Below are 117,563 nucleotides of genomic sequence, written 5' to 3'. Positions count from 1 at the left end.
GAGGACAGGCTGAGAGACTTTCAATTGTTGAGACTGGAGAAAGGATGGCTTAGAGGACACCTTATAGTGACTTTCCAATACCTGAAACGGCTACAAGAAAGTTGTGGAGGGACTGTTTACACAGGGTTGTGGAGACATGATTAGGGGCAATGGGAATAAACCGGAGAGGGACAGATTTAGACTGGACATAAGGAGGAATTTCTTCACAATGATGGTGGATGAGGTACCCAGGGTTTGCCCAGGGAGATTGTGGCTGCCCCATCCCTGGAGGTGTTCAAGGCCAGGTTGGATGGGGCCTTGGGCAGCCTGATCCAGTGGGACGCATCCCTGGCCGTGGCAGGGAGATTGGAACTGGATGATCTTTAAGGTGCCTTCCAACCCAATCCATTCTAGGATTCTGTGAGTCTATGAATTCCACTGATCAGAGCAAGGGGAGAAGTTGCAGATGAAACAGCGCACACAGCAGTGTGATACCAACCACCCATGGGCGCTCGCCCTGCCCTCGCCCTGGGGGTCACGCGCTGTCACGTCAGGCGGGGCTGTGGTTGCCGGGCTGCATTGTGAGGTCACAGACGCACTAAGCCACTTATGGAGGTGCTGTACTGTGCCAAGGGCACCGCTCTGGCAGTGCCGGCAGCAGCGGCAGCAGCAGCAGCAGCATGGCGCAGGCACGGGGGGCTGTGAGCCCCACCAGCCTCATTATCCTCTTCCTCTTGGTGGTTCTCGGAGCGCGGGATGTCCAGGCTGCTCCGTGGCGAGCGCGGGGGTCAGGTGTGTGGGCAGGCAAGGGCTGGCACCCAGCCCCGGGCAGCGTGGGGCTGTGCCCAGCGCTCCTTGGGGTGGCAGCGGGACTGGGGTTAGGATGGGGCAGGGCTGGGAGAGCAGCGGGGCCGGGCTGGGCTGAGGGAGCCGTGGCAGCTCCACTGCAGGGCCCTGGGAAGAAGTGCATCACAGCATCTCATGGAAACGGGATGGATTCCAGTGGTGCCCATAGGCAAAGGCCACCTGGGTTCTCAGCCCCATCTTATCCAGGAGCCTCAGGGAGACACCACAGATCGTCACTGGAGTGAGTGGCACTGGGGTCTCATGATCCTTTCATAGGACATTCACCTTCCTATATTTGTAGACAGAGCTCTGATGTGTGGAAGAGCAGAGGGAACGGGTCGGGTCAGTGCTGTGCCCTGCGCGCTCTGCCCTGGGAAGGTCTTTGTCGGCTTCTCCCACCCTGCGCTGCTCCCCGTGCCGGCTGCAGAGCTGGTTTGGGCTGACCTTAGAGTTGGTGTCAGCTCCAAAGTTTCCTTTCTCCTGACAGTTCTGAGCCTGATTTGTTTTGGGTTACCATGGTCCACACACCTCATAACTGCGTGTTGCTCCTGCATAGGAGGGAGAGACGGGGGCCATGGAGTGATTCCATGATTGAACTTTGTTCACCTCCATTGGGATTGGAAGAAGTAGATTGGAATATTTCACAGGACATGCTCTCTTCTCTTTCTTTACAGACCTGTCTGTGGGCAAAGTATTTCCAGCTTCCTGGCTGCGTCGTAGGTCTGATGCACATGTGAATCGTATGGGTAAGTCACAGCGTTTTAGTCTCTTTGGAAGCTGCCAGCTCAAAGCCCCCACAGGAGCGTGGCCTCCCCCACCCCGTGCTGCTCCCCATCCCTGTGGCAGAGCTGGTTGCGTCTGAGCTGAGAGCTGGTATGAGCTCCAGGGTGTCCCTTGCCCTGACAGCTCTGAGCCTGGTTTGGTTTGGGTCACCGTGGTCCACACACCTTGTAACTGCACGTTGCTCCTGTGTGGAGGGGAGAAACGAGGGCCATGGAGTGATTCCGCATTTGAACTTTGTTCTCCCTCATTTGCATTGGAAGAAGTAGACTTGAATATTTCACGGGAGATGCTCTCTCTCTTTCTTTACAGATGTGAATGTAGGCAATAGGTCTCCAGGTTCCCAACTGAGTCGCAGGGCTGATGGACACGCGAATCCTATGGGTACGTCACCGCTTTTCACTCTGTTTGGCAGCTGCCAGATCAAAGCCCCCACGGGGAGCACGGCCTCTCCTGTGGGTGTGAGATCACAGACCTGCATGGCATGTGCCGTCCCAAGGCGTGATCCCCTCACGTCCTGTGGTTCAGCTGTGAGGGATCACACGCCCTGATGGGAACTTCTGATGGGGCTTTGGGTGGAGATTTGGCTCCAGCTTCTCAGATGGATCCTGTGCTGGAGCCCATTGGGCATTTGAGGCGTGGTCATTGCTCTTGGCTGCCTGACATTGTCCTCATGAGGTTCAACAAGGCCAAGTGCATGAACTGCACTTGGGTCGGAGCAATCCATGGTTTCAATAGATGAGGAGGGATGATGTGATTGAGAGCAGCCCTGCAGAGAAGGGCTTGGGGGTGCCGGTTGATGAGAAGCTCAACATGAGGCAACAATGTGTGCTCACAGCCCTGAAGGCCAATCGTGACATGGATGGAATGAAAAGAAGCGTAACCAGCAGGTCGAGGGATGGGATTCTGCCCCTCTGCTCCTCTCTTGTTAGACCTCATCTGGAGGGTTGTGTCCATTTGTGGAATCCTGAACATAAGAAGGAGATGGAGTTGTTGGAATGAGTCTATAGGAGGGTGCAAGGATGATCTCAGGGCAGGAGCACCTCCTGTAGGAGGACAGGCTGAGAGACTTTCAATTGTTGAGACTGGAGAAAGGATGGCTTAGAGGACACCTTATAGTGACTTTCCAATACCTGAAACGGCTACAAGAAAGTTGTGGAGGGACTGTTTACACAGGGTTGTGGAGACATGATTAGGGGCAATGGGAATAAACCGGAGAGGGACAGATTTAGACTGGACATAAGGAGGAATTTCTTCACAATGAGGGTGATGAGGTACTCAGGTGTTCCACAGGGAGGTTGTGGCTGCCCCATCCCTGGAGGTGTTCAAGGCCAGGTTGGATGGGGCCTTGGGCAGCCTGATCCAGTGGGACACGTCCCTGGCTGTAGCAGGAGGGGTGGAACTGGATGACCTTTGAGGTCCCTTCCAACCCAATCCATTCTAGGATTCTGTGAATCTATGAATTCCACTGATCAGAGCAAGGTGAGAAGTTGCAGATGAAACAGCGCACACAGCAGTGTGATACCAACCACCCATGGGCGCCCACCCTGCCCTCGCCCTGGGGGTCACGCGCTGTCACGTCAGGCGGGGCTGTGGTTGCCGGGCTGCATTGTGAGGTCACAGACGCACTAAGCCACTTATGGAGGTGCTGTGCTGTGCCAAGGGCACCGCTCTGGCAGTGCCGGCAGCAGCGGCAGCAGCAGCAGCAGCATGGCGCAGGCACGGGGGGCTGTGAGCCCCACCAGCCTCATTATCCTCTTCCTCTTGGTGGTTCTCGGAGCGCGGGATGTCCAGGCTGCTCCGTGGCGAGCGCGGGGATCAGGTGTGTGGGCAGGCAAGGGCTGGCACCCAGCCCCGGGCAGCGTGGGGCTGTGCCCAGCGCTCCTTGGGGTGGCAGCGGGACTGGGGTCAGGATGGGGCAGGGCTGGGAGAGCAGCGGGGCCGGGCTGGGCTGAGGGAGCCGTGGCAGCTCCACTGCAGGGCCCTGGGAAGAAGTGCATCACAGCATCTCATGGAAATGGGATGGATTCCAGTGGTGCCCATAGGCAAAGGCCACCGGGGTTCTCAGCCCCATCTTATCCAGGAGCCTCAGGGCGACACCACAGATCGTCACTGGAGTGAGTGGCACTGGGGTCTCATGATCCTTTCATAGGACATTCACCTTCCTATATTTATAGACAGAGCTCTGATGTGTGGAAGAGCAGAGGGAACGGGTCGGGTCAGTGCTGTGCCCTGCGCGCTCTGCCCTGGGAAGGTCTTTGTCGGCTTCTCCCACCCTGCGCTGCTCCCCGTGCCGGCTGCAGAGCTGGTTTGGGCTGACCTTAGAGTTGGTGTCAGCTCCAAAGTTTCCTTTCTCCTGACAGTTCTGAGCCTGATTTGTTTTGGGTTACCATGGTCCACACACCTCATAACTGCGTGTTGCTCCTGCATAGGAGGGAGAGACGGGGGCCATGGAGTGATTCCATGATTGAACCTTGTTCACCTCCATTGGGATTGGAAGAAGTAGATTGGAATATTTCACAGGACATGCTCTCTTCTCTTTCTTTACAGACCTGTCTGTGGGCAAAGTATTTCCAGCTTCCTGGCTGCGTTGTAGGTCTGATGCACATGTGAATCGTATGGGTAAGTCACAGCGTTTTAGTCTCTTTGGAAGCTGCCAGCTCAAAGCCCCCACAGGAGCGTGGCCTCCCCCACCCCGTGCTGCTCCCCATCCCTGTGGCAGAGCTGGTTGCGTCTGAGCTTAGAGCTGGTATGAGCTCCAGTGTGTCCCTTGTCCTGACAGCTCTGAGCCTGGTTTGGTTTGGGTCACCGTGGTCCACACACCTTGTAACTGCACGTTGCTCCTGTGTGGATGGGAGAAACGAGGGCCATGGAGTGATTCCGCATTTGAACTTTGTTCTCCCTCATTTGCATTGGAAGAAGTAGACTTGAATATTTCACGGGAGATGCTCTCTCTCTTTCTTTACAGATGTGAATGTAGGCAATAGGTCTCCAGGTTCCCAACTGAGTCGCAGGGCTGATGGACACGCGAATCCTATGGGTACGTCACCGCTTTTCACTCTGTTTGGCAGCTGCCAGATCAAAGCCCCCACGGGGAGCACGGCCTCTCCTGTGGGTGTGAGATCACAGACCTGCATGGCATGTGCCGTCCCAAGGCGTGATCCCCTCACGTCCTGTGGTTCAGCTGTGAGGGATCACACGCCCTGATGGGAACTTCTGATGGGGCTTTGGGTGGAGATTTGGCTCCAGCTTCTCAGATGGATCCTGTGCTGGAGCCCATTGGGCATTTGAGGCGTGGTCATTGCTCTTGGCTGCCTGACATTGTCCTCATGAGGTTCAACAAGGCCAAGTGCATGAACTGCACTTGGGTCGGAGCAATCCATGGTTTCAATAGATGAGGAGGGATGATGTGATTGAGAGCAGCCCTGCAGAGAAGGGCTTGGGGGTGCCGGTTGATGAGAAGCTCAACATGAGACAACAATGTGTGCTCACAGCCCTGAAGGCCAATCGTGCCCTGGGCCACATCAAAAGAAGCGTGGCGAGCAGGTCGAGGGATGGGATTATTCTTTGCTATTACTCTCTCGTACGCTGGTTGCTCTGCCCTGAGAAGGTCTTTGCCGGCCTCTCCCACCCTGTGCTGCTCCCCATGCTGACAGCAGAGCAGGTTGGGGCTGAATTTAATGCTGGTATAAGCTCCAGAGAGTCCTTTGACCGTACAGCTCTAAACCTGGTTTGTTTTGGGTCACTACGGTCCACACACGTTGTAACTGCACATTGCACCTGTGTGGAAGGGAGAGACGAGTGTCATGGAGTGATCCCATGTTTGAACTTTGTTCACCTCCAGTTGGATTGGAAGAAGTAGACTGGAATATTTCACAGAAGATGCTCTCTTGTGTTTCTTTACAGATGTTTCTGTGGGCAATGGATCTCCACATCTGCGGCTGCGTCGCAGCGTTGACGCACACGGAAATCATATGGGTACGTCACAGCTTTTCACTCTGTTTGGGAGCTGCCAGCTCAAAGCCACCACAGGAGCGCGGCCTCTCCTGTGGGTTTGAGATCACAGACCTGCATGGCCTGTGCTGCCCCAAAGCGTGATCCCCTCACGTCCTGTGGTTCAGCTGTGAGGGATCACAGGCTCTGATGGGAACTTCTGATGGGGCTTTGGGTGGAGATGTGGCTCCACCTTCTGAGATGGATCCTGTGCTGGAGCCCAGTGGGCATCCGAGGGGTGTTCATCGCTCTTGGCTGACTGACATTGTCCTCATGAGGTTCAACAAGGCCAAGTGCAAGGTCGTATACCTGGGTTGGAGCAATGTATGGTTTCAGTAGAGGATGGGGGATGATGTGATTCAGAGTAGCCCTGCAGAAAAGGGACTGGGTATGCCAGTCGATGAGAAGGTCGACATGAGACCTTCATGTGTGTTCACAGCCCTGCAGGCCAGTAATGTCCTGGGCAGAAATAAGAGAAGAGTGACAAGAAGTTTGAGGGAGGGAATTCGGCCTTGCTGTTACTCTCTTGTGCTCTGGTTGTTCTTTCCTGGGAAGATCATTACTGGCTTCTCCCACCCTGCACTGCTCCCCATGCCAGCTGCAGAGCTGGTTGAGGCTGAACTTAGAGCTGGTATGAGCTCCAGGGAGTCCTTTGTCCTGACAGATCTGAGCCTGGTTTGGTTTGGGTCACTACAGTCCACACACACTGTAACTGCACGCTGCTCCTGTGTGGAAGGGAGAGACGAGGGTCATGGAGTGATGCCACATTTGAACTTTGTTCAATTCCACTGGGATTGGAAGACTGGACTATTTCATGGAAGATGCTGTCTTGTGTTTCTTTACAGACGTGTCTGTGGGCAAAGGATTTCCAGGTTCCCGGCTGCGTCGCAGGGCTGATGCACACGCGGATCATATGTGTACGTCACTGCTTTTCACTCCCTTTGGGAGCTGCCAGATCAAAGCCCCCACGGGAGCGCAGCCTCTCCTGTGGGTGTGAGATCACAGACCTGCATGGTGTGTGCCGTCCCAAGGCATGATCCCCTCACGTCCTGTGGTTCAACCATCAGCGATCACAGGCTGTGATGGGAACTTCTGATGGGGCTTTGGGTGGAGATGTGGCTCCACCTTCTCAGCTGGATCCTGTGCTGTAGGCCAGTGGGCATCCCAGGGATGGTCATTGCTCTTGGCTGACTTTGTCCTCATGAGGTTCAACAAAGCCAAGTGCAAGGTTCTACACCTGGGTTGGAGCAATGTATGATTTCAATAGAGGATGGGGAATGATGTGATTGAGAGCAGCCCTGCAGAGAAGGGCTTGGGGGTGCCGGTTGATGAGAAGCTCAACATGAGACAACAATGTGTGCTCACAGCCCTGAAGGACAATCGTGCCCTGGGGTGCATCAAAAGAAGTGTGGCCACCAGGTCGAGGGATGAGATTCTTCCTTGCTATTACTCTCTTGTGCCCTGGTTGTTCTTTCCTGAGAAGGTCTTTGCCGGCCTTTCCCACCCTGTGCTGCTCCCTGTGTTGTCTTCAGAGCTGGTTGAGGCTGAACTTAGAGCTGGTATGAGATCCAGGGAGTCCTTTGTCCTGACAGCTCTGAGCCTGGTTTGTTTTGGGTCACTACGGTCCACACAGACTGTAACTGCACGCTGCTCCTGTGTGGAAGGGAGAGACGAGGGTCATAGAATAATGCCATGTTTGTACTTTGTTCACTTCCATTGGGACTGGAAGAAGTAGACTGGAATATTTCATGGAAGATGCTCTCTTGTGTTTCTTTACAGACGTGTCTGTGGGCAAAGGATTTCCAGGTTTGAGACTGAGTCGCAGGGCTGATGGACACGCGAAACATATGGGTACGTCACAGCTTTTCACTCCCTTTGGGAGCTGCCAGCTCAAAGCCCCCACGGGAGCGCAGCCTCTCCTGTGGGTGTGAGATCACAGACCTGCATGGCATGTGCCGTCCCAAGGCGTGAGCCCCTCACATCCTGTGATTCAGTCGTCAGTGATCACAGGCTGTGATGGGAACTTCTGATGGGGCTTTGGGTGGATATACGGCTCCAGCTTCTCAGCTGGATCCTGTGCTGGAGCCCACTGGGCATTCCAGGGGTGGTCGTTGCTCTTGACTGCCTGACATTGTCCTCATGAGGTTCAACAAAGCCAAGTGCAAGGTCCTACACGTGGGTTGGAGCAATATATGGTTTCAATACAGGATGGGGGATGATGTGATTGAGAGCAGCCCTGCAGAGAAGGGGTTGGGAGTGCTGATCAATGAGAAGCTCAACATGAGCTGATATTGTGCACTCACAGTCCTGAAGGCCAACTGTTTCCTGATCTGCATCAAAAGAAGTGCAGGCAGCAGGTCGAGGGAAATGATTCTGCCCCTCTATTCCTCTCTCGTGAGACCTCATCTGGAGGATTGTGTCCAGTTCTGGAATCCTCAACATAAGAAGGATATGGAGCTGTTGAAACCAGTCCAGCGGAGGCTTCAAGGATGATCCGAGGGCTGGAGAAACTCCTGTGGGAAGACAGGCTGAGAGAGTTGGCTTGTTCAGCCTAGAGAAGAGAAGGCTCCAAGGAGAACTTATATTGACCTTCCAGTACCCGAAGTGGCTTCAAAATCCTGGGAAGGGCCTGTTTACAAAGGAATGCAGTGAGAGGATGAGGGACAATGGGTATACACTGGAGAGGGGCAGATTTAGACTAGACATAAGGAAGAATTTCTTTGCTATGAGAATGGTGAGGCACTGGAACAGGTCGCCCGGGGAATTTGTATCTACCCCATCCCTGGAGGTGCTCAAGGCCAGGTTGGATGGGCCTTGGGCAGCCTGACCTAGCGGGATGTCCCTGCCCATGGCAGGAGGTTGGAACTGGGTGATCTTTAAGGTCGCTTCCAATCCAAAATATTCTATGTTTCATATTCTATGATTTTATGATTGTGGAGATTTTATTAGTGAGGAATTTAACCGGATCCTCTTTGTTCAGGTCTTCAAAGAGCAAAGTACAAATCCAAACCAAGGAAATCTTTGCAGTGGAGATCAGAATTCCTGGAAGAACTCCCAGTAATGCGGAGGAAAGAAAGACGTGGTGGGTTTGCAGCCCTCGTAACCAGAGGGCTTGGGAAGTGGAGGGTCAGAGACCTGGATGGAGAAGCCAGAGCCTACTCCAGCAGGAAGGGGTTGACTGGAGCCTCGCTGCACTGACATGGACTGTCAGACCTTCAGGAGCTGCTCAGCCTCTAGGATGGTCCAGAGTCTCTGCTGCAGTTTTGGTCCCAGCGCAGCCCCAGCGCAGCCCCAGCTGAGTCGTTCCTGGCCAGAGCCATTCTAACAGACGCTGACATCCAGCTGGCAGGAGCTGTGGGTGCTCAGCCCTTGTCGTCGGTGGGGAGAGCAGCCCTGGGCGGCAGAGAGGACATGCAGGCATCTTGGGCCCACTGAGTCTGGCAGAGCTGGCCAAGATCAGAGCAGCCCCAGCTTCACCGTCTGGTCCAGCGCCTTTTCTCCTTGGTGTTTGAGGACTCTGGATGAAACCTCAGGGTCAGGGACAGATGGAAATTGGACACTCAGCTTGAGGCCACACAGCTAGCTTGAAGGCAGCCACCATGAAGGGCTGTGGATCCAGTCTTGAGTGTCTTTGATCTCTGTTTTACATAACTGGGTTGTGGTTTCCCTCTGGCTTTGGGGGTCTGTGGGCTCTTCATGGTAAAAGTGCCCAGGCCACAGTGACCAAAGCTTGGGGTTCGATCCACTGCGTGTATCTGTGACCCTTCCCATGGGATGGAGGTGGCAGGATGGGATGTGTTTCTCCTAAGGGCTCTTTCCCGGCTGAACCATTTGTAGCATCTCCCTGTCCGCTCTGAAGGAAGGCATTTACCATCATCTTCAGGTTTGCCAAAAACACACTAAGTGTGACAAGAAGATCCCACGCAATCACCTGGTCCCTCAGCAGCTTTGGGTTTACTCTCTACGAGAACACTGGAGAGTGTCTAGGGCTTAAATTCTCCTCCATGAATGACAGACATATCATTTGGACAGGTGACAAGGTGCAGCCCCAAATGCCCAGACTGTTTCTAAGCATTCTTGGTGTCTTTTGCCTCCTGAAGTTCTTGTGTTCCTGCTGAGGAACAGTAACTTCTCTGGGGTGCGGAATCGTTGCTGTAAGAGCGACGCTCACTCGTAACCCTCTGTGGGTACAAAGAGATGCTCACCGCCCTCCACCCCAACTCACTGGGGTTCTAGAATTGGCTGTTTTGGTAACAAGGCCATGGGAACTGCCCTCAGCAGATGGGAAATGTGACTCTTAATGGGATGCACCTCCTGCCAAACCTGCCTCCCAGAGCCTGCCGGGAGTGCCCTGGGCACAGCGGAGGGGGATCCCTGCTGTGAGCTGCGGGACAAAGGGATGCACTGACCGACTGGGCATGGCTTGGAGGAGCCTGCACTGTCCCTCTGGACCCTCTGTGCCAGAGCCGTGCTGGGGCTTTGCCTTCCTCTGACTCTTGGCACTGCTGTCCCACTCCAAGGAAGCCCACCTTATCAGAACAGATTATTCTTTCCAAGAGAATCCAGGTCCTCAGCAGTCGGTGGAAGACAAGTCCTGCAAACTGGAGGCATGGCAGCCTGGTGTCTGTCCTCAGATACATCCCCTGCTGAAGATGCCACCTCCCTGAGGGGAACAGTTCCATCTGACCCAAGTCCTGCTTTCTTTCTCTAGAGATGGACACAGAGGCTGTTCAGAAGGCTGTGCTTCCAAAAGGGAGCAGGCGTTCAGTGCGCATCCCTGCCAAAGGAGCAGAGGCAATGCCAGCCACTGGCATGACAGGTAATTGCTGTCCTGCGGTCACCCGGTGTCACCCATCAGAGAGGTGGGAGTTGGCTCTTCCCATGTGCAATGGTGCTTCTTCCATGGCCGATGCACAGATGTGGAAAAGAGCACATGCCCGCCAATCCAATCTGTGCACTGAGGTCTGCACAGACCAGCTCTGAGCCATACTGGTAACACTGGAGCAGCAGCTGCCCCGGCTCTTGGCTGAAAACGCAACCAGCAGCAGAGGCTGCTCTGACAGAGACCTTTCTGCTGGGCAGGACTCCCTGGAGCTCATACCATGTTTCTCCTCTGTGCTCTATTCTAGGTGAGGGTAGTGGCAGTGGTTTTCCAGCTGCTCAGCTGGAAGCTGGTTTGGAGCCCGTGGCACAGCCTGGAGGTGAGTTTCCAATGTCCCTTGCCCTGAAAGAATACACGTGGACACGGCGTGGAGATCTCATTCCTTGCAATTTTATTTCAGATGCTCTCACAGACAACAGCTTCCTAACTCCTTGGCCTGATCCTGCCCTTGAGTCTGAGAGCGACCGCTCAGGTCAGTCAGCGGGAGGAACGACTTTCCCTTTCCATCTTCTTTTTGTGTGCAATGAAAGTCACTCCTTCCATGGCCAAAGTGGAGAAGAGCAGAGAGGGAATGGGTCAGTGATGGCCCTGGGGTGCTTTGCTTTGCAAAGCTGTCTCTGCCGGCCCCTCAGAGACTGAGCAGCTCCCAGTGCAGCTGCAAAGCCAGCACTGATTGAGCTTGAGTTTGGAGCTGGTGGGTGGTGGGAGCTCCAGGGAGTCCTGCCTAGCAGGAAGAGCTAGGTCAGAGCCTGGCAGCAGTGGTGCTAGGTCTCACACCTTGTGGGTGCTGGCAAACGATGGTGCAGCCTCTGCTGCCGGTTGTGATTCCAGCCCAGTGCTGAGACAGCTGCTGGGGGCCTGTTCCAGGCTCAGTGAGGTTCCAGGCAAGCCTGGATGCCCTTTGCCAGTGCTGGACATTGGGGAAGGTGCCGCCTCAGCAACTTTTTGGTTGTGCTCTATGCCCTGTGTGCAGACCCACAGCTGGGATGGGACGGGTGTGACCATACTGGTGCACACAGGGAAGGGTCTGAGGGTCTTACAAAGGAGACTTCTCCCAAGGGCTGTTTCCCCGCTGGCCTGGCTGCAGCTGCTTCTCGTCCTCTGTGAAGGAAGGGCTGTGGCATCACCATGCAATCACCACAAACACACCCCGTCCAGCTCAGGCCAGCAGATCGCCTGCCATGGCCTGATGTCCAGCAGGGCAGGTGTGGCTGCTGCTTGGAGCAGTGACGGATACAGCCCTAAAAGCCCAGACCTTGTTCCTAGACTTTGCCAGTGTCTTTGAGGATCTCCTCATGAATATGAAACCCCCCTGAGGGGAACGGTTCCATCTCATCTGACTTCCCACTCTCTCTCTCCAGAGATGGACAGAGAAGCAGAGCAGAAGGAGGTGTTCTTGGAAGAGAGCAGTGGCTCAGTGCCTGTCCCTGCCAAAGGAGCAGATGTGATGCCGCCCACTGGCACGCCCGGTAATTGCTGTCCCGTGCTCACTCAGTGTCACCCATCAGGGAGGAGGGAGGGCTGAGATGGCCCTCCCTGCTGCAGGGATGGGTTTTATCTGTGTCTCTGAAATGAGCAACTGGTCAAGGATCTGCATTCCCCACCTGCTCTCCTGGCTGCCTGAATTTTGTTGGATGGTACAACCTGTCCCAAAGGCTGGGCGCGAGTGCCCAGGCAGCAGCGCTGGAGGGAAACAGAGAACATCCTGGTCGTGGCAAACGCAATTTGAGCTCTCCGGAGGGGCACAGGATGGACTGACATCCTCAATTGCTCCTCCAGGTGTACTCAGCGAGACAACCACAAGTGTCAAATGGCCTCAAGATGTGCGACTGTACCTGATGATGGGCGCAGCAGGAGCCCTGCATTCCCTCGTGGTTATGATCTTGGTGTGCGGCATTGTGTTCTGGATGTGGAGAAAGAGAGAAAAGTGAGTTGCTGATTCCCCCACGACTTCCTGCTAGGGCTGCTTGTAGCCAAGAGGTGTTTCTGCTCAGGGTGCTGGGAAGCGGTGAAGGAGAGCTTGGCCAAAATGCTCTGCTGAGGTTTCTGCTGCTGTCAGGTGCTTTAATTGGCATCTGAACTCCTGGTCCTTCTCAGAGCCCCCTCTGACCAGAGCCAGGGTTGGCTCACGCTGACCCTGCCTGGACGTGAGTGACAGGTGTGGGCAAAGCCAGGTCAGGACAGGTAAGAGCAGGGGCCGAGATTGCCCTGGAAAGCAAGACATGCACCAGGACATGCTCCTGCCAGGGAACCTGCCCAGAGGAATCCCCCTGCATGGAGGTGCCAGTGTCCCCATCGGCCACGCTGTGCTGGCAGCTCCCAGCCCAGGGTGTGGAACTATGCAGCTTCATGCTGAGGCTTCAGCCACCTTTTCTCTCCGCAGAGCCCTCTCTGCAGGTCCAAGACCCCTGATGGAAACCAGCAGCTGCCCCTCACACCCAGACAGCCAGAGCCCCGGCACCCCCAAGAGCCAACTCCTGCAGCCACTGCAGGAGAATGAAATGGCCCCTGCAGCTCCCCGCAGCCCGCAGGTGCCCCTCATACCTCAGAACCAACCCAGCAACCGCAAGCCTGAGGCTTGTACAATCTGGATCACCTCCATGTGAGGTGGAAGTAGTAGCTTTGTGCAAATGAAGGGATTGAGGCACAGACTCCTGAACTTGTATTAGCAGAAGACCCCTTATTGCAAAAACAGGCTGCTTTTATACAGCCCTGCTGAATTTCAAAAAACATGGTGTTATCTGATTGGTTACAACCAACTGTCCCTGTGCTCAAACTTCAAAGTAACTGGTCAACAGATAACTGATCACTCACTATTCACACACAGTCCCAATTACTGCTTTAAGCATCAGAAGGCTACAATTGTTTATTTTGTTCTTCTACTTTTCATAGGTACTTTCCTGGCAATGTTCCTCTGTTGTCCACTTCTTCAAGGTCCCCCAAGGGCATTCTTTAGCTCCGTCAATTCTATGTGTCCTGCCCATGCAGCAGCTCCGTGGTGGCCAGAGCCAGGGCAGGAGCAGGGCAGCCCCATGCTCCGTGCACCAGCGCCAAGTGAAAAACTCCCCACAATTCCCCCTTTTTCTTTTTCAACTACAGCTTTAGTATTAAAAGCTCTTTCTAACCGCCTCTGTGAGCAATGCATAATACAAAGAACTATTATTAACATTATAAAAACCATTAACAAAATTATTCCATCTCGTGACATGATTTTTTTAATCCAACCAACAATTCAACATGCAGTATTACTGTCCATATTGTCCAAGTCATTTTCATCTTGAATCCACGTTGTCTTCTCTATATACAGTCTCATCCACTTTTCTGGTACCCAGCATGTTCCTTTATCTATAATGACACAAGTATACCCTCATCCCCACATTATTAACAGAAGTGGTCCTTCCCATTTTCCTTCCTGTGTTTTTACCATTACCTTTGCCTGATTTTTGTGTTCTAACATTCCTGTGGACATGGTTTGCATATGTTTCACAATTGGTGGATTAAACTTTCTCCTGGTAGCAGCAAGAAATTCATTACATATGGTACCTAAGCAATTCGTACCTTTAGCTATTTGATGGTGATTCTCCTAAGTCCCCCTGGTTTTGTTTTTGCAAATAGTTTTTAATTGTTCATTCAACAATTGCTTGTCCCATCGGGGAATGCCGAATGCTGGTAAGATGTTGCACTCCGCATTGTTCAAAAAATTTTTTTGTACTTTGTGAAACATATGCTGGTCCATTATCCATTTTTATCTGGTTTGGGACTCCTAAGGTTGCAAATGCACGTTGAAAATGTGTCTGAACGTGCCGTGAAGTCTCCCCACTCAATGCTGTCATACTGATTGCCAAAGAATAGATATCTATTGACACATGTATGTATTATAATCTCCCAAATTCTGAGACATGTGTGACATCTGTCTGCCACAACTGTAATGAATACAATCCACGAGGATTGACTGCAACATTGGGCCCTTTATTACATTGCTGACATTCGGGTCACGCTTGTATAATTGCTTTGGCCTCTGATATCCATAGATTAAATTGCCTTTTCAACACCTTAGCTGATTGGTGAAAAAGTTCATGGGAGATGCGAGCCTGTTGCCATGTATTAGGCACTGGGGATACAAAACCTGGTTGTGTTAACTGATCTGCTCTCGCATTACCTTCTGCACAAAATCCTGGCAAATTGGTATGACTGTGATGATGACATATATAATATTCATTTTCTCACTGTTGAATTAACAACCACAATTGTTTCATTTTCAAAAATAACATCTCATGGTTGATATATTTCAAAAATGATCTTTCTAAATGTTGTACCTCTGTTGTCCACTTCTCCAAGGTCCCTCGAGGGCATTCTTCAGCTCGGCCAATTCTATGTGTCCTGCCCGTGCAGCAGTGACGCCGTGGCCGGAGCAGGGGTGGGGGTGGCTGCTTACCACAGGCCTTTATGAATAGCCCCTCTCAAGCTTCATAAAGGCTTGTGGTAATAGGACAAGAGGGAACGGGTATAAACTGGAGAGAGGCAGATTTAGGCTGGACATTAGGAAGAATTTCTTCACCATGAGAGCGGTGAGACCCTGGAACAGGTTGCTAAGAGAAGTTGTGGATGCCCTATCCCTGGGGGTGTTCAAGGCCAGGCTGGATGGGGCCTTGGGCAGCCTGAGCTATTGGGATGTCCCTGCCCATGGCGGGACGGTTGGAACTAGATAATTTTTGAGGTCCCTTCCAACCCTAACTATTCTATGATTCTATGATTTACACCCCATGGGATAAAAATCAGGGCAGACCCTCAGCTGAAGCTGATGGAAAAGACCCAACTGGTCTGTGTGCAAAAGCAGAACAAGGAAATCGGGGAGCGCCCTCAGCCACCACTGAGCAGGAGAGGTGGCAGAAGATGCAGGTGGATGAAGGGCTTCACCCAGTCCCTTCCATGTGCTGCCAGCTCCTGTTTTATGGCAATTGGCTTGGTTTCCCTCAGGAATTCCTCATGGCTATCCTCCAGGGTCTGTGTCAGGAGACACGGTGACACTGTACAACACGGCAGCCAGTGGATATTTGGAGTGTGACCCTGGGAAAGGTCTGAATCCACCAGCATAAGCCCAGCTGCCAACATGCAGGAACCTGGGGGCCAGGATAGATCCTCGGGGCCTCTGCCCCCTCCATCTGCCCCAGCTGGATCCTGGTCCTGAGCTGTGACTGCAATTGGTCATTGCTGCTCCACAACCTTCCTGATGGGCACAGGAGCCCAGAGAGCAATGGGAAAGAAGGACACCGAACAAAGGAGAGCCTTCCCTGGGCCAGCAAATCGCTTCTCTTGCCACGGTGACAGCAAATCCCCACTCACTGGTCAGGGCTCAGGTAATTCCATGTGACGGATGGACAGTCCCACCTTACTCCTAGGTCCCATAAGAGGTGACACAAGGAAGTGTTGAAGGGTCGGTTGAGGCTGGGGAAACTGGGAAACAGGAGCACCACGGGCTCTGCCCCATAGTTCACTTTGCACAAGCACATCTCTGCTTGTTAGCCTGTGGCAAACAAGTCCTGAGGTGCAGGGGATGCAGGAGCCACAGCACATGATGCCAAAGGCAGAGCGGCTGCAGCAGCTCCAACCCCTTCCTGCTGCACATCTGCAGTGTGTCCAGATGTGCCACTAGAACCTCTGGCTCCAGGTCTCATGGCTACGGCAGAGGGAAACGTCCCCACTGTGTCATCTCTCCACTTCCTGCAGCTTTGCCAGGAGAAATTCAGAGGCTCCAGGGATTTTTTTCATCCTTCAGCCTCGTCCTTTGCTCTTGGAGGACCCAAAGCAAAAGGATTTGATTCAATTTCACTTGAATAAATTACAGTCTGTGTTTCTCCATCCTAGGTTCCTGTCCCGGGGGAGACATGAATGTGGTTCAATAAAATGGAGGTCTGGAAACTGAATTGGAGTGTGGTTCAATAAAATGGAGTTTTGGGAAGTGAATTGGAGTGTGGTTCAATAAAATGGTGTTCTGGGAAGTGAATTGAAGTGAAATGACACCAATTGGTTAATTTTAACTAATTTATTAATTCTTAGGCAGCTTGCAAATATTCAATGATCTGTTAGAGTAAAATAACTCTCAATTCATGGGGAAGGCAAAGACAAACACATATAAACTGTGTAATGTGCCATTCTGGAAGCGAAATGCAAGCATAGAGGCTGGACTTAAGTAATGCCTTTGACACCATCTCCCTCAGCTTTCTCCTGGAGAAGCTGGTGGCCTATGGCTGCCACAGGCACGCTCTGCACTGGGTGAAAACTGGATGGATGGCCGAGCTCAGGGAGTTGTGGAGAACGGAGCTCAATCCACTTGGTGGCTGGCCACACGCAGTGTCCCCAGGGCTCTGTCTTGAGGCCAGTCTCGTTCAATAACCTATTCACACTCCCTATGGGCGACTCTTCAGTTGTGGGGATGGACCTCATTTTAACTTCCATAAACAAACCCTGCAGCTGAGTAGTCCGTTTCATTGTTCATTAAGTTCTGCTGCATTCTATTTTCATCTTCTTTCTCTTAATTAATAACAAAACTCCTCTGTGCCTGATTCCAACCATTTCTCTAAGGGAAGCAGCAGGAATCCCTGCAAGAAGCTGTCACAGCCAGGTCAGATGGCAGGGGAGAAGCCTGATGTCAAGGAATGTGATGGAATTCCCAGGGGGCCAAGGAGTGACACAGCGAGGTTGGAGAGGTGAGGAGCAAGGCTGTCCATGCCATGTCCAGCCTCAAGGCACTGCTTTTCCCTACCTCATTAGTAGACACTCTGCATCCAGATCAGCTGGAGAATTCTCCTATCTCTTCTTCAAAATGCTCATAGAAAATGCCCTCTGTACCTGCCCTCCTGACACCTCTCTGATGAGCTGTACAAGGCTTCAGTACTTGAATAGAATGAAGAGCCATGGCTCGTTTGTGCTTCTGGCATTTTAATGAGCCCATGAGGCTCAGTGCATGACTCTCAGGTGCTGAGAAGAGGCTGAGCAAAGCTTTCAAGGAGGCATAGGCAAAAGCAAAAACCAAAAGTTCCTTGAAGCAATAATGGGTCTCTGTGAGGGCCACTCCTGAAAAAGCCTCCCCAGGCACTCGTTAGAGCAGATAATTGGAGCCTGTCATTACAGGTAGGTGAAGGCCCCGTGCAGGTGTCTCTGATACTGAGAAACCCTTTTTTTACTGTATGGAGCAGGATGGCCAAGCCCTGACCTCAAGCTAATGGGAAGGGGGATCCTGTCCCTCACACATGGCTCAGGGCTCTTCCTGGGACCATGGGATGTGGGGTGGGCAAAGCCAAGTGAAGGAAAACAATGGTACAACAGTTCCCAGCTTTGCCATGGGATTGCAAGGAGGCAATGAGACCCCAGTGCCATGAAGACAGTGTGTCTTGTCATAGGCCTCAGTGGCAGAAACCACCGCCCTTGCAAGGGGACAAAGATTTGGGTTCTCTTGGTGCCTTCCAGCCTTGCCAGCACTCTTTGCCGTCTCCACCTCAGTCTGTCCTACATAGTCCTACACATGCCCCTCTTTCCCTGCAGGCTGTAGATACCTCTCTCTCTTCCTCACCTTGTTCTCACCCCAGGATTTCTGCACCTTCTCCGGCTGTTCTGGCTGGTCCATCCTCCCTGGCTGTTCTTTGAAACACAAAGCCATGGGCCGATCCAGAGTCCTCAGTGTGACCTCTTGCACCACAGCACCTCCCTCCCAGTGACATTTCTTCCTCCTGATAGCCATTCTCCATCTTTCATGTTCCACTGTGTGACCTTGCTTTCCTATTCTCTTGATTTTCCCACTGCCAAGGAAATCTCAACCATCTCAGAACTTCCCCATGGTCTTCTAAATCACACAACCTCTGCTGGACTTCCAGTTTCTCTGATTGACACAACCATGTGCTGCTGCTGCTGCCCTATCTATCCTAAGATGGATATGGACATGACCACTTGTATCCAAGCCCTCTCACCGGACAGGGCCTATGGGTACTTTGGCAGAGGTCCTTTCCCAGCCATGTTCTTGCTGCTGGCTATCTTGGTGCTGTCACCTCCCGAGACAGAACTGACCTGAGAGTCCCTTTCACAGCCAGACGCTTCCTACTGGACAATAAATTTCTGAGACACGAGTGACCTTGTAACACCAGACCCATCCATCAACTCCTCATGGCCCAATACCTGAATAGATAAACATATGCTTGTTTTATCAAATCCATCAAATATGTTTCCTATTAATGACTGGAGTGAAGGAACATCCTTCACAGAAACTGTTGTGTTCATGTTGACACATCTTATACCCTTCTTGTGCGTCTTTTTTTTTTTTTTTCTCTTATTCCTCCACCTATTCTGTCTTCAAAAATTTCTTCAGGGGAAAGATTCATTGAATCGTAGAATAGCTCAGGTTTGAAGAGAGCCCTGAACATGCTCGTCTCGCTCTCCTGCTCAATGCAGGGTGAACCAGACGAGGTTGTTCAAGGTCTCCACACAGCTTTGCAAGGGATGAGGAGGAGAGCATTTAAGTGGAGAGAGAACAGCTCTGGGAGATAAGCATCAGTGCTGCCTGGAATTGCTGCCCTCCACCTGTGCTGCCTGGCCACTGCCCCTCCACCTCTGCCCACAGGAACTGTCCCTGCAGCGCCGAAAAGGCCTTGGGGAAGGAACTCAGGAAAACAGAAGCCATTGAAGGGTCCTTTATTTTGCTTAAATACACAGGAGCTCAGCTCCTTATTCAAACAAACACCAGGTCAACAAAGAAAAGCAGGAAGTGAATGAGAAAGGGGATCAAGATTTTAGAATTAATAATTAATTAATAATAGCAATTAAATAAAGACTGTCTCTGCCTGGGAGGAGTTACATGAGAACTACTAGGCAGAAGCTGAGGAGCACTATATTGCTTTATGGAAACATTCAAACATTAGTTTCCAGACTGCATCCTTGATCTCCTTGTTCCTCAAGCTGTAGATGAGGGGGTTCATGGCTGGAGGCACCACTGAGTACAGCACTGCTACCACCAAATCCAGCAATGGGGAAGAGATGGAGCGGGGTTTCAGATGGGCAAACATGGCAGTGCTGACAAACAGAGAAACCACGGCTAAGTGGGGGAGACATGTGGAAAAAGCCTTGTGCCGTCCCTGCTCAGAGGGGATCCTCAGCACGACCCTGAAGATCTGCACATAGGACATTGCAATGAAAACAAAACAGCTGAATACGACAAAAAGAGTAACCACACTAAGCCCAACCTCCCTGAAGTAGGAGTGTGAGCAGGAGAGCTTGAGGACCTGGGGGATTTCACAGAAGAACTGGTCCACAGCATTGCCCTGGCAGAGGGGCAGGGAAAATGTATTGGCTGTGTGCAGCAGACCACAGAAAATCCCAGTGCTCCAGGCAGCTGTTGCCATGTGGACACAAGCTCTGCCGCCCAGGAGGGTCTCGTAGTGCAGGGGTTTGCAGATGGCAACGTAGCGGTCGTAGGCCATGATGGTGAGAAGGGAAGACTCTGCAGTAAAAAAAAGGACAAAGAGAAAGACTTGGGCTGCACATCCTGCGTAGGAGATGGCCCTGGTTTCCCAGAGGGAATTGGCCATGGATTTAGGGACAGTGGTAGAAATGGAGCCGAGGTCAAGGAGGGAGAGGTTGAGTAGGAAGAAGTACATGGGGGTGTGGAGGTGGTGGTCGCAGGCTATGATGGTGATGATGAGGCCGTTGTCCAGGAGGGCAGCCAGGTAGATGCCCATGAAAAGCCAGAAGTGTAAGAGCCGCAGCTCCCGTGTGTCTGTGAACGCCCAGAGGAGGAACTGGGTGATGGAGCTGCTGTTGGACATCTCCTGCTTCTGTGCATGGGGCACTGTCACAAGAGGAGAGGACAGTGACAAGTTAGGGAAGACTTCTCTGAGCCAAACCCAAGCCAAATCTCATTCACTCTCCCCTGCTACACACACCCTTGCCCTTTTTGAGGAGACCTTCCATCATCTCCATGCCTGCAGCTCTGAGGTGGAGGTGCTTCAACCTTAGAGCCCAGAGTCCTGAGGGCAGAGGCTTTGCTGGGTGGCAGAGGAGGCAAGGAGGTTTGCTCAGAGGAAGGAGTCTACATTGGAGGGGATAACACAGAGCTTTCTGAACAACATCTCTGTTTTGAGTTTCCTCTCATTCCCTGATCCTATCTGTTCTGCCTGGAGAATTTCCTCCTTGGAGGTGTTTCCCTGCCCCATGCCTTTTCCCTGCTCACAGACCCCATTCCAGCCTCTGGGTACTCCCCTACACAAACCTGCCTGTTTGCAGGGAACTGCCTGGGCACGTGGCCCTCTTTGGAGGTTCCAAAGGACAGAACAACCTGATGGGTCCAGCAGAGGTGATGCTGGGGTTGTCCATGGGCAGAGGAGTGGCTGAAGGCACTTTAGGAGGCCATTAGCAGATCTACTGACCACTCAAGGACACAGCTCAGGAGTCTCAAGGACTTGTTCGAACTTGAAAAGCCCTTTTATATTTCTCTTTCTCTCCGTCCTCCTGTCCCTGCCCTCAGAGCAGGAAACTGAAAACAGTCAGGAAATCTCTTTCTCTTTAGAGCAAACCCTGCCTTGCCCTTCCTCTGGAAATGTCCCCTGGGAAGTTTCCTGGTGCTGACCTGGAGCTTGGAGCAGCCTTGATGCACACAGCACCCTCTTGGCAGCAGAAGGACCCTGTTCCACCCTGCCAGGGGTCACTCCTTCCCTCCACAGCTTCTCCCCACAGTGCCATGAAGTGCTCCCTGGGCAGGCTGAGCACGTTCTTCTTCTTCACAGCAGAGACACTGGGAGAGACATCCTGCCAGAGCCTGGAACCTGTGGGATGGGCCAGCTTGAGGAGATCCCTCCAGGAACCGCAACTGCATTGTCCTACAACCAGAGACTCACCATGTTCAGGACGGTGAGGATTCCTCCCTCAGAGAGCTCTCGGCATCTTCCCACCCCACCCTGCCCTTCCTCTCTCTCTGCTCACTCCTCTCCCCTCACTGCCTGCAGGCAGTGCCCTCAGCCCTGCTGGCCTTTGTATAAGAGCTGCTCCTGGCCAGAGCTGGCTGTTTTCAGAACTGCTCTCTCGTTTTGAGCTTACTCCACCCCAGGAGCTCAGCTCAGCCCAGAGTCAGACCTCAAGGGGCTGCTTTTCCATGCTGCCCAGACCTCCTGAGGAGACACTTAGCATCAATCCCAACTGGAGAAACTTCTGTCCCCTCTTCTCTGAGCTGAGAAGTAATGAAATGGGAACTTTACATTACCAATATTTGTATTGGGTGCCCTTTAAATCTTCCTCTTTAACCACACTGGGAAATGACTCCAAGGAGCTGTGCAAGTCTTGAAGACCTGAAGAAAATACCAGGAGGAGAAAGAGCTCGTTAAGGCTTTCTGTATTTTAATGAGACCCATGGTGGGTTTGCTGATGAGTCCTTGAACCTGTGATGATGAGAGGAGGTGGAGCAAAGTTCTCAAGAAGCCAAAAGCATAACTCAGAGTACCTTGAAGGATTAAGTGGTCTCAGTGAGGATCATTGCTGACAAAGCCTCCCCAGGGACTTGTTAGGGCTGATAATTGGAGGCCATGGTTGCAGGCTGGCAAAGGCACTGTGCAGGCAGCTGTGATGCTGAAATAAGCCTGGGTTTGCTTGATGAAGCAGAAAGGCCAAACCCTGACTCCCCACCCTGGGCAGGCAAGCCCTGTCCCTCCCACGGGTCTCAGGGGTCTTCCTTGGGGCAGTGGGATGGGAGAGGGAGCAATGCCAAGGGTAGGAAAACTGTGTAAAACCTCCTGGCCTGCCCAGGCAGGGGAAAGAAAGAGATGAAGTTCAGAGCCTCAAAAGAAACTTCCTCCTAATTGGCATTGTTGGTAGAGGCAACCACCATAGCCAAAGGGTCAGAGACATCAGATGTGACGCTTCAGTCTTGCCAGAGGCCTTGGCCATCTCCACTACAGACCCTACCCTGCCCCATGCCTGCACTTCTTTCCCTTCAGTCTGCTGTTGCCCTTCTTGCTTCCCCACCCAGTCCTCATCCCAGTATTTCTGTATCTTCACTGATGCCTCTCAACTCATCACCGGCATTTCCTTGAAACACAAAGCCATGGGCTGACCCAGACGTGGTCTTGGGTACCTCTTGCACTCAAACTCTATCCTCTGAGTGAGATTTCTTTCTCCTCACCTCCAGTCTGAACCTTTCAAGCTGCACTTTGTAGAGTTTTGCCTTCTCTTCTCACTACCAAGGAAAGCTCCATTATTTTGGAATCAGCCCTTCAAGCAGTTGCAGACAACGACAACAGAGCCCAGAGTCTCTGTCTTACCAGGCTAAAGAATCCCAGGTCCCCAGCACCTCCATAGACCACAAACCTCATTCTGTTAGATGTCATCTGCAGCAGCTTCAGTTCTTCCCCATTCCTCCAGACCAGGGAAAACCTGGTTTTCCATTTCTTCTAGTAAAGAAGAAATGCTACTCTTTTCCTTTTGTCTCTCCCTCTCCCACCCCTTCCTCTCTTCCTTCTCAAATATCTCTAGGATGGATGTGAAGAGGATGCGGCCAGAAATTTTTAGTGGTGTCCAGTGACAGGATGGGGACAATGGGCACAAACTGGAACACAGGAAGTTCCACCTTAACATGAGGAAAAACTTTACTGTGAGGGTGAGGGAGCACTGGAACCTGCTGGCCAGGGTGAGGGTGGAGTGTCCTTCCCTGAACACATTCAAAATTCACCTGAACAAAGAATCATAGAATAACCAGGTTGGAAAAGGCCTCTTGGATCATCAAGTCCAACCATTCCTATCTGCCACTAAACAACGACCCTTGAGCAACTCCTCTATCTGTCTTTTAAATACCTCCTGGAATCATGACTCTACAACCTCACTGGGCAGCCTCTGCCAGTGCCTGATGACCGTTTCTGTGAATTTTTTGTTTCCTGACATCCGGTCTGAACCTCCCCTGGCGCAGCTTGTCCTGTCCTTTGTCACTTGGGAGAAGAGGCCAGCTCCCTCCTCTCCACAACCTCCTTTTAGGTAGTTGTAGAGAGTAATAAGGTCTCCCCGCAGCCTCCTCTTCTCCAGGCTAAACCACCCCAGCTCTCTCAGCTGTTTCTCATAACACTTGTTCTCCAGCCCCCTCACCAGCTTCATTGCTCTTCTCTGGACATGCTCCAGAGCCTCAACACCCTTCTTGGAGCGAGGGGCCCAGAATTGAACAGAGTATTCCAGGTGCGGTCTCATCAGTGCCAAGTACAGAGGGAGAATAACCTCCCTGGACCTGCTGGCCATGCTGTTTCTGATACAAGCCAAGATGCCATTGGCCTTCTTGGCCACCTGGGCACATTGCTGGCTCATGTTCAGCCACTGTCGATCAACAACCCCAGGTCCTTCTCCTCCAGGCAGCTTTCTAGCCAGACTTCTCCTAGTCTGTAGCACTGCATAGGGTTGTTGTGCCCCAAGTGCAGGACCCGGCATTTGGCCTTGTAAAACCTCATACCAGCTGTCCAGCCTGTTCAGATCCCTTTAGAGCCTCCCTACGCTCCAGCAGATCCACACTTCCTCTCAGCTTAGTGTCGGTCTGCAAACTTGCTAAGGGTGCACTGAATGCCTTCATCCAGGTCATTGATAAAGATATTGAACAGGGCTGGACCCAGTACCAAGCCCTGGGGGACACCACTTGTGACCCGCCTCCAGCTGGAGTTAACTCCATTTACCACAACTCTTTGGCCATCTAACCAGTATTCCACGCAGGAGAGTGTGCGACTGTCCAGACCAGAAGCAGCCAGTTTCCTAAGCAGAATGCCATGAGGAACTGCATCAAAGGCTTTACTGAAGTCCAAGAAGACTATATGCACAGCCTTTCCCTCATCCAGTAAGTGGGTCACCTTGTCAGAGAAGACGATCAGGCTAGTTTGGCAAGACCTGCCTTTCACAAACCGGTGTTGACTGGGCCTGATCACCTGGTTATCTTGCATGTGCTGTATGATAGCACTCAAGATCACCTGCTCCATGACTTCCCCGGCACTGAGGTCAGACTGATAGGCCTGTAGTTTCCTGGGTCCTCCCTCCAACGTTTCAAGTAAATGCGTATAACATCAGCCAGCCTTCGGTCAAATAGTTGCTCAATTTCTCTTCTTGCTAAAGTCACAGTTGTTACGTAAGTTGCTCAGATACTGTCAGCCAGGCTTGAGTAGCAGCCTCGATCAGGATTGGCTGGTGACTCCTAAATCCATCCTGTGTCCCCAAAAGGTCACAAATCGACACCGATCTTTTAATCCCCAACACATCAAGGAAGAGGAACTTCACCGGTGCAACTCCTCAGGCCCCTTGGAGGAAAAGCCCAGCTGGAAAGTGCTACACCAGGGAGATCCCATTTTATTAGGGAGATGCTATGAGACAGTGTATACTGCAGGCCACCCAATCAAGGAGAGACAACCAATAAAGTCTTCTTCCTTCAGCTACAGGAGGCTTCACGCTCACAAGCTCCCATCCTACTCGGGCGTAGCAGAGGAGGCTTGGACTTCATTTGTGGTACTAACAAAAACATTTTTTGAGTGAAAGTACAAGGCTTATATACCATAATCTGCCTGGTTAACAGCTACCCCGGTAAAATTCCACAGCTAGACTTTCCATAGCTACATAGAGATACAGACAAGGACTGCAGCTAGAAAGGTATACCTTATCTCCTTGTTATACTTTCTGATTCTTCACCTCTCACCAGTATCCCATGAGTACAGCTAATGATTCCAAGGACTTTAAGCTAGCTAGCAAGCTTCAGACCAATGGCCACTTGGTCTGTGCTTGCTGCTGATATCGTAGGCATGTCAATACAGCGGCCACCTGTGCTGGCACACACACGACAGTGGAATCTTTTAGGTCTGTACTGATTAAGGGACACAGTCTTCTTTCATCAAGTTCAAACCCAAACATGCTTTCTCCCATATTCAGGGACTTCAACCACCCAGACATATGCTGGAAAAGTAGTATGGCAAGCTGTAAGCAACCCAGGAGACTCCTGAAGTGCACCGAGGATAACATCTTAGTCCAACTGATAGAGACTCCCACCTGAGGAGAAGCAATACTGGACCTGATGGTCACGAATACAAGCGAACTCATCAGTGACATCAGGATCGGAGGCAGCCTGGGCTGCAGTGATCATGCACTGGTGGAGTTCAAGGTCCAGAGGAATACAGAACAGGTGAGGAGTATAGTCAGGACACTAAATTTCAGGAAAGCAGACTTCCAGCTCTTCAAGGAATTACTCAGTAGGAACCCCTGGGACATGGTCCTCAGAGACAAGTGAGCGGAATAGAGCTGGAAAATATTTAAGGAAGCTTTCCATAAAGCACAAGAGCACTCAGTTCCATTATGTAGAAAATCAGGTAGGAAAGGGAAGAGACCGACATGGCTGAGTCGAGACCTGCTGGTTAAAGTAAAAAACAAAAGAGAACTGCATAGGCAGTGGAAGCAGGGACAGATAACCTGGGACATGTATAGAGACACTGCTCAGTTGTGTAGGGATGAAATCAGAAAGGCCAAGGCACAGCTGGAGCTGAACTTGGCAAGGGAAGTCAAGACTAACAAGAAGGGCTTTTACAAGTATGTCAATCAAAAGAGGAAGGTCAAAGAGAACATACCCCCACTGATGGCTGGAAATGGGGATCACATCAAAAGAGGAGAAGGCTGAGATACTTAACTTTTTTGCCTGATAACTGCTCTTGTTCTCCAGCCACATCACCAGCTTTGTTGCTCTTCTCTGGACATGCTCCAGAGCCTCAACATCCTTCTTGTGGTGAGGGGCCCAGAACTGAACACAGTACTCAAGGTGTGGTCTCACCAGTGCCGAGTCCAGAGGGAGAATAACCTCCCTGGACCTGCTGGTCACACAATTTCTGATACAAGCCAAGATGCCATTGGCCTTCTTGGCCACCTGGGCACACTGCTGCCTCATGTTTAGTCGGCTGTCAACCAAAACCCCCAGGTCTTTCTCCTCCAGGCAGCTTTTGAGCCAGACTTCTCCTAGTCTGTAGCACTGCACAGGGTCATTGTGCTCCAAGTGCAGGACCCGGCATTTGGCCTTATTAAACCTCATGCCATTGGTCTCAGCCCAGCAGTCCAGCCTGTTCAGATTCCTTTGCAGAGCCTCTCTACCCTCCAGCAGATCCACGCTTCCACCCAGCTTAGTGTCATCTGTAAACTTGCTGAGGGTGCACTCAATGCCTTCATCCAGGTCATTCAAAAAGACATTAACAGGGCTGGACCCAGTACCGAGCCCTGAGGAACCCCACTTGTAACTGGCCTCCAGCTGGAGTTAACTCCATTTACCACCACTCTCTGGGCCCGGCCATCCAACCAGTTTTCAACCCAGGAGAGTGTGTGCCTGTCTAGTGCAGAGGCTGACAGTTTCTGAAGCAGAATGCCGTGAGAAACTGTGTCAAAGGCTTTACTGAAGTCCAAGAAGACTACATCCACAGGCTTTCCCTCATCCAGTAGTCAAATCACGTTGTCATAGAAGGCGATCAGATTAGTTTGGCAACATCTGCCTTTTGTGAACCCGTGTTGACTGGGCCTAATCACCCGGTTCTCTTGCATGTGCTTCATGATAGCACTCAAGATCACCTGTTCCATGACTTTCCCTGACACTGAGGTCAGACTGACAGGCCTGTAGACAGGCCTGTTTCTGACATTATGCTCTTTTCTACATTGCTTGGAGTACCTGGACAGCAGACACTTATTTAGCATTTTTAATGGTTAAAACAGCTTTTTCCTTCTCTCTCAACCTGATGCATCTTAGCAGCTCCCACCCGACACCTGTGCTTCAGGTAACCTCCAGGCAGTAACTGCTTTAGACCAAGACCAAAGGAAAAGGAAAATGCTCACCTCCGGAAAACTTCCCGTGCAGCACAGAATCTTGGGTCACCTCATGTTTCACGAGTGCTTGAAGAGTCCCCTCTGGGAACCGCAGCAGGCTGCTCGTCACCTGCGCTCTTAGGTCTCGCATTCTTCGCTCTAAATAAAGAAAAAAATGGGAGAAGAGGCTCGTGTCAGCCATAAACACTTTTGAGATCGACAGAAGTTCCATCAGTACGCTGGGAAAAATTTCTTCTACATTGCGTGTAGCTCTTTTCCTTACAAAGATGGCCTTCAGGACAGTTATGGATCTCACAGCAGAGCAAAGGGAGAATCCTTTACGTTTCTAATGTCTCTGAGATCACCAATAACAAGTGACACAGAGGTATGAACAAGATAAAGATCAGGGAAAAAACAATATGCTCTGTTCAAGTCTATTTATTGAGGTTAGTAAGGTGGGATCGGAGAAAAATCATCTTTTAACAAGAGTTTCACAGCAATAGGTATGAGTTTTCCTTTCTCTTTTCCCTTGGTTTCATAATTTAGTATTTGTTATCAATTGTCTTTGAGTAGCTGTCGGGCATTACTTATGTTGTGCTCACTTCTGGCATGTTTCTTTTCACCATTAAGGCACCCTAAGCTCTTAACTAACTTCCTTCTCAATTTCTTCCAGAAAAAGTGTACCGCAGATATTTCCACATGGCAAGCGATACGGATTTTCATAGCTCATCAGTTAGAAGGTAGTTTCCCACACCCTTACGATGGAAATAGAACACAGCACTTGAAACCACTGGGGTTTTCTACAGTTAAATCCTCATCCTCCTTATTCCAGTCCCTTCCTTCCTGTTTCCTGTGCTTATCATATCTCTGCAGTGTGGAAAGTGTCCTTGCCCACAGCAAGAGGCTTGGAACTAGGCAATCTTTAAGGTCCCTTCCGCCCCCAATGATTCCATGATTCTATGAAAGAGCATCTGGTGAACGAGTTAGCAGGTGACTGAGTGAGTACCACTGGGTCATTTCTTTCTCACCTGGGCAGAAACACCTCCCACTGACAGTTCAGGCAAACCCTCTATGTTTAATCCAAAATCTAAGCTGTAGTCTACGAAGTCGCTAGCATAACAGAGATGGTCTGTCTCAGAATTATACCATCAGGCTTCCAGTGTTTGTGTGGATGCTCCACAAGCTCTCTGAGAAGTACAAATTTACAGCAGAAGGGGAGAAGAAGAAAGCATTTCAGCTCTATATCCCATCAAGCCCCAACACCTAAGCTCCTAGGTTCAAAGCAGACCACAGACTGGGTTTCCCTTTACATGACAAAACCAAACAAAAGCACCACAGACCACAATCTGACACCGGAGCCAGTTTACCCAGCCACCTCCAACAGCTCTTCTCTCACACGACTGCACATTCCCTCCACAGATATACACCCTGTCTAACGGGCTAAGCTAGCAAGACTTCCAAAAGTCATTTCTGACATTGTGCTCTTTTTTACATTGCTTGGAGTACCTGGACAGCAGACACAGGTCCTAAGTGTCCCCATACACAACAGAAATGCAACCTTCTGACACAGTAAGACAGCACTCAACCAGTCGCTTCCAGTACACCACACCCGTGTGGCATCGCACCCACCGCTTGCTCCTCTCATCACGGGTTACGGGATGATCGCACCACAAGGAAGGGGGAGGTCTTCTCTAATCATTGGACAGCACCTGGTCCAACCACCCCTGCTCAAGAAGGGCCACCTGGCAACCTGCCCAGGACCATCCCCAGGCAGCTTTTCAATATCTAATTCTGAAACACACTTTTACAAAAAGCAACCTGACAAGCTGAACTGCAAAAACATTTGCAACACATGCAACAGGGCCAGGTGTTTGGCGACTCTCTCCTCCCAGTCTGTCTTCACCCACCATCTACATAAAACCATGCCAGACTGGCAAAGGAGTCTCACAATTACTGCCCTAAAATTATACCCAACAGCTTACTAGGTAAAAGACATGAAATTAACAGAAGTCTGATTAATTTTGTTTCACCCACCAAACCAGTAAAACCTTGTGAGACCAGCAGAGGCTTCTCACCATCATGGCTTTGCCACAGCCGTGTTTAGCCATACACCCCAAAAGGGGTTCAGCCCAACGTACTCTTCAGTACTACAAAGCATAAGACTTTGCTCTCTTTAATGCAGAGTGGAGACTGTTTTGAAAACAAAACACATCACCTTCCTAAGAAGATGGCATGACAGGTCATGGTTTAGCGTTTAATGAACAATGGGCACACAGCCCTGCTTAGCTCAGAGAACAAATGTGGAAAGCTCTTAAGGCAGTCAGATTGCAGGCTGAGCAGCACAATGTTCCCCACTGCGGTTGTGTTTCTCATCACTCTGAGCACTGTGGCCACTGTGTGATCTGCTCAAGCTTTTCAGAACACACCCATCAAAGCCCGTTCCCTACGGCGACACACAGGCTGCAGCCAGCACTCCCAGTAGGAGTACGCCACGTCCAGAACCCAGGTGCCTGAAGCTAACAGCGTAGCAGTGGCACTGCTGGATGGAGATGGCACCAGATGTACCGTTTCTAACTTCCGTCGTTTTGTGGTTGGTGTGAACCCTGATGATCCTGAAGGGTTTCATGTGTTCTGCTCAGTGAGAGATTTCTCTCACAGCTCCAGTCAGACCTATTTCTTAGACAATATGGAGAGAGAAAATCACCAATTTAGCCATCTATCCATTAACATAATTATAGACCCACGAAGGGGCTGCTTCTGAATATCATCTTTGTCAGCAGCCAAGGTTTAAGAAGGATCATTTCTATGATGCTTGGGGCTCATGCACCACGGCCCAGAGGGTTCACAAGGGAAGGTGCTCAACACGGGTACCCTTTCATCCAAAACACATATGACCTCCTGCGAGAGTTTGGATACTTACAGATCCAAGCCACCAAAGCAGACACTGCAGGTAATGAACCTTCTCTAGATCACTATGAACAGAGTATATTAACTGCTTACCCTATATAGGGTTGAGCAAATACCAGCTGTGTTTGAGAAGCAATGAGTTCTGGTGACAGAACACAAGGGACGGGGACAAGAATCATGTCCACTGCTGCGGTGAAACCTCCAGCTGACTGTGGCAGTCACCAAAATCAGAAGGTTCCTATAGACCCTCCCCAGCACTTCTTTCAAAGATGCAGTTAGATCAGTTACGTCTTCTAGGGATGGAGCGTACGTTCCCAGAGGGAACTTTCCCTCAGAGGGAGCTTTCCCTCAGGAGCCAGCACATCCACCACGTGCCTGGGCAAAGGAGACCTTCAAGAATCTCCTCACTTACTCTTACATGCCACGTGGAGGGCATTTTAGTGCCTCTGAGGAACCAGAGTATCTGGTACAAGACATCATGCACTTTGTCACAAAGGTGGAACAGCTGTGAACCTGCAGTTTAAGTACACACACGGAATGGAAGCGAGTCCCTCTGCTACCACCAGAACCTTTCTATTGAGGGATTAAATAAAAACAATATCATCATACATAGAAGCCAATATTTTAGTTGGATAACTTATAGTACTGAACTTGTTAATCTCAAAACCTCTTCATAACAACAACAAAAAGCATCTTGTCTTCTTTCATTCCCAGCACCACGTCATTGCTGCATTCATAGTTCAAGTATAACAGAATACATCAACCGTTCACCACGGTAACATCGTATTCAGTTGGGGAAGTGAGGAGGAAGCAACTGGCCCCTTGTTCCTCAGAACCAAGGCTTCTGCTCAAAACCTTCTTTAAATGCTTGAGTGTTAGCATCCAGAAGCATGCATTACAAGCAGCTTGGGTGGAAGTGGGAAGGGTTTTCATCTTCTGCACACATGCTACATTCAGGTCACATTTCATTTATGAGACCCGCAAGTACACAGTCGAGTGGGCAGCTGCACACACTGCAGCCTTCTGCATTTGAGCAGTTTCTCCTCCACAGCCAGCTTTAGCAGTTACTACACATCGTAAACAGCTGTTAATGGATAAGGAAGCAGAGATAGCACTCCCAGTGTTCTCCAAGCTCAAAAATATCAACTACCTTTCCTCCTCATTCTGTAGTCCCATTTTGTTCCAAAAGGCCAAAGTTAAAATAGACATCAAGCATAGAGGGTTACTCCAAACTTTACTCTCCTTTCAAAGGACTTTCAGCAGCCCATCCTGCAGTTCTTGCTAGCAAGAAACTCCAAACAACCACGCTACCACTAGGCTCAAGTTTCTCTTTGAACGGGACAGTGATTGGAGCCAGAACTGCGGTGCCCTGAGAGCATGACAACAGTGCCTACGACAGGCAGCTCCTCGAGTTCACTGAAGACATCCACAACAAAGAAGGAGCGAAAAAGCTTGCGAACGTAGGATACAATTGCCAGGCTCTCCTCAGCACTGCCCTCATAAATACTCTCCAAGTTCAGCTCATAGAGCTCCTTGAGGCGGTGGAAAGGAAATTTCTAATTTCTAAGGAAATTAGAAAAACTTGAAGATTGGCAAGAAAGAGGATTAGAGGAGTTACTCAGAGAGGCTCAGAAGGTCTATGTTAGGAGGGATGAAGAAAAACAAAAAGCGAAAGCAAAACTTTTTGGAGCAGCTGTGAGAGAAAGTCAGAAAATTAAGGCTCCGGTTGGGGAGAAAAGGGAAAAAAGAATAGAACAGGCACCCAGGGGACAGCCTCAGAGAGAGAGATTCATAGTTCCCATCTGTTACTACTGTAATAAGAGGGGACATGTTCAGAGGAACTGTCGTAAGCGAAAACAAGATGAGAAAATGTTCAAAGAAGAATAGGAGTGTCAGGGGCTATATCTTTTGGGGACTCCAACATCAACAGAGCCCTTGATAAAATTATTAATAGGTCCCCATAAGGAGGAGGCTTTATTTTTAGTGGATACAGGAGCTGAAAAATCAACCATCCAAACACTTCCAAAAGGAATAGAGATAGGGAGGAGTTGTATGTCAGTAGTTGGGGCAAAGGGAGAACCCTTTAAAGTGCCCATCTTAAAGGATGTAGAAGTAGAAACAAAAGAGAAGATTTGTTTCAATGATTTACTTTTGCTCATGAAGGGGAATACAATTTATTAGGAAGGGACTTGATTTTGAAGTTAAACTTGAGCATCCAGAGTCAGGGGAACAAATTGCAGATTAAATTGTATACTTTAACACAGGAAGATGAAGAAGCCATTAACCCCTTGGTATGGTATAAAGAAGGGGAAACTGGAAAACTAAAAATGGAACCCATAAATGTTCAAATAACAGATCCACATCGCCCGATTAGAACCAAGCAGTACCCTATACCCATGGAGGGTCGAAAAGGATTAAAACCTGTGGTTGACAGACTTTTGGAAAAAGGAACTTTGGAACCATGTACGTCACCTCAAAATACACCCATACTCCCTGTAAAGAAACCGGATGGGTCATACAGAATGGTACAGGATTTAAGGGCTGTAAATCAGCGGACGATTACTAAATTCCCTGTAGTGGCAAATCCTTACACTTTATTGAGTCATATTTCTCCCAGGCATACTTGGTATAGTGTAATAGATTTGAAGGACACTTTTTGGGCCTGTCCTTTAGATGAGGGATCCAGAGATTATTTTGCTTTTGAGTGGGAGGACCCTGAAACAGGACGAAAACAGTAATTAAGATGGACGGTATTGCCACAGGGGTTTACAGAGTCACCAAATCTATTTGGGCAAGCTTTAGAGAAAATTTTACAGGATTTTACATTACCTCAGGGGGTAAAATTATTGCAATATGTAGATGATTTATTAATAGCAGGAGAAACTGAGGGGGAGACTCGAGGAGCCACCGTTAAACTCTTAAACTTTGTAGGGGAGAAGGGATTGAAGGTGTCCCGATCAAAGCTACAGTTTGTAGAACAGGAGGTAAAATACTTAGGACATTGGCTGAGTAAGGGAAGGAAGAAGTTAGATCCTGACAGGGTATCTGGAATTTTATCCTTAAGACCTTCAAAAACTAAAAAAGAAGTTCAGCAAATATTGGGATTATTAGGATATTGTAGGCCATGGCTTGAAAATTATAGTGAAAAGGTAAAATTCCTTTATGAAAAGCTAACGAATAACCAACTCAGGTGGTTTGTAGAAGATGATCAGAAATTCGAGGAAATAAAAAAGACATTAATACAACCCCCTGTATTGAGCCTCCCAGACCTAGAAAAATCTTTTCATCTTTTTGTGAACACTTCGAACCAGACAGCATATGGAGTTCTTACTCAAGATTGGGCAGGAATAAAAAAACCTGTGGGGTATTGTTCTAAGTTACTTGATCCAGTCAGTAGAGGATTGCCTGCTTGTCTCCAAGCTTTGGTTGCTACAGCATTATTAATAGAGGAAGCTCAGAAAATTACCCTTAGTGCTCCTTTAAAGGTGTATACCCCACACAATGTTAGAAATGTGTTACAACAGAAGGCAGAAAAATGGTTAACAGACAGCCGCATCTTAAAATATGAAGCAATACTGATAGACTCCCCTGATTTAGAACTGAGGGTGACTTCTGCTCAGAGTCCAGCACAGTTTCTGTTTGGAGAACCATCAGAGGAGGTACAACATAATTGCTTAGAGGTAATTGAAACTTAGACTAAGGTGAGGCCAGACTTAAGAGATACTGAATTGGAAAAGGGAGAAGCGTTGTTTATAGATGGCTCCTCTCGAGTGGTGGAAGGGAGGAGAAAATCGGGATATGCCATAGTTAATAAGGATCTAGAGCTTGTAGAATCAGGACCTTTAAGTCCCTCATGGTCAGCTCAAGCTTGTGAGCTGTATGCCCTTTGGAGGGCTCTGGAATTATTAAAAGGAAAAAACGGAACTATCTTTACAGACTCTAAATATGCTTATGGAGTGGTCCACACTTTTGGAAAAATTTGGGAAGAAAGAGGCTTAATTAATACTCAAGGGAAAAATCTAATACATCAAGAATTAATAGTGAAAATTTTAAAGGCATTAAGAGAACCAAAGGAGATAGCAGTGGTACATGTGAGAGGACATCAAAAGGGACTAGATTATCATATCAGAGGAAATAACCTAGCAGATAAAGAGGCCCAGGAAGCAGCCCTGAGGACTCAAGTCGCTAAAATTAATGTAGTACAAACGCAAGAAGACATAAGCGAAGAAAGGCGACAGGAGACAGGGAAGAGGTTTACTCCTGAGGAACAGGCAAAATTGGAAAGGATATGAGCTAAGCTAGAACAGGGAAAATGGATGCTACCCGATGGGCGAGAAATGTTGCCGAAGGCCTATGCCAGGCGAATATTAGAGCAATTATATACACAAAGACATTGGGGTACAAAAGCGTTAAGTGATCATTTCCTTAAATAATTTGGCTGTATTGGGATTTTTGAAATAGCAAAGCAAATTACACAAGGATGTTTAACTTGTCAAAAGATAAACAAGAAGGTATTTCGACAAGCCGCCATGGGAGGAAGGAAAACCGCTTATAGACCTTTCAAAAAAGTACAAGTTGATTTCACTGAATTGCCTAAGGTGGGGAGGGTAAAATACCTATTGGTAATAGTGGATCATTTAACACAATGGGTAGAAGCCTACCCTGTAGCGCGGGCTACAGCCCAGATGGTGGTAAAAATTTTATTAGAGCACTTAATACCTAGATACCGGATAATCCAGTGCATTGATTCTGAGCAAGGCACACACTTTACCTCTAAAATAATAAAATTATTATGTCAATCATTAGGTATTCAGTGGGAATATCACACTCCGTGGCATCCCCAAAGCTCAGGGAAAGTAGAAAGAATGAACCAAACAATAAAACAGCAATTGGCTAAATTAATGATTGAGAAACAGATGCCCTAAACAAGATGTTTACCATTAGCACTATTAAACATAAGAACTAAGCCACACATTGAAACTGGATTATCGCCGTATGAAATGTTATATGGCATGCCTTATTCCCAAGGGATGCCTCTGGGGAACAATGTAATTGAAGATCATAGCATTCAAAAATATATAGTAACTCTTGGAAAAAGATTAAAAGAGTTGAGAGAGATTGGGATGATGGCTCAAACACCACCATTGGGATTTGCAATTCATCAGTTAAAACCAGGAGATAAGGTTCTGATAAAAACATGGAAGGAGGAAACCTTATCTCCCCTCTGGGAGGGGCCTTTTCTTGTCTTATTAACTACAGAAACGGCTGTGAGAACTGCTGAAAAAGGATGGACCCAGAGAGGCTTTTATCAAGGAGCATAAGCTAAGTTGCTATGGGAATTTCATTGTAACTACTCCTGTAGAATTAATGGACAGGAATATTTTTGGAGTAATATGTAGTGAATGGGAGGAGGGCCAGTGATTTAAGGGCAAAGTGTATTAATCCAAGAAATGGTTTAGGTTTTTTGTATATTCGCTGTGGGGACCAACATCCTCCTATGTAACCTGCTGTGGGGTAGGTTTTATTGTTGTCAGCTTAACCAGAGAGTGTTTTTTGATTAAAGATTACCCCTTGAGAGGTTAAGGAAGAGGGCAAGACCAGAGGGGTGCTGGTGGTGCGGCTCAAAAAGGGTCTGCCAAGGGCTGCAACCCCTTCGGGCTGTGACCGCCGATCACTATGGCCTTGACCGGACCTCTTCTAGTCCTACTTGGGGTAAGCTCCTGGACTTGGGTTATGGCAAACAACTGTAGTCAATGCGTAGTAACTACTAGGAGGGGACGAGTAAGCTCTCAGACCTTGGTTTATCATACTATTTATGATTGTAAGGGCCAAAAAATGGGAAGTTGTATTCATAACCTAACCCAATATGCTCTGTGTAGAGAAGGGAACAGAACTGTATGTTATGATCCAAAAGAACTCTCCTATCAGTATTGGATGGAAATAAGGACAAATTCTGAAGGAGGTAGATTGATTGCAACAAGTAAAGTTATAGCCAATTTAAATACCCTGGTGTCGGTGACTTTTGACGCGTGTGACGCTATTGATGATGATCCGTATTCTAATTGTGGAAACATGGGCTGGAGAAAATATTATAGCAAAAGTGAGAAGTATATATGCCCCAGGCCTAAGTTGTCACCACCCTCCAATTGTTGTATCAGTGATTTAGATGAGATTGCCAGGAGCTATTACTATTGTGGAGGCACTGGATGGAATTGCGCCTGTTGGAGTACAGCTCCTAGACGGGGATGGCCTCAACAATGCAGGGGTACTGAATTAAAAGCAGAGATAAAAAAGGGATTGGCCCTCTCCAACTGCACAGCTCATTCTTGTAACCCTGTTAATCTGACTATTTGGAATCCAGAACAATGGAAACAGCAAGATGTAAGAATTGGACTATTGATTTATGGACCTGGAGAAGATCCAGAAGCTGTCTTACAGATAATAATTAGAGAAGAATCTAGAGAGTCAATACAACACCGGTTATTGTTTAATTCATTTTATCATGAAATAGAGACAGGAGTAAAATATGAAATCCCCACAGTTGCAAAGAATTTATTTGTAAATCTGGCTGAAAACATTGCTAAGTCATTGAATGTCACTGATCGTTATGTTTGTGGTGGGACAAATCAAGGTGAACAATGGCCATGGGAGGCTATGGAAAGTAACATTTAGTGATCCCCGAGTATGGAAAACAATGGGAAAAGGTAATAGGAAACAACAATGGATACTCCAAACAAGTATAATTGGGAGGAGTTGTTGGCAAAATTTAAAAGAAGATGGAAAACAAGTAGGTAATCTGGAGTGTGAAGGAGGTTACCTATGGAATGAAACTCAGAATAAATGGGATGAGTGGGGAAACCCACTGAAAATGAATGGGCAATTTAAAAATTGGACCAATGGGAAAAACATACTAAAGGGCTGGCCAACTCCCGAAGGACATTATTGGATTTGTGGTAAACTAGCCTATGCATATTTGCCAAAAAATTGGGTGGGATCCTGTGTATTAGGAACTATAAGGCCAAGTTTTTTCCTGTTACCTATAAATCGGGGAGAGCGATTGGGGGTCCAAGTATATACTGAAGCTGATGAGTTAAGAAGAAGGCACCATAAACGAAGCCTACAAACTGGAAATTGGAAAGATAATGAATGGCCTCCCGAGAGAATTATTGCCTACTATGATCCAGCTACATGGGCAGAAGATGGATCCTGGGGCTATAGGACACAAATATATATGTTAAATAGAATAATTAATTACAAGCTTTAATAGAAATAGTTGTAAATAAAACTGGAGATGCACTTGGACTAATTGCAAAACAAAACACCAAGATGAGGACTGCTTTGTATCAAAATTGCTTAGCTTTAGATTATTTGTTAGCACAAGAAGGGGGTGTTTGTGGAAAATTTAACCTTAGTAATTGTTGTTTAGAAATTAATGACAGAGAAGCTGTACATGAACTAATAAGAGAAATGAAGAAAATTACACATGTCCCAGTTCAGACTTGGAATGGAATCAATCTAGGAGAATTATGGGAAAGCTTTGTAAGTGATAACTGGCTTACTAAAATCGGAATAATAGTACTGGGGATATGTGGAGGACTGTTAATAATTCCATGTTTAATATCTTGTTTTACTAGACTAATACACTCGGTTATACAAGGAATGCAGATAACTGCGATACCCATTGATCCAGAATCAGGGAAAGAGGGAACTCATTCCCTGATTATATTAAAGGCAAAAGAAGATCCAGAGTTGACACCGATTAGACAAATATTGACTCGATTAGAGGCAAAGACATGAATCAATACCATACAAAAGAAAATGGGGGATTGTGAGATGTGTTCACCTGATTCGTGTCAGTGTGGAGCAATGCTGGGACCACAGGGTGACATGTAATTTTTAGCCATTCTGTTTGTCCTTGTACAACTGCAGACTTGGGGAAAGCAGGATGGTGTGTATATGGTTCCTATTTTGGGAAAAAAAGGGGTCTGCTGTGTTTTTCTGTTAAACCTGTTGCACAAAATTACTGTTACTGCACATGGGTAGTAAAGGACTTGATTGTTATATAGAAGATCTCTCCATCACCGGAGAAGCTTCTAGAAGAACTACTACGCCTGCGCAACCCAGGGGTGGAGAACTTGTAGGGGAAACACGCCCATTATGAATATGTAACTAAAGCTAAGTTATAAAAGAAGTTCCCTTGTATTGTAAGGTGTGCGTCTTGGTTGAGCATAGACTCCTGGCGCACCCAGAGCTGTTTGCTTGCCTCTACTTAATAAATTGTGGACTTTGATTGGAATCCTGCTTTGGTCTAAATTATTTATCACAGGGCTCATAACATTGCCTCCAAGCAGAAAAAGATCCTGAGGAACCCGTGTCAAACTGAACTTTACTTCCATGTGCCGGAACAGTCACTCTAGGTCTGTCAGCAGCTGCTGCCATTTCTTGCTTGCCGAGTCTAGGGAGGGTGGCTTCTTACTCGCACCTTCATCCTGGAAAACAAAGTAAAATAGGAGTCGTACATTTCCTCATAAGGATGCATTAGTCCCAATGCACCCTGCAGAGAGCACGGCCCATCGTAGCCCTGGATATCACAGAGCATTCAAAGGGCTCCTTTTAAACACACATTGCTACCCACAGATAGAATTAGGAGACCCAAGGGGAACACAGAAAAGGCCACTCTGTTGCTACTCGGTGTTAGACAAGGACAGTTTTACAGTCTCCACAGTGAGCCTAAAACGTTACTATTTGCATGAAACTGGCAGGATACCATTGCAATTACACATGGGGATGAGCATAAAATGTTCTCTGACACCAAAAGCAGTGCAACAGAAGAAACTGAGCCAAGGCACATCTCTTTAGGCATTCTCAAGAAAGAGGTAGTAAAAGCTCACCTCCTTCTGGAAACCACTGCAAGTCACATGGACGACGCCAGAGCCCAGCAAGCACACCCCATCTGCAGAAACAATGAACGTTGGACAACTTTCCAGACTCTTGGAGTTATGACCTTCACCGCTTCACAAGCTACATTACAAAAGCACCAAAACCCAAAACACAGTGGACCACCAGATACGATTCACAATATTAAATGTCTCAGTAGTACCACATCATCAAGGCTGGGTTTGTGGGGCTTCTGGGTGTTCTGGTTTGGTTTGCATTGTGAGTGACAAACATTGAGTGAGAGAACCAAAAAATGGCACCTGAGCTCAATTTAATCTTCTCACTATTAAAAGCAGTGAAATACCTACCAAAATTATAGCCGCTTGCATTTAGGATCTGGTCAGGTGGCAGGTAAGAAGGAGGCGCTCCGCAGCTTAGACTCGGCTCGTGGACCACAACATCCAAAATGGGGTCTGGACAAACCATGCTTGTTATCCAGCGTCCACAAGGCAAAATAAGGGCAATGGAGAAGGAATTTTTCTGGCCTTAAAGAAAAGAAGCGCATAAGCTAAAAGCCAACATTTATATGTATTATTAGTAAGGATAGTGAAAACAGCTTAATAAAATTCTACCTTGTGGAATCCGGCATTCAAGCATCGTACCAGCAATTAAGCTCAAACACACCCAGATAAAGAGATGGTTTTTCCTGATCGTGTGTATTCACCTGACAAGAAAAGATCGAGATGCTCTTATAAGGAGATGTTACTGTAAAAGACAAGACATTGTCTCTTACTAGTAGAAAATACGACACACCTGACATTTTTAAAACACCCCTCTCTACTTTGTCTGATTATAGAAATTGAAAACACAATGTTTCCTTACTAAGAATACAGAAAAATACCAAAGAGCAAACATGCTTTAAGAATAGCCTTTTCCCAGCAGATTCAGAATGAAAGAACACTCTTACCACCCACAACCAGTATAAAAACCCTCAAATCAACAAACAAGTAATTGCAGTAAAGATTTTAACATAACACACTGACATTGTTAGACCCCATTTCTCTCAAGAAGTGGAGGGTGGAGGGATCAGTCTCCTCTGGGGAGAATATATTCTCTGGGTATAAGCAAAGTGTGGGGTATATCCCTTACCCTCACAGAGTAAGGAAGAGCCTTTCTTCCCTCCAGCAGATCAACAATCCCAACCAATTTGGTGTCATCTGTAAACTGACTGAGGGTGCACCCAATCCCCACATCCATATCATTGTTACAGATATTAAACTGAACCAGCCCCGGTACTGAACCAGCCCCTGGTCACTGCTTGTGACCAACCGCCAGCTGGATGCAGATGCAGATAGAGCTCGGAACAGGGAATGAAAGATACAGGTAACATTGCCAAACAAAGGACAGAAGGGGCTTATTGGTCAAAGAAGACAGCTGAAGGAAGAAAACTGATGACCGTGCTGTGTATCGCCATAGCATGTCAGCAAACATAAAATAACCCCTTTTTTTTCCCTGAATGAAGTCCCACATAATTTAAGCATCCTTTATATATTTTTTTTCTTTTTAAAGAAACACAAGAAACCAGTCTATACAGATATTTAAGACCTGTAGACTGTGGGTACAGACCAGCGTTTATTACCTAGATGACACGGACATGAGAACAAACCTTCATTAGTGTTATCTTCTTTGTTAACATTGTCATAGAAGTCTTCTATGGTCTGATAGCTCAGTAATTTAATATTGCTGGTTTGCCTTCTCCAGCGAAGAATTCCACTTGCAAGATCTAAACTGAACCTTTCTTTACAGCATTCCAAACCCTAGAGAAAAAGAAAAGATGAAAGAAAAGGTCATTTTGAGATAAAACCACACGTTGGACCTCAATAGGAAAGAATACATCTATCTAATATAAGATGCATATTGTATTGTATCCACTCCCCACGAGCTTATTTCTGATGGCAAACAGACAGAGCTCAACAGAAAACCAAGAACATAATCCCAAATATCAGAAAAAGAACAAAGAGATACCTTTATTTGACCCCATTTTAAGAAAGGGAAAGAGACAGAAGCTTATTCAAGTCTGCAGTTTGGTTAAACAAAGCCTTTCAAAGCCCTGTCTTCTTTTCCCACACATGCCATTAATTCGGTGTTCGAATCCAGTATTTTATTTTTTTTTTTTTAAAAGCTGCTTCCTTTTAAGGAATTTAATGTACACAGACTCTTGCTGATGCATCCAGTGGGAACAACAGTGTGGCAGTATAAAACTGTATGACTTCTTTTCAAAAAGGATGCACAAAGACCGTGCGTAGGAAGGCTCAGCACAGGACTTTTGTTTTTTCAAGTCTGCTCTGACTTTTGATCACAGAATCATAGAATCACTAGGTTAGAAAGGACCCACTGGATCAACCATTACTAACAATCCCTAAACCATGCCTCTCAGCACCTCATCCACCCGTCCCTTAAACACCTCCATGGAAGGTGACTCAACCACCTCCCTGGGCAGCCTCTGCCAGTGCCCAATGACCCTTTCCATGAAAACTTTTCCCTGATGTCCAGCCTGAACTTCCCCTGGCGCAGCTTGAGGCCATTCCCTCTTGTCCTGTCCCCTGTCACTTGGGAGAAGAGGCCAGCTCCCTCCTCTCCACAACCTCCTTTCAGGTAGTTGTAGAAAGCTATAAGGTCTCCCCTCAGCCTCCTCTTCTCCAGGATAAACAACCCCAGCTCTCTCAGCTGCTTGTCAAAAGCCTTGTTCTCCAACCCCTTCACCAGCTTTGTTGCTCTTCTCTGGACATGCTCCAGAGCCTCAACATCCTTCTTGTGGTGAGGGGCCCAGAACTGAACACAGTACTCAAGGTGCGGTCTCACCAGTGCCGAGTCCAGAGGGAGAATCACCTCCCTGGACCTGATGGTGACCCCATTTCTGATACAAGCCAAGATGCCATTGGCCTTCTTGGCCACCTGGGCACACTGCTGCCTCATGTTTAGTCGGCTGTCAACCAAAAACCCCAGGTCTTTCTCCTCCAGGCAGCTTTTGAGCCAGACTTCTCCTAGTCTGTAGCACTGCACAGGGTTGTTGTGCCCCAAGTGCAGGACCCGGCATCTGGCCTTGTTGAACCTCATGCCATTGGTCTCAGCCCAGCGGTCCAGCCTGTTAAGATTCCTTTGCAGAGCCTCTCTACCCTCCAGCAGATCCACGCTTCCACCCAGCTGAGTGTCACCTGCAAACTTGCTGAGGGTGCACTCAATGTCTTCATCCAGGTCACTGATAAAGACATTGAATAGGGCTGGACCCAGTACTGAGCCCTGAGGAACCCCACTACTAACTGGCCTCCAGCTGGAGTTCACCACCACTCTCTGGGCCCGGCCATCCAACCAGTTTTCAACCCAGGAGAGTGTGCGCCCATCCAGGCCAGAGGCAGACAGTTTCTGAAGCAGAATGCTGTGAGAAACTGTGTCAAAGGCTTTACTGAAGTCCAAGAAGACTACATCCACGGACTTTCCCTCATCTGGTAGTCGAGTCACTTTGTCATAGAAGGGAAAACATTGGTAAACATTCTCTCCTAGGAAACCTTAGAGCGACATTCCGGTACCTGAAGGGGCTACGGGGAAGATGGGAAGGGACTCTTTAGCAGGGAGCACAGGGATAGGACAAGGGGGAACGGTTTGAAACTGAAAGAGGGGAGATTTGGATTATAGAGAGAAGGAGGAAATTCTTTACCGGAAGGGTGGTGAGGCACTAGCACGGGTTGCTCAGAGAAGTGATGGATGCCTCAGCCCTGGAGGAGCTCAAGGCCAGGCTGGATGCGGCTTTGAGCAACGTGATCCATGCAGGTGTCCCTAACGCTGCCTCCCACGGTCGGGAGCTTAGAACTGGATGGTTCCTCCTGACCCAAACCACTCCAGGACTCCGGGAGATGCCCTGAGACAGCGGCCGCCGCGCGGCGCCACGGGAAATGGAGTCCCGCCCGCCTACGCCTCCCAGCGCGCCCCGACGGCGCAGAACTACAGCTCCCGGCGTGCCGCGCGGCGCCCCCACGCCCCCTCAAGGTGCGCCCTCCCGCTGGGGCCCATGGCAGCTGCGGTCCGAGCCCGGGGGCGCCGCCTGCCGGCCGTGCGCACCGCGCTCCGGCCACTCTGCCCGGCCCCCTCCGCGGGAGGCGGCGCCCGCGCTGTTGGCGAACGCGGCGGGTCCCGCTCGCCGCGGGGCGAGGAGAGCGCGGGCGGCGCCGCTGCACGCACCGGACATGGCGGCCGCGGCGCCGGAAGCCGCCCCGGAAGCCGCCCCGGAAGCCTTCCAATCGCTCCCGTGATGCCCCGCGGTGGCGCCCGTTCGAGAGGCGGCGTCTGTGCCGCGCCGAGCAGGAGGCGGCTTCTCCCCGGTCCTGGATGGCCGCGGCGGGGCGAAGCAGAAGCGAGCCGGGGGCGGCGTGTCCTCCGGGGCGGGTGCCGTTCCCGGGCGGGTGCCGTTCCCGGGCGCAGTTGTTAGCGTAGAGACAGACACATAACCAGTCCAGGTAGGTTATATGTGGTGCTTTATTTCGAGGCCCCGGGAACCTGGGGTATACCCAAATCAGGTTCCAAGACCATCCCGGCGCGTCCGCAATTTAATCCTAAAGTGTTTCATAATCTAATGTATATTCAACAGATTACATCATTTTCATGCATATGTATTCGAAAATTGTCTCATCATTTGTGGACACCTGCATTTCTTTATCTTCGGTTAACTGCCCTTGGTATGCTTCTGGCCTTCACAAATGTAGACTGTGTTCAGATAAGGTTGTTAGTGAAAGCGTAGGCTCTGCTCGGATAAGGTTGTTAGTACATTCTTTCTAAGCACTCCCTAATATCATACTTGTGAAGGCTATATGTGGTCTGTGAGAAAACTGTCACTGTCTACAGAAACAAACGAAGTCTGCACAAACTTAACTATAAAGATCAACGAAGTTAAAGGTTAAATACAATACATATCAATTGCCAAATACAATCTACATAACCTATAATTCTAGTCTTACTTAATTAAACTCTAACTCTTCAGCTAAATTAACATTTTCCAACACAGTGTGCCGGGAGAGCGGCTGTCGCTTCGCCCGCGACCTCCTCAAGTACGTCCTGTACTGGTAAGGAGTCCTGACAATCAGTTATACACACAATACAATACATAGTTACAACTAAAAGTAAGCAGTTCCTGCTCTAACCCTCTTCAGAGGAAGCTGGGACACCTGCCTCAATATCCCAGTTAATGTTTGCTTAAAACAACAACAACAAAGTGGGTTTCTTGTTTACATTCACCACTTAGAAGTCTTAGACTCTAAATGTTTCTGATAGGTGAAGACGAGGGGAGTGTGATCAAATTCAGCGTTAGCTTCACCTGTCAGATTCCCCTACCAAGTCCGAATATATTCCCTGGAAGAAGAACCTGAGCCTTTGCTTCTGACCTGGTCTCTGGTACAAAGTGGAGGAGGAGGAGGGAGTAGAGCACGACGCCGTGTCAGGACTAGACAGTTGCTGGAGGCCTCTTCAGTCAGCTGGGTATGTCTCTAGCCTAATGAGCTTAATGGCTCCAATAGCTGTCCCATCCAAAGTGAAACTTGAGCCTACTGGTAGCGAGGTTGCTTGGAGTTTCTTGCTAGCAAGAACTGCAGGGTGGGCTGCTGAAAGTCCTTTGAAAGGAGAGTAAAGTTTGGAGCAACCCTCTACGCTTGATGTCTATTTTAACTTTGGCCTTTTGGAACAAAATGGGACTACAGAATGAGGAGGAAAGGTAGTTGATATTTTTGAGCTTGGAGAACACTGGGAGTGCTTCCTTATCCATTAACAGCTGTTTACGATGTGTAGTAACTGCTAAAGCTGGCTGTGGAGGAGAAACTGCTCAAATGCAGAAGGCTGCAGTGTGTGCAGCTGTATACTTGCGGGTCTCATAAGTGAAATATGACCTGAATGTAGCATGTGTGCAGAAGATGAAAACCCTTCCCACTTCCACCCAAGCTGCTTGTAATGCATGCTTCTGGATGCTAACACTCGAACATTTAAAGAAGGTTTTGAGCAGAAGCCTTGGTTCTGAGGAACAAGGGGCCAGTTGCTTCCTCCTCACTTCCCCAACTGAATACGATGTTACCGTGGTGAACGGTTGATGTATTCTGTTATACTTGAACTATGAATGCAGCAATGACGTGGTGCTGGGAGTGAAAGAAGACAAGATGCTTTTTGTTGTTGTTTTTATGAAGAGTTTTCGAGGTTAACAAGTTCAGTACTGCAAGTTATCCAACTAAAATATTGGCTTTTATGTGTGATGATATTGTTTTTATTTAATCCCTCAATAGAAAGGTTCTGGTGGTAGCAGAGGGACTCGCTTCCATTCCGTGTGTGTATACTTAAACTGCAGGTTCACAGCTGTTCCACCTTTGTGACAAAGTGCATGATGTCTTGTGCCAGAAGCTCTGGTTCCTCAGAGGCAGCAAAATGCCCTCCAGGTGGCATGTAAGAGTAAGCGAGGAGATTCTTGAAGGTCTCCTTTGCCCAGGCACGTGGTGGATGTGCTGGCTCCTGAGGGAAAGCTGCAATCCCTCTGGGAACATACGCTCCATCCCTAGAAGACGTAACTGATCTAACTGCATCTTTGAAAGAAGTGCTGGGGAGGGTCCGTAGGAACCTTCTGATTTTGGTGACTGCCACAGTCATTGCTTCTCAAACACAGCTGGTATTTGCTCAACCCTATATAGGGTAAGCAGTTAATATACTCTGTTCATAGTGATCTAGAGAAGGTTCATTACCTGCAGTGTCTGCTTTGGTGGCTTGGATCTGTAAGTATCCAAACTCTCGCAGGAGGTCATATGTGTTTTGGATGAAAGGGTACCCGTGTTGAGCACCTTCCCTTGTGAACCCTCTGGGCCATGGTGCATGAGCCCCAAGCATCATAGAAATGATCCTTCTCAAACCTTGGCTGCTGACAAAGATGATATTCAGAAGCAGCCCCTTCGTGGGTCTATAATTATGTTAATGGATAGATGGCTAAATTGGTGATTTTCTCTCTCCATATTGTCTAAGAAATAGGTCTGACTGGAGCTGTGAGAGAAATCTCTCACTGAGCAGAACACATGAAACCCTTCAGGATCATCAGGGTTCACACCAACCACAAAACGACGGAAGTTAGAAACGGTACATCTGGTGCCATCTCCATCCAGCAGTGCCACTGCTACGCTGTTAGCTTCAGGCACCTGGGTTCTGGACGTGGCGTACTCCTACTGGGAGTGCTGGCTGCAGCCTGTGTGTCGCCGTAGGGAACGGGCTTTGATGGGTGTGTTCTGAAAAGCTTGAGCAGATCACACAGTGGCCACAGTGCTCAGAGTGATGAGAAACACAACCGCAGTGGGGAACATTGTGCTGCTCAGCCTGCAATCTGACTGCCTTAAGAGCTTTCCACATTTGTTCTCTGAGCTAAGCAGGGCTGTGTGCCCATTGTTCATTAAACGCTAAACCATGACCTGTCATGCCATCTTCTTAGGAAGGTGATGTGTTTTGTTTTCAAAACAGTCTCCACTCTGCATTAAAGAGAGCAAAGTCTTATGCTTTGTAGTACTGAAGAGTACGTTGGGCTGAACCCCTTTTGGGGTGTATGGCTAAACACGGCTGTGGCAAAGCCATGATGGTGAGAAGCCTCTGCTGGTCTCACAAGGTTTTACTGGTTTGGTGGGTGAAACAAAATTAATCAGACTTCTGTTAATTTCATGTCTTTTATCTAGTAAGCTGTTGGGTATAATTTTAGGGCAGTAATCGTGAGACTCCTTTGCCAGTCTGGCATGGTTTTATGTAGATGGTGGGTGAAGACAGACTGGGAGGAGAGAGTCGCCAAACACCTGGCCCTGTTGCATGTGTTGCAAATGTTTTTGCAGTTCAGCTTGTCAGGTTGCTTTTTGTAAAAGTGTGTTTCAGAATTAGATATTGAAAAGCTGCCTGGGGATGGTCCTGGGCAGGTTGCCAGGTGGCCCTTCTTGAGCAGGGGTGGTTGGACCAGGTGCTGTCCAATGATTAGAGAAGACCTCCCCCTTCCTTGTGGTGCGATCATCCCGTAACCCGTGATGAGAGGAGCAAGCGGTGGGTGCGATGCCACACGGGTGTGGTGTACTGGAAGCGACTGGTTGAGTGCTGTCTTACTGTGTCAGAAGGTTGCATTTCTGTTGTGTATGGGGACACTTAGGACCTGTGTCTGCTGTCCAGGTACTCCAAGCAATGTAAAAAAGAGCACAATGTCAGAAATGACTTTTGGAAGTCTTGCTAGCTTAGCCCGTTAGACAGGGTGTATATCTGTGGAGGGAATGTGCAGTCGTGTGAGAGAAGAGCTGTTGGAGGTGGCTGGGTAAACTGGCTCCGGTGTCAGATTGTGGTCTGTGGTGCTTTTGTTTGGTTTTGTCATGTAAAGGGAAACCCAGTCTGTGGTCTGCTTTGAACCTAGGAGCTTAGGTGTTGGGGCTTGATGGGATATAGAGCTGAAATGCTTTCTTCTTCTCCCCTTCTGCTGTAAATTTGTACTTCTCAGAGAGCTTGTGGAGCATCCACACAAACACTGGAAGCCTGATGGTATAATTCTGAGACAGACCATCTCTGTTATGCTAGCGACTTCGTAGACTACAGCTTAGATTTTGGATTAAACATAGAGGGTTTGCCTGAACTGTCAGTGGGAGGTGTTTCTGCCCAGGTGAGAAAGAAATGACCCAGTGGTACTCACTCAGTCACCTGCTAACTCGTTCACCAGATGCTCTTTCATAGAATCATGGAATCATTGGGGGCGGAAGGGACCTTAAAGATTGCCTAGTTCCAAGCCTCTTGCTGTGGGCAAGGACACTTTCCACACTGCAGAGATATGATAAGCACAGGAAACAGGAAGGAAGGGACTGGAATAAGGAGGATGAGGATTTAACTGTAGAAAACCCCAGTGGTTTCAAGTGCTGTGTTCTATTTCCATCGTAAGGGTGTGGGAAACTACCTTCTAACTGATGAGCTATGAAAATCCGTATCGCTTGCCATGTGGAAATATCTGCGGTACACTTTTTCTGGAAGAAATTGAGAAGGAAGTTAGTTAAGAGCTTAGGGTGCCTTAATGGTGAAAAGAAACATGCCAGAAGTGAGCACAACATAAGTAATGCCCGACAGCTACTCAAAGACAATTGATAACAAATACTAAATTATGAAACCAAGGGAAAAGAGAAAGGAAAACTCATACCTATTGCTGTGAAACTCTTGTTAAAAGATGATTTTTCTCCGATCCCACCTTACTAACCTCAATAAATAGACTTGAACAGAGCATATTGTTTTTTCCCTGATCTTTATCTTGTTCATACCTCTGTGTCACTTGTTATTGGTGATCTCAGAGACATTAGAAACGTAAAGGATTCTCCCTTTGCTCTGCTGTGAGATCCATAACTGTCCTGAAGGCCATCTTTGTAAGGAAAAGAGCTACACGCAATGTAGAAGAAATTTTTCCCAGCGTACTGATGGAACTTCTGTCGATCTCAAAAGTGTTTATGGCTGACACGAGCCTCTTCTCCCATTTTTTTCTTTATTTAGAGCGAAGAATGCGAGACCTAAGAGCGCAGGTGACGAGCAGCCTGCTGCGGTTCCCAGAGGGGACTCTTCAAGCACTCGTGAAACATGAGGTGACCCAAGATTCTGTGCTGCACGGGAAGTTTTCCGGAGGTGAGCATTTTCCTTTTCCTTTGGTCTTGGTCTAAAGCAGTTACTGCCTGGAGGTTACCTGAAGCACAGGTGTCGGGTGGGAGCTGCTAAGATGCATCAGGTTGAGAGAGAAGGAAAAAGCTGTTTTAACCATTAAAAATGCTAGTATTAAAGGTTAGTCAAGCGAAAGTCTGAAAGGACAATAACCTACACCTATCTTGGGCTACAAAAAGAATTTACTTAAAGATAAGCCAGTGAGCCCTCCTCGGTTTTTAGTTATATGGAAGGCAGTTTTCAAAAGAGCAACAGTCTTGTTTTGGGCCCTGTTTACTTGTAGCAGCTCAAGCTCTATGCCCCTCATAACGTCAGGTGCAGAAATAGTTCTTGTACAATGTTACAGAAGCAACGCCCCCTCCTTTTTCTTGTGAGTCTGAATGAAAACAGAGGGAAGAGGATAACAGAGTGAAGTGCTGCAGTCATTTTCCCAAAGAATTGAATAGGATGTAGATGGGTACCCAGTGAGAGTTGCTGAAAGGGGCTGAGCAGATTAGGAGGTGGACTTGCGATCTGAAAGTAGGGCTGGGTGCCTATTTGGATGTCTAGGTTTCTGTCAAGAGCAGGGAGAGTCTATTTACATGACTGTAAAGGCAGTAATTGAGTCAATACTTTCACAGAATTACAGAATCACTAGGTTGGAAAAGACATCTTGGATCGTCGAGTCCAACCATTTCTTTGAGCTTGAAGTCGTTCAGTGAAATGAAATGTGTTTCCTTCTTTCTGTGAGCAGCATGTGCAAATATTTACTCGTGCAGTGCCCACTTGAAGATAGTTTCCTGTTGAAGTGCAGCTCCCCACCCAGAGCAGGCATGTGTCAAGCCAACTTTAGAAATTAATTAGATATATTTGAAGTATGCTTTAAGACTTGTCTTCCCATAACTATTGAGATGATTTCTAGCAAAAGCAAGCCAAATTTGGAGTAAAGACTATGCATCAATGTATTGTAATCGTTATCCCAAACAATCTAAAGTCTTCAGTGCAGGAATGACAAATACAAATGCAAAGCTCTAAGGTTGCCCATTTTAAGATGTCTTACTTGAGGATTTCAGGGGGTGATTTGAAATAATTGACCAGAATTAGGCAAGTCCGTCTTTCTCTCTTAGGACCTTTTCTTGAAGGAAAGGAGCAGGGACTGTGTTTTTTCACTTGTTTTCAGTCTTTGCTTGGAAACTTGCTTCAGTCAGCTTTCTTTCCTCTTCCAGGGCTAAGTGACCTAGCACAGCTGGCATGTGGTCCTCACCTCGAGATAGTGAACTCGGTGACAGGCCAGCGGCTCTCTGCATACCATTTCAGAAGAGCACACGAACAGCCTCCCACTATTTGAGTGGTGAAGGAGTTTTTGTGGGAGAAAAGAACTGGACTGATGATTGCTTTGGAAGAAGGAGAGGGAAGTGTTCTGTGCCTGTACAACCTTGAAACATCAACAGTGGTTAAAGCAGTTGTTCTTCCTGGAAGGGTATGTACTTTTTAATGAGTGGAATGAAGCTTTTATGTTATTACGTGGTACATAACCCAGTTTCAGGAAAAGCTTAGGAGCATCTCTTTGCAGGCATGTTTTTTCTGTATTGCATTAACGTTATCACTTGAGAGTATCCAGTCGACTGAGCCTCCATGTAAATTCACAGGCTGCTTGGTACCATTATCTTTTGAATTTTCTGGTAGTAAAATGAGTTTTCTGGGTTTATTGTAGAGCACCTAGTTACCTACTTCTCTGCTTCCACAAAAAGGCATTGAAAAATCTTTTTTTCAGCCGGAGTGAAAAAACAAGAAAGTCTATTCTTTGGAGTGTCTGTAAGATACATTTCCTACATGCTTAATTTCTGTCAGAAATACTGCCTTTAAATGATTTCAGAGTCCCTTAGTTCTGCTGACAATGGCTTAGTCACATTCACGTCAATCTCAGACTAGCGAGCAGGTGACTTCAGAGCAGAAGACATTTTTGTGTGGACTCTGGATAGGAAGAAAGAGCCTTTAGTGAGTTATCTGACTGATTGTTGTCAGATTGTCTTTCAAGCCGCAGCTCTTGAATCTCTGTTCAGTGTGCCTTGTGCTTGTGTAGATGGGGTCCACTGGTGTAAAGTTCCTATTTTTTTCTCTCTTCTGTAACCCATAACCTCGAAGGGTGTGATGTCCCTTTATCTTAATGTAAACAGGAATCAGCGTAAGGGGATAGACCATCAAGATTCACTGGATTTTTATCATCTTAGAAGCAGCAAGCAAGAAATGCTTCTTTATCCCTCAGTTTTCCATAAGGTGATAGGGTTGGACTTGCTACAACACGGGTGAAGTTTTGTTTGTTTGTAAGGTTGCAGTGTGATGATGAATAGTAAGGGTTTGTACTGTGGTAAGTTCTAAAGACAGGAGTCGAGTTGGTGCTTCCCTGTGTTAGTTTCCCTACCACCTTGATCAGTCTTAGAGTTTTAGCTGGAATGGCAAGCTGCCTGCTGACAGAAGTGTATAATCAAGAAGTAAATTCCGTTTGAATGAAAAATGCCATAACGTTGTTAGGATTGATGTTGTTACTGTCTCAAGGCTTTAATAAGCACCTTAGTTTACGAATGATTTTCTGCGTGGGTATATCTTCTGTGAACGAGGAAGTTGTGCGTTTTGTACAAAGGCTGAGACCAGCCCATGTTTTTTCATGGCGGAGCTTTAATGCTGGAGTCTCCGTGTGCTCATATCACTGCTATAGCAGCCAGTCTTGTCCTGGGTGCATCGCAAGATGTGCCAAGGGCTTTGTCTTCACCTTGTCATAAATTTGCATGCAGACTGCTTGGGTTGTTAAAGAGCAGTGTGCCCTTCTTCCTTAGCTGGAGTTAGCTTTTTACCTAACGAGCTGCTGTTCTTGTTGCTGTTGTAGTCGCCTGCCTTTTAAAAGCTTTGTTAACACTCCTAGAAGTGCTGATGTGCATTTAAAACTTCTTTTCCCATTAGCTGGTTGCTACTTTTAGTCTAAATGAGGACCAGTGTAAATTCTCCTAAGCTCGTATCTCCTTTAAACACTTTCCCAAAACATTCCATTCCCGTGGCGATGGTGCATCTACCAGTACCATGCAACTTGGCCACTGCCTCATCTGACTTACAGCCACGATTTCCCATCGTACCTGTTTGGCAAAGAAGGCACAGCCTGCATCACAGTGCTGGTGGGCTGTGAGCAGCGGGAGAACAAGATTTAGCGTTGTCTTTCTTACTACAATAAATATTCTTGCACATAACTGATTTTCTCTATTTTCTTAGAGGTAATTGCCTAAGCAGGAAGGGGAAACTGGTGAGCTGTGGTAGTGGAATGCACGATCTAACCTGATGTTAATTCAGTTAAAACCTGTAGGAAATGTAGTAAATGAAAGCAGTAACAGATTTTTTGTAGAGAGATTTTTTCTTTCTTCATCTAATGGGAAATGATGCTTTGTTTCTAAGTCTTATGATCCTGTATTTACTTTCTCGTTTCTGATGTGTTAATTCTGACTTCGCTTTTGAATGATTTCTGTTTAGCTGGTCAAACATCTTAAATCTTAACTTGTGGTTTCCCCGTAGGTGATTGCTGTAGAACCCATAACCAATCACGGAGGACCCAGTGTGAGCACTCAACACCTACATCATAGCCTGAGATAGCTCTTTGGCATTGCTGCATTGGCTACAGATGTCAGTCATCTGTTTCTGGTTGACCTTTGTTTGGATGGTACATCTGGGAGTCTGGATGGAATAGAAGCATTGGGTAAGCTTGCAGTTTTTAAACTTGATTTTGAAAAGTAGGAAAATGTGTGTCTTTTAGATAAACAATACGCATCCCTCTTTGACAACAGTAGCGTGCAGGTATTGGTGACTGCTGATTACAGAGGGCAGTTGGGCACCATACAGTTCTGCACTGATCTAAAAAGGGAGTGGCTTAATCCTAAGGTTAAAAATGTCCCCTTCTTTCCAGTGAGGTGTAGGAATTTTACCATCTGAGTCAGTGCAGCTGCCTGGTGGGAAGTTGTGTCGGAGGTGCCCTGTTTCTCAGGAATGTTCTTCTGCTTCCGTTAATTGACTCAGGGCAAAGTCTAGACTTGTTTTCTACAATAAATCGGACTTATCCTGAATCATGCATTTAGATGCATGGAATCTCTAATTTGTCTATTCAGATTGCAAACATTCCTGAGTATCGCAAAAGTAGCTTCAGGAGTTGGTGTCATTTTAAACAGCTTCATCACGAGGCCCAAGCTGCGGATTTTACAGAGTCCAAGGAGAAGCTGTCTATCTTTAAGGTCTCAACCAACACAAACCGTTCTAGGAAGGTTACACTTTTACCTGATGTTGAAACACGAGTGAGAACACCCGTCTGATCAGGGAGTTCTTTTGTTCTTTGAGTGCCTACAAAATGGAAACAGCAAAAAAAAGTCTTGCTTAAAAGGGTATTTTTCCTGGGACGGTGGAATGAGACTATAGGTGTTTTCACATCAGTGTTTAAAATGCTACCTAAACTGCATTAGACGTTCGTGTCTGCTTTTATATGCGTAGATCTCAGATTGGTCATTACGTTTCCTGCTGAAGTTCCACCAAGAAGAGCAACTGCCGCCAGAGAAGGAAGACATCTCTGCTTTCAGTTACCAAACCCGTCAGGAACACCAATATCGACGCTGGGCTACATAAGCAGAAGCAATCACCTGGTTGTGGGTTTTTCAGGTGACTGCCTGTCACTATGGAATATGAAAACTTTGAAGCTGGAGTAAGTAGGCTGAAGTGTGTTAATAATGTGTTTTTGTTGATAATATTCTTGAAAGTGTCTGGGATGAAACTAATGAGACGGGGAAAGTCAATAGCTGGTCTGTGCCTGGAAATAAATTCTTTCCTACATTTCTGCCTTGACCAAAATAGGAGATTGACCCAGTCCAAGGCAAAGATGCACATGCATGAAATTTGCCTGGAACACTTGGAGATGAGAATAAGGAACATGTAAAGCTCTAAGCGGAAGGAAAATAAGAGGTGATTTTAAATCTGCCAAAGAGCAATCTCACTTGAAATAGTTGACCAAATTCAGACAGGGGGTTGCTCCCACAAATCTGCACTGACTCACCGGAAGCTATTGGATGGCTAAATAGACAGTGAAGGAATAATTAGGTGACAAGACTAGATTGTGAAGGTGCCAGTAAGGTTCAGAAGTCTGGAAGAAAAATGCTTTCCGTAGTTCAAGTAAAGAAAGAAGCAGCTAATTCTCTTTGGCGCTGTTTTAAATGTGTTCAGGAGGTATGCTGCCTTCTCAGTTCAATGTGAAAGTAGGCTACAAGAGCAGGAACATTCTTTTGCCTGGCAGCTGAAGCGATCATGTATGTTTCTCCTCCTCAGGCAGAGGAGGGCATAAATCCAGGTTATATCATTTCATGGGCAGTAATTTTGTTGCTCCTTGACTGCTGCATAAAGCAGAGTGTCTCCCTTGACTCACTTCTTTGAGATGGAAGTATGACCTTCTGCACTTTGAGGATAAGCATGTCGGCTGCTCTTTCTCAGAAGATGCTTCTACCCTTCTACAAACTGTTAGGGCCAGTACACTCACCTTTTTTCTTCTTTTCTCCCCCCCTTTTTTTCATAAACGTGTAGACAATACTGTCAGCTTGGAGGAAGAAGGATCCCTGTCTATACTGTGACTTTTCAAGAGCCGGAAAATGATGCTAGCAATTGTTGCTACTTGTGGGCTGTTAAGTCTACCCAAGAAAGGTGAATTTCAACGTGCAATAAGCCACTGACACTTTTTTCAATACACTTGTTCACATTCAGTTGATACATAGATCTTTGTTTTGTCTATTTAGCTCTGCAGGAGATTCAGCTACAGAAGGTGTTAAGCTTATAATGCGATTTTTACAGGATTTTACAGAATCGAGGAAGGATCTACTAGTTCCTACCTTCTGAAGAAGGCAGAACAACACTGGCTATATTTTTGTGCTTGCATTTGGAAAAGATTTCCTTTGTTTCTTGATGACTGCTTCATGATTGGTTTGATTTTCACATGGCAGTTTTAAAGCAGTATTCCTAGTAGTTGAGGCTGCTGGTCTAGAACACAGAAGAGGTCAATAGAACAGCTGTCCCTAGAGGAAAGAGGTGACGGTATTGCTGATTCCTCTGTGCAAGCTTCAGTTGTCTTTGGAGCCTTCATGAGCCTTTTTAGCTCACCTGGCTGACAGCCATCACTGTTCAGCAGAAAAGTCAACATTTTCTGATAAGCTAATGAATCAAATCAGCATGTGGAAGGATCCAGTGTAGGCAAGAGGCACTGGAACTTTGGTGACGAGGGCAGGGGAGAAAGACCTCTCTGTCTCTGTCAGCAAGCTATTTAAGCAGCTCAGCCGGTCCTAGAGTGGGATCTTTTGAAGTATGACTCTAAAGCAGTTTTGATCTTCACTGCGAAGAACTATTTCCAACAATTTTTAGCCCATCCAACATGTGAAAGCTTTCTAATGGTATGGTTAGCATTTGGCCCTGAAGCTGCTAGCATCAGAGTTTCTTCCTCTGCTTTAGTGGCTAAAGGTGACCAGTTATCCTGTTTTGGGAAGTGGTGTTTTTCTGGTCAGGAAGAGCATACTTTTAAGAACACTTCAATCTTGACCTAATACAATTATAACGAGGACTGTAAAGCAGCTTTGTAATCACGTTTCATCATTTATACCTCTTTCAGCAAAGGCAATGTTTTGAGTTTACACCTGGTGCAGTTAACATTTGGTGATCAAAAAAGTTTGGCTTCCAACAAAGTCGTGTATGAGATAAGTGGAGCACGTCTGTGAGAAGGTGAAAACTGTAAGTTGCTCTAATCGAGTATCAGTGAAGTTGGCAGGGAGAATGTTTACCATCAAAAGTCAGAGCAGCCTTAAAAAACCAAAAATCCTTTGCTGAGCCTTCCTGCACATGGTCTTTGTGCATCCTTTTTGGAAACAAGTCGTACAGTTTTATACTGACACACTGTGTGTTCCCACTGGAGGCATCTGCAAAGAGCCTGTGTACATTGAATTCCTGAAAAGGAAGCAGCTTTAAAAAAAAAAATTATTATGGATTTGAACACTTAATTAATGGCATGTGTGGGAAAAGAAGACAGGGCTTTGAAGGGCTTTGTTTAACCAAACTGCAGACTTGAATAAGCTTCTGTCTCTTTCCCTTTCTTAAAATGGGGCCAAATAAAGGTATCTCTTTATTCTTTTCTGATGTTTGGGATTATGTTCTTGGTTTTCTGTTGAGCTCTGTCTGTTTGCCATCAAAAATAAGCTCAAGGGAAGTGGATACAATACAATATGCATTTTATATTAGATAGATATATTCTTTCCTATTGAGGTCAAACGTGTGTCTTTATCTCAGAATGACCTTTTCTCTCATCTTTTCTTTTTCTCTAGGGTTTGGAATGCTGTAAAGAAAGGTTCAGTTTAGATCTTGTGAGTGGAATTCTTCCCTGGAGAAGGCAAACCAGCAATATTAAATTACTGAGCTGTCAGACCAGAGAAGACTTCTATGACAATGTTAACATAGAGGATAATACTCATGAAGGTTTGTTCTCATGTCCGTGTCATCTAAGCAATGAATACTGATCTGTACCCACAGTCTACAAGTCTTAAATATCTGTATAGACTGGTTTCTTGCGTTTATTAAAAATATATATTATGTGGGACTTTATTCAGGAAAATAAGAGGGGTTATTTTATGCTTGCTGACATGTTGTAGTGATGTACGGCGCAGTCATCAGTTGTTTTCTTCCTTCAGCTGCCTTCTTCTGACCAATAAGCCCATTCTCTCCATTGTTTGGCAATGTTACCTGTATCTTTCATTCCCTGTTCCGAGCTTTATCTGCATCTGCATACAGCTGGCGGTTGGTCACAAGCAGTGACCAGGGGCTGGTTCAGTACCGGGGCTGGTTCAGTTTAATATCTGTAACAATGATATAGATGCGGGGATTGGGTGCACCCTCAGTCAGTTTGCAGATGACACCAGGTTGGTTGGGATTGTTGATCTGCTGGAGGAAAGGAAGGCTCTTCCTTACTCTGTGAGGGTAAGGGATATACCCCACACTTTGCTTATACCCAGAGAATGTATTCTCCCCAGAGGAGACTGATCCCTCCACCCTCCGCTTATTGAGAGAAATGGGGTCTAACAATGTCAGTGTGTTATATTAAAATCTTTACTGCAATTACTTGTTTGTTGATTTGGGTGGGTTTATACTGATTGTGGGTGGTAAGAGTGTTCTTTCATTCTGAATCTGCTGGAAAGGAGCTATTCTTAAAGCATGTAACTGAGTCCAATCTGGCAATTAATAATGCCAGCTGAGCGATACAAGTGTATCCAATAATTATTTGTACATTCTTTCTGAAAGCAGCCAGGTCTGTGCTCCTAGCATAAGGGTTTTTTTTCCTGAACTCTTCATCTAGCTAAAGGTCTTGGTCTACTCTTCGTGTATGGAAAACTTAATTAGCAAATAGTTGTGTGTTTGATGTGGCATAGAACTGACACAATTTGAACAAGAAAAGGGGCAGCGTGTCTAGAACCTGTCAGAGAGGCGTTTGCTCTTCAGTATTTTTCTGTATTATTAATAGTAAGTAAGCATTGTGTTTCCATTTCCTATAACAGAATTAAGCCAAAGTAGAGAGGGGTGTTTTAAAAATGTCAGGTGTGCCGTATTTTCTACTAGTAAGAGACAATGTCTTGTCTTTTACAGTAACATCTCCTTATAAGAGCATCTCGATCTTTTTTTGTCAGGTGAATACACACGATCAGGAAAAACCATCTCTTTATCTGGGTGTGTTTGAGCTTAATTGCTGGTACGATGCTTGAATGCCGGATTCCACAAGGTAGAATTTTATTAAGCTGTTTTCACTATCCTTACTAATAATACATATAAATGTTGGCTTTTAGCTTATGCGCTTCTTTTCTTTAAGGCCAGAAAAATTCCTTCTCCATTGCCCTTATTTTGCCTTGTGGACGCTGGATAACAAGCATGGTTTGTCCAGACCCCATTTTGGATGTTGTGGTCCACGAGCCGAGTCTAAGCTGCGGAGCGCCTCCTTCTTACCTGCCACCTGACCAGATCCTAAATGCAAGTGGCTATAATTTTGGTAGGTATTTCACTGCTTTTAATAGTGAGAAGATTAAATTGAGCTCAGGTGCCATTTTTTGGTTCTCTCGCTCAATGTTTGTCACTCACAATGCAAACCAAACCAGAACACCCAGAAGCCCCACAAACCCAGCCTTGATGATGTGGTAGTACTGAGACATGTAATATTGTGAATTGTATCTGGTGGTCCACTGTGTTTTGGGTTTTGGTGCTTTTGTAATGTAGCTTGTGAAGCGGTGAAGGTCATAAAATGACTTTGAGCTGAAGCTCAAAGCTTCAGCTGAAGCTCAAAGTGCAGCACCTCGGTAGCACTAGAGATGAGATTCCTATGCACAGCAATTTTTTTTTTAAAACAAACTTGTAAGTGATCTGATGAAGACAATGGGTAGTCAGTTCTATCTTTCCGGTTACTGCTGTTTGAAAAATGTAAACTAATGGTGACATAACTCCAAGAGTCTGGAAAGTTGTCCAACGTTCATTGTTTCTGCAGATGGAGTGTGCTTGCTGAGCTCTGGAGTCATCCATGTGACTTGCAGTGGTTTCCAGAAGGAGGTGAGCTTTTACTACCTCTTTCTTGAGAATGCCTAAAGAGATGTGTCTTGGCTCGGTTTCTTCTGTTGCACTGCTTTTGGTGTCAGAGAACATTTTATGCTCATTTTATGCTCATCCTCATGTGTAATTGCTGTGGTATCCTGCCAGTTTCATGCAAATAGTAATGTTTTAGGCCCACTGTGGAGTCTGTAAAACTATCATTGTCTCCAGCTGAAGCCCGGTCAGGGACTGACTGTCCAGGAAGAAATAGAGCAGTGCTGCAGGAGCAAGAACAGAGCTCTTGAAGGAAGTCAAGGAAAGTTGCTCCATCGTCATCACCCATCTGTTGGACTACCTGCATAGTCAGGAGTTAGGGCTTGGATCCCTGATTAACTTGAAAAAGCAGTGCAGAACTTAGGAAAAGAAAAATTATGTGAATGTTTGAGGAGACATGGATTTCAGATTTGTGGAAGTGTGTTAGGGCAAATAAAAGTTCTGCACTATGTGGTAGCTAAAAATAAATTCCTTGGCAAGTAGGCCTAGCCCCCTACGCTGTTTATTTTGCAAGCCTGACGCAGCCTCTTAAGATTCCAATCAGATATTCTGGTATCAGCTCCAGCTCGGAAATAACTTGGGAAATCAAGATTTGTTTTAGTTTCTCTTTGCTGAAGTGTGATGATATCATTCAGAGATTTGTACTGTTGATGGCTCAGATGTTGAAAGTATGGAATGTTCTCATTTAATTTTGTCTGTTCTGCTTAGGAGGAGCAGTTAGAGGCGATATTGTCTGCGGCTGTCCAGGCAGGATCTTTAGAACTCCTGACTGGATGCATTAAACATTGGACATCTGAAAGTAAGACTAGTAAGGCTGCTTTTCAGGTTTGTCTTTTTTTAGTTTGAAACTGTTGATTAATTTGGTTTTTGTTCTCTCTTTTAAAGAGCAGCCAAATTCTTGCAGTGAAGTTACAGTTTATTCGTGACTGTGCATGGAACAAAGTGGTCTACACCAAAGATGAATTTGACCACATATGTGAGTACTAGTGTAGTCATTCTGCAAATGCAAATTCATTCTTTCTATCTGAGCTTATTCAGTAACCTGCTGGGATGTGATATTGCTCCCCTGTACCTTGAAACTCTGAAATTGCTCTGTTGGGTAATGATACAATGTTCCGCTGTTTGATGGCTCCTGCCGCTTCCTTGATCCAAAATCGCTACAGTCCCTTCAGCACTGCCAGTGTCTCTGGAGGAACCTTAGCAGAGTCTTAAGCTGTTTTCAAAGAGAACCATAAGAGCTTACTGACAAAGGTTTGTTTGATAGTATCTTTGGTTTGTTTGGAATGATGCTTGGGTTATAATTATGGAAACATGAGCTTTTGTTGTTGTTGATGGTTGGAAGACAGCCTTAGCGAGGACAAGGGGCTTAAATCTGAGCAGTTGTAACAACCACTTAATAGTCATTGTGTTCAGGGTGATTGTGGGATTTTTCTTCAAACTGGAAAGTGATATAGGGCGAAAACAGCCAAAGATGTGGAAGAAGGCATGTTAAAATAGGAAATCCTCTCTTTTATTGAGTAGTGGTAGATGGCAAGAATTGCTTTGGCCTAAATCCCCTTCTCACAAGTCATTTCTGTAATTTAGTGAGACAGTCAGAGTTACACGTAGCCGGCACCCCTAGCACTCTCCTGGCTATTGCATAAAAGTTCCTTCCTAATGTAAACCCTCTTTCCTGGAGTAGGTGATATATGCCTTGGATTAGATGACAATAGGTTTTCCTTTGGAAATCGTACAGAAAACTCTAGAAAGACCTAAGGAAGCCTAGGCGCTGGCACTGTGCGGAAGATGCAGCCAGATGAGTTTTGGTGGAAGCTGCAGGGTGTCAGAGATTGGCTTGAAAATTCATCTTACTGAGCTTACTTCACTAGTTACTGGCTGGTGTGTTCCTTTCATGTGCAGTTCAAGTCATAATCCTGCCTTTGTATGTTTGCTACTTTCTTCGACTCGTGGGAGCTTTCTGGTTTTGTTTGGACTGGAGGAAATCTGTTGCACTGAGGGGCTGGAGTTAGTGTTTTCTTCTGTCCAAATCCTACCTTTTGTTCCAGAGGAAAATGCGATTCCAACTGCCTGATGATAGATGGCGTAGTTTCCCACATAGGAGACCAACTTGCAAAGCTGTAGCAGAAAGAGAAAGGAGGGACTGGGAAATATCCCCCTCCCAGTGTACATGTGAGTGCCATGTTCACTGAAAGTACCACCATCCCCCTCCCCACCCAACCCCACCCAAAAACCAACGATTTATGAACGACTGGTGTGCTTACAAAACTTCTATTTTTTCCTTTCAGGCACTGCTGGATCTCTATTTGTTGGAAAGCATAGAAGAACCCTACAAACATGCGATTGTATCCTTTCTGGTTATTTTAAGTGCACCTCAAGATATGCACAAAAATGTTCTTAAATGTTTGTCACCTACGTGCTTAGGAAGGGATTTTAATTTACTCCTCAAGCACAAAGCTAGTGAAAACATCTAGTTTAGAATTCGGTCATAGACAGAAGCATTGTTTTATTTTTTTGTACTGTGGATTTTTTATGATTTTTTTTCAGTGTTTTATTGCCAGGTCCTTTCTCCTATGACAGAATGGGTTTACTAAGAAATGTTAAAGGCAAAAAGCCCCATTATTATTTTACTCAAAATTTACACACAGTTTTTAATTTTTAAAGCACCCGTACCTGTAGCAAATGGCTTCTTACTAGAATGACGCACTGAAACCTGCTGCTTCAGAGCGGAAGGATTTCTAACAGTGGCTTAGAGCAGAGGATTTTTACTGAAATCCTCGCTTTTCCAGCACAGCCAGCAGGGCATGGTTTTGTTCTGTTGAAAGTGCAGGCACACAGAATAATAAGAAGAGAGAAGAGGGAAGTCATTGGGCAGACACTTAATTTTTAAGCTGCTGAAATACCCAGAATTGCTCTTCTGGTTTGTTACCTTACCCAGGACGGAAGCCTAGAGAGCGAGGGCTGTGAAAACAGTGGTAGCCCAGAGCTGTCTTAGAAGACGTCCCTAAAACCAGGGGGTCAGAAAGTGGCACTACCAGTGGTGGATCTACATGCTGGTTTAGATCCAGTTTTAATCATTCAGAGCAAAGTTGTATTGCGAGGACCCCATCAATTACATTATTTTACATCCTCTGGAAATGAAGAAGAAAACCAAGCATAGAATTTGTTTGCTTTAGTAATTAAGCACTGGATGTTCTGAATGTCTAGCAGGTGGCTCCACTGACTGTAGAGGGAACCTGAATTTATAACAGAAGTATTTAAATATCTAAAGCTAAAGTTTTTGGATGCCTTACAAAAATCAAAGTGTCTTTCTTTCTGGTTACTTCTTCAGAACAGAGTTTTGTGCTTAGGACCTGGCTGTCTCCAGGTTCAAATAGCTTAAAATGGCAAGACTAAGACGTTAGTATTTTCTGATTCCTACAACTTCTATATTCTTATTTCATTATTTTTTTCTAAATGTAATGGGATAATTTGTTGGTCTTGCAGTTTTGTTAGCCTTAATTGGATATTTAATATCAGACCATTTACTTACTGCTGGATGTCTTTCAGCACTGTCTAAATCAAATAGAAAATATATTTCGCCACCACCTTTTCTCTCCCTCAGGGCCTTGTAATACTGATACAAGGATTTTGTCTTCTCGATCACCATGATTATGAAGTAAGTATGTTACTGTTCCGTTGGACGTACCTTACCGTGCAAGGCTGTCCTCGATAAAATCATTTTCAGAAATTGCTGCTTAGCTAATAGCAGCTACTGAAGCACGATAGGCTTTTTTCGTAGTCCTGCTGCAACAACTTCAGCAGTTAGTTAGTTTAAGATTCTGTTTTAATTACTTGGACAGGTAATTGATAAAACTTATTATTTGTAATGCGCTTATGAAAAGTGCTGTTTGTATACAGAGATTCGATTAACCTAGGAAAGAGTGAACTACTCCTTTTAAAACGCTCCCTTTGTTCTGTATGGCCAACTGAACAGGTTTTCTGCAAATACCTAAGGGATCTTATTTACATGTCCTGTATCAACTATGTCATTAGTAACTCATCTAGTTTGGTTCAACAGACATTCACCCTTATTTTAAGAAACTTTTGAATATTTGTGTTGCAGGAGTCTATGTACTTATCCGAAGAAGGCCGGTCTTCAACCTTTACAGAAATCACTGGCCCATCTCTGCCATCAAGAAACAATGCAAGTAGCACCGTGGCTCCAGATGCGAATTACTCAATCGCTCGTTTGCCAGGGACAGCATAGGCAAGCACTCAAATACCTACAGCGTATGAAGCCATCAGTGTCAACTTGTAGCGAAGTGCAGCTTTGTGTCACTGTGTTGTTGTCTAATAGGTAAAGAAATATATCACACCATTATGACATTCAAATATTGCAAAAAGTGGAGAACAAATAATTTAAATCACAATCCCATCAATTTCCTTTAAACTTGGAACACAATAATTTTGGGGCATCTCTTTGGTTACACTATTACTATACCTTTACCTATCAAAAAAATGAATTACAGATGTGTGGTGGAGTCTTGGGCTCTTTTGCAGCAACATACCGCAGAGTTAAACAGAGAAGAGCTCTTAGAACACATGTACGAAAGCTGCCAGGAGGTGGGACTAGTGGAAGAATTCCTGAAGCTTCCTTTCACCAACACTGAAGTAGTAAGTGTGGACAGAAAAAAATCTTCATCTCTTTGAAAAGAGAAGAGGCAGAATCACAATGGGGTTTTGAAATGTCTTATTTCTCATAGGAGTGCGTGAAGTCCTTTTTACGGACCAGGGCTTGTATTCCAGCCAACGAAGTTCTTCCAGTCCACAATCAACAGAGTGCCTGCTATTGGCCAGCAGTCCAGCAGAATCAACCAATGAAGGTTAATCTTGCCGTGAGTGTAAAAGTTCTGTCAAGTGCGTAAGGTTCTGTTAGGTGTTACTAACAGTTCAGCTAGTCCTCAACAGAGATCATGCTTTGGTTTTTATACCATTCTTGGAAATATTAGGAATAAGTTTCTACACTTTCAGTTACAGCTGGGCCTAAAAGTTTAGCAATATCCTTCCCCACGCCAAAGCTGCTCTGTCAAGTTATAATTTGTTACAGACCATTGTTGACTCTGCTTGAAGTAGTTTGTTTCCATCTGAGGAATAAACAGATATTTTTCCTATCAGCCAATCTTATCATTCAGTTATTCAGATACATAGGTTAGGCAGGGGTTAGATTATTGGATGTTCTTCCATGGAACAAAGAGTATGTTGTATCTCATCACTAGTACCTTGCACACAACTTTATTTTCTAGCTGACAGCAGTCAGGATGTCAGTCCACAGGTAAAATTGGCATGGTGGGTGGGTTGGATTTTTTTTACTTCCTCAAGGTGTAGTGTGCTCTGCAATTCCACAACATTCGTTTTACCCCTTTTATGACGGAAATCTGTATCTAACTTCCGAAAACAGTCAGATTAAATTTGGTGTTATGTGAAACTTTGTTATGGAACTGTGAAGCATTTGCGGTTTTCTGGAACTATAGTTTCCCAGTGAATCAAACTTCTAAGGTGGTTTTGGAAGTTTTACGTACTGGATTTGAAAACTTTCATCCAGCCACATGTGTGTAGGCAGGGTTTTTTTGCTTGATTTAATAATCACATAATTTTGTCAAATGTCATTTGCAGTTCACTCTTTATTCAGACATCTTAGGCATACCTATTTCAGGGAAAAAAAACAAAGGAAAGCCTGCTATTTTGCAGGGCATTTGAAACCTGCAGGTGATAACAGGTGTATCAGAATAAGGTCCTGCAGAGCGCCAGACTTATTTTAACTTACAGCTATAGGTTCTGTTATTGTTCCAGTTTTGCTTTGATTGTGCTAAAAGCACGAGGTGAAAGTGGAGTGAGCTGATGGGCAGGTCTGGAGAGTAAGCTTATTCGCAAACTAGAAATAGCACAGATAGTTCTGTGCAATGAACTTCTTCTAATTAGTTTTTGCTTCATAGTTTTCATTCATCAGAATGATGGTGATTCTCAGAGTAGAGAGGGAGGAGCTCCAAGAAATTCTATCTTAGAACGCTGTGGCAAAGTCCTCCATCGCATTCAAAGAAAGCTGGTGGTGGAAAAGTTCAAGCCGTACCAATTGCTCATGTCGGTCTTTAAACAACGTAATCTTTAGGGGGTGGAATGTAATGGAAAACTAACCATCACTTTGATGACACAAGGCTGGTATTTTTTTCTCCCCTCTTCCTTGACAATTTCAACACCAAAGCCATCACCAACCCCAGTAAAACTAACCAAAGTAATTGCACACACCAGAGCAAATGTTATAAGTAATATGTTGTCTGCACTGGAGACACAAGTATAGGAAGCAAGGTTGCTCTTGAGCTACGTGTTTGGAGAAAGAAAAATCCATTTGAACAGAAACAAGCTCTGTTTGGCTTTATTGCATGTACCATACGTAACATTTAAGAATCAATATAATCTTATTCATGCAAATAGATGTATTTACATTATGGTAAATATATTTATAGAACTTAAGACAGGTGAAACTAAAACTGTGATTTCCATCAAGCTGTTGCTGAGCAGATTATTTTGACAGACTTGGTTGTGTGACCAAATAGGAACCTTTTACTACTTCCAGCCCCGTTTCTGCCTCATTTCTATTTGTTGTACTTAAAAACAGGCAGAACTCTAAAGAGCCCAAACCTGATGATTTTCCTACAGGTGGTATGGTCAAATAAAGTTGAATTCTGATATGCTTGGACTTCAGGGGAATGAAAATCTGTTGTGTTTTCCTTTGAATTCTAGAGCTACAGAACCACCAGCCAAGAGACGTCCTCCCTCGAATGTGGAGTTGTGTAATACATTTCTTATGACACCAGCTACAAAATGTTCGTGACAATGTCTGACATGGAGTAGAGTTTTAGAATTAATAAAAATGTTGTTTCTCCTACATGTGCGCGCCTGTGTCTACGCTTTCTATGCTTTCCAAGTGTTCTGCAACACTTCAGACCTCGGGCCTTTGACTAGTGGAGAACTCAACACCACAATTGTTGAGGTGATCAGTCAGGTTTTTTTTAGAGAAAGCAGCTCCTGGAGAATACACACCACCCCTCTTAAGAAAAATCAAAGGAGGAAAACATTTGTAGTAGAGTGACAGAATGACACCTTTTTTTGAAGTCAAAGATGGGTTTCCCTGCCTAAGAAAGAAAAAGCCACTTTGTCCCACAGGAGGAATTTGGCAGGCTGGTCATATTCAGCGGTGCATTTTGGCATACAGCAGACTCAATAGAAATAATTCCATTAACTGAAAATATAAACAATGGTGCCGTAGATACTGCAAAAGCATTAGGAAAAACCTGTGAGTACCTCCTTTCAAAATAAAAGGCAAATGATCACGAAGTGGCTTGTGGTGAGCTACCTTCCTCGCACAGCCCTGTGGGTGAGGTAACACAAATCCACAGGGTTAGGAGATCTGTATTTCAGAGAGAAACACATGCACACAGTAGCTTTAGGGGAAATCAAGCTGCTCTGCATGGGCAGTTACCTACTTTTTAGGCAGACAAGCTGGGTCTTCCAGAAGAGAGACAGCTGCTTGAACCATTGCAATTGGTGTAGCAACACAGCCAGGCTCTGACACACACACAAAAAAAGCCAAACCAAAGCAAGGAACCCAAAACACACCAATCAAACCACGTAAAGCGTGTTGAAATAGAGAACATAAACTTGCTCTTACCTACAGCATACTGAGGAACAATCTCTTATAGTCAGTGAAACAGCCAACAGCCTTCCCCATCTAAGAACCCTAAGAACCCCCTTTTTACCTGTTAATTATCCCAAGGAGATGGCAAAGTCCTTAAGATCTAATCTGGACAAATACTACTTCAAATGCAGTCCTACAACCCCACAACTATCATAAGCCATCACCTCATGGGGACAGAGAGCAGCAAGAGCTTTCCCCTCCCAGGCTTAGATTCAGACTTTTGCTGTGAGACTGTTGCATTCAGCTACACCTCCAGGCATTGAAAGAAACTGTGCTTTGTTAACTGCTGTCTGAACACACATTCTCACTGTGTCCGAACTTTACGTCAGGTCTCCCCTCCCCTCAAAGGAATGTATGTTATAGCCAGAAACGATACCAGGACAGATCTGTTTAAGTGCCCTCACAGGCGATGAGAGACCAACACCAGGCTGCAACAACTCAAAACTGTCACCATGTAAAGCTGTTGGCTTTGTCCGTGTTGCAAGGGCTCCTCAAGGGCAAAAGGAATAGCAGAGGAGCCATAATCCTAGTTTACAGTAAGGAATGGGAAGCAAAAGCAGTTAGCTGCCAGTAAGATACATACCAAATCCTTTGACTTCGGTGCAGATCTTTACAATAGCTTTGCCGTTCTGAGGATCTTGCCCCTCACTCTAACTCTCGCCAGAAAAATGTCATTGGAAATGAGATTCCACCCATCTGTAGTGGACAAGCGTGGTCACCAAAATGGTGACTCTCATATCAGGCCAGCACAAGGATTCTATTATACCGAACACTGTGATTCATCTAAACATGGGATGAATTATCCTGTGCTATTGCTTTGAAGGTACAATGAAGCACTGGAGGCGGGGGGGGGGGGGGGGGTGGGGGTGTGCGCGGAGATGAAAACCCTTTCCACTTCCACCCAAGCTGCTTGTAATGTAACTCACACTCAAGTATTTAAAGAAACTTTTGAGCAGAAGCTGCAGTTCTGAGGAACAGGGGGACAGTTCCTTCTCTTCCCCAACTGAGCACAATGTTACTGCAGTGAATTGTTGACATGTTCTGTTACACTTGAACTATGAACGCAGCAATGACGTGGTGCTGGCAGTGAAAGCATCATAGAACCATGAGCTTGGAAAAGACCTTTGAGACCATCGATTCCAACTGTACCTGTCCACTACCAAATCATATCCCTAAGCCCTTCATCTCCCTGCCTTCTAAATACCTCCAGGAATGGGAACTTAACCACCTACCTGGGCAGCTTGTTCCAGTGCTTGAGAACGCTTTATGTGAAGAAATTTTTCCTAAGGTCCAATCTAAAGCTCCCCTGATGCAGCCAGAGGCCATTCCCTCTTGTCCTATCACCTGACACTTGCGAGAAGAGACCAACACTCACCTCGCTACAACTTCCAGAAATCTTACGCATATTCTATCACTTTCCAAGGTCTACTTTTAAGGTTGTTGTGGAAAATGGGGAAGAATGGTTGGCTTCTCGCCAGTAAACAATGCCAAATAAGGACATGTAATGCCCTTATTATTTATCATTATTAAAAAAAATATAGGGGCCAGGGGAGGAAAGAACAGGAGGCAGGAGTGTTCCCTTTGAGGGAGTTCCCTTGACAGGAGTGGAAGGGGACACAGGATATGTGGTGCCCCTTTAACAGGGACAGAGATGCGGCCATCGGGGGAATAAGAGGAGCGGTGGCTGGGGGACAGAATGCCAGTGAGGTATTTGACTGTCGACAGAATAAGGAGGAGACTCCAAGAGAATCATTGGAGAGGGTGAAACAGAACATGCAAAGATATTCCGGGATTGACCCAGAGTCGAAGGCAGGGGGAGAAGTACTTCAGGTCACTTTTGTGACTTGTCGCGGCTACTGTCCCGGCAGCGAGAGAACAGGGAAGGATTCCACCTCTGGGGCCCCTCCACCGAGGCTCCTTTCGGGGGGGACGGGGACGGGGAGCAGCCCCGAGGGGTGCTCCAAAAAGGGGGATCCCTTCTAAGGGGGAAAGGGAAAAAGGAGGTTTGGCGAGGTGGCTTAGAGGATGCTCATGCCCAGGACCAGAGGCTGAGATTCCAGCTGCTCCGTGGCTGTTGAGCCGGTGGAGAAAGTTGGTTTTGGAGTTTGACCGAGGAGGCTACTGGTCGGGCAGCGGGGGATGAGGGGGTGGCAGAACCTGGTCCTGCTCTTGAGGAAAACTCCAACCCAGACTCCCCCCCCGCCCCAGGCTGAGGAAGCTGGAGGAGCTCCTTACAGCCGAGCCGAGAAGCAGCCAGCGCTTCTTTCAGACGGATCACAGGAAACAAACGAGGGGATTGATCGGCTACTTTCCTCCCTCGGCAAATCCAGATGCTGCCCGGGACAGCCTCTCCCGATGAGCCTCCCACAGTTCGAGGGGCGCCCCTTATCTTCAGGGTTCGTCTGTAACGATGAGCGGAGGGTGATTTCTGGCGCGGTTATGGTCTCTCCCCGGGATGTGCCCTCTTTGTATCCCGGGATGTGCCCGTTTGTCTTTAGCGCCGTTGGTGATCCATCCCTGGCAGCAGCTGCACGGGCGGCAGCTCAAGGAAAAGGGAGGCGAGAGAGACTTAGGAAGGGTTGAAAACAGTGGCTGAGGCATTGGAGGCAGGTCTGGAGGCGGAGCGGGCAGCTCTGCTGGTGACACAGAAGGCACTGGTTGAACTGAAAAGGGAAAAGGACATGAAGGTGTTCTCTGAGAGCAGAGAAGAGCATCTGGCACAGGGGCTCAGGGGCTCTGACCCCTGGGCAAGAACATCCACAGGAAGCCTTGATGAAAGTTGGAGCCCAGGAGGAAGAATATACCCTGTTGGCAGACACGGGGGCAGAAAGGACGTGCCCGGTGCGGGTCCCCGAGGGGTGTAAAGCGAATGGTGAGGAGATAAGGGTGGTTGGGGCAAAGGGGAAGGGATTTAAGGTGGCAGTTATTAAACAGATCAGGATTCGGGGGAAAACCGATAGGGACCGGGGGATGCTTTGTTAGTGCCCGAAGCGGGGCCCGAGACTTCCATCTGCAACTAGGGATGGGGGTGGTACGGATTGAGACTATGAGACTTTTGAATTTTCTCGGGAACGGGGGCTAAGAGTGAGCTATCGAGGGTTCTACCCGTCCGGGCGGCTTTTACCCGGCTGCCGCGGGGGGGAGGCGGGAAGGTGGTGCCGCAGCGGGGGCTGTTCCCCCCCTCCCCTCTGTGTGCCTCTGCCCGCGGGACTGCCCGGGCCGGACCCGCCCGGACTCATCGACAGTTGGCAAAGCATTAACCCCTGACTGGGAAGGGCCTTTCCAGGTACTCTTGATGGAGTCGCGCTTCCCGAATCCAGAGCGGAGAGGACCCCCATCCCTGAGGCTGAGGTGACGAAGATGGACTGGCAAGAGCGAGTGAAAGAGCGCTGCTGCAGTGGTTTGGATTGGAACCGTGGGGATATCTAAGGGAGGGGGAAACTGGGAAAGGAGGGGAGAGGGGAAAGGTAGACCTGGGAGGGGTGTATGGAACCCCAGCTCAGAGGGTGCTCGTGTTTGATCGGGATCAACAGGTTATCGACGGGTGGGTCGGTGTTATTCCATGCTTACAATGTGGAATATTGCAACGACCCAGGGGGCATCTGCCTGGGTATTGTGTGAGTGTATAAAGTGTAAATCTAGATGGTATTGTATTGCCGGACGAAGAAGGGCTGAGTGTATTGAGTGTTTCCCTGAGATCCCCCGGTATTATAATTGCGAGAGAGCTCCCCGGGGGGCGAACATCATTAAACTGGAGTGTGGTAAACTCAGACTTATCCCTGAAATTTGGAACGTCTGGGAAAAGGATTGGGAACGTATCACCCAGTATTGCTGAAAGAAATCAAAGAGCAGAGGGCAGGACCGGATTGAATGGTTGGCTTTGTGTCAGTAAACAATGCCAACTAAGGACGTGTAATGCTACCCCTAAAGACCCTCATGATGGACTATGAAGAGGGTAAAGATAAAACCCTAAGGACTGTTTAAAATTTAGTGGATTATTTATGTTTAAGTACAGATGTGGGATGGGTTCAATTTAGGTATAGAAAAATGGTGGAAAGAAAAGTGGATTAAAAGTTCCAACCTCAAGCCAAAAGTTAGATCAAATATTAAGGGAATAAACAGGCTATTGGCATTTTTGACTTGGGGGGGAGATTTAAAATGTCTTTCTTTGGTGACGCCAGCTTGTCTGCGGTGCGGGGTTCAGCGGAGGGGCAGTTGCTCCCCAGTGGAACCAAAATGTAGCAGTTTTGGGGAAATGTATAAAAGGGGAGGGGAGCCTGGACCAGGTGTGCCTCTGGCTGATGCGACTCAGCCTCAGCCACGCACCCAGCGCTGCTTCCTTGCTTTGCAAAACTGAATACCTCATAATAATTTTTTTCATAATAAACTTTTGTTTGGTTGGATAAAAGATTTTGCATTGTCCGTTTATGACATCAGGAAGCTGCCTTTCGAGAAGAATGCCCGAGCAGAGATCCTCAGATCTCCTGCATGAGTGCATGAGATGAAACCTAAGCACCATCTGAAATGGGATGGTTGTCTCAAGTGCTTTAAAAGTCCTTATTTTCCTGGTTCTAATAAGTTTCCCTGCAGTCGTGTCCCTGTTTTTGTCACAGAGAACCTAACCTGTCCAGACATGAGGTTTCCTAGCTTGTTCCTTTGGCAGGAGTGAATAAAGCCGGGCTGGCGTGAGGGTATAAAATGTCCTTGAGGCCTCTGCTATGTGCACCCAAATTGCTTGGGAAGCTTGTGTGTGGGACGTGCGGATGGCACCCGTGTCTCATCTGTGGGTCTGCTCGGTCCCACACTCAGCTGATGGCATGGACAGCCCCCTGCTTGATTTGCAGCCAGGTCCCATCTCAGCTGCTCCTGGCTCCATGAGGTGGGGGAGCCTCCAGCAGAGCAGTCTCGCCCAGACCAGCCAGCTGCTTGCTGCAGTCCACGATCCCTGTTTTCCAGGCACCACCATCCACTGCTGTGAAGGCAGAAGGTACTGCAGAGACTCAGAGCCTGATGAGGATCAAGGAATGGAGGTATTTTGTGGAGTCAGAGCCCTTCAGCATGGGAATAGAGGAGGTAAGTGGAAATCAGCCTCACTTCTGCATTTCAAGTATGACCACCAGCTGTATAGACCCGTCCCACTGGTGGCCCTCAGCGCTGCTCCCAGAGCGGCTTTGTGCCCCTCCAAGCATGTCACACAGCACTGCTGAAGCAACTGGTCATTGGAGGGGTCATGTGGATCGTGTCACAGGGCTGACCGAAAATGTTAACTGCATAGCAGATATGGAGGACATCATTCATCTCATCTCTAATCAGGTGGTTGATAGGAAATTTCTGCAGTGGATTTTGCTGTAGCATCTTGAGAGAGAACAGTCTGCAAGTCAGAGAGAGAGTGAAAAGCGTCAGGAGTCGGATGAGCTGGGATGGAGTCCACAACTCCACTCCAATGGCTCTCACCTCCAGGTCTTTTGTTTCTCTAGAGACAGTCAAGGGTGTTTCTAAGGGCACATTCTGCAGCAGAGAGAATTTATTGCTGCCAGGAGACCTCCGAAATTACTTTAATGTAGTGTGTTAATTAATGCATGAATTGGTGAATATGAGAGAACATTTTTCATGTAGTTCCTCCACAGGAAGGTGTAACAAGTGGAAGATGACATGAGGATGATTTTGCCTGTGTTTAAGGAAGAGGCCCCTTCTGCCACTGTACACTGTGCTGCAGCCGAGTGAGGGCCCGCGGGTCACATTCCCCTTCTTTGGCCATGCAGACATTGTCACCCACGTCATGGCACTGTACAGGGTGGAGGGAGGCCCAACCTATGAGGTTGCGCTGAGCGGGGAGGCTTCGCTTGTCAACTGCCTCGTGGACATCAGAGATCGACTATGGGCTGCAGGTACCACACGCTTCTCTTTGCAGAGGTCTTTGAAACTATCACCAGCGGGTCTAGGGCTCTCTCCCCTCCCAGCAACTTTGTTGGCTATATGGCTTGGAAGTACAATGTTTGAGTGCTACGTCCTGTATCCCAGCTGGTTTTTAGTGGCCATCCCCACCGCCCTCGCCAAGGTGAGTAACACTGACTCTTTGGGCAGGCAGGATCCCAGCGCCCATCTCCAGAAGAATGTGTTCCCAAGACACTGATCTGCTTCTAAAGCCTGAGGTCCAAAGAGATGCTTTTTTCCAATACTTTGCTTAATCAATGATATAATCCAGGGAGGAAGTTAACTGGGGCTTCCCAGCTGCTGTAATTGGAAGGAACATCCCTGACTAATTCCCACTTTACTAATTTTCAGTTAAAAACCCCACCAACGTTTCTGGCTGCTGGCCCCGTATGTGTTGTGCTGCCTCTCCTTTTGCTGTCACTGCAAGCTCAGCAACTACTTGTATGTGGCTGCCTTTTCTGTAATGCCTTAATGCCATCTCCTTTGTTTCAGCTGCTAGAGCACACTTTAAAGTGCAGAGAACTTTATCCTCTTGGGTTTCGTTATCCCTAATCTTCATGGGGTTGGTTTTGCCCCTCTGCGTGCTGCCGTAAAGATCTGTTCCTGTGTAGGGTGATGAGGCACCTACAGCTGTGGGTTCCCCAGGTTAACCTGGGAGACCCGAGTACCCCCATCTCCTCTGCCCCTGCTTCTCTTCTGTGTTGTGTGCATTTGCTCTCATCTCAGTGAAAGCAGAAGGAATTTCCCAGCATCAGGCCCGTGTCTGTAACTCCCCACTCCTCTGTGCTCTCTTCAGCTGTTTAACAAGGTTACGGAAACAGAGGTCACCCTGCGGAACAGTGGGAAGTTGGGATTCACCTATGTGGTGTTAAACCCCAGCGTGGCCACTGCAGACTGCCCACAGCCCCGTGAGCCCATGGTCCTTTCCCAGCACGGTGAGCGCGGAGGATGCACAAGTGGTTAACCACGGCCCCGTGTCCGGCTGCCCAGGATAGGCTGTAGGAAAAAAACAGGGGAAAATAAACAGAAAAAAAATGAAAAAAAAAAGATAAAAATAAACCCAACCAAATAAACAAGAAGTATTGGGAGAGGGAAGGCTGTAAGCAATCGCTGCTGGGGGCAGAGGGGACCAAGCTAGCACAGTCTTACAGACTCCCTAAGTGGCCTGAGCCATAGAATCATAGAATCACCAGGTTGGAAAAGACCTCTTGTACCATCGAGTCCAACCATTCCTATCTGACACTAAATGATGTCCCTGAGCACCTCGTCTACCTGTCTCTTAAATACCTCCAGGGATGGGGACTCCGCCACCTCCCTGGGCAGCCTCTGCCAGAGCCCGATGATCGTTTCTGTGAAAAGTTTCTTCCTGATATCCAGTCTGAACCACCCCTGGTGGAGCTTGAGGCCATTCCCCCTTGTCCTGTCCTTTGTCACCTGGGAGAAGAGGCCAGCACCCACCTCTCTCCAACCTCCTTTCAGGTAGTTGTAGAGAGCAATAAGGTCTCCCCTCAGCCTCCTCTTCTCCAGGCCAAACAACCCCAGGTCCAAGTGGGTCACCTGGAGCCAGAAGAGATCTCCCTGAAAGGAAAGGGGAACTTTCCCAGGTTCTCCTTGGACCTCCCCTGGAATATCAAAGGTGAGCACTGCCTGTCTGCTCCCAGGAAGATCCTCTGTTCCCCACCCCACCTCCTCCACGTCTTCTGTCCCCAGGGCAGCTCACACCCACTCCACCAAGCCTGCAGGTTTCGGGGCTGCCAGACCAACACTCAGCCCTCTGGTTGCTTCCTGAGTCTCTGGCAGGTGAACCTGTGGGCTCTGCCCCAGGAACCGTCCTACAGAGCTTGCCAGCAGAACTGTTGGAGTCCTGGAAAGGTGATGGCTGGATAGAAATGCTCAGGAAAGCTGTAATAGAGGCTGGCAGGGATTTTGGCAGGGTTGGATTTGCATGATGTTGCAGGGGATGAGGTGCTTCTTTGTGGGAGGAAGACTGAAAGGGGGGGAACGTCAGGATTCAGAGGGGAGCAGCAGTGGAAAATCATGTCTTCATTTAAACAATACTTTTCATTTGAGATAGTCCAAGGTCTTTTGCATCAGTACTTGTACTCTGTTTCAAGGGCGATGCCTGTTATTCTCCCTCTTCTAAACAAATGCAAATCGAGACATGGAAAGGTTAATTGATGAAAGAAAGGCTATCAACCCAGTTCGTCAGAGAAGAGTGAACAACATCCAAGAGCTCTGGTTTCTGTTTACCTGTACCTGGGTTTTCAAGCATAAAATATCTTAATTCCTATTTAGGTGTCAATACTCTGAAGTTTTTGTGTATACTGTGTTACTGGAGTTGTCTTGTGGGCTTAGAAAGTCTTCCTTTTTTTAAGGGTCTTGATTTGAATAACAATACAGTGAACGCTATAATGATACCTGCTTTTAGCCTTCATTTCTGAAAAGACAATCTCTGAAACTCTAAATTGCTATGCAAATGCAAATAAATAGTGGTGAATTTTTTCTTACAGATGCAAAATTTTTTCATGCGCTTACCAGTTTTCAGGATCAAAACCTTAAAGCTTAAAAAGAAAGGAGAAGTGTCTCAGAACTAATTTAATATTGCAATGTGAATTTTCAGGGGTTTCAACCTTTGTTCAGGTGGGATCCCCAGAAGGGTGCAGCCCTATGCCATATCAGAAAGCACCTCCAAATAGCTAGATTTTTAATTTATTTATTTTTATTTTGTTTGTACTTAGACGTCTGTAACAACTGCCACTGATAGTGAATCAACTATACTGGAAAATTAATACTGTGCAGTATTCTGAATAATGACCCTATTTTAATGGACATTGTTTGTCGGCAGCGATCCATGACTATTAACTTGTAACACCATTAGTGACTATCTCAAACTGACCATGGCAGTTTGAAGCAGGCCAATTGTTACAGTGTCCACACCGACAAGCTCTATGCTCACTATGGCTAACAGTGCAAAACTGCCCTTCTGGAGCTTCTGGAGGTAGGAGGTGTATGTAAACATGGTTTTTAATTAGATCTATGTTAGGACCCACTTTTCACCTCATCTCTCATCCCTAATATGTAGAAGACCGGCTGTAAGCTTGCTATTATTTCTCCGTTAGGGCCTATGATCCTCAGTCACGTGCATGTAGAAATACCACAGATGAAGCCCACCTGAAAGCACTGCTCAGACTGATGAGAGCTATACCACATTTACCCTGCTCGAACCGATTGACCTGCTCAGATCTGGAAAACAAATAAGTGATTGAGGAACTTTGCTATGTGTCTGACACTGACTTCACCTGTTGTGTCATACAGATAAAGCAGGAGACCAGAGGCTGGTGAAAAGCCCCATTACAGCCATTAATTGTCCTCAGACATAGCAGAAGCTGAAGAGATGACTCATGAGCTCATGACTAACTGCACCATCAGCCGTTTGTGATGACAGCCCGTACAGAAAATAATGCACAGTGGGGATAATAACCCCTTGGGGGTGAGGTGGCCCATCCAGAAATGCATGGTGGTGTAGAAGAGGTGGCATCAATGGATAAGAGAGCCAGGCCACCACCCTTGTGAAGGGTCAGAGCAAGCGTCCCCTCCCCTGGGGGTGTCCTGGGTGCTGCTAGTCTGCACTGGGCCAGGGCCAGGAGCTTGCTTGAGGAGAGGGTGTTGTTTGTGTCACAGACAAGGATTCTTAGAACAGAAATGGCTTTCCACCCATGATATCTGTCCTGCTTATTAAGTTTTAAGCTGTGTGTCACGGATTCGTATGGTTGGGTCCTTCTGGCCACACCAGCTAAATTCTCCCGTGACAAGAAATCAAGGAGGAAAGGCTTACCTTAAAAAGTACAAGATATGAAGGCAAAGCTAGGCCCTAAATTATGTGAGAATGAAACTAAGAGCAGCAAAACAAGTAATACTGCTATATCAGAAGATATTGTCAAGGATTTCGTTAAATCCTCTACTTTCCTATGGACACGGTGTGAAATCTTTCTCTACAACACATCTCTTTGTTGAACTGTTTTCATAAAACCATAACTAAGTATCAAATAAAATGAAACAAAATGACAAGTATAATAGTAAATATATAATTCTTAAGCAATTGAAGCCTTTCAAACTACATAACAAAATTAAATCAAATCAACTGTGACTTCCCAAATTTGGCGTATTTGCCAGGAAGCTGGAAAACCCTCGTCAGAATTGCATACTTTTACTTTTAACAGCTGGTAGCAAGGCGTGGTGATTTAAAGCTCTTGGACTCAGCTTAAGACACATGTTTTCTCAGTGACAGTTACCTAGTTAAAATTTCTTATCAGACATGAGTAGTAGGTACCTGTTTCAAGACTTTTAATGCTTATCCTCTGTGACACTGATTATTTGTAATTCTGTGGAAGGTGTGTGTCTATCACTGCAGATTTTCTGTGTTGTACCCAGTTCAGTTTCATTCTTCCAGCTTGAGCCTGGTATGTTCAGAACCGAATATTGAAGATGTTGGAAAAAATAAATTAAAAATGTTTTATTAGACCTTAAATGTTCACTGCATTTCATTTTACTTATGTATTCAAGATATTGCAGAGAAAAGCACTTCGAAAACCCTCAGCATTTTTTATACAACAGAAAGAAAGCTGGAGAAGATAGAAACAGAAAGTTATATCTACTGGCACTGAAGACAAATTATGAAACCAGACATGCCTATGTGCCACTGTCATATTCATTTATCATTAGAAGGAACATTTCAAAACAGAAAGCGGAGGAAACTCTTTCACCTCTTGTATAGGAAAAGAACTTGAAGATCACAACAAAAAATATTCTTTGTTAAAGATGACAGACCTTATGACCCTTCGTTAATTTTTTCTATGAGAAGCAGTTGAAATATGTTGAATTTTACTTTACACAGAGCTTGCATAGTTTACCTTTTCAGGTCTTGACTTTTTACAATAGTCAAATATAAGAAATGTGTGTTCCTATTTCTAAATTTCTTGTTTAGGGGAAATGATTTCTTTCCCTAGAATAAACAGTCCAGTGTGACAAAATAGCAATCCTGGCAGTAGAAAAGGTTTATAGTTTGCTATAGTTTTTCACAAATAAAGAATTACATGAGTGACAAACGTTCCTGAAAAACACCTTATGCTTAGCACCAATAGATGGCTCTTTAGTTTTGTGTCCAACATAGCATAATCAGGGTTCTTTGGGGAGTGATATGGTAATATTCCTTTTTTTTTTTCTTTCATTTGATCTGTGCTATAGTATCTGATTGTCTGGGAGAATTCCATTCCTCAGGGTGATTTTGCGGAGGAACATTTGAGAATGTATATTGAGGATTGTTGTATTTAATTATGTGGCAACTCATGACTGAACTGCTGCACCACTAGGGTAGTGCAATATCCAGGTAAGCTCCCTTTCCCTCATTCACGGTCATTTTTTACTTCTTCAACGCAAAGGGTAGACTCAGCTCTCATAAATTTAGTCCACGAGACAGTCTAGGGTTCGTCTGAACTCTGCATTAGTTCCAGAGCACCCAGCAGAGCTCATATTGAATCATTATCTGCATAAACCCATAAGGTGGCAGGTAGCCGTGGTGGGGAGATTTTGTTTTTCACTACGGGGGCTGTGATGAATGTTACAGGGCTGGGGCAGAACCTGGTTAATCTAAACCTGCCACCTCCTCCTCTCTGTGACACTTCTAGCTGGGCCATGGCCCGCGCCGCAGCTGCAACGGGGTTGTTTGTGTGATACTGAGGACTCATGTCAGCCTTGAAGCACATCTGAGAGTCCTTGCTCCTGATCTATCAGCCCCATCTCACAGCTTGTAAGTGAGGTTTACGTGGATGTTTTCACTCCTGCAAGGGGACAGGTTACCTCTTCCAGGGAGAACCACGGCCCAGACAACCCAGCCACAACTGCCCATCTCAGATCTGTCCTGTGGGCAAGAACCACCAAACAAAAGATCCATCCATGGGGAATGGTCTGCAAATGTAAAGGGACGATGGGGCCATGCTAACCCTCCTTTACCAAGGACCATCCCGTGCCTCCAACACTGAAGAGCAACAAGGTCCAAAGTGCTGGTTCTGTCTCTGATAGATGATTTGGAGAGGGACTGTTCACAAAGGCTTGTAGTGACAGGACTAGGGGCAATGGGTTACCTTAAACAAATCATTATCCCCTAAGCAACCGGTATCACATCACATTTCACGTCACTATTCAGCTCTTTTTCCTGGTTGTATATGTTTAAACCATGTTTGTGGAAGCTGGGATGGATGAGGGACCAAACCCAGTTTTCATGAAACTTATGGGCAAATGAGGACTTGGCACCTAGAGACAAGTCTAACTAGGGAAAAAGTACATTTATCACCTGTGTTGTATTGCCAATAAAGCCCTACAAAGCCAAAAAAAAAAAAAGGCAGAATTCACAGATGATTTAATAATGTGCAGGTCTGAACCTTTTGCAAGAGGCAGCGGGGTTACTCTCCCTTTTCCATTCTCCCAGCCTCTCTCTGTGCTGGTCATTGTTTGGCAGGATTTGATGACTGTTATTCCACATTCAAACATTTAATTCGAGATATTTCATGTGTGTAAAAGTGGAAAGTTTCATTGAAATCAATCTCTGGTACAAAGAGTTTGAAGCAAACAGTCAGTGGGATGCTACTGGAATCAATTACTCTCCTTTGTCAATGAGAACAGAGAATGGAGCCGTGGGTTTGGGCTGTGACGGTGACAATTCCACTGAAAAACCCTCTAGCTGGTTTCTGCCATGGAACAAGTTGTCAGCGGAGGTTTTAGTGACATGGGAAGCTCAAAAAGCAGAGCTGATTGAAAACTGGGAGTTTCCCCAGGGGAAATTTCTCAGTGAGACAAAATTGTCAAATGCCCCACAGTTAAGTTTCCAGCAACAGCTGGAAACCAAAACCAACATTTTTCTTTCGGAATAGGATGGTTCAGACTGAAAGGCTGAGGCTTTGCATTGCCTCCTCTATCTTTCCCTCAGTGACAAAGCTGTAACAAAAACAGACAATAAGGGAAAGCAACTTGAAGAAATAACAAGTTTTTCACTCATAAAAAGAAATGTTCCAGGTAACTCCTCAGCCTTTTTGCACTTTTGAGAGCCTATTGCTTCCTCTCTGCAAGAAGTACTTTCTTCATATTCTCACAGTGACGGAAAGCAGATGCAGCTGAAAGGAGCAAAATTGAAGATCTGGGGAAAAAGAGAAAATCCATGAAATATTTTGCCGGGCTTCTCCCCACCAGCATTTTCAAACTAAAATACATAGAATGGAAATTTTCATTAGTCACAGTTTCTGGAGAAATTGTTTCTAACAAATGCCTAAGGGCACGTAAGGGCAGGAATGCCCGCGCCGGGCTGCCCACCGCCAGGGTTGGGTGTTTGAAGCAGCAGGGCCTGATGGACAGGATCCCCCAGGAACCCTCGGCTCAGCAGGGTCCCTCCTGCAAACGGTCCTCCCTTGTGCCCACCTTCCTCCAGAGCTGCAGCCCCTGCCCTGGCAGAGTGGACAGAGCGGCAGCAGCTCCCGGGAAGCGCCCGTCGGCACTCACCTGGCCTATCTCTGGCTGCCCGGGCGGGATGGACTCAGCCTGGGCAACGGGGCCCTCAAAGCTCTTGCTGGTGCCGCGTGTTCTGGGGAAAGCAGAGGAGCACGTGTGTTAACACGCCCAGCCTCGCTTATACAGACTCCAGCTTCCCTCTCCACCCAGTCCTTGCTCGAGGAAAACCTCGCGGCTGCCCTGCAGGCACCTGCCTCAGCAGTGCCTTCCTGCCCAGTCCTGCTCCTCAGCAACGGGAGGGAATGCTCTGCAGGCACAGAGGAGGCAGGAAAGTGGGAAAGCAAAGTGCACCTGCGTGAGAGAGGGCACCTGCAGCCCCTGAGCCGCCCGGCCCTGCTCAGCCCCCCCGGGAGCAGCCCCTGGGCACAGCCCGGGTGCTCCTGCACCAGGCAGACACGCTGACAGCCAGAAAGGGCCCCGGGCAGGCGGCAGATCCCCGGCCCATGACCCGCAGCCCCGATGCTGCAGGCAGCAGTCCCCGAGCCCGCAGCTCCCCGAGCCGCGCGGCCCCGATGTGGCGCTCAGCAGGTCGGTGTCCCCCCTGAGCGCTGTGTCCGAGCCCCGGGGCAGGACGAGTCGGTGCGGGCTGTCCCGTCTTCCCCCCGCGCTTCCCCGTGGCCGCCCCGAGCGCAGCTGCAGAGCTCCTCCATCCCTGCCCGCCCCGTAATTGGCGAGGGGCACGTCCAGAGGGGATCCACCACCCCCGGGGTGTGTGAGGGGAGAGGGGGGAGAGGGACAAGAGACGGGAGAGAGGGGAGAGAGGGAGAGGAGAGGGGGGAGAGGAGAGAGGAGAGAGGGGAGAGGAGAGAGGGAGAGGATAGAGGGAGAGGAGAGAGGGAGAGGAGAGAGGGAGAGGAGAGAGGGAGAGGAGAGAGGGGAGAGTGCAGGGGAAATGCGAGGGGAGAGGGAGATGGTGAGGGGAAAGGACAGGGTGAGAGGAGAGGATATGGCAAGCGCAAAATGACATGGAGAGGGGAAAGAGACAGGGCGAAGGTCAAAAGGCCACGGCGAGGGGGAACGGAGATGGCAAGGGGAGAAAGGACACTGTGAAGGGAAAGGGAGATGGTGAGCATGAAATGACATGGCAAGGGGAAAGAACACATCGAGGGGCAAAAGGACATGGTGAGGGGAAAGGATGCGGCAAGTGCGAAATGACGCAGTGAGGGGGGAAATGACACGGTGAGGGGAAAGGGAGATGGCAAGGGGCGAAAGGACACGGCGAGGGGAAAGGATACAGCGAGGGGAAGGGCATGGCAGGGGGAAAGGAAATGGCGAGCATGAAATGAGAGGGCGAGGGGCAAAAGGACACGGCCGGGCTGAAAGGACACAGTGAGGGGCAAAATGACATGGAGAGGGGGCAAAGGAGATGGCAAGGGGAGAAATGACATGGAAAAGGGCAAAAGGATGCAGTGAGGGGCAAAATGACACGGCGAGGGGAAAACGACACAGTGAGGGGCAAAGGGGCATGGCGAGGGGAAAAGGAGGGTGGGAGAGCCAGGGAACGGGGAGGAAAGGCAGAGGGGAGGGGGTGGGGAGGGGAGTAGGTAAAAAAAACTCCATTGACACTCAAAGGGGGGGAGGGCAGTGGGTACCAGCCCTGTCCATATGGGAGGTGGAGAGAACGAACAACGGACAGAACGGCACAGGGAGCAGGAGCTCAAATCTGACGTCTCTGGCTGGCTCCCTTGGCAGGGTAGTACTGCTTCAGAACCACCGCTGGTTTTTCAGTCGCTGGCAGGGAGGTGTTCTTTTCCTAGTCCATTTCATCATTCCTTTAGTCTTCTTTAGACGTGCAAAGGCAGGAGGTGTCCTGGGGTCAGAGCACAGGGTTTTCTGTCTCCCCGCAGCCAGAGGGCTGGACCCGCACTGCTGTTCAGGGTGGAGGCAACTCCGCATCTCTCCAGCTGTGGCATCACCTCTCCCACTCGCCCCAGGGGACGCGCTGCCCCGAGAAGGCTGGCAAGGCTGCCCCGCTTCAGGGATGGCACAGCCATATACTTTGTTCATGGAGTCCTTAAGTAGTTCCTTCACTATGTGGGACGCTTTGCGGCTCCCAGGTGGTGTGCTGGCCTCATGGTCTGGCTCGGGGCTCTGGACAGCTGTGGAGAGCCTGGCTCCATCACCAGCCTGGTGTTGCCAGGCACATATTGCTGCTGCACAAACAGAAGAGACGCTAGCCCCCCACCTGCCCGAAAAGCACTCTTTTGACTCCATTCTCTTCCTCTTCTTCCCCTCCTTCTTCTTCTTGTCCTTCGTCTTCTTGTGCTCTGCACCCAACTCCTGGCAGCCTGGCTCCTTCTGGTCACCACTGGGATTCCTGCCTGCCTCCTCCCACATGATGGACACCGAGTTCCCGGGCGTGCGACTCCTCTTTCTGGGCGGGCTGGAGGTGTCATCTTCGCCATTAACAGACTGAGATTGAGGGCTGCCGTCTGCCCTATGGTGGCACTTTTTCAGAGGGGAGCTGAGGTCCTCAAGGGCTGATAATGTGATTTTCAAGGGAGGCTTTTACGGATTCGGCAGTTTCAGCACAGATGAAGATGTGCTGAAAGACAGGAAAAGATGCAGACATGGTCTGAAAGCCAGGCCCTGAGTGGGAGCCCCACCCTTCCTCACCATCCTGAGATGCACGAGCACAGCACTCAACTGCTGCCATCTCAGCCACAAAATCTGAATAACACCCTGCTCTAGGGCAGCAGCTGCAAGCTGCTGCACAAACAGAAAAGACTCTAGCCCCTCACCTGCCCAAAGACAGAGCCCTTCTCCTCCTCTTCTTCTTCTTCTCCTTCTCTTTCTTCTTCTTCTTGTCCTTCTTCTTCTCCTTCTTCTTCTTCTTCTCCCTCTTCTTCGTCTTCTTCTTCTCCCTCTTCTTCTTCTTGTCCTTCTTCTTCTTCTTGTGCTTCTTGTGCTCTGCACCCAACTCCTGGCAGCCTGGCTCCTTCTGGTCACCACTGGGACTCTTGCCTGCCTCCTCCCACATGATGGACACCGAGTTCCTGGGCGTGCAACTCTTCTTTCTGGGCGGGCTGGAGGTGTCATCTTTGCCATTAACAGACTGAGATTGAGGGCTGCCGTCTGCCCTATGGTGGCGCTTTTTCAGAGGGGAGCTGAGGTCCTCAAGGGCTGATAATGTGATGATGATTTTCAAGGGAGGCTTTTACGGATTCGGCAGTTTCAGCACAGATGAAGATGTGCTGAAAGACAGGAAAAGATGCAGACAAGGTCTAAAAGCCAAGCCCTGAGTGGGAGCCCCTCCCTTCCTCACCATCCTGAGATGCACGAGCACAGCACTCAACTGCTGCCATCTCAGCCACAAAATCTGAATAACACCCTGCTCTAGGGCAGCAGCTGCAAGCACACATGATGGCCTGCCCCACGCCAGCCCCACACAGAGCACACGCTGTCCCACGGGGGACAGGGAAGGAGCAAGTGTTGCTGCAGCACGTGCCAATGGCAAAGGTTACAAGGGAGACCCAGAGTAAGATCTAGACCAGGCTGGTGCCTCCTCATCCCAGGGGACACCAGAACATGGCGAGGGCTTGCAAAGCTCCCTCCCACCTTGTGCTAACAGTCAGAGGCACCGCCCTGCTTCCGGGATCCAGAACGAACCCTGCCAGCCCAGGAGAACAGAAGAGCCGGCTGCCAAGATCACTCCTCGAGCCAGCTGCCAGGCCAGGCGGTTGCTTCATGGACTATCGGAAGATTGCTACTGGCCCTGCTGCCTGGGAGCAGCTGGCACCACTCACCTCAACTTGCCAGAAGGCTGGGAAGTGGAATCAGGGTGGGTGGTGTCCATGGGGTGCATCTGCTCTGGAAGCTGTGGCTGAGGTTGTGTGCAACAGTCATCTCTGCTCACCGCCTCCAGAGTGCTACCCTGTAGTTATGGACATGAATAAAAACTTGGTGGTCTAAAGAAGAGATTCTGTAAGCCAAGAGGAGAAAATGAAAAAGGGGAGCCCAGAGAAAGGGGAGGGGGACAGGCAGCCTGGGGAAGGAAGTGAGAGGTGGCAGAAGAAGAATCAGAAGGCGCCTACTGAAGACTGGGCAGAAACTCAGACTCACCTTTTCAGCAGAGAGTGCCATCTTCTTGGCTGGTGGTGGTGATGTGGAGCTGCTCCGCTCCACAGCACTGACGGCCAGCAGGGACCTCTTCAATTTAGCCCGCCTGGAGCCTTCTGGAGCAGGTGGCTTGACCCCAGGCACAGCAGAGAGGTGCTTTCGGAGCTCCTGCAGCAGCTTGGAGGCGGTGGGAAGCTTTGGCCCTGTACTGAATGTTCTACAGGGCACAGACACCCCAACCTCCTCCTGCCCAGACAGCTTGTTTGCAGGCTGTGTCTCTGGTTTCTAGACAAAGACAGACAGTGAGTTCAGTGAGGAGGGAATTCAAGGGGCACGGCTCACCCAGGAACCCTTGACTCAGCAGGGTCTCTCCTGCAAACGGTCCTCCCTTGTGCCCACCTTCCTCCAAAGCTGCAGCCCCTGCCCTTGCAGAGTGTTCCCTAAGTTTCGCAGCCCGGCGCGAAGTTTCCCTAAGCACATATTCCCTAAGTTTTGCAGCCCGGCGCTGATCCGGTGGGTCCGCTGCCACTGCAGGGAGAGGCGCTCCACAGGAAAAAGCACCTTCTTTGGCACAGGGATGCCGTCGCTTTGCATCCCTCGGACATGTTTGTTGCCTGTGGGGAGAGAAGGGTGGTGAGCGGCGAGTAGGGGCTGCAGGAAGGGCTCCCCTCGCCCTCTCTACGTACGTTGCTTGGCAGGATTAGCACTGTCACCAGCCTCCTTGAAGGGGTTGAGCAGCTCATCCTTACCCTGCAGACGGTTCAGCTGCTCGGAGGCGCTGTGCTTGGTCGGTTCCACCTCCGTCTTCCTCTGCTGGGGCGCCTGGAACGAGATGGCCAGTATCTGGTGCAGCTTTCGCCCATCCTTCCCATCCTCCAGCTGCTCCTTGATGGCCATGGTGCTGCCCGGTGGCTGCGGGGAATGGAGGGGTCGGTTGAGCGGGTGGGGTGGCAGAGTGGACAGAGTGGCAGCAGCTCCCAGGAAGCAAGCTTCAGGACTCACCTGGCCCATCACTGGCTGGCTGGGCGGGATGGACACAGCCTTGGCAACGGTGCCCTCAAAGCTCTTGCTGGTGCCGGGTGTTCTGGTGAAAGCAGAGAAGCGCATGTGTTAACTGTGAGGGGGGCGCCTGCAACACTCTCCTCAGAGATGCACAAAAGAAACAGGAGCTAAGCTTCAAGGAGGTGAGGTGCTCTCGACCTACAGCTCTTGATCCACAAGGGCTGGACCTCTCCCTGCCTCCCTGCACTGAGCCAGCTCCGTCCCACACCCTGGCTCGTGCTACCAGCCCTGTCCCAAATGCCGAGAGCAGTGGCCAGAGGAGCTGGGAGACACAGGGTGCTCTCACCTCAGGTAGAAAAGCACATAGGCCTGCTGGTTCAGGACCACCTTGATGGAGGTGAGGCAGACAACGGCATCATTCATTTTGTACCACTGCCCATTGCTGGCCTGCAGAAGAAGAGAGAATGGGGTTGGGTCGCATTTGGGGACCTTCCTGGCCTGAAGAGCAGCAGGAAAGGCACCCAGTGGCAGAGCTCTGCTCCACAAAACCCACAGGTGGCTCAGGGCTAGGAAAGGGGATTTGGCGAAAGAGGACCCACCGGCACCCAGCCCAGAGTGGGTACCAAGAGAGTGCGCACTGGGCTCACCTTCACGTAGCAGTAGTAGTGTCCTGAGTGGCAGGAGTACCCAGAGTGCACCAGCACGGCGTAGAGCTCGTAATTCATAGGGTCTCCTTTGTCCTCAGACAAGTAAGGTCGGATGTCCAAGACCTCAGGGTATGTCACGTCCTGTGGAGAGACGACATCTCAGGAGCCCGCACAACAGACCGCTTTCTTGCCGGAGCAACAGCTCAGCTGTTCTCCGAGTCCCATGTCTTGAGAGAGGAGTGCTCGCTCTCCCCGGACAGAGGTCACAAGGAAGCAAGACACCAGGATGAGCTCAACTACCACTGCAAAGCTGGAGATGGGCTGCAGCAGAGTTCGCACCGTGCACTGTGGCTCAGGCCAGGAAACAGCCCCAGCTCTGGAGTGCCAAGTACTCACCTTGTTGATTTTGCCTCCACTGAAGATGGAAAAGCGCTTCAGCGAGACTATGAGAACACTGGAGGCTCGATGGATGCTGAAGCGTTTGATGGCTTGCACTTTGGTCTTGCACCTGCACAGGAAGAGCTCGAGCTATTCAACCTGTTCCATGGCAGATGGAACTGTGATCGCCAGGTCCTTGCCAGCCCTGGCCAAGCGGCTCCAGTGAAGGCTTCCATGGCTGCGTACCTCCTGGTTTAGCCATGGAGCAGCTAGAGAAACCCTGCCTGCTTCCCCCTGGCACAGGCCCACACACTCACTTGTCACACATGTAGGCGTTCTCCTCGCACAGCATCTCTGGCCTCACAAACAACTTCAGTGCCTGCGCGATGCTTTCAGCTTCCTGCAAGGACAGAGGAGAGGTCAGGGCACAAGCAGCCTGTCCACGCCACAGCCTGGCTCCCTTCCGAGACACTGGCCCAAGAGACAACACACAGTAGGAGGCAGCGCAACAACAGCATCTGCTTCCCTGCCGCCTGCACTGGGACTTGACAGCAGCAGCTTAAGGAACCCTGAGGCACTAACGGTGCAGCTGCCGCAACAGCCCCTCCAAGAGCTGAGCTCCTCCCCATCGCGACCCTGCCACACTACCTCGATCTCCACCGCCAGGTCCAGGAAGGGTTCATAGGTGTCCGAGGGCCAATTGCACGCTTTGCACATCACTGCAAAAGAAAAAGCCATGAGCACTTCCTGACACAACACCAGCACCCACCACCATCTCAGCACAGCGCAGGCAGTGCAGGATTCCCCCTCTCCGCCTTTGGGCACCAGGATTCACCACCTGGCAAGGACGAAGGCCGGCAGTTCCACTTTGTGTAGGGGCAGCAAGAGTTGCCAGAGAGCTGGCAACACGGGTTCCTTTGCTGGTGGCAAGGACCTGGGGACCCACAGCTAACAGCTTTTACCATCTCCACCACAGGCATCACGGCCCGCAGGGATTGCAGGGTGGACCAGCTGCAGCTCCAGATAATTTACACATACTTAGTAATTTGCCCAAAAGATTTTCCCTGCAAGGCTCTCAGGGAAGCAGCAGCCCCGAGACCTACAGGCCCCGGCAGCCAGCACTCACCACGCGACCGCAGGAAGCCACCAAAGATCTGGTGAATCAGCGTTGTGGTCTGGCTCTGCTGATCCAACCTAGAGACAGCAGCATGGTATCTCACACTGCCCCTCCGCAACGGCCACCCCACGGGCCACCGCTGTGTCCTCGGGACACCTCCCCGGTGTGTTCTGGCCAGCAGAGAGCTGGCAGCAGGTGAGTCACAGCCCCTGTCACTCTGCTCCCTGGCTGGCACAGCTCCAGGGGTGGCACCAGGCTGCTCGAAGCAGCACAAACCCCTGCCTGGAGCTCCGCACTGGGCACTGCAGGCAAAGGCAACGCAGCTTCCCGCAACACAGGGCTCCAGGAAGCCCTCCCACCCGCAGCCACAGAGACGGGGCTCAACTAGGAATCACACCTGGATTCCTCGGCACCTGGGACAGGATCCTAAACCCACTGCACCCTTAGGATTTGGCGAGAGGAGCACAGCTATGCTGGGCCAGAGGAGTCAGGGCAAGGGAGCAGGTGGACAGCAGCCCAGAGCTGTGTCACCGTGGGGCAGAGCTGCGCCCCGGAGTCAGCACCTCTCTCCAAGCCAACCCTGGCGACGCGTTCACCCCACAGTCCCCTCCCACAGGCACACAGGAACAGTGAGGGGACAGCAGAGAACGGCAGCACGGGCTGTCAAGGGGTCCCACGTACTGGGTGCAGCCATTCAGGCAGGCCCTCTGCATGGCATTGATGGTGAAACCGAGGAACTCATGTGCATCCTCCTGGCGGCCAATGTGGATGTGCGTGGCAATCTCTGTATCAGAGGAAAGAAGGAATCAGTCCCAGCACGCGCTCCAACACATGCAGGCCTTGCTTTTCCCCCTTCCTCCCTCACTCCCTCTCTCCCTCCCTCAGGGCAGGGACTCTGGGGCTTGACTCCCCTCAACCCAAACCAGATGTCAGACTCAGGCTGGCCACAGGGGAAGCCCCACGCAGCCCCTGGCAGGCTCCAAGCGTCAGCTCTGAAGAGCGGTCTGCCAAGACCTGTCCTGATCTCAAAGGTTCTGCTCCTGCATCGCTCACTGTTGCCCTGCATGGCTCTGAAAGGGGAGCAAAGCTATCCTTACTCTTGATGTCTCTGACGAAGGCCGTGGGCTCTATTGCGCTGCCGCTGCTACTGAAAACCTGCAGTATGTGCTTCTCCATAGTGCACAGCATGCAAAACTCCCCTCGCTGGCCTGAAGCAGGAGAGAAGACGTTGGGGACAAAGCCAGGAGCGATGGAGGCAGTCCACGGGATGGAGGATCTCTGGTCCAGTACAGCTCAGCCACGCGCCGTCTTCCCCATGAGCTTGGTGCAGTGGCGAGTTCGGGGCCATCCTGGCTTTGCAGGGAGCAGCACATGCCACCCCCAGCTGACGCAGCCCCAGTCGCAGCACCAGCTGCGACATCCCAGGCAGGACAGCATCCATGTGGATGGAAAACAGATCCCAGGGCCAATCCCACCAGAGCCCTAAGGACAGGGCTGGAGCCCCGCAGGCTCCCCTTTGTCACCGATTAGAGCAGTCCACACCGGGACACCCCCCGGCAAAGTCCCCCAGAATGAGCGGCGCCTGTCGGTGCACCATCTTATGCCCTGCCTTCACGCAGTCCCCACAGGCACAGACTGCTCAGCCCCCACAAAGCCAGCAGGTCCCATTGGACCAGTCTTAGTCCCGGTTATGTCCAGCAGAGTCAACGCCTTCGCGGACAAATGGAGCCACAGCTTGGGAATGCTGCTGTGGCTGCGAAAAGTCAGATGGACACAGGAACGACCTCTTGATGGAGAAACGAGGCAGGAGGGAGCAGACAAGGCACGTCCTGACACACACACAACCTCGCCAGAGCTACTCCTCTCCAACTCACAGGTCTGGCTGTGCTCCCTGGAGAGCAGGTAGTTGGCGAGCGGAGGCGTGTAGGTGAGGCACTGCATGGCGGAGTTGAGGAAACACGTGTTTCCCAAGTTTTGCAGCCCAGCGCCGATCCGCTGGGTCCGCTGCCACTTCAGGGAGAGGCGCTCCAAGGGGAAAAGCACCTTCTTTGGCACAGGGATGCCGTCACCTTGCATCCCTCGGACATGTTCGTTGCCTGTGGGGAGAAAAGGGTGGTGAGCACCGAGGTGTGGGCTGCAGGGAGGGCTCCCTCGCCCTCTCTACATACGTTGCTGGGCAGGCTCAGGGCTGTCACCAGCCTCCTTGAAGGGGTTGAGCAGCTCATCCTTACCCTGCAGACGGTTCAGCTGCTCGGAGGCGCTATGCTTGGTCGGTTCCACCTCCACCTGCTCCTGCTCCGGTGCCTGGAACGGCGTGGCCAGCTCCTGGTGCAGCTCTCGCCCATCCTTGCCGAACTCCAGATGCTCCTCGATGGCGATGGCGCTGCTCGGCGGCTGCGGGGAACGGAGAGGTCGGTCAAGCGGGCGGGGTGGGCGCCAGAGCGTTCCACTCCAGCGCGCTGCATCCCGTGGCCACGGCAACGGACCCGACCTCTCGCCTTCCCCCGCGCCCCCCCGGACGCCCCATCCGGTCCCCTCCGCGGTCCCCGAGCGCCTCCCGCTCAGCCCCTCCCGCCCCTGCCGCCGCGGTGCCGTCTCGGCCGTCCCGTCCCGCCCCGCTACGCTCACCCATCCGCCTCGCCGCCGCTCCGCGCACGTGTCGCCGCTCCGCACAGGAGAGCCGCAGCACCGGACCCGCCCCGTGTCCCCGCGCTCCGCCTCCCGGGGTGGAACGGGGGCGGGACGAGGGCTCACAGGGGGCGGCATCGCGCTCCTCCCTCGCTACAACGAGGGCACAGCCTCCTCGCGCTCCTCCTCCTGGGGTGGAACAAAGGGAGAACGAGGGCAGAGCCTCCGCGCTCCTCCTCCCGGGGTGGAACAGGGGGAGGGACAGAGCGCGCGGGCTCCTCGCTCCTCCGCTCAGGGGGGAACGAGGGCGGAGCCTCCCTCGCTCCTCCGCTGGGGTGGGAACAGAGGGAAGAACAGAGGGCAGAGCCTCTTCGCTCCTCCTCCCGGGATGGAAACAGAGGGCAGACCCTCCTCGATCCTCCGCTGGGGTGGGAACAGAGGGCGGAACGAGGGCAGAGCCTCCTCGCTCCCCCGCTGGGGCGGGAACAGAGGGCGGAACGAGGGCAGAGCCTTCTCGCTCCTCCTCCCGGGATGGGCACAGAGGTAACAACCGCGGCGCCTTCGCGTTCCTCCTCTCCGCGGTGAACGAGGGCGGAACGGGGGCAGAGCCCCCGCGCCTCGTCGCTCCTCCTCTGGGACGGAACGAGGGCGGCAGCTGCGGATCCTCTGCACTCCTTTCGTCGTCGAATGAGGGTTGAACCTCAGCGCTTCCGCGTACGTCTCGCAAATTCTCCAAAGGCCGTCCGAGATCGGGAGCTCAGCACTCCTGCGTCCGGGACGCTCCACCTCGAGAGGCAGAGTGAGAGACGGTTGAGCGCGTCCCCATCGCCAGGGCAGCGAGTGGGCGTGGCCGCGACTGCCCATTGGCTGAGAGGCCGGGGGGGGTGGCCTGGGTGCTGAGTCTGGTCTTCCCATTGGTTGTTGTATGGAGGGGGCGGGTCCAGGCGAGGCTGCTCACACCCATTGGTTGAGTCGCCAAGGGGGCGGGGCCGTTAAGCAACGCGGGGGGTGGGGGCGCAGACGGATGAATGATCCAGCAGCCCTTAATCCCCATAGTGACCCTGGCAGCCCGGTTCTCGTTAAGCCCTATAGTCGTGGTGGTCCCCGTTAAGCCCTGTGGTGGCAGTGACCCAGTCCTTGTTAAGCTCCGCAGTGTCGGGTGGTCCCCGTTAATCCCCGTGGGGGGGGACTGGGACCCCGTTAAGCTTCACGGTGGCCCCGGCAGCGCAGTCCCTGTTGAGCCCCGTGTTAGAGGGGGGTCTCATCCCCGCTAAGCCCCACAGGAGGGGGTTCAGTCCCCATCGAGCCCTGTGGTGGCCCTGGTAGCTCAGTCCCCATTAAACCCTGCAGCTGCCACTGCCCTCCCCACGCGTTCGCTCCCGTCCATCCCTCCCCACATCTACAGCCCCATCAGGTCCCCCCCCCTGCGGGGAACCCCTGTGATTCCAGAACTGGATGAGGAGACAGAAATTATGACACAGGGACTACACAGCCAAAACCCACCTGTTAAACAAGCGGAAGTATTAAATTGAGAGACAGGAGCAGTGGCACGCACGATACAGCTCTGTTTTCTTTCTTTTGAATTTTTCTCGGAATTTTTTTTTTGAATTTTTTCCCCGGAGCGGGGCTGTGAGGGGGTTACTGCCAGCAGGCTCCCAAGGCTGCAGACAGGGAGCTCCGCAACACACATTGTCAGAGATTAACCGAGAGGTGGTTATAGTAGTAGGATAATTAAAATTAAAACTTTGTATTTTGGTAAAATCATAAACACCAAAGTGCCCCTTAATCCCCATAGTGGCCCCGGCAGCCCGGTCCTCGTTAAGCCCTGTGGTGGCAGTGACCCGGTCCTCATTAGGCCCCACAGTGTGGGGTGTTCCCCGCTAAGCCCCGTGGTGGCCCTGGCGGCCCAATCCCCGTTAAGCCCCGTTGGGGTGGACGGGGACTGGGACCCCGTTAAGCTTCACGGTGGCCCTGGTGGAGCAGTCCATGTTAAGTCCTGTGTTAGAGGGGGGTCCTCATCCCCACTAAGCCCCATAGGAAGGAGATTCAGTCCCCATCAAGCCCTGTGGTGGCCCTGGTAGCTCAGTCCCCATTAAACCCCGCAGCTGTCACTGCCCTCCCCACCACATTTTCTCCCGTCCATCCCTGTCCCACATTTACACCCCCATCAGGTCTCCCCCCTGCAAGGAACCCCTGCCAGTGGAGAGCAGGAGAGTGATGATAAGGAGCTGATAAGATGAGCAGTTGGGGTTGAGGGCAGTTGTGGGTAAGCTCATAGATCCTGGGCTGGGAGCAGCAGTCAGGAGCTGTTCAGAGGGAGCAGGATGAGGACAGTGGCAGCAAGACAGCAGCACCATTGGCCTCTCTGCAGCTCAGCATCCTGGGCAGAGCTGAGAGCTGCCAGTCCTGCCTTGGGCACAGTGTTGCGGTGTGCGGTCCGCAGAGACCATGTCCAGGAAACCAGGTGCTTTCAAGGTATTTCCTCCAAAGAGCTCTGGAGCACAAATCAGAACTTGTCCTTTGTGCTCCTGCATGGGTGGTGAGTTTGGCCTCGGAGAGGTTCAGCTGGAGAATTTCCAGTTTGCCTTGTTTTTCCAGGGTGTTAGGAGAAAGTGAAGATGTTCTAGTGTTCTGTGAGCATGTAAAAAGCATTCAGGAACCACGACGGCTTTAATGAAATTAAATATTTTGAAAAGACTCCAGTCTTTCCTGAAAAGAAAAGTGGTTTAATAGTGTGGAAGAGTTGGAAGTTGTGAACAAATCTGGCCAGCTTCACTCTAGGAATTAAAGCTGGATCAGAAAAAAAATGCCAGGAAAGCCGGAATTCTGAACACTCAGCAATGAACCTGTTTGTATGCAAAAGTCTCTGTCATTAAGTAGAAAGGAGGAGTGAGGAGGAAGTGAAGCGCTGGGTATTTGCTACAAAGCAGAGCATACCGGGATGGGGAGTGGGGCAGTGGCAACTCTCTGGATGTCCACGCTGCCCTGGGGGGACAGGTCCTTTTCCCTTGGTCTTCTCCGCTCCCAAGGGTTAGAACAACTGTGTGACAGCTCTGCCTTGCAGGTGGCCTGGGTATCCTGCTGCACCCTCTGTTGTGGCTTGATCCTGCCTGGTTCTCAGTGCTGTTGTCCTGGGGACTCCTGCAGCAAAGATGCTCTGGAACAGGACAACATCTCACCCCAGGATGAGCAGTACCCTTGCCAGTGAGTACCAAGAAGTGCCATAGGTTTTAATTCTCCCCTTGACTGCCCCTTTTATTTTTTTTTAATTCCCCCTTGGGATCTTTAAAGGGAGGTTTTCAGAACTCTGTCAGTATCTGGGCCTCGCTGCAGTTGGGAGCTTGTAATGAGGAAGAGTTAAAGCAAATCAAATGGACTTTTCATCTTAGCAGAAAAGTATTTACAGCCCATTAAGTAGGTGTAAAAAGTGGTCAATTTTTTTGGAGGGCTGCAGAGAAAAAAACAAAACAGCAGTGCTGTGTAAAGAAGTGGCCACAAAAGGCTCTTAGCTCAAGCAACTTAACCTGAGAAATTTATCAGCTGTGGGGATGGAAAACTCATCATTTACATATAAAAATATATCACTTCTAATTACACAGCCAACTTCAGCTTATACTCATCTGCTACTTACACCACTCTGCCAAGTTGCACAGTGGTGAGAGTTGGCTGGAATATTTTATATGGCATTTTATCCTGGATCAGGAAAGTCAGCATATAGCTCCATCAGCCCTTATTTTCCCCCATCATAGCGTAGGGAAATAATTACAAATATGACAAGAAGAGTAAGATGAGTGCCGGGGAATGCATTAACGCATCCATTTGGGATGACTGGTCCATGTGGGTGCATTTGGGTTTGCAACTCTTTTGAGGCGGGCGCTCTGCTCTGAGGCCGTGCAGCCAGCGCTGATGGTGAGGTATCAGAGACGGGAACATTCTGGGTGAGGGGGCTTCAAACTCACTTTTGTAGGTCTGACCCCTCTCCTTCACCTGGGTCACATCCACATCTCCTCCCAACTAATGCTTACAGCCTCCTCAATCACAATAAGGGATTAATACGCTCACAAGGTATCGCTCCAAGCTTTTGGTCCTATCGGTAATGGTTTAAATGCTTGGTTAGTGGGTCATTCGAGTGTTACTTTGCAAAGTCTTTTTGTGTAACCTGGTGTTATCAATTCTGATTTTACTGGACAAATACAAGCTATGGTTTATATGCCTTTCCCAGCTGTGTATATCATCCAAAGCAGTTGTGTTGCTCAATTAATACCATTCCAAAGATTGTATTAGCGAAAACAGGCCTTCAAGTCGCACCTGAAAAAATTCAAACCTGGAAATATTTTGAATGGAAAATTCTGAATGCCATCATTGAACCTCAGCAAGTCAAATGGCAAACAGTAGTTAAAGTGATTTACAAAAGCTCCTGGGAACAATCAATGGAGTTAAATCTTATCTGGGTATTACTAATGCAGAACTAAGTCCATTATTTGATCTTCTTAAGGCAGACTACTCTTAGGAGTGAGGCACAACTAACTTTGGGCAAAACTGAAAAAGCCATTACTCAGAGAAAAGCCCATAGTCGACTTGATGGTCATCCAGTATATTTGGCTTTGTTACTCTGTGTCAGGCATTCCGTCTAATAGCACAATTAGTACCTTTTAAAAGTAAAGCTCCCCAAACTGAAAACGAAGAAAGGGCAAGTGGAGGCTTTGGATCTACAGACAGGACAAGAAAAACAGATAACATGGGCATTAGAAATTCAAAAATCAAACCCACCATTAAAGGTGACATTGATATTAGAAAATAAAACAATTCAAATAACTATGTTGGTGGATACTGGTGCGGATGTCACCGTCATGGCAGAAAAAGACTGGCCTGAAAGATGGCCGCTGGTCAGTCCTCAAGGGTTTATAGAGACCGGAACATTTTAGTTATTGACTTAAAGGACTGGTTTTTTTACTATACCTATCAACCCCAGCAACAGTGAAAAATTTGCCTTTTCAGGTCCGACAACAAACAGACAGGGACTGGTGTAGAGATATCAATGGGTGGTGTTACCACAAGGGATGAAAAATGCGCCAACAATGTGTTCACTTTATGTTGACCAAGCCCTACAAGGTTTTCGGAAAAAATATCCACAGCTATTAGTCTATCATTCTATGGATAATATAATAGTGGCAGGGAAAGATAATTTGGAAAGGTATAAAGAGGAATAATGTGACATGTCGCAAAAACATCAATTGCAAATCGCACCAGAAAAGGTGCAGAGTGTTGCACCATGGATGTATTCGGGGTGAAAAATTTTTGATAAAACCATCAAACCACAAAGGGTATAATTTAGAATTAACATCCAAACACTTAACGATGTGCAGATCTTGCTGGGTAATATCAATTGGATAAGGAATTTGATTAGGGACAGAAAATCAAACGTTGTTACCTTTGTTTGAGTTGTTAAAAGGAGATACGGATATATTAGCACCAAGGAAACCAACAAAGGAAGCAGAACAAATGTTGGGAGAAATAGAAAATGCAGTAAGCAACAGACAAGCACATCGTGTAGTATATGGGTAGCCTGTCGATTTTTTGATCATCAATAACGCTTATCAGCGATAATAATATTATTATTAACCTGTTAGGTTAATAATGCAATAGGTTGAAACCAATTTGGACAAATTAAATTATAAAATGGCAATTTTTATCTAATCAGCCATCAAAGACGATTGTAACAAGAGTAGAAATGTTTGCACAGTTAATTTATCTGATCACCCTGAATCAATACATCATCAATTGAAACAGTTGAAGGATTTGATGAAACAATGACAACATAACAATGATCCAGATGGGTTAAGGCAGTTGTTGTCTGGATGGGGCATCAGAGGTTGGCTCCAAGAACTAGATATGAAAATTGGAATCATTTTACTGGTGATTATGGTGACTTTAAGGATAATTCCTTGCATACTACAATGTGTCCAAGGAATGATAAAAACCCAATATCAACAACTACACGGTCTAGTTGTCGAAGAAAAGAAGGGGGGAACTGTAGAAACATATTATGTTAACGAAGATCACGATGTCCTTGAAGGACCATGAACAGTGCGGTAAGAGGAAACGACGGATAGCAACAGTAAGCTATGGCTCTATGCCCAGAAGCTGAGAGGGAGGTGTAAGCTAGAAAAGTAGAAATCATGATAACTTAGGGGAAAAGCATGTAAAATATGCAAAGCTAACTAACCAAGTAAGCATTTGATCTTCGCGTGGACAGTATTCATTATCCAATCGCTATGACTTAGTTGTTTAGGATATGTAAACGTGTACCAATCACTGTAAGAACTAGCTGCATGATCCCAGGGGAAAGATATATAAGATGCTATCTGAATTCAAATAAACCCTCAACATCTTGATCACATTGATCTGCGTGTTGTCCATTTTTCTCCTGCACCTCAGCTGTAGCTGCAGCATCCTAACCTCTCCTCGGTGCACCGGGAAATGGCAGGAAATTCCAGCAAATAGCAGGAAACTCTCTACAGTGTGGTTTCTGAAATCTAGAACCTCAGCTCAGGGGAGAAATCATGCATATTATGAACACTTCAAGCCTAGACTGCTGAAAGTAAAAGAGGAGCTTATGCCCTCGTACAAATTGAGATCTGCCAGGTACATCCAGGTATTCCGGCAGCAGGCACATGACAGACAAGCATGGGAAAAGGTGCTATCAATACCAGAGGCCCGAAAGCCCCATGCAGGATGAAGCTGTTTCTAAGCTAATTTTCTTTTGAGGAAAGAAACGAAGATAAAAATCTAAGGCAAAAGTCAACACAAGTCAGTCATGGCAACCAAACTGCAGCTCATCTCCCCACCTCGCAGCTGAGCCGGTACAGGCATAGATTGCAAATAGGGCCTCTGCCACGTGCAGCAACCACCCTCCCCACCACATCCACAGTGCCTCACAGAAAACTGCAGTGTAAGGGAAGCTGCAACAGCACTTGCAAGGACCTCAGCCAGCCAAGAGGGCTGTGCCAAAGGAAGCTCCAGAGCACCTGGAACAGAGCCCCACACCTGCCTGCGCCGGGCAGCACAGCCCCGCTCCGCAGCAGGGTGACCAGGGTGCCCTCAGGGCTCAGCTCCTCAGGGCTCACTTGGGTGTGTTGGAGCTCGGCTCGTCGGGGGTCACCCGGGTGTCCTCGGGGCTCGGCTCTGCTGGGGCCGCCGTCCCAGAGCCGCGCTCGTCCTCAGCACCGGTGCAGCCGGGATGGCCATGGCAAAGCCAGTGCCGATGGAAGTCGGGAGTGCCGGGGGGGGGAAGAGAGGAGGGGAATGCCGGGGGGGGAAGAAAGGAGGGGAATGCCGGGGGGGGGGAAGGGGGAAAGAGAGGAGGGGAATGCGGGGGAAGAAAGGAGGGGAATGCCGGGGGGGGGGGAGGGGGAAGAAAGGAGGGGAATGCCGGGGGGGGGGGGAAGGGGGGCGAGGAGCGAGAAAAGGAATTACAAAGAACACGGGAGGGTATGAGGGAGAATAAGAGGAGGATGAAGAGGGTGATGGGAGAAGAGTGGAATGAAGGGTGGACGGAGATGAGGGAGCGCAAAGGGAACGGGGGGGAAATGAGGGAGATGCCGGGGGATGAGAGGGACGAGGGGGAGCTGAGGGATGGGGAGAGGGAGGAGGGAGCAGGGCTGGGGAGAGGGTGACCACGCGGGGCCCGTGAGGGCGCAGCCACTGAGCTCCCAGGGAACCCGGCAGCCGCGCTCCCCGCTTACCGGTGGCGGGCGTCGGGGCTGGGGGCAGCGCCAGCGCCAGCGCCATGGCTGCCCCCCTCCTGCCGTGCCGAGTTGCACTGCGCTCTGGACCGAGGGGCGCGCGCTGCACGCGGCCACGTGCAATGGCCATGGCGGGCAGGGGCGCGGCCTCCAGGAGACCCCGCCCACCCCGGGGCCTGCGAGGAGGGGGCGGAGCCTCGTGATGACGAGGAAGGGGCTCGAGGAGAGGGCGGGGCCTAAATGTGACTGAGCCACCAGGGAGAGGGCGGGGCCTCGTGGAGGGGATGGAGCCTCGTATGGGGAGGGGGTCCGGGGGCGGAGCCTCGGAATGAGTAGCGGGGCTCGGGGGCGGGGCCTAAAGATGACTGAAGCTCGAGGGAAGGGCGGAGCCTCGGCATGGGGGCATTCCATTACATTCCAAGGTCTAATTTTAAGGCTGCTGTGGAAAACGGGGAAGAATGGTTGGCTTCTCGCCGGTAAACAACGCCAAATAAGGACATGTAGTGTAATGGTGGAGCTCCTTACAGCCCAGCCGAGAAGCAGCTCGGTTTGAAAAAATATGGTATAGGAAAAAATCCTATTTAAAAAAAAATAAATTAAGATAGTTTTCCACTATTGAAAACTAAAGATCTGGAGATCTGAACTATATTTGAATTCATTCCTTTCTTTATAAGTGCTACTCAAAAACTAGAGGTGAGACCACAAGGTTGTTGTTGCTTTAAATAGGTGATAACTGCAGAAATTTCCTGAAAATATTGCTGGGCAATAATGCATTTCAGAAAATTATTTATAGCAAAGTTTAGATATCGGCTACAAGCCATTTTGAGATGTCCTTATCTACGTCTCACACTTAGATGCAGCATTCTTACAGCAGATACTTATGAAGACAATTTAAAGACTGCCCTGAATAACACCAAGTGAAGATTTTGCACTGATAGAAGTACCCCTTTAACTAACTGCATTTACCACAAGAATAACACCGTGATTTAACATAATCAGCTTTAAATTACAATGTTCCCACAGTATATGTAGATAAACCAGGACCATTAATTCAGATTTTCCAAACTATCAGACATTTGCATCTGGTAAGAAAAAAAAAAAGGAGGGGGGTGTCTAAAGAAATATTGAAACTGTGTTTACCCAATTTAGCAATATAAAACTACGCAGTTAAAAATGCCTTGATGGGCACAGATCTAAAATGAACCTTAATACAAACAGCAAAATCCCCATCTCTGCCGTAATGACTTATTTGATGCATATTTGCATCTACTTAGACCAATTACATCATTAATAACGCTTTCTATAAGCCAGTCTGTTAATTTAAACATACCAAGTAATATATTGGTTGCTTTCTTCCTTTAGCTGTTTATCATTGGGAAAAATGAAATATATTATAATGAAAAATATAAATCATAAATAGAAGCAAACATTAATTTTTAGGTTTTCAAATGTCAGTCAACACATGCCCCGTCTATGCAAGAAATAATTGAAAAAAAAAAGGCCATATTTATTTTTAGTGTTTTACTACTAACGTTCTGAGAGGTATAACAGTGACATCAGGGAGACAGACCTTACTGACATATCTGTGAGAATATTTTGGTTTCTAGAAATCCCTGGGGACGTTATCTGCCAATCCTAACAGGAATTATTAGATCCCACTATGGACATAGAGCCGTGACACGCTCTAGAGCTGCTGCACGTTCCACATGCCTGATCATCAGACACAGGGTAGCTTCAGAGTTCAATCATCTTTCTTCAGAAGGTATGATTCAGAAGGATGGTAGCCCTGAGGCTCCCAAAAGAATCTGCAAGCCTTCTGCACCCCTCAGGGATTTTGGAAAACACAAAATTCAACTTAAACCACTTTGATTTATCCAAAGTCCTTAATTTCGCATTCACTTTTAGGCACGCAGTTAGCGTTAGCACTCAGCAGTACTTGCTTTGATATCAGTTTAAGAATTCAAATCATAAACCCCAGACTATTAAAATAAGGAAATCATTAACCTGACTACTACCATCGAGACTAAAAATCACAAGATTATCCAAATGGCAAAGAGATTCAGAGAACACGCTGGACAGGCAGCAGTACGTGGCAGCAATATTTGAAGGTACAGACTAACCCTTCCGCAATCTGAATGTGATATTCAAGGTGGCCAAGAACAACTGAATGAGAACTAGTTCAGCTCCAGATCCTAAAAGTGATGCTAAGAGCACACAGACACCACGGACACAAGTAACCATCCCTGGGTAGGAAAATCCTGACACGCCTTCAGGCAGCAGCGCAAACAGCGGAGGGGCTCGACGAGGAAAACAGTCTTGGGACGACACAGCAAAAACGTTGCACACTCACAGATCTTGTGATTTCCTCCCTCCGAGTAACAATAGTGGCACTTTGTGCAGGTCAGCAGGTGGCCCGTGCTTCCCCGCAGCTTGGGAGGGCGGACGGCTTTGGAACACCCAGGGAAAAGGCAGAACAAACCAGACCTGGCACAGATGGACAACTACATTTCCAAGAATGATTTCTTCTATTGATATAATGCTTTTCTCAAAATAAAAATACTAACCGATGCTCTAACACATAGGATCTTCCCCGGCTACAGACTGAATTGCATGACTGGCAAACGCAGGCTGACGCGGCCAGGCCACCTTCAAGAGTTACAGCTACTAAGAATGTTTCCATGCCCCCGATCCAAATTTAAAGTGTTCTCAGTCATCCTGGGGACCATTTGCTTTTTATGTATTCTAATTATGACTTTAAATGGCATTATTATTGCCAAATGGCAACCTGGAAACCTCAGAGTGAATTAAAACTATAAACAGGAGTGGGTCAGACAATCGACAGTAGATGGGTAAAACCACTTATTCAAAAGCATTTTTGTTTCATTTGAGTTACTTCACAGTTTACCTTCTTGGAGAAGAATGCGTATCATTCTGAGGACAGAAGAAAGTCATAAATACCCAGATACACAACAAATATTCACTTTTTTCTCTTTTTTTGAAGTACCTGCTCCTATAATTTTGTAGTCAGAAATTTAGTGATGCTCATTAAAAGTCATGTTTTTATATTATCTGAACACATCCTAAATGCTTTCATTTATTGTTCTTGATTATACCTCTTTTGTATTAAGGAATGATAAGCTTAATTATTGACAGAACCACAAGATCTTTCTGCTTAAACATTTAATATTTTTAAACATTAGATCTATGTTTTATTTGGACGGTGAGATGTGCTAAACCAGTGGAATCTATGAAATATTGAAATTCTTAACAACCCTATCGGATATGTAGCTTTCTAACATACCCAAACATAGAACTGAGCTAGCTTTGTTGCTAAAAGACAAATCTGGCCCCCAAATGACTAGAAAATCACAGCATCCATATTTAATAAGATGCTATAGCAGAAATATAGCACACATACTGTACTTCTATAGGAAAGCAGTATTCATTTTTTTACAGATTATTACTTAATAAATATTTCAGAAACTGGTAGTGGAAAAAAAATTAGAATAGCATACACTGTGCTCTTGATAGTTTAAAACCACTTTTGTTTTCTGACCAAAGATAAAACCTTATGTTGGTTTTATTTCTGATGCATTTTAATGCCGCTATGGGTTTGAAATTCATCCTTCGGTCAGTTTGAGGGGATGAAGTTATTTGATGTTGTGCTAGTGTCCACTAAAAAGTTAAAAGTCATCTTACATTAGCATGTACAGAGAGCTGATACTTTTTTATTGTCATTGTTCCAATGCTTTGGATAATTCTCTGTAAATAAGACAACTTACCAGATGGTAGCAAGAATGAATTGCCAGGCACGCTCACAAATTTCCCTTCCAAAAGTCAAGGGGACTGGCGGCTGGGCTGTCATTGTTCTCACTTACATATGGTAAAGCAAAGAGCTGTCCAAGAAACAAAAAACCCCATTCCTCCCAGCAGTGTGGTTTTCCAGTGGGTTTGTGTAGCTCTGCAAGCATCCCTAAATTAATCATAACAGACAGTGGGCCGAGTTAATGCAGCTGCTCTTGAGCTCAGACCTAACTGTCAGTGAGGATACAACGATATAAAGGACTCAGCGTGAGTGTGGGAAGGGATTCACGTCACCTCTTGGGGTTATATGGCCCAGGAAGCATCCATGGATGTGATGGGATTCTGTCACCAGAGTATGGGAACAACCAAAAGTGGCAAAGACCCTCTTGGACCAGAAACTTGAATCACTGAGAGGAACTCAACATTTATGAAGTCTGGTTAAAGCAACCACCATATAAACAGTAACCAAAGGATTCACAAAAGATGGCAGAGGAACGAGAGGTTTAAGGAACAATAGGCTGAGAGAGTTGGCGTTGTTCAGCCTGGAGAAGAGAAGGCTCCCAGGAGACCTTAGAGCGACCCTCCAGTACCTGAAGGGGCTACAGCAAAGCTGGGGAGGGGCTGTTCACAAAGGCTTGTGGGGATAGGACGAGGGACAACGGGTATAAACTGGAGAAGGGCAGGTTTAGACCAGACATAAGGAGGAATTTCTTCACCAAGAGAGTGGTGAGGCCCTGGCACAGGCTGCCCAGGGCAGTGGTGGCTGCCCCATCCCTGGAGGTGTTCAGGGCCAGGCTGGATGGGGATTTGAGCCACTGGGAGGTGTCCCTGCCCATGGCGGGGGGGTGGTTGGAACTGGGTGATCTTTAAGGTTTCTTTGAACCCAAACTATTCTATTATTCTATGATTCTATGATTCTATGATTTGACTAAAGCGTGAAGAGGGCTGCGCTCCAAGGCTGGGAGTGCAGCCAGGAGGGGGCTGCATCACGGGGTGCAGAGCCACACAGGATGAGGGTCCCTGGGGGCGGGAAGCAGTGGGGGTACATGTAAAGCGAGAGCCCACCACCTCCCACTGGAGAGGAACCAGCACTGCCGGGGGGGCTGTAACACCCTCGGCTGGATGAGGTGCGGGCTGTACCGGTGAAGGTGAGCGTGGGCAAGCGGCATGAGCGGTTTTCTGACATTATAGAGGGTGTTTCTGCAGGATTTTGTTAATGTTTTCAAAGTGACTAGTGTTCCATTTGCTCTGTTGTGTTACTGATATTGACCCTGAATGTATAGTTCACTGATTGTCAGATAATTATGTTTTGTTAAATCACTAAAGAGCTTTGATTCTATTTGATCTAAAACAAGTGAACTGAGCGATTTTTTGGCAAGTCGGTGCATTCACAGATGTGTACTCACATACTAGGAGAGGTGTGAGAGCATCTCTGAAGGGTTGGTGGAATAAGCATAGCAGAAGAGAAGTCCCCTATGGTGACAGTTCTGTTAATTCCTTATTTTCTTTCAAAAAATTCTCTCCTTCAGCGTTATGAATCTTAGAAATTAAAATAAGAACTGGACTCAGCACTCCAGCTGTCGTCTCAATGATGCTGAGAGAAACAAAGGCTCACATCCCTCGACCTGCTGGCAGCAGCTGCCCTCATGCAGCGCAGGATGCCGCTGGCGCCTCTGCAGCAGGGGCGCGCTGCACGGTCACCTTCAACCTGGAGCCCACAAGAAACCCCAGGATGTTTACTGCAAAGTGGCTTTCTGCTCTTCATCATCCTCCAGGTCCAGCTGCTCAGACAGTTTTTGATCCACACAATAAAGTACAACAAAGGCCTTAGTCTGTTATACATTTGAAGATATTACCAAGGAAGATATTCTCCCAAAGGCAGATGAAATAGAAAATTGGGATCATTGAGAACTGACAAATCTCTTAAAAGATCAAACCAGGGTTTGTTTGTTTGGGGGGTGAGTTGGCTTTTTAAGTGTAGATTTGGGGATATGAAAGGGATTAAAGATCACACTATTACTGCAGTTTTGCCAAGAAGAGCATAACTAAATGTCTGCTTAAAACTGCAGACAAATTGCAGGGGTGGACAGAACATACTACTTGAACACTGGAAAAGGTCAAAATTACCACGGTTACGGGTTCCGTTTCTGAAGCTAAATAGGATTTTTGAAGCTGTCAGAAATCTGATTTTAGATCTCTTCTAAAGGATGAAATAAATAATTACATAAATAAAGTTACACCTGAAGCCAGGAAGAGATGCTGGGTCTCCAAAGAGGACTCAGTCCCTTAAGGAAGAAACACAGTAAAGCCCAAAGGCCCAAACGAGTCTCAAGAGGGAATATTCATCTTCCTATGATCAAAAAACAATGTTGAAGTAGCTTACATCTAGCCAGGAGAAAGATTTTGTCCTCAGGCGTATCAAGCAGAAAGATGAGTTTAGTGCCCATGGAAAGTGTTTCATAATATAAACTATTTCTGGGCATTAAAGAACAAAACTAAACCAAACCCTGCCACAGGTTTGTACTCCAAACCACTTTTACATAGGATGACAAAAGGAATCACATCACTGTCTCCCTCAACAGGTGAATGAGTAACATGGCTGTGAGGCAGCAGTGAGAGAGAGGACGGGAAACTAAGAGACTGAATATGTGCTCTCATTTTAATGAGTTAATTCATATCTTCTAGCCAGGGCCTTTTCTTAGAGACTGTAAATCTCAGACAGACAAGGAGTCATGAGATTTTGAAACTGCCTTGTAAATTAGTTACTGGTAATGAAACCATTTAGGTTTTGAAGGGATAGGATTGTGAGGGCTTTCCACGTTGAAATAATTATTGAACATTACTGAACCAAATAATTGAACTGTGCTGTGTAAAAACTCTCATAATAATATCCACAGAATTTCCTTTTCTTCTTTTTTTTTTAAAATTTCTACATTCTAAGACTTGTTATTGATAATGTGAAGGTAAAAATATGACGGTCACAGGCAACATTACATTTACTGTTTCAAGTTATATAAAAGATGTAGTAAGTGATATATAGTACAAGAGCGATTCACCTTCACCATACAATCTAGCAAGAGTCTTACATGTCAGAAAATTTAAAAGTATGCCCAGATAGGGCATATTTTAAAAACCTGAAGATAGACACAGATTTTAAATTAAACTTTGAACAGATGAAGTAATGAAAATTCAAAGCCATGTTAGATGCTTTGTCGGTGCCATCTCAAATTAGACTTCAGATTCCAGATAGTATTTTTGTTATTAGTGCTGACGAAGGAAAGAAATGTTCCTAGTTAAGGAACATTAAAAACAGGTTTTGACATTTAATCCGTTATTTTTTCCAGAAATATTTTAATGGAGCATTATGGCAAGTCTACGTTACAGAGCGCCTTACCCAACTGTGTATGAATATTTTGAAGTTATTCTGATATCAGACCAGGGATTTGATGTGACAGCAGAGCTGAGTTTGTTGACATCTTGACACATTCCTTTTTTATGTTCATTTTTCCTCACTTAATTTGATAAGAGAAAGAATAAATTCAAAGAATATCTCCCTGTTAGATTTTTAATACAACCCTCACCATCTAAAAATGCTTGAGTGATGCTTCAAACTTCAAAACGGTATTACAAGACTACAAAGATTTCTCAGATAGACTGTACTGCAATGGAGCCTACCTGTCTGGGTAGGTTATTCTTCTCAGTAATACCAAAGGAACTTTATTTTGAATGACTTATTCAAAATTTTCAAGTACTTCTACCATGAAGATGAAAAATTTATTTACTAACAGATTTATTTTAGGTTCTCATTTTATTATAAATAACTGGGTATGTAAATTTAATCTGTCAAAAGCAATTTTTATTGACTATAAATTTCAAGAAGATTTATAGTTATATATACTCATCATTATTATACTGCTTGTGTTCAGACTTTTCAAAAGCAGAAGATACATTTCTCTTTGAAGACATACAGAACTAGAGTTTCACATTAGTAAAATTAAACTCATGTGTTTGTAATGTTGTGATATAAACCCACCTCCTAAAAACTGTGCACCTGAAACACTCAAAGTAGCACAAAAAAGAACAAACAGAATGATAGAATGATAGAATCACCAGGTTGGAAGGGACCCACTGGATCATCGAGTGCACCCATTCCTAACGCCCCCTAAACCGTGTCCCTCAGCAACAGGTTAAAACAGGTTTAATGGCATATTTTTCTTAAAGTATTAACTGCAGGTAAAGACCAAAAAGGCAAGATTTCAACAAAAACATAGAGAAAGGTTTGTTGAAGAAACTTTGACACCTTTGCTCCACAGTCACAAAACAATCAGAGAAATGAAGCTGTTTTTACGACAAAGGTGACTTTTAACTGCATCACAGCACAAATGCAAGCTTAGCATTTCCTTAACTTCTCTTCAAATAACAGCTCTGTCAATGGCATAAGCAGCCAGCAGCCAATAACACCGAGAAGGGAACTGTCAGCTGTGATTTCATCACTGTTTGGAGAAGCCCAGAAAGACTACAGTCTCTTAACAGAATCAATAGGCAGCTAATGAGCACTTCAAGGCATGAAGGGCTTGAGCCAGGTAAGGAAATCCACTGAGGAAAGTACTTCAGCAGTTAAGTAAAACTCTGAAAAAACATGCCTAAGTCTCATTTATCCTACAGGGATACGAATACAGGCTTAAAGCTGCATGATTTTCTGCATAAGCAATGATTAAATATAATTCTAAATTCCGAACGAGCTGCTTAGCTTAGAAGGTGTTTAAAGTAGTGAACATTATCTGAAACTGTAAAATCCTGCCGAACTTCTGGCCACCTCCAAATATTACAGAAAACCAATGGAAGCAAAAGGATCATCCCACTAAATGTGTATTTAAAATCACAATTCATATCTCAATTTTTTTTTCACATCAGCTCATACCATAAATGCATTCAACTCAAAGAATGGTTCCGTAAAATCATAATTATACCCCTGGTATCCTGGGGTATCATATTCATTTTCCTTCAAAGATTTCTTTAGCAAAAGTGTTTGCAAGTTGAAAGTTGTTTGATTTAACTTCAAGCTCAATCTTAACCTGGGATTTGAAAGGCATTCTCCTCCTTTTTGCCCCTCATTGACTGTAGTAAAGATATTTTCCCTAAGCTGGATTTGATCCCTGGTGTAACTTCATTTCTAAACTAAACTCAGATCCACTACTACGGAGTTATACCATTTAACGGGGTGGCTCTAATGCAATTAACTAGTCCACAGAAAGAACCTGTGGGCCAGATAAAACAAAAATCTAGCGATATGAACAACTAAGTATTGAACTGAGCTTTGAAGAAAAATAGTGGATTATCTGCTTTTGACATTTTCCAGTAAAAATGTGATGCCCTTCTGGAATATTTGTGCCATACAAGCTTAGATTATTGCAGCACACATAGCAGTCACAAAGCCAAACACGATGATTATTTTTTTACCTTAAATTATACTTGTGAATTAAAATAACACAATTTCTTTCTGGATAAATTTGGAGTCTAACCAAGTCCATTCTTTAAGGGCTGTTTCTGTTTTGTTCCCTTATTTACAAGGCAGTTAGTCTTGTTTCTTGAAGTACAGAAGGAAATGGTTACTCTGATCATCCTCCAAGTCATTTTCTGTCCTGCCAACACCCAAGCCAGGAAGTTTTTTTATTTTTTTTTCTCTTATATCTGTGTACATATTCTTGCAGTGTTCCCACATCTTTCCTATTTTTGCTATTACTCTTCCACGTACTTTAACAAGTCCTTCCCCAGACTCTAAGGCTGCGGTCTGGCAGGTTCCGTATCTACCGTAAGGATTCTTTGTACCAGATCAGCACCACAATGATCACAAGACGTAAAGTACCGATTTTGTATAACCCTGTTCTGCTTCAGATTTGTTCAAAGTAACTTTGCATTGACAGGTAATACAGCAGCTCAGGTATCATCTGTCCGTACCACCCTACCTTTATGCTATGTCATGCATTGTCTCTCTGAAAATAAAGCTGAAAAAAAGAGCATGAACTGGCATAAAACAATATTAAAGCTCCAAGTTAACTTAGTAAAAACACAGTTATTTCATTGAGTCTGATTCAGATCAAACCCGTAATTCACACTCATCCATCTATGTGCAACATAGTTGATCAGGGATTCGAATCACAAGAGCGTCGTCAGACCACTGTCCTTGTTAAACAGAATTATTACTCTGGATAATCAAGATAAATGTGGTAAATTGGCTTAGCAGGTACCACAAGCAATTAAAATTTACTCATTGTATAATAACTTACGAATAAAGTTTTCCAACCTTACTAATTCTTAAACTGTCATAAACAAAATAAACAAAAACCACAGAGAAGTACAGGGTAACCTCAGTGGCACGAGCTCATAAACTTTCATCTTATACACCAACTATTTGGACACTATTTTCTCACAGTTCACAGTATCAAAGTCATGATTTCTTCAACTTCTATGTGCTTTTGGCTTACATTTACGCAGAAGACCATCTTCCACTCTGAGCTAAGAAAAGAAAGTGGCTGTATCCCAGCTTTCAAGCACTGGCAAGCTATCATTCTTGTGAAATAAGAGGAAACTGCAAAAATATGTCAAAGAAACTCTAATGGCTTAAAATTTATTAGGCTTTACCAGGAAGTCTATCACCAGTTGCTACACATTTATCATAATGAACACTAATCTTATCTATCAGCTATTTTATGCAAAAAAAAAACGCTGCTGAAAAACAAAAGTGTACAAATTGCACTCCATGTTCCTTTACTTTTAAAGATCTACCAAAGCGTGTAAGGTTAGTGAAAGGTAAATATTTACCCTATTTTATTTTATTAGGCTTTAGAGACCTATGAAGGAGAGTCTTGGCACTGCTGATTTCTCTTCATAAGACAGTATTCCCACATATCAAGATCCAGGAGATGACCACTGGTACGAGGGACTGTGGTTCTGTTACTACCCGACACACGGTGCAGCCAGCCATTTGGCAGCTGAGCCGCGCTGCAGTCCCCGTCAGAACTCTATCAGTCTCTCTATCACTCTCTCAGAAGGCTGTCGGCCTGAATGGCAACTTGCAACACACCAGTGAGCAACAGCAACAGTCGTCAACGATGCTCAGTGACAGACCTTCAACATCACGAACTTTAGAGACCATTTATTCAATTATAAATATTTCAAAAAAGGATTGAAATAGAGAGACGGAGCAGTTTGAAGTTTGGGAGTTGGCTAAAGCTAATGGGTGCAACAGAAGTCTTCCTGATAACCGTGTGTTTCTGAGTGCATACACAGTAACGATTCTTTTTGCGTCAGTCACCAACCACAGAACCTCCTCAGAACTACTTTTTTCAAAGACTCAAGACATCCTCACTGTCTCTTCCCTTTCAAATCAGAAGTGAAATTGGAAAAGACAAATGATTTAAAAAGCAATGACAGGAGACATTGCTAAACATGACAACCTTACAGCTTGTGATTATTTGTTAAATAATAAAATCAAGTAGTATCTCTGAGACAACTGGATGCAGCACTAGAGTTGAGGTTTTCTTCCTAAAAGACTTGATAAACGGAGATTGAAAGAATCTGAAGATTTACACATGGTTAAAATGTATCAATCTCTATCACAATTTAATGACTCTTTTACATTTCTTTGTAGCTGAGAATCAAAGAGCATTTCTCAAAATATTAAGAAAATTATATAAAAATTAATTAACTTTACCTTTTTTTAGTTCAAAACTACTGAAGTCTTGAAAGATAATGCCTGTTACTCATATTATGTACCTTGGAAATCTGAAGTTTAAATTACATCTCTTGGTCTGCTCAGAGAAAGCAGCAGTTCCCTTAGACTAAGGTAGAAGGCAACTGCATGGAGAAGGTACTGTGAATCTCTCCGATATTAAGCAAATTATAGATTTGAGAGCTTTGCGTGGAAAAAGAAACATCTCCCAACTTACACAAGAACTGTGTCAGAACTCAGAAAAGAATTCAGATCTCCTGAGATCAGTATCTCACTCAGAGGATCTCGTGTCCTTTTCCCTCAGGTTACTTTACTTTTAGAGCTTTTCCCTGCTGTAAGGCTTTGGGATGATTATTATTATTATTATTATTATTATTATTATTATTATTATTATTATTTATCATCATCATCATTATTATTATCATTATTATTTTAAGAGTTTCATAAAATCATCATCATCATTATTATTATCATTATTATTTTAAGAGTTTCGTAAAATCCCCAAACCAGAAACCTTTCTCAATATATTTTTTATAATCTCATCAACTGTCAATTTATTGGTTCTCCAGGAAATGTAGGTACTGGACACACACTGCCATGTATCAACATTTAATATGAATCTCAGTATTTAGAAAGAAATCCACAGTTATTGCTCAGATGTAGAATACATAGTTTTAGTTATTTATGATTCTCTTTGGAAACACCACACCTACTGTACATGAGGTAATTTCTGCTGGTAGTAAATACTTACCTCATTATTTGTGTATCGGGAAACTTTATCTTGATCGTTATTGGAGACTTCTTAGCTCCTGGGAAGTCAGCAAACATCACTATATTAATTGCAAAAGTACTGCCAGGATGCAAAGCTAACAACTTTCCTGCTAAAATACCCTTTCCCAAAAATCCCCCAAAAAACCAAACAAAAGAACTCCCCTAAAATATCTATGGCCAAGATGTAACAAGAGGATACTAGAGTCAGTTTTCTATGAAAGTAGGGTAGTTCCTTCCATACTCAGTAGAATATTACAAGTGTAGAAAGCAAGAAAACTCTTCCATATTGATATTTATATATCTAGATATTAGGACAGAGGAAAGAAAACGGTAGGAAAGTAAGAACATGAGAACACTCTTAAATTCAAGAATACAAAAAAATGCATTAAAAGCTTATTCCTGAAGCAATTAATATGGCTCTTTAGACATATATACAATAAGTTTTCACATTATTAAATAGAGGAAGGAGGCTTCAATGTATTATTCCAGGAATATTTTAAAATATTAAGATTTTACCAGCATAAAAAACTCACATCTTAGGTATCTATAAGAAAAAAAACCCTGTCAAAAGCAACAAACCAAGGCAGTATAACATCCATTCCACACCTTAAGAGACTAACAGTATGAGTAATTAAATGGAAGTGTAGCCATGAACTTATTCAGCCTATGAATCAATCAACAGCACATGCAAGGCCATCATGTTTGTCCACACACTTAGGGTTCAGCTTCCCACTAACATGAAAGCTGCCATCCCTAAAACATGCTCACAATGCAGTTTTTTTGAAGTAAAAAATTAAAGTACATTTTGTTTCCTCAGTTTTTAGGCAACTCCCGCCTCTAGTGCTGCATCACTGTCCTTGTTTTCAGCTATACTCCTTATTTCTCAAAACCTGCAAGTACTCCTTTCCCAGGTTATGTTTTTCATCCAGTAAAAAGAAAATCAAGCCATTTTTTACTTTTATTCTTCCTCTTACCTTTTGTTTTTGAAACTGAGCGTCTCCTGAAGCTGAATTCTTTCTCTCATTTGTCCAAACTCTATTGCCAAATTGCCTGCGCTAGAATATTTCATGGGATCAACAGACAGGACAAATTTAAGACAACTTTAACACCTTTGGCCGGTATCAATTTGCTCACAAGAGGAATCTGGACTCAGTCCAAGGAAATGTCAATAGATGATTTTTGGGAGGGATAAATTCAAAGGAAAAACAAAACATAAAGCCAATCCTGATAGTCAGTAAGGTCGTTTGTGGCGGATAATGTGGTTCCTCACAACTGATGTTTGCAATATATTGGCAGAAGGATATTTACAGCAAAGATTTAATCTGCCCTTACAGTGTATTCAATACCCAATGCCTTTCCATCCTATGCTCCTACAGGTCTCTTCATTTGTGGAAAGAAAAAACCTTCAGTGTTATTAATAAACAATTGGAGGGGGAAAAGAGAACAATGTAAATGTAAGTTTGATAAACCACAAATCTCTCAAGAGGAGTAAAGTTAGATCCAGATTAAGTATATTAGAATATGGCAACACTGACAACCTTGAAATCCATTATGTGTATCACCAAATTGGCCAATATATTTCTTCCAGAAGGGAAGACAGCTCCACTTTCTCAAATACAACGTTGCAGCTACAGTCACAACTTAAAACAAATGCTAACTTGCAGCAAGCAGGAACTCTTGCACATGTTAAACTGCATGTGTGTGTGTGTGTGTTACAGATTATGGGTCCTTTTAGAAATAAAGAGAAATTAATAGAATTTAAAATATCTTCCTCTGAATAACGTTGTTGCTAAACACTGATTTTTCAACCCCAAGGCAAGCAGATTCTGAGACACTTCAAAATCGAATTCCATTATAAATAGATATACTATTTGACTTTCAAAATAAACATGAGAAGTCACCTGTTAAAATTTATACGAAAATTCTGTGCTAATCTGCACCAATAAAATACAATTTAATTAAGCAATTACAGTTATAAATAATCATTTCACACCTGCAATGCAATCAACCAAAGAAACTCCTCATTTGGGAATAGGAGGTGGAGCAGAAGCAGAGCAAATTTACAAAATACACTCATAAAAATCTCTGATGTTTTAATCCAAATGAATTTTCCAGGAGACAAAGCAACATAAAACTTCACTGAAAGGATGCATCATGTCTCTGTGAGAAGGTCTTTTCTTCCATGTTAACTCTCTCACGGTAGATTCTTAACTTAATTTGAACCAAAAAGGGGGAAAGAGTAACAGCATCCCAACAGTTAAAGTAAAGTAAGCACATCAAAATACATGCAATGGGCTTATTAGTTTAGTCTTGACAGGTTGCTAAACGGTAACTCAGAGTGAAGAGCTGGAAACATTCCACAATTAATTACCTTGCTGTGCACTGCCTGAGCTTAAGCCCGCAAAAGAACTGCTGACAGTACAAAATTCGCATTCCAGTGCTCCTCCCGCCTCTCCCAATTTACAGGGGAATAGGAAATCATCAACAAGTGATACACTCTGTTAGCTCCTATCATGGAGAGTGAGCTCACATGTAGCCTTCCGGGTATCTTATACAGTTTAATGCTGAAAATAAAAGGTAATGTTCTTGGCAAAGAGCTGGGGGTATTAAATTTGGAAGGCTTGAAGCAGCTTTGAATTGTAGTCAATAAAAAAGAACTAAATAGTAATTTTGTAATTTAACTCTGCTGGTTATGCCCAATGAGTCAGACACTTGTGAAATAAACTGTGTAACTAGAAAAATGGCTTAACTCGTTCTGCAGCTGCAGTGTATTTTCTCCCTTCTTTTTCCTTCTTTTCTTCCTTCCCATGATGTTCCTTTGTTTCAATAATACTATATGGTTACTCTCTCAGGACTACTCATCATTCAAAGAGAAACCATGCCTTTTTGAAATAGTTTCTTTGAATTTGTTCTGTGCTGTGGACAACAACGACCGTGCCAACAGAGCTTGTAAAGATAAATGCCTCGCGACTGTTCCAAGCAAATTAAACGGGTGGCTCAGTATTATATTCTGGTCCTCTTGGAAACTCTACGCTCAAGGTGACTTCCCTTCTGAACACTGTTTCTCCCCTACACCACCATCTCAGCTGATGTGTGCAGCCCTATATAAAATAATTAAGATTTTACACAATGCTCTGCTCACTTTCTTTTGTCTCTGGTCAGCTTTACAGAGGCAAAATGGACAACGGTCCCTACCAATTCCTACAATTCGGTGGCAACTCTGCTGCCAACCTACACAGCTCTTGTGTTCCAGGTGGAATTAAGCTGACGATGAGTAGGCTAAGTAAGACTTTTTTTTTTTCTGAAATCCAAAAGCACGTGCAGTTACCAGTTTTTGAACAAAGAAAGGTAAACAAAGAGACCACTGAATTCAGCCAGTATGGCCATTTCCAGCATCGAACCAGGCACGTATTCCAATATCCTGCACTAATAATAAAAGGCATTCCTGTCTAGAAGCAATCAAGCCCCACTCTCAGTACCCAGAGGATTAATCTGCCTGCCACTACCTAAATTAAACTCTTTTACAATTTAAACAGGAATTACTTTGGTTCCCATAAAACAAATAAACAAGATATACATTATTAACCACTTCCTTAATTGTAATAATTTTTTATGATTTCTCAAATTACTAAACCATGAAATGTATTCTAAGTACTTCAAGTGATTCCAGGTAGAGGTAAAACTAAATTATTTTTTTTAAAAATTTACCCTTATAATTACCTCAAAGTAGTAAATTATTCAGATAATCACTGTACCGATTCAGTAATATCAGAACAACATTCAGTTTCATTTAGAAAACTATGGAACACTACAAAACCTAGTTTGTTCTCCACTCTTTCACACATTACAACACTGACTTTATGTTCACAGTCTAGCAATTTCTTAGGAGTAGTTTGATTTTGGTGAAAAAAAACCCAATTAAAATCTATTTCAAAAGAAAAGGAACTTGTTAACAAAAGGTAACGTAAAAAAACACCCATAACATTTCAGCTAAATGGATACTTTTAACTAGTGAGATTCTTCAAAATCGGCAGTTGTCTGGATTTTTTTCTGTTTTTTATTTTAAATTATTGGCTTAAAAGGGAACACGAGTTCAACTAAATCTGAAAAATCCTACCTGAAGTATTTAAAAAAGACCGAGATTTTTCCTATAATACACAAAACTACGCATACACAGAAGAACTCCTGCTTCTTCTCTTCTGGCCCCCGAGTCCACAGGAGCAGCAGAATAACAGAACCAGGAATGTAGGGTTGTGTCTTTGAATACAGAAAAGTCGTTTGAATCTGAACATGTTGAAAAATAGATTAATGTTGGGCAATTACTCCCGTTACTGTATTATCACACACCAGAGAAGCCCCACCACACCTCCAGTGGTTGTCTTCTTAAAGCAAAGCTCGCAGAACCACTGTGCTGCACGTGGACCGCAGCCGGTAGATAAGGTCGCCCACCACCTCGTCCGCTGGACCTTGGAGGCAGACTTGAAATGCCCAGTGAAGCTTTGGCAGAAGATGTACGGGGCTGCTCGGCTCTCCAAGGCGATACCTGGAGAGCAGCAGATTTGTATTTTGGAACTGCAGCACTTCATTTAATCTTCGCTCCACCTGAAACCATCGCTACTGTGTTTCTGCATAAGACTAGAAGGAGGACCCCTACACTTCCATCATTTAGAAAAATGGAAGTTAGGTGCTTTTAGAGAAAATGATTCCAATGCCTCATTTCAAATAACATATTAACATAGAGCTTATTCTTTTATGAGTGAACTTACAATCGGTCTCAAGACATAGTTTTTGAGAAGTGTTTTCAGAACGCTTAATTTTCTGTTCCTTAAAGTAATCATTTCAAGACTGATAAGTCCCTAAATACTACATTAACTAATACAGTTAATATAGTATACTTTAACCTCCAGAGAAACAAAGCTGAAGGTTTTCACAGTGGGAGAAGAAGTGGAAAAAAGCGAACGCAGTTTAAGTACAAATTAAGTGATTTGTGGGAGGAAATTTCCCCGATGTTTCAATTATACAAGATACAATTATCAAACACTATTAAAAATTAGGATTACCACGGGAGAAAAAGGTGGATAAAAAAGATGTTTTCAATGTCATTAAATGAGCAACAAATTCTGCCACTGAATAATCTTTGAATAAAGCTATATCTAGAATAGCCCATGTCATAACTCGGGATCTATCTGGCTAACATAGCTCCATTCACACCTAATTGTGAACACCAGTACACAGGTTCCTTAGCATTAAGCTACTGGATAACACAAACCAAGATATTCTATAGAAGTGTAAGATGTAACAATGGATTGCCGTGAAGACAAAACAAGTCTGCTTTTTAAAGTAGTACACATTTTGCTGGAATAAATGCTAATGCTTATACGGTGAAAGTCTACTAGACAAAACAAACTACTCTAAATCAAAATGTTTAAGTGCTTTGGTTCAAGATAAAAAACAAAAAAAGCTTTGTAAGGGGTGTGCCTGTGGGTGCTCTGTGTCTCCAAGCCAAAAATAACGTGTATTGCTGTTAAGAAACATGATCATCTTGCTGATGGCACTGACTACTTATTCAAAATATAGGTATATTAACTATTTAGAATCCTGTTTATGCTAATACTACATGATATATTTATTCAAGCGAATAAACACAGTTGCTTACATCAAAGCATAAAATCTTAAAATGTCTCTGTTTTGGAAGCAGACAGATAAGACTTCAGAATAAATAATTCCCAGCAGTTTGAGGAGGTGTATCCTCAGATCTTCCTAAAACAAATTAATTCCAGCAATCATAATAGAACAACAACTCCATCATCATCAGTGCTCTCAGTCTGAAGATATTCAACAAGACTTATCCATTCTAAATTCATCTTGCCTATAGGAAAGTCAACATTTTGTGCTGCTTAGCATAAGATTGGGTCAATTTGAAAAGGGTATTTCCATGGGAAATCGGCATCTCCGGTGCTGGAATCCAAGAAGAACGTTTATTTCTGAATACCCATTGATGACACTACATTTATAAAATGATGTATACATTCAAAGAGACCAAGAAAACTTATAAAGTAGCAGACATTACTCTCTGGTTGATTACCTTCAGCATTATTTTGTTACAGTTAAAAATAAAACTAAATTATTTATATACTTGGTTGCTAGAAAACATTGCATAGTATTTTTGTAAGATTTGCCATCCTCAATTTGTTTTCTCTTAATTTAGTAGCTTTAAAGATACTATTACATGTTCTGCACTTTTGGTTGTGGGTTTTTTTCCCCCTCCTGTTCTGTTACTAGCATTTTCCTTGCTTCAAGTGAAAAAGAGGCATCTGAACAAGTTGGTCTGAATCTACTCCATCCATTTAAAATTTTTTGCCCCTTCACTGAACTGACCGACCTTTTCGCTCCCTTCAGATTTGAACCAGCAGCAAATGTCATTACCTTTCAATAAATCCTTTTTCCCCCAGGTCACTCCTATTTGAAATGAACACAATCTGTCCCTCGTATCAATTCTTGTCATATTCGGCTAGTCCCTGATTCAAAGACAGACATAACAAAGAACGTTCCACTTTGTGTACCAAGAAATTCAGATAAAATAGAGAGAAAGAAAATAAGGGTGATCTGTAAGGGAAATGAATAGTAATATGGCAGAACTGCACGGTGCAAAGGAAAGAAGCATGATGTAATACAAGAGGAAGAAGAAGCAGATTATAAGAGACAGAGAATCATTCAGGAGGATGTGGAAATTTTTGAAGACCTTTGCCCTCATGAATCATGTATGGAAGAACCAGTTGAGATTCCATGGACCGACAAGTAGCAAATAAAACTTCATGGATGGTAATGTTTTCCGAGCCCAAGGATAGTAAGGCTTACCTCACTCTGCAGTTTGCTAAAAGCATTAGCTTGTTTGGGTTTGGAAGAGATGCTTCCAAATATTTTCATTTTTGTTGGCTGCCTCTGGAGCACACTTACATCAAATGTTCTATTGCTGTTTTGACAAATAGCATCATTCCAGACGCCCCTCTTTAATCTCAAAGATTCATTTTGAAGAAATAGAAAGCAAAGTGAATAAAGTAACTTGTCTAACATTAATAAAGCTTTATTTTTATTCAGCATTCTAAATATTAATTGTGCTTACAGCATTTCCTTGCACACTTTTCCATATCCCTGCTCTAAGTATTAGCTTCAATTTAACTTCTCTTGGGCAATCGCAACCACGTATAGGAGCTAAGGCTTAAGAGGACAATACCACAAAGTAATACAGTACGTTAATTCAAGCATTCTGGCTTGAAAATCATCAAAGAGAGTAATCTGTGTTTAGCTGGTCAAACGGTTGTCTTCCCCAAGTCATGACTTAGGTCAACAGCATAAGACTTTCTAGTGTGGCGTAGCCTACTTTTTGAACAAAATGAGTATTTTCTTGCCAAAGGAGAGTCCTTACTCATACATCAGTGTCACTGTTAGAGCTTTGTGCTGCCATAAGTTTGTTAGCTAACAGGCTGTAATTTGGGAGCTTTTTTTTTTTCTCCTATTCCTATAGGAGAAAACCAAAACCAAAACAGCCTATGAGTAGAAATTAGATGCAACTAAGAAAAACTTGAAAAAAACTATTGTCCCTACCAATAAACGTTATACAAGTTTTTTTAGTGAATATAGAGGAAGAAGGGACACTTGAGCTGAAAAGTGTAAAAGATTCAAGGCTCAGGAATATACGAAGAAATACTTGGCAGTAAATCTTCGAGGAACTGTTCACATGTAAAGAACTGAACATATCACAGCGAAGATCTATGCAACGTCCTCATACTTGGGCACAGAAAGTTATACAATGTGAGGAGCGTCAGATTAAGCAAATCTTACATGATGTAAGAATTCATATTTCTTTTCAGAAATCTTAGAGAAAAATAGAGCAGCCCTCCCTTGAGTACTACATGATTTAAAATTCTCTGTACCTGAATTATTTGAGACATAAATAATATTTGCTTAGTCCTTAGAGGAGTGCTGCCTGATTAAATAAGAGCATTA

The 117,563-nt window shown here is 46.7% G+C and overlaps 3 protein-coding genes and 1 pseudogene across 12 annotated transcripts; 2 read left to right on the top strand and 2 right to left on the bottom strand.

Moving 5' to 3' along the window:
• Positions 1–11,737: 11,737 nt before the first annotated feature.
• On the bottom strand, positions 11,738–42,936 carry LOC104062046 (olfactory receptor 14A16). 6 transcript variants are annotated; one of them, XR_008448058.1, is made up of 8 exons: positions 42,798–42,936; positions 40,749–40,899; positions 39,715–39,806; positions 39,451–39,627; positions 39,097–39,158; positions 28,805–38,694; positions 27,329–27,457; positions 11,738–12,383 (listed from the first exon to the last, which is right to left on the bottom strand). XR_008448058.1 is itself a non-coding variant. In XM_054055731.1 (8 exons), the coding sequence occupies exon 8, from the start codon at positions 20,290–20,292 to the stop codon at positions 19,357–19,359; it is 936 nt and encodes a 311-aa protein (XP_053911706.1). In that variant the 5' UTR covers positions 20,293–21,807; positions 27,329–27,457; positions 38,596–38,694; positions 39,097–39,158; positions 39,451–39,627; positions 39,715–39,806; positions 40,749–40,899; positions 42,798–42,936; the 3' UTR covers positions 12,433–19,356. The 6 variants fall into 6 exon arrangements, 5 of the variants coding, with proteins under 5 accessions (XP_053911706.1, XP_053911707.1, XP_053911703.1 ...); XM_054055731.1 differs by lacking the exon at positions 11,738–12,383 and adding an exon at positions 12,433–21,807 and having other exon boundaries at positions 38,596–38,694; XM_054055732.1 differs by lacking the exons at positions 11,738–12,383; positions 39,097–39,158 and adding an exon at positions 12,433–21,807 and having other exon boundaries at positions 38,596–38,694.
• A 520-nt stretch (positions 42,937–43,456) lies between these two features.
• LOC128850745 (protein ELYS-like) lies at positions 43,457–66,104 on the top strand (annotated as a pseudogene).
• A 2,709-nt stretch (positions 66,105–68,813) lies between these two features.
• On the top strand, positions 68,814–74,079 carry LOC128850746 (uncharacterized). 5 transcript variants are annotated; one of them, XM_054055735.1, is made up of 5 exons: positions 68,814–69,054; positions 69,469–69,582; positions 71,139–71,255; positions 71,945–72,240; positions 73,644–74,079. In XM_054055735.1, exons 1-5 carry the CDS (start codon positions 68,955–68,957, stop codon positions 74,001–74,003), a joined length of 987 nt encoding a protein of 328 aa, XP_053911710.1. In that variant the 5' UTR covers positions 68,814–68,954; the 3' UTR covers positions 74,004–74,079. The 5 variants fall into 5 exon arrangements, 3 of the variants coding, with proteins under 3 accessions (XP_053911710.1, XP_053911708.1, XP_053911709.1); XR_008448060.1 differs by having other exon boundaries at positions 69,469–71,255; positions 71,799–72,070; XM_054055733.1 differs by having other exon boundaries at positions 69,469–71,255.
• An 8,602-nt stretch (positions 74,080–82,681) lies between these two features.
• Positions 82,682–89,642, bottom strand: LOC128850736 (ubiquitin carboxyl-terminal hydrolase 36-like). Its single transcript, XM_054055718.1, has 17 exons — positions 89,505–89,642; positions 89,108–89,270; positions 88,751–88,972; positions 87,974–88,084; positions 87,558–87,660; positions 86,886–86,953; positions 86,408–86,478; positions 86,077–86,159; positions 85,778–85,889; positions 85,382–85,522; positions 85,081–85,181; positions 84,735–84,816; positions 84,419–84,644; positions 84,132–84,346; positions 83,736–84,017; positions 83,420–83,547; positions 82,682–82,867 (listed from the first exon to the last, which is right to left on the bottom strand). The coding sequence occupies exons 1-17, from the start codon at positions 89,640–89,642 to the stop codon at positions 82,831–82,833; spliced, it is 2,283 nt and encodes a 760-aa protein (XP_053911693.1). The 3' UTR covers positions 82,682–82,830.
• Between the last annotated feature and the right edge of the window lie 27,921 nt (positions 89,643–117,563).

This window comes from Cuculus canorus, unplaced genomic scaffold (genome assembly GCF_017976375.1).
Source record: "Cuculus canorus isolate bCucCan1 unplaced genomic scaffold, bCucCan1.pri scaffold_65_arrow_ctg1, whole genome shotgun sequence".
Taxonomy (NCBI): domain Eukaryota; kingdom Metazoa; phylum Chordata; class Aves; order Cuculiformes; family Cuculidae; genus Cuculus; species Cuculus canorus.
Note: the sequence above shows the minus strand (reverse complement) of the source record. Positions and strands in the feature narration are given on the sequence as shown.

Bases quoted from the DNA above. Each gene is read 5' to 3' on its own strand.
- LOC104062046 (XM_054055731.1), bottom strand. From the start codon at position 20,292: ATGTCCAACAGCAGCTCCATCACCCAGTTCCTCCTCTGGGCGTTCACA.
- LOC128850746 (XM_054055733.1), top strand. From the start codon at position 70,901: ATGTGCACCCAAATTGCTTGGGAAGCTTGTGTGTGGGACGTGCGGATG. The intron at 71,256-71,944 runs GTAAGTGGAAAT...TTGGCCATGCAG, and splicing joins TCAGCATGGGAATAGAGGAG to ACATTGTCACCCACGTCATG. The intron at 72,241-73,643 runs GTGAGTAACACT...CCTCTTCTCCAG, and splicing joins TCCCCACCGCCCTCGCCAAG to GCCAAACAACCCCAGGTCCA.
- LOC128850736 (XM_054055718.1), bottom strand. From the start codon at position 89,642: ATGCCGCCCCCTGTGAGCCCTCGTCCCGCCCCCGTTCCACCCCGGGAG. The intron at 86,160-86,407 runs GTAGTGTGGCAG...CTGTCCTTGCAG, and splicing joins ACCTGGCGGTGGAGATCGAG to GAAGCTGAAAGCATCGCGCA. The intron at 84,645-84,734 runs GTGAGTCCTGAA...CATTCCCCGCAG, and splicing joins GCCAGCCAGTGATGGGCCAG to CCACCGGGCAGCACCATGGC.